Source organism: Rhinoraja longicauda, chromosome 29 (genome assembly GCF_053455715.1).
Source record: "Rhinoraja longicauda isolate Sanriku21f chromosome 29, sRhiLon1.1, whole genome shotgun sequence".
NCBI classification, from domain to species: domain Eukaryota; kingdom Metazoa; phylum Chordata; class Chondrichthyes; order Rajiformes; family Arhynchobatidae; genus Rhinoraja; species Rhinoraja longicauda.
In genome coordinates, this window is record NC_135981.1 from 23,682,749 (window position 1) to 23,810,813 (window position 128,065).

The 128,065-nt window shown below is 44.9% G+C and overlaps 2 protein-coding genes across 12 annotated transcripts; both read right to left on the reverse strand.

Moving 5' to 3' along the window:
* Positions 1-225: 225 nt before the first annotated feature.
* atxn7l3a (ataxin 7 like 3a) lies at positions 226-40,859 on the reverse strand. Of its 5 annotated transcripts, XM_078424896.1 has the most exons (15): positions 40,536-40,859; positions 34,383-34,494; positions 32,365-32,563; positions 30,335-30,467; positions 25,516-25,687; positions 14,817-14,914; positions 14,548-14,570; positions 14,387-14,432; positions 13,037-13,063; positions 11,569-11,600; positions 10,171-10,239; positions 9,899-9,942; positions 6,651-6,722; positions 3,214-3,347; positions 226-2,613 (listed from the first exon to the last, which is right to left on the reverse strand). In XM_078424896.1, the coding sequence occupies exons 3-15, from the start codon at positions 32,536-32,538 to the stop codon at positions 2,468-2,470; spliced, it is 1,170 nt and encodes a 389-aa protein (XP_078281022.1). In that variant the 5' UTR covers positions 32,539-32,563; positions 34,383-34,494; positions 40,536-40,859; the 3' UTR covers positions 226-2,467. The 5 variants fall into 5 exon arrangements, with proteins under 5 accessions (XP_078281022.1, XP_078281026.1, XP_078281024.1 ...); XM_078424900.1 differs by lacking the exon at positions 32,365-32,563; XM_078424898.1 differs by lacking the exon at positions 13,037-13,063.
* Positions 40,860-54,235: 13,376 nt separating this feature from the next.
* Positions 54,236-112,125, reverse strand: ubtf (upstream binding transcription factor). Of its 7 annotated transcripts, none has more exons than XM_078424891.1 (21): positions 111,675-112,125; positions 108,454-108,552; positions 99,765-99,937; positions 97,789-97,872; positions 91,206-91,361; positions 90,751-90,815; positions 87,191-87,311; positions 86,251-86,361; positions 84,836-84,969; positions 82,368-82,509; positions 80,800-80,841; positions 80,481-80,612; positions 75,345-75,500; positions 72,615-72,785; positions 68,969-69,079; positions 65,495-65,577; positions 63,702-63,891; positions 62,319-62,366; positions 61,373-61,447; positions 58,695-58,832; positions 54,236-56,566 (listed from the first exon to the last, which is right to left on the reverse strand). In XM_078424891.1, the coding sequence occupies exons 2-21, from the start codon at positions 108,506-108,508 to the stop codon at positions 56,471-56,473; spliced, it is 2,283 nt and encodes a 760-aa protein (XP_078281017.1). In that variant the 5' UTR covers positions 108,509-108,552; positions 111,675-112,125; the 3' UTR covers positions 54,236-56,470. The 7 variants fall into 7 exon arrangements, with proteins under 7 accessions (XP_078281017.1, XP_078281016.1, XP_078281015.1 ...); XM_078424890.1 differs by lacking the exon at positions 111,675-112,125 and adding an exon at positions 110,668-110,899; XM_078424889.1 differs by lacking the exon at positions 111,675-112,125 and adding an exon at positions 110,594-110,899.
* Positions 112,126-128,065: the final 15,940 nt, after the last annotated feature.

A 128,065-nucleotide genomic window follows, 5' to 3' on the forward strand; every position in this document is an offset into this window, starting at 1 on the left:
TACAGAACACTTGCAAAGACAGAAGGGAAATCACCACTTCCTTGACTTTAAAAGGGATCCCAAATCCCACGCATACATTTGTTTAGACAAATGAACAACCCTTGCAACTCAAGAACACCCATCTGACTATTTTAGTCTGCTCCAATTTTCTAGCCCAAGATACAGGGAAGCTACAAATTACAACCTGAATCACAAGGTAAAATATAAAAAATCCAGAAATAAATGTGTCAAACATTATCCGTTTAATTGAAAGTCATCTAAAATCTCTTTAAATAAAATTGTTAATATGAAAAGCAAAGACTACAGCTCCAGTACTTACCTGCTGTAATCTTATTCACATAACCTTAACCAGGCAAAAATATTATAACCACTGATAGTGGCTATTAATGACCAATTATAAGCCATCTCCCATGCTCTGCAAGGATCCAAAACAGAATATATTTGTCCATCAAAAATAGACTAGCCTGTTTGCATAGCAAGGATTCATTCTGTTGCATTCACTCCTTGATTTATATTTAGTTTTTATAGTCAAGATGCAATGAAACTGGAAGCACAAGTTTTAGTCATTGTTACATAATGATTCAAATGAACACGCTCAATGTGCTACACAGGTCAGCTGGCTACAACATAAAATACAAATGCAAGGCATTCGCCAAATTCATTCATGATTTTCTGTTCATTTTCCTTTCTTTGAAATCTACGACATATAATTCAGTTTAATCTGCAAAGCATTTCACAACGGTTGTGTTGGTTCTTTTTTCAGGGCCCCGAGAAAGGGCCATATCAAGTCCAGAAGAACCCTTCAAATCCAGCATACACACACAATCAGACGTAAAGTGCAATGTTTTTTTTAGTGTTGGGCAACATCATGCTGCCCGGAAGGAAGCAGCACGCAGATAATTTCTCCCAACCATTTTAATGTCAAATGGCGATTGAGACCCACCCATGTTAAGTTTGTTAATATATACTTTTGGAGGGGGGGAAAAAAGACTTCCAGCTTCTCAGATGTAAACAAAATGAAACGTCCAATTTGGTCCCACTGGCAAAACAAAAAATGACATGCTGTTTTGAAAAGTGATGACAATTACTCCTTCTGCAACTACCCCTCAATCCAACTTGGATATCAATTTCTGTCAACCAATGTCGCATTAATAAGACTGGAAACAAGGGCAGTCTCACAAACAATCGACGGATGTTTTCCAACATGAGACGCAACCATTTGCATGGATCCTATTTGATCCACTAGTTCAAAAGAAAAGGACCAAGGCATCCATGTCATGATGGCAAACAGGCTATCATGAGTTGCCGACTTACCAACTCGGTGTTGACCAAAAGGGACTTGATGGTTTGCTGCTGTCCATCCATCTGCTGTGCTGCTTTGACTGTCTAATCATGGCAGCCTTGTGCCTCAATTCCAACTGACAAGTGCCAAAAGAAAACGGCACTTGTGCCCGGATTGCATTTCAAATTCATGAGGCTCTTAAGTCCTTCAAGATCTTTTAAGTTTCATTAAGAAATCAATCATTGTCCATATCATATGATCCATATTATAGCATTTGCTCAGCCATCATTATTCAAATAATGAAAGGCTAGGCCATATCTGAGAATAGTCAATCCCTTACAAACCATAGACAATCAACACTTTGGAAATTGTTACAAGATTAGACATAAATACCAAGCAGTATTTAAACTAATTTCAATTGACTGGGAAGTGTGGAGCTTTAAAAAGGTGTAATGGACAAATTGAAATATGTTTGAATTACAGTTTGGATAAACTAGCAAAGATGTCCGGCTTGTGATGCTGACATCATTCGTCAGGATCAGATTAAATCCAGCCATGAGAAGCATTTTCACAACCTACTCGTTCGTCGTAGTCCATTTGTTGCACTTACCATGGTGGCTGTCCTGCTCTCCACAGCCTTTATGAAGAACACTGCAATCAGAAAGGCTAACCTTTGATAAATACACAGTAACACTATAAAGTTACACAGTGACTAACCCTTGCCCTTGCACAATTGGCACCACAAATGCTATGAGCAGCACTCTGACATCACAAAATGTTGCAGTATAAAGGGGAATAGTTGTAAACTCATAGCCTGATCTAATCTGGCATAATGAGGGATTATAGCGGTTTATCTAGAGAAGTCAGAAATGAGTGGCAGCTTCAGGCATGAGTTTTCGTCATTGAGACCAGGACACAATTAATGCAATCAAACAGCAATATTTCATCAGCTTTGTACACCAGAAAAATCCCTCATTCTTTGTATAATAAATAAAAGACAATGTCAACCATCATGGAATGAAGCCTTCAGTTTACAGGACCACGATCTTCCAAGGCTCAAGTACGATCTTGAAGCCAATCCACTCTTCTCAGGAACTGGGTGGTTCAATGGTCATCTCATCAAAGTAACCGCAGATGTGAAACTTGTTGAGATATTGCAGGAGAAGAAAAGTAGCTCAATTTTTTTCAATTGATGTCATCATATATACTAGATGAGGGTGGAGCAGGTGTTTTCAGTTTCTTCTTCTTACTGATGCTCATGCCAGGAGCACTAGGAAGTCCTAGGTGAGGCTTCTTTTTTTTGCTCTTCTTGGAATCAGAATTGTTGGTACCTTCACAGGCAGCAAGAAAAAAACTTGTTAGCAATGTGTTTGTTTCACCAGACACATGGTAATTTTTTACATTTTCACACTCAAAACTAACAAACCATCTATTATGCAAAACGCAGAGTGCTGGAGGAAAGCGGGTCGGGCAGCATCTGTGGAGGGAATGGACAGCCGATGTTTCAGGTCAGGACCCTTCGTCATACCAATGTAATGGGTCTGTCACAGCAGTCCTGCTTGTAGATTTTGGGAAGGAGATTGAAATGGGTATTGGAGAAACTATAAGGTTGGAGGTTGTGACATTAATGACACGTCTACAGTGAAAAGTTTTGTTTTGCATGCTATCCAAACAGATCAGATATACAATAAGTAACCACAATCAGGTCAAACTCAAGTACAATGGATCACATCCCTCAGCATGTCAAAATCCTACTAGCACAAGAGGAGAAAACAGAAAAGAAATGTAGTAATGCCAGCCTTACTAATGGGAAAACTAACATCTTAAATAATGCTCCAAAGTGAGCACCTCTAAAGGATGCTTATCTAGTTTGTTGGTGTTAGTTTAACCAGTCCATACCACCAACCTTTAGTACGAAAAAGAGCACTCACTTGCTTTGGAAGATGCTGAGTCAGAAGGTGAGATATCTGAAGTGCCATCCCATTGTAGTCGACTCATAAAGCTCTGACTCTCTAAGGCATCGTAACTCTCATTCTCTACAGTTACTTCAGATTCCGGAAGGGATCTGAAATGAAGCATAAGACACTCTGAACACACAGCCCTGTTGTAAATGTCATTTAGGCCAAGCCATCCACAATAATGGAGCATCTGGAGAGATTTATCCGCTGATTGATTAATGCAGGAACACAAGCTTTGCTTCCTTCTTTGGAACAGCCTGTGCTGCTGCATTGAGAATGCAGAACCAGCAGGGCTTGGAGCTACTTCACTTAAACAAATCAGCTTCTGAATAAGAGAAAAGGCCATCGGAATCAATGAATCATGGAGTCATAAAACATGGAAACAGGACCTTCAGCCCACATTGCCTGCTCTGACCATTAACCATTTACACTAATCCCCATATTACTATCAACTCCCCCTAGTGTTTACCGTTCACCTATATACAAGAGGAAATTTAAAGTGGACAATAATTTACCAATCAGGTCTTTGGTATGTGGGAGGAAACTAGAGCACCAGCTGCACATGTGCTACCCAACAAACCTGCCCTTGTAATATTTCCAGTGTCATTTTTAAATGCCCTTCTTCCATTAATCCAGAATATTCTCTCTGAACAAACATCTCATTAATCCACTTTTGCTGTAATGGCTTTTCCATCAGAGCAATAGCTTATTTCACAACCCCATTATCCTTATTTAATCACACTATAGCATTAGGACATTCTCTTCATCAGAGGAACTTGATCCAGAATAAGAACTGCAAGAAGAAACTGCATAATGCAAGCGATTTTCACAAAGTATCAGTGCTCATGTATACAAGCACTTCAGAAAGCCTTCGACAAGGTCCCACATAGGAGATTAGTGGGCAAAATTAGGGCACATGGTATTGGGGGTAGGGTACTGACATGGATAGAAAATTGGTTGACAGACAGAAAGCAAAGAGTGGGGATAAATGGGGCCCTTTCGGAATGGCAGGCAGTGACCAGTGGGGTACCGCAAGGTTCGGTGCTGGGACCCCAGCTATTTACAATATACATTAATGACTTAGACGAAGGGATTAAAAGTACCATTAGCAAATTTGCAGATGATACTAAGCTGGGGGGTAGTGTGAATTGTGAGGAAGATGCAATAAGGCTGCAGGGTGACTTGGACAGGTTGTGTGAGTGGGCGGATACATGGCAGATGCAGTTTAATGTAGATAAGTGTGAGGTTATTCACTTTGGAAGTAAGAATAGAAAGGCAGATTATTATCTGAATGGTGTCAAGTTAGGAGGAGGGGGAGTTCAACGAGATCTGGGTGTCCTAGTGCATCAGTCAATGAAAGGAAGCATGCAGGTACAGCAAGCAGTGAAGAAAGCCAATGGAATGTTGGCCTTCGTAACAAGAGGAGTTGAGTATAGGAGCAAAGAGGTCCTTCTACAGTTGTACCGGGCCCTGGTGAGACCGCACCTGGAGTACTGTGTGCAGTTTTGGTCTCCAAATTTGAGGAAGGATATTCTTGCTATGGAGGGCGTGCAGCGTAGGTTCACTAGGTTAATTCCCGGAATGGCGGGACTGTCGTATGTTGAAAGGCTGGAGCGATTGGGCTTGTATACACTGGAATTTAGAAGGATGAGGGGGGATCTTATTGAAACATATAAGATAATTAGGGGATTGGACACATTAGAGGCAGGAAACATGTTCCCAATGTTGGGGGAGTCCAGAACAAGGGGCCACAGTTTAAGAATAAGGGGTAGGCCATTTAGAACGGAGATGAGGAAGAACTTTTTCAGTCAGAGAGTGGTGAAGGTGTGGAATTCTCTGCCTCAGAAGGCAGTGGAGGCCAGTTCGTTGGATGCTTTCAAGAGAGAGCTGGATAGAGCTCTTAAGGATAGCGGAGTGAGGGGGTATGGGGAGAAGGCAGGAACGGGGTACTGATTGAGAGTGATCAGCCATGATCGCATTGAATGGCAGTGCTGGCTCGAAGGGCTGAATGGCCTACTCCTGCACCTATTGTCTATTGTCTATTGATATGCTGCCCAATGTATATAATATGGTGTAGGAAAGAACTGCAGATCAAAGATAGACACAAAATGCTGGAGCAACTCGGTGGCACAGGCAACATGGAGCATTTTGTGTCTATAATACAGTGCCCTTGTATATAATATATAATATGCCCGTCTCAATGCACAAGTATCTCAAATTATTCTCTTTTAACAGTTAAAAATTCTGGTGAGCCAATCAACATTTGTTCACTGTTTGCTGGTGGGCAGAAAGGAGATTATTATTTAGAGTACTGCAACGTTAAAGCTGCAGAAAGTGTGGTGTCACATATACAAATAAATTAGTTTATACAGTAAACCCTAGTTATAATGGACCATGGAGGGGGCAGGGGACAGGAATGGTGTCCGTTATTGTTGTTTGCCCATTATAACTGAGAAAGGTACTATCATTGTATGTAATATAATCAAATGGCTGCAGTTGCTGGCTAACACAAAAAAGTGCTGAACTAACTCAACAGGTCAGACAGCATCTCAGAACATGGGTAGGTGATGTTCCGTGTTGGGACCCTTCTTCAGTTTCTCAGTCTGGGACTGGGCGAGTTGACATCCACAGCCAGTTGGTGGCCGGGGAGAGGTGAGGATAGGCTGGAGTGCAGGGAGGGGTTGGCGGTGGCGGTAGGCATGGCGGGGGGCACCGGCGGTTGGTGTGGCGGTGGCAGGCACGATATGGGAACGGTCGGGACATGGAGCAGGCAGACCTGGGAGCAGCCATGACAGTGGCAGCCAGCACTGCGAACGTTGTGCAGGCAGCCACGGGATAGGTCCGTCCGCTATAACCAAAACCAGCTATGAAGAGGTCCGTTAAAACAAGCGATATTATATTATGGTGCCACGTCTGAGCAACTCTCTTTAATTGAGAATTAAGACATCGGAGGGGCGGATTTACAGTGTATGAAATCATGAGGGGGACTAGATAAGGTGAATACAAAGAATCTTTTACCCAGGGTAGGAGACAAAAAAAAAGAGAACATCTGTTTAAGGTGAGAGGGGAAAGATTGAAAAGGAACCAGAGGGGCAACGTTTTCACTCAGAGGGTGGTGAATGAGCTGCCAGAGGACTTAGTTGAGGCAGGTATTATAACAACATTTAAAAGACACTTGGCCAGGTACATGAATAGGTAAGGTTTTGAGGGATATGAACCGAACATTGACAAATGGAGGAGCTTGGATGGGCCATCTCAGTCGGTATGCACGCATTGGGCCAAAGGGCCTGCTTCCATGACATCCCTGAAAGAAGCCGCTCAAGAAGTATTCATAGGAACGGCATTATCAAATTCCATTGTGGTTTCACTGTTACCATATCAATTCCACCACCTCACACAATTGGACTTACACTGAAGATCCCAGGAGGTAGACGCGTACAGATCGCCGCTGCTCATCTGTGTGCTGAGGACACCGCAATGACCTAAAACAACCAATAATCAAGTTGTAGTTAAATAGGAACAGAACAAGTACTGCACACATACATCCAAGATAGACACAAGAGTATTACTCCCATGGAGCAACTTTGCGGCTCAGGCAGCATCTCTGGAGAAAAGGAGTAGGTGACACATGCATCTTTCTACCAGTTCACTTCTGACTGTCCACAGGAGCTGCTCCATCAGATAAGCTCAACACATGCATCGTCACACTCACAGCACAGTTAGAGGCAAAAGGACACAGAGTGCTGGAGTAACTCAGCAGGTCAGGCAGCATCTCTGGAGAACATAGGTAGGTGATGTTTCAGAGTGCTGGAGTAACTCAACGGGTCAGGCAGCATCTCTGGAGAACATGGATAGGTGATGTTTCACAGAGTGCTGGAGTAATTCAGCGGGTCAGGCAGCATCGCCGAAGAACATGGATAGGTGATGTTTCTCTTCTTTGGACTCAAACAGAGGCATTTCAATCCAACATGTCCATGTTGTTGTTTACATTCTGTTTTTTCTGCGTGCATAATAATCAATATTGCGCTTTGATAATTTTTCATCTAATTTAATAATGATTTAATCAATTGACCTATTACAAAAGTGCTGTTTGCTCCTCAAAATATGCATTAAGACTTCTGAGACTCCAACATATAAAAAAGTGACCGAGTATTTATTACATAAATTACTATTCTACAAAGAAACGCATGTTAATAGCTTCACCCATGAATGATACATTACAGAGGTCTTTCCAACCTGTAGTTTGGTTTCTAAGTTTTACTTTCCTGCTCTTTTCCACACAACATCATGACTCTCTCTCTTCAAGCATTTTCTATTTGATGATTATAGCCTCAGCTTCTTCTATCCTTTGAGCCAATACACTCACAATAATAGCCCACTGCTATTTTATTCCATGTCACATAGAGACATGGAATCATACAACGTAGAAACAGGCCCTTCGGCTTAACTTGCCCACAATGGCCAACACGCCCAACCTTAAACATTGCAATAGGACCTGCCTCAACCATCTCCTCCGCCACTTCAATTTTTCTGCTGAAAGCATTTCCACAACATCAACCAGCAAGTTTCAGGATTCAGACTCAGCAAAAATAAAACTATTATACATTTCTGAGCAAGGATGGTATGTGATTAGGAAGCAAACCACAGGTATTGGAATTCCGATGCATCATCAGCCCTTATTCTTCCTGCTGTGGAATTGTTAAGGGGAAGAACAATGGGCCATTTTGTAGATGGGACACACTCAGGTAGTGGATGGGCTGTCAATCAAGCCAGGTAATTTCTCTTGAATAGTGTTGAGTTTCTGCAGTTGGAACTGCACTCACTAAGATATTGTTCGCTGTGCCGTCACCCTCCTGACCTTGCCTTCCATGTGGTGGAAGACATTGTGGTGCCTGGAGGTGTGTTACTCCTTGCAGGATACTCATTCTTGAGCCACAGTATTTATGTGGCTTGTCCACTTGAATTTCTGGTCAATAGCGACCCCCAGGATATTGACAGTGGGTGGTGGACTCACTGATAACAATGCTCCTCAATATCAAGAATTGGTGCTTAGATTCCCTTTTATCTCCTTCCTAGTACTTTTCTGGCATTAATGTTACCTTTACTTGCATGGCATTGTTAAACCAGAAAAAGACACAAAGTGCTGAAGTAACTCAACAGATTAGGCAACACCACTGGAGAAGATGGATAGGTGACATTTTGGGTCAAAATCCTTCTTCAGTCACCTATCCATGTTCTTCAGAGAAGCTATCTGACCCACTATGTTACTCCAGCACTTTGTGACTTTTTTTGTAAACCAGCATCTGCAGTTCCTTGTATCCACACTGTTAAGCCAGAGTGTGGGTTCCTTGTTCTCCAGAGATGCTGCCTGTCCTGCTGAGTTACTCCAGTACTTTGTGTCCATCTTCATTGTATCTACATTGTTAAGCCAGAGTGTGGCAGATTCTTGGTAAGCAAGAGAGTGAATAATTACTGTGGACAAATGATAATATGGAATCAAGTTTACAATCGGGCCGGTCATTATCTTATTAGATAGCCACACAAGCCAACTTTTGCTACAAAGTCGTATGTATGTCTGTTTGCCATTGATTACCCAATGCTTGCATGTTGTATATGTTTCTTGCTGCATGGAGACAAGTGCTCCTTCATTTGCTGCAATGCTGCAGATGGAATTGAACACTAGCAACCATCCATATCTTTAACCTTATGATGGAAATTCATAGATGAAGCAAATGAAGATGACTGGACCTAGTACACTCTCCTGGTATAATTGCAACAACAATTTATTTTTGCAAAATATAACCAAGTCACTGGAATTTATCGCCTTGATTTCTATTGACCAAGATTGTGATGAGGTTTGTAACCATATTGCCTTGCAAAACACAGATAGGTTATGATTATTTGGGAGTACTTGCCATTTAACTGAACTATTGATGACGCATTCCATCAGTTTCTTTATAACTGAGAGAAATGCCTGATTAGATGTGTCCCGATTTTGGTGAACATGACAAACTTGAGCAATTTTCTACATTGTGAGGTAAATCCCAATGCTAGAACTCTACCATCAGTCGGAAGAAAGGTTCTGACCCAAAACATTGTCTGTTCATTCGCTCCACAGATGCTGTCTGACCCACTGAATTCTTTCAGAACCGTATTTTGTTCAGGCTGCTTTGATTGTGAACTCAAGCCAACCTAAGCAAGTATTTCTAGCTCTGCTGGGGTGCTGTCAATCATGATCCAGCATAGGTTCCCAAGTCCCAAAGTGTCCCACACACTAAGTACAATACCATCTATTGGCTATTATCGCACCTGCAAAGTCAGGACCCCATATTCTTTCAAGTTCAGAGTCTGACATTTATCAAGATTTCACATATTTCAGGTATTCCTCCCTTTCTGTGACTTTTAACACTTATTAATCGGCACTGCAATAAAGAACGTTCCCACCATCACTTCTAAAGGTTCTTGCGTTTTTTTCCAACGTGCCTGCAGATTTACTCCTCAGCTCCACCTTGTTTCTGCACTTATCCAGGGTTCATGCCTTAATCTTTGACGGGGGGGGGGGGGGGGGGGATTTTCAAGTCACAGTTAAAAGTGGTTACTTAAGTGCTATAAGGTATCCATGACTGGTGCAGGACAAGTTATTTTGCAGGATTCTTACCTTGTACACATTTTCTTGGTGTGCTCCGAGATGACACCACATTGCTGAAAAAGAGGAGGCGGATTTACTGAGAAACACCCATGGAATCTGACCAAAAGCAGACATAAAACTGGACAATGGGCAAATCAACAGCATAAGGAAAAGCCACTCACTGAACATTGTTACAAGCAAATAAATAAAACAGGAGCAGGAGTGAAATTTATCTTCACTGAAATTTAAGAGTACTTCAGTTCTCCAAGATCTTTCACACCTCACAATTGGTTAACACTAACCGTTGTCAGCAAAGAGCGCAATTCTTCAGGACCCAGGTTTTCATAGTTGATGCCAGAATTATTGTTGTACTGTGCCACAGAGAGCAGAAACGTATTATTACACACTGGGAGACTTAATTCGGGTTTTAACATGACATTTACGTCACAAGACCCACACCATCAGCTGCCCAAGTTCACTTCCATCTCTGCTAAAAGATTACTTAGATTCATCTCATTTCCCAGCCTGTAGGTTACAGCCCACAAAGTGCTCAAAATGTTAGGATAATCAAAAGATCATGCTTACATGATCAAATGTTAACATGTGTTAATCATTAAGAGAAAATGTTTATACATTTTGGTTTCACCATATTTAAATTACAGCTGTGTTTATACATAGTCCCCCCATTTCAGGACACCATAATGTTTGGGACACATGGCCTCACGGGTTTTTCTAATTGCTCAAGTGTGTTTAAATGCCGCTTAATGCAGGTGTAAGAGAGCTCTCAGCACCTAGTCTTTCCATCACCTTTGGAAACGTTTATTGCTGTTTCTCAACATGAGGACCAAAGTTGTGCCAATGAAAGTCAAAGAAGCCATTATGAGACTGAGAAACAAGAATAAAACTGTTAAGAGACATCAGCCAAACCTTAGGCGTATCAAAATCAACTGTTTGGAACATCATTAAGAAGAGAGCACTGGTGAGTTTACTAATCGCAAAGGGACTGGCAGGCCAAGGAAGACCTCCACAGCTGATGACAGAAGAATCACCAAAGTGATAAAGTGCAGGACCCCAGGACCAGCTCACCCATGTGGTGAATTAAGTATTTGTATGAACTGTTATGAGCAGTCAACTCATTCAATACAAAAAAGGGCCAATACGTGTCAGACTTGGAGTGCATTGATGAGATGAAGCAGTCCCATCGGAGGAGAATGGAAAGAAATGAAAAAAAAGATCCTGGAATCAGGATTTAATTCCTCATTAAATTCTGGAACAGTGAAAATCTAGGAACAATACCAAGAAAGGAGGCATATTGAATTTGGGATTCAGACGACGTGGGGCATCTCAGTTCAGTGTCTGCAATTATACAGCAATAATTTTGTGCTCCTGTTGTTGAATTTTTAAAAAACCTCCCAATCCCACATGGTAATATCATTGGTCATTGGCAAGCAGAATCTCCTGAAATACAACTACCAATAACATCAGAAAGTGCAGCCTTGTCAAATGTCGACATTGGAACTTCTACCCAAGTGTCCACCGAGCTGTTTTTGCTTAATTAGAGCTAAAATGGAGCATTAATAAAATTTAGCAGCTGTTTATATTGATAAGCCAATCAGCTCATAGAACATTTCTGCTCTTGCACATATTTAGATCAAGCTACTCACATTATATATAAACAATACTAAAGTGTGCTTTATTACCTTATATGGATCAGAATTTCCACTGAGCTCCCCTGCAAAAAGACACCAAAGGTAATTTGATCAAATTAGTTTCATGCACATCAAGATTCTATCATGATAAAGAAGGGATGCTTCATTCAGATTAGAAAATATTTTTTGATTTCACAAAATATTTAATAACAAAATGGTCTCTCATCTTTTGCCATTTCCTCTCAATTTTCACAAGAGTCAGCAGTTGTTCAGTGCATTTTCCATGTGGCTGGGTATTTATTATGTATGAACCTATGGAGTGAGTGTTAGAAGCTTATACAACACTGACAGAGCTGGATCTTGCTATCATTCACATCCATACACAGGCACATCCACAAAACTCAATCAAAAACCAGCAATCAAGAAAAGGAAACAAGGCCAAATTTTTACATCAAGCCGGCAATTCAACATTCCTGCCACCCTACTGAGATCAAACTAATGAGCATTTGCCACACTGAAACTAATATAATGAATTTTAAAAACACTTTTAGGGAAGTGATTTGTCATGAGTATAACTTGATAATTCATTAGGTAAATTTATTGGAATACGGTACCTAGGAACATGCTGCCTTCCAGCAATGGTACAATTGTGTCATAAAGCCAAAACTGATTGTTTGTTGTATAGTCTGCATTCTACTCCTTAAATACTGACATTTATCCTCCTCTGCTGAATACTTTCTAAAATTTCTATGTGAATTTTGTGCTTTTCAAATTGGACTCACTGTGCATAGAACAGTTTTTTTTGTACCAGTGACAAAGAATTAGAACACCGTCACCTTACATTCTTTAAAATTGAAGTGACAAGTCAGCCAAATTTTTCAAATATTTAACATTTAGTTCAAACAAAAGAAATGTATACATTAATTAAACAATCTTAGCAACTGCAGTACTAGAAATTTAATGGGATGCATGGTTTCCTCCTCCACTCTCATAATTCTATGATTTTGTTAGCATTTTACAGGTTGTCCTCCCGATCTGAATACATTACCGCCAACCAACCCTGTCCCCCAAAACAGTCTCCCTTTCGGATGGAGCTTCACTGGCTTGATACATTAACTCTGTTTCTTTCACCACAGGTGACGCCTGACCTGCTGAGTTTTTCCAGAGCGTTCTATTTCACCACCTACCACAAGTTGCTTTGAAACTCAAGATATTAGTTGGCTCCAGTGTGGCTGGGATTCTAGCATGGCACTGGTAATATCTGCTTTGACAAGTTAATCAAAGAATTTGTTGATAAGAGCTTTGTCTGCTGGCTGATTTGTACAGTATTAAATTGGTATCAATGGAGAAAAAAAATCTTACCTCAAGTCTATAATCAAGAATTGATAAAATTAAGTTATTTGGATGTACTTGAAGCAAGGTTTTCTCTAATCAACAAACTTCATTGCTATTGCATGTGTCATCTGTTAATCTGATGGCTTTATGGTTTATTTACTTGGAGTTTCAGCCAAGAGCTCACCTGCAAATGGGTATTCATCAACTAAATCTGAAGAAAGGACAGAATATCTTGGTGAACGGTTTGCATATTGTTGTTACTGATACCTAGATTTCTGTTTAATTTCTACGTTTCTGAAACATTGTTGGAAACAATTAAGTTTCTAATGCATTTTGTTGTATGTGGATATTGCCTTAATGGCCCTAATTCACGGGATTCATTATTTCAATGATAAACAAAACTAAACCATAACCTATGTACGGGTTGATTTGTGCCTAATTCATTACTGTCACTATGCCTCAATGCATATCATAGATCAGGGTGCACACCAGGGCCGTTCTAAACCTGTCCATTCCAGGTATTATTTAGGAATTCATGCATTATTTAGGTGCACGAGAGTAAATTTTAATGGTATATTGAGCCATAATCATTTATCAGCAATCTTGATTATTCTAAACAAAAATTAAGTCTGTGTATGTGAATTTCCCTCTTGACTATTTCAAAATATATTTCTACAATTATTATTTGTAGATGATAATATTTTAGTTTCTACCGTAAGCACAAATTACAAGCGAGAATTTCAATGTTCCGTTTCGGTACATAGGACCATAAAACACTTTTGAAAGTTGGACACAAAATGCTGGAGTAACTCAGCGGGACAAGCAGCATCCCTGGAGAGAAGGAATTGGTGACGATTCGAGACTCTTCTTCAAACTGAGTGCCTGGGGAGAGGGAGTTATAAAGATAAGGAAGTAAGTGTAAGAAATCAAAAGAGATGAAGGGCAAGGAAAATGTATAGACCATGGAAAATGTATAGACCATTGAAAATGCCCATTTGCAAATTGGAGGAACAACACTTCCTATTTCGCTTGGGCAGCTTACACCCCAGTGGTATGAATATTAATTTCTCTAACTTCAAGTTATCCTTGCTTTCCCTCTCTCTCTATCCTTCCCCCTTCCCAGTTCTCTGATCAGCCTGACTGTCCCTCTGATTACATTGTATCTCTGTTGCTTTGTTGTCACATTCTCCCAGCTAACAATGGTCTATTCTACATTTCCCTTGACCCTCATCTCTTTTGATCTCTTACACTTCCTTATCTCTGTAGCTCCCTCTCCCTTTGTACTCAGTCTGAAGAAGGGTCTCAACCCAAAACGTCACCCATTCCTTCTATCCAGAAATGCTGTCTGTCCTGCTGAGTTACTCCAGCATTTTGAGTCTATCTCGGTGTAAACCAGCATCTGAGGTTCCTTCCTACACACTCTTGAAAGTTGCTCTGCTGAAGATGTGAAGGAACCCCAAGAAAGAGGTGGAAAATAATAGAACCATATGTTCAATCTTAAACATTACAAACGTTAATCAAAAAACAAGCTCACCATTTTTATGTTTTAGAGATTTGGATCTCCGTGGCGAATTAGGATTCTGAAAGACAGAAGCAGCTCTTTAAACAGCTGCAGCAGTAGTAGTTCATGCCATCAGGGGAACAAACAGGAGAATGCTCTCACTTGAAATACATTAACTCTAGGCAAGCACATACCTTATCAGACTTTCTCTTCTTTGCTGGATGAAATAGAATTAAAAAAAACAGTTAATTCTCACAGAAAAAAATTCTCCAAATGCAGAGTGTTTTTAAAGGAACTGAATTATATTTTGTCAATTAAAAATTCACATTAGCTACATGCATGTACAACTATAGTGTGAACAGGGCATAAAATGAAACACGCTGATCAGAACAATTGCACAAATAAACTGCATGTGTTACCAGGTGTGTTTTAACCTCCACTCAAGGATAGTGATGAGGATCACCTTTTTTCTCAGATCCATATGACCAGTCATTATCATTGATGTCATCGTTGTCCTCTTGGTCACTCTCAGATTTGCTGAGGTTGTTGCTACTGGCTATTCTATAATACAAAACAAAGCACACATCAACATGGCCACTATTATATCAAGTTCCTTGGCATGGTACATGTATTTGGGCGGTAAGATAGCGCAGCAGTAGAGTTGCTGCCTTACAGCGCCAAAGACCCAGGTTCGATCCTAACTATGGGCGCTTGTCTGTACGTTCTCCCCGTGACCTGTATGGGTTTTTTTGGGAGCTCCGATTTCCTCACACACTCCAAAGACATACAGGTTTATAGATTCTTTGGCTTGGTACAATTGTAAATTGTCCCTAGTGTGTGTGGTGTTAATGTGCGGGGATCGCTGGTCAGCGCAGACTTGATAGGCCGAAGTACCTGTTTCTTTGCTGTATCTCTAAACTAAAAAAAATATTGCAAGTAGATTTCCAAATGTGACGACAGGGAAACCATCAGCCATCACCACAATGTGAAACTGACAACCACTTTGGGATTTCCGTAGATAGGTAATTTAACCTAAAACAACGAGTTTATCATCAGTACTTTTTTAAAAACTTTCCACAACCAGCTACTTCAGAATTGCTTCCATCACGGTCTGGGGAAGTCAATAAATGTCAAAATATGATTGTAAAATATAATCGATTGCATTATTTAGGTGCATGAGGATAAATGAGATTTTATTATTATACTGAGCCATAATCATTTATCAGCAATTTTGATTGTTCTAAACCAAAATTAATTTGTGTATATGAATTTCCCACTTGACTATTTCAAAATATATTTCTAAAATTATTATTTGGAGATAATATTTTAGTTTCTGCCTTAATCTAATGTGCAGGACGGATTTATGTTTGCATTTTGTTAAAATATTAGCTAAAACTTATGTCTTTTCCTCTCCATTAGCTGATAAATCTTTGATATTGATGCTTATCTAGTTGCATGACAGTTGCTGATTGCTAGACATTTTTTAACCCTGGCAAATGATAGCAATTGATATGGAGATCTGTTTCCAGAGATAAAAATTCCTTCATCTTCATGGATCATTTTCATTTCCATTCTCGATTACAAAATCCAGGCCAATATTGTCGGCTGTTATTGTTCTATCATCATTGGTAAGATTTCATTACAAGCAACGGCGTGTTAAATTTGCAAAAGAACAATTCAAAGTATTTCCTGCAGTACCGAAACATGGCAATCATTGCTGAACAACAAACAACAATGACTAAGCAAATGTGGAGTGTGGGAGGAAACCGAAGATCTCGGGGAAAACCCACACAAGTCTCGGGGAAAACGTACAAACTCCGTACAGACCCATAGTCAGGGTCAAACCCAGGTCTCTGGCGCTGTGAGGCAGTAGTTCTACTGCCATGCCACCGTGCTACCCTTCTCTCTGCTCTATATCTCTCCCCTCTATTTCTCTCTGAAAACAACTTGGTCTTGTGGCCTTCAATGATAAATAATTCCACATGTTTACTACCCTCTGAGTGAATAAACTTCTCCTTAACTCAGTCCCAAAAGTCTAACCCTGTATCCTGAGATTATGACCCTTCTGACTCAGCACACAGCCAAGGGAAGCATTCTCCCTGTTGGAATTTTTCATTCAATGAATTTCTCTCTCATACATGCTCGATATTCCATAGAATATGGAAGGGGTTCGGCACTGATGCTGTGGGTATTGACCCGAGGGAGGATCTATCTACTGTTTCGATGGCCATTCTTTTAGTACTATGATGCAGAATACTGTATTAGGCAAAAGGGATTTATTGGTTTTCAATGCCATTAATTTCTCCAACCCATTTTATCTTACATATTCATCTACATCAATTAATAATTTTCATTAAAATCTTAGTTCTCCAACAGTTCAGGGAAGATATTTTGTGTCATCTTCTGTGAAGATAGAGATAAGTATTTGTTCAACTGCTCAAATATTTCTTTGCTCCCTTGATAAATTCACCTGCTTCTAATTGTAAAGGACTTACACTTGACTTCACTAACTTCCCCAGCTTTTTCTTTCTACTTACAAAAGCTTCCACGGACCACTTTTATGCTCCTTGCTCTCTTTCCCATTCTGTAATTTTGTACTCTAACTCTTGGTCCTTGTTTGCTGAATTCTAAACTGCTTCCAATTCTCAGGATTGCCACTGTAGGTGGTAACTTTATACATCTCATCATCTGATACCATTCTTAACTTCTTTTGTTAGCAGGGTTGTGTCTTTTTTCTTTTGTTTTCTGTTCCCCAATGCACTTGACTTGAAAAAACACCTTGAATAAACTACAGGAATTCATCCTCCACAGAATTATTATTGATCTGTTTTGACCAGTCATCCTTAGTACTGTGGTATCCCTTTTATCTGCATCTGTAAGGAAGTCTTGATGCAGCACAATAAGACTGGTTAGGCTGCGTTTGGAGTATTGTGTGCAGTTCTGGTCGCCCCATTACAGGAAGGATGTGGAGGCATTGGAGAGGGTGCAGAGGTGGTTTACCCGATTGCTCTATTGGTTAGGGGGTTTAAGCTTGGAGAGGTCGGATAAACTTGATCGTCTTCTCTGGAACGTCAGAGGTTGAGGGGAGACTTGATACGAGTATACAACACTGAGGAGGAAGATTTTCTGGAGTGCATACAGGATGGTTTTCTAAGCCAATATGTACAGGAACCAACCAGAGTGCAGGCCATCCTAGACTGGGTATTGTGTAATGAGGAAGGATTAATTAGCAACCTTGTTGTGCAAAGCCCCTTGGGCAACAATGACCATAATATGGTAGAATTCTGCATTAAGATGGAGAGTGACACAGTTAATTCGGAGACAAGGGTTCTGAACTTCAAGAAAGGTAACTTTGATGATATGACACGAGAATTGGCGAGGCTAGACTGGCAAATGATACTTAAAGGGGTTGACAGTGGATAAGCAATCGCAAAGGTTTCAAGATCGCATGGATGAACTACAACAATTGTACATTTGTCTGGCGTAAAAATAAAACAGGTAAGGCGGTTCAACCGTGGCTAACGAGAGAAATTAGGGATAGTGTTAAACCTAATGAAGAGGCATACAAATTGTCCAGAGGAAGCAGCAAACCGGAGGACTGGGAGAAATTTAGAATTCAACAGAGGAGGACAAAGGGGTTAATTAAGAGCATGAAAGAAAGTTTGCAGAGAATATAAAAGCTGACTGTAAATCTTCTTTAGATATGTGCAGAGGAAAAGATTAGTGAAGACAAATGTAGGTCCCTTACAGTCAGAAACAGATGAATTTATAAGGGGAAACAAGTAAATGGCAGACCAATTAAACAAGTACTTTGGGTCTGTCTTCACCAAGGAAGACACAAACAATCTCCCAGAAATACTAGGGGACCGAGAATCTGGTGGAAGGGAGGAACTGAAGGGAATCCACATTAGTCAGAAAATGGTGTTAGGTAAACTGTTGGGACTGAAGGCAGATAAATCCCCAGGGCCTGATGGTCTAAATCCCTGAGTACTCAAGGAGGTGGCCCTAGAAATTGTGGATGCATTGGTGATCATTTTCCAATGTTCGATAGACTCTGGATCAGTTCCTGTGGACTAGAGGGTAGCTAATGTAACCCCACTTTTTAAGAAAGGAGGGAGACAGAAAATGGGGAATTATAGAACAGTTGGCCTGACATCGGTAGAAAGGAAGATGCTTGAGTCGATTATTAAAGATGTAATAGTAGCACATTTGGACAGCAGTGGCAGAATCGGTCAAAGTCAGCATGGATTTATGAAGGGGAAATCAGGCTTGACTAATCTTCTGGAATTTTTTGAGGATGTAACAAGTAGAATGGATAAGGGAGAGCCAGTAGATGTGATGTATCTGGACTATTTTTGACAAGGTCCCACACAAGAGATTAGTGTGCAAAATTAGAGCACATGGTATTGGAGGTAGGGTATTGACATGGATAGAGAACTGGTTGGCAGACAGGAAGCAAAGAGTAGGAATTAACAGGTCCTTTTCAGAATGGCAGGCAGTGACTAGTGGGGTGCCGCAAGGCTCAGTGCTGGGCCCCAGTTATTTACAATATATATTGACGATTTAGATGAAGGAATTAAATGTAACATCTCCAAGTTTGCAGAAGACACGAAACTGGGTGGCAGGGAGCTGCGAGGAGGATGCTATGAGGTTGCGGGGTGACTTGGATAGGATGGGTGAGTGGGCAGATGCAGTATAATGTGGATAAATGTGAGGTTATCCACTTTGGTGGCAGGAACAAGGCGGCAAATTATTATCTGAATGGTGTCAGATTAGGAAACGGGGAGGTGCAAAGAGACCTAGGTGTCCTTGTACATCAGTCACTGAAAGTAAGCATGCAGGTACAGTTGGCAATGAAGAAAGCTAATGGCATGTTGGCCTTCATAGCGAGAGGATTAAAGTATTGGAGCAAGGTCCTACCGCAGTTGTACAGGGCCCAGGTGAGACTGCACCTGGAGTATTGTGCGCAGTTTTGGTCTCCTAATTTGGGGAAGGACATTCTTGCTATTGAGCGAGTGCAGCATAGGTTCACCGGGTTAATTCCCGGGATGGCAGGACTGACATATGATGAAAGAATGGATCGACTGGGTTTATATTCACTGGAATTTAGGACGAGAGGTGATCTTATAGAAACAGATAAAATTCTTAAAGGATTGGACAGGCTAGATGCAGGAAAATGTTCCCCATGTTGGGGGAGTCCAGAACCAGGGGTCACAGTTTAAGAATAAGGGGTAGGCCATTTAGGACTGAGATGAGGAAAAACTTTTTTAGCCAGAGAGTTGTGAATCTGAGCAATTCTCTGCCACAGAAGGCAGTGGAGACCAATTCACTGGATGTATTCAAGAGAGTTAGATATAGTTCTTGGGGCTAACATAATCAAGGGATATGGGGAAAAACAGAATCCAGAGTACTGATTCTGGATGATCAGCCATGATCATATTGAACGGCTGAACGGCCTACTCCTGCACCAATTTTCTATGTTTCTCTTAAAATTATGAGAGGCATAGATATGGTAGTCAGAACCTTTTACCCAGGATGGTAATGTCCAACACTAGAAGGTATAGCTATATAGTGAGAGGGGGAAGTTTAATGGAGATGTCGAGAGCAAGGTTTATTTTTACACAGGGAGTGATGGGCCTGGAACACATTGCGAGGGATAGTGGTGGAGGCAGATACAATGGTAGTGTTTAAGAGACTTTTAGATCGGCACATTGAAGTGCAAGAAATACAGGGATATAGGTTATGAAATCAGTTTAACTTGACATCAAGTTCGGTGCACTGTTCCTGTGCTATAGGCTCTCTGTTATTTCATATTTGATGTCATCCCTACATTACCGCTACCACTTGGAAGCATACAGACAACTCCCACCAATGTCTTCTGCCACTTTCTGTTCCTTCACTCCACCTTGACTGATTCTACATTTTATGTTCTGAGCCAACATCCTTGCTTGGTTCCCATTCTTTACTAACAATACCTCACTACCTTCTTTTCCTTTTTGTGCGCCTTCACTGAACATTAAATAACCTTGGATATTCAGTGCCCAGCCTTGGTTAACCAGCAATGGCATACATCATCCTAGTCCATTGTTAATTAATCGATCTTATTATGAATGCTGCATGCACCAACATACAATAACACTAGATTTGTCTTTGAAACATTTTTGGACAGTTGTTCATGTGCCCTACACCAAACTCCCGAGAAAGACTCTACTTTGAGCCCCGTCACTGTAAGAGATTACTCGTAAATAGAGGAGATAATTCAACAATGTCTTACACCCTCCTAGAAAAAGTGTGGAACAGCCACACCAGCTGGTAGGAATCCCATGTCTCTATGACTGTTCAAAGTGGAGAAGGAACAATTGGAACAGCTTCAAGAACCTTTTGTTGGGAACGCGCAGAAAAAAGTGAAAGGAACATTCCACTTACACATCCAGTCACACATCTCCAGCCCCACTAGTGGCAGAGTCAGTGCATCCCACACTAGTCTCATTTTTTGTGTTTTCTAGCATCTGCAGGTCCTTGTATCTACGGCCTAATCGTCGACCTCAGGACGATGTCAGGCAAAGCTGTGGTAGTAGGAGACTCCATTGTGAGAGGTACGGAGAGGGAATTCTGCGGCAACAGGCGGGATTGGAGGATGGTGTGCTGCCTCCCTGGTGCCAGCATCCAGGATGTCACGGACAGAGTGCAGAAAATCCTCAAGGGCGAAGGTGAACAGCCGGAGGTGGTAGAGCATGTCGGCACAAACGATGTCGGAAAGAAGAGGATGGATATTCTGCAGCGTGATTTTAGAGAGCTCGGAAAAATGCTGAAAAGCAGGACCTCCAGGGTGGTTATCTCTGGTTTGCTTCCAGTTCCTCATGCTGGTGAGAGCAGGAACAGGGAGATACAGGACCTGAATGTGTGGCTGAGGAGCTGGTGCAGGGGGCAGGGATTTAGATTCTTAGACCACTGGGATCTGTTTTGGGGTAAGGGGGAATTGTACAAAAGGGACAGATTGCACCTTAACAGGTGGGGGACCAGCATTCTGGCAGGCAGGTTTGCCACTGCTACACGGGTGGTTTTAAACTAAATGGGGGGGCGGGGGGGGGGGGGGGTCAAATGGGATAGTCAAGGATGGAGTTAAAGGGAAAGGGAGTAAAGGGATAGTTAATGACCCCAGAATTAACGGGAAAGAAAGCTCACAAAGGGATAGGAGAGTATGGCCAAGTGTAATAGGAATCAATGTGAAGGGTGAGATGAGTAAGGAATTAAAAGTATTGTATATGAATGCGCGAATTATAAGAAGTAAAGTAGATGAGCTTGAGGCTCAGTTAGAGATTGGTAGATATGATATTGTGGGGATTACAGAGACGTGGCTGCAGGAGGATCGGGCCTGGGAACTTAATATTCAGGGTTATACATCCTACAGAAAGGACAGGCAGGTGGGCAGAGGCGGTGGGGTAGCTCTGCTGGTGAGGGATGAAATTCAGTCCCTTGCGAGGGAAGACATAGGGACTGACGAGGTAGAGTCACTGTGGATTGAGTTGAGGAATTCTAAAGGTAAGAAGACACTAATTGTAGGGTGTAGGTTGCAGCAGGAGTTAAAACTGGCATGTAACAAAGGTAATGCCACTGTGGTGATGGGGGATTTCAATATGCAGCTAGACTGGGAAAATCAGGTTGGTTCTGGACCTCAAGAAAGAGTTTGTAGAGTGCCTCCAAGATGGATTCTTAGGGCAGCTTGTAATGGAGCCTACCAGAGAAAAGGCAATTCTGGATTAGTGTTGTCCAATGAATCAGATTTGATAAGAGAACTCGAGGTAAAGGAACCGCTTGGAGGTAGTGATCACAATATGATTAGTTTTAATCTAGAATTTGAGAAGGAGAAGGTTAAATCGGAAGTGTCAGTGTTGCAGTTGAACAAAGGGAACTATGAAGGCATGAGGAGCTGGCCAACGTCGACTGGAAAGGAATCCTAGCAGGAATGACAGTGGAACAGCAATGGCAGGAATTTCTGGGCATTATCCGGAAGAAGCAGGATCATTTCATTCCAAAGAGGAAGAAAGATTCTAAGGGGAGTAGGAGGCAACCATGGCTGACAAGGGAAGTTAGGGATGGAATAAAACTAAAAGAAAAGATGTATAACACAGCAAAGAGTAGCCGGAAGCCAGAGGATTGGGAAACTTTCATAGGACAACAGAAGGTAACAAAACGGGCAATACGGGCTGAAAAGATGAAGTACAAGGGAAAGCTGGCCAAGAATATAAAGGACAGTAAAAGCTTCTTTAAATATGTTAAGAGAAAAAGAGTAGCAAAGTCAAATGTGGGTCCTTTGAAGGCAGACACGGGTGAAATTATTATGGGTAACAAGGAAATGGCAGAAGACTTAACAGGTACTTCGGATCTGTCTCCACTAAGGAAGACACAAACAATCTCCCAGATGTACTGGAGGACAGAGGATCTAGGGGGGTAGAGGAACTGAAAGAAATTTTCATTAGGCGAGAAATAGTATTGGGTAGACTGATGGGACTGAGGGTTGATAAATCCCCTGGGCCTGATGGTCTGCATCCCAGGGTAGTCAGGGAGGTGGCTCTAGAAATAGTGGACGCATTGGTGACCATTTTCCAATCTTCAATAGATTCAGGATCAGTTCCTGTGGATTGGAGGAGTTAATGTTATCCCACATTTCAAGGAGCGAGAGAGAAAACAGGGAATTACAGACCAGTTAGCCTGACATCGATGGTGGGGAAGATGCTGGAGTCAATTATTAAAGAGGTAATAATGGTGCTTTTGGATAGCATTAAAAGGATAAGTCCAAGTCAGCATTGATTTATGAAAGGGAAATCATGCTTGACTAATCTTCTGGAATTTTCTGAGGACGTGGCAAGTAAAATGGATGAAGGGAAGCCAGTGGATGTAGTGTATCTAGACTTTCAGAAAGCCTTTGATAAGGTCCCACACGAGAGATTGGTGAGCAAAATTAGAGCACATGGTATTAGGGGTAGGGTTTTGACATGGATAGAAAATTGGTTGGCAGACAGGAAGCAAAGAGTAGGAGTAAACGGGTCCTTTTCAGAATGGCAGGCAGTGGCGAGTGGAGTGCCGCAAGGCTCGGTGTTGGGGCCGCAACTGCTAACCATATATATTAATGATTTGGATGAGGGAATTAGAACCAACACTAGCAAGTTTGCAGATGACACAAAGCTAGGTGGCAGTGTGAACTGTGAAGAGGATGTTAGGAGGTTGCAGGGTGACCTGGACAGGTTGAGTGAGTGGGCAGATGCGTGGCAGATGCAGTATAATATAGATAAATATGAGGTTATCCACCTTGGCGGCAAAAACAAGGAGGCAGATTATTATCTCAATGGTGTCAGGTTAGGTAAGGGGGAACTGCAGCGAACCCTGGGTGTCCTTGTACACCAGTCACTGAAAGTTGGTGTGCAGGTACAGCAGGCAGTGAAGAAAGCTAATGGCATGTTGGCCTTCATAACGAGAGGATTTCAGTATAGGAGTAAAGAGGTTCTTCTGCAGTTGTATAGGGCCCTGGTAAGACCACATCTAGAGTATTGTGTACAGTTTTGGTCTCCAAATTTGAGGAAGGACATCCTTGTAATTGAGGCAGTACAGCGTAGGTTCACGAGATTGATCCCTGGGATGGCTGGACTGTCATATGAGGAAAGATTGAAAAGACTAGGCTTGTATTCACTGGAGTTTAGAAGGATGAGAGGGGATCTTATAGAGACATATAAAATTATAAAAGGACTGGACAAGCTAGATGCAGGAAAAATGTTCCCAATGTTGGGCGAGTCCAGAACCAGGGGCTTAGAATAAAGGGGAGGCCATTTAAAACTGAGGCGAGAAGGAACTTCTTCATCCAGAGAGTTGTGAATTTGTGGGATTCTCTGCCACAGAGGGCAGTGGAGGCCAAATCACTGGATGGACTTGAGAGAGTTAGATAGAGCTCTATGGGCTAGTGGAATCATGGGATATGGGGAGAAGGCAGGCACGGGTTATTGATTGTGGATGATCAGCCATGACCACAATGAATGGCGGTGCTGGCTCGAAGGGGCGAATGGCCTCCTTCTGCACCTATATTCTATGACCCACATAACTGAAATGAAAGCATATCATCCTCTTCCCTGAGGGACTATTTAAGTGGAGAAAAGCAGAGTCCTTAGTTTTTTGATTAGTTTATTTTGGAGATGGGAACAGGTCCTTCGGCCCATCGACCACCCAGTCACACTCATTCTGTGTGTAGGAAAGAACTGCAGATGCTATTTTAAATCGAAGGTAAACACAAAGTGCTGGAGTAACTCAGCAGGACAGGCAGCATCTCTGGAGCGAAGGAATGGGTGACGTTTCAGGTCGAGACCCTTCTTCAGTCTGAAGAAGGGTCTCAACCCAAAACATCACCTATGCCTTCTCTCCATAGATGCTGCCTGTCCTGCGGAGTTACTCCACAGCATTTTGTGTCCACTTATTCTATATTATGCCACATCCTCATTCACTCACTACACTCGAGGTCTATATTCCTGAAATTCACAGGTCAGCAATTACACATGCAACTACCTAAATATAGTAAGGGGAACTTCCTCAGAGGAAATCAGAGGGGGAGCAGTGAGATAGGGTCTCTCTAGCACTTTGTTTTCACTCCTGCTGAATTCACCCAGCACTTGGGTTTTTGCAGAAAGTCGTTGGGGATTTTTTCTTTAATCTCTATCACTCTTTCAGCAATGATGTCCACACTTGATGCCCTCTGGATCAAATATTTTGTCCAGATCCCCCTTAATCCAAAGATTGTAATTCTATTTTCCCGCTTCGCCCCAATTTTTTTAAACCCTTTTGCTGTGGACAATATTACTCATTCTGTCTAGCCCCACATTGATTAAATCTTCACTCTGCCTTATCTCTTGCAAAGAAAACAACTTTAGCCTATCCTATTTGCCCACAAAGCTATAATTTATCAATGCTTGCAAAATCCTCATAAATCTCTGCTCTATTGCAATGATTGCATATTGTCGTGACCACAACAGTATGCATTAAGCATTAAGCATGCTGTTTTAATTTTGCATGCAGGTCAAGCATAATCTTGCTGCTTTTACATTCTATGTCAAGCAATCCTCTGCAATTTAATTAGTTCACCCATGCTGAGGAGAAATTGGTTGATGGAGTTTGCTGACCTTCTGTTTGCAATCCGACTGCTGTTGCGACCCATTCCCAAACACTTTTCCAGATGAGGAGCAAAACGGGATGCGGCGATACTGCGACTGCAGTTTGGACATTCACACTCCTTGTTCTTCCATTGGTTGTAGACTTGACCAAAAATGTCCACACCTGGCTGGTCCACAATTTCTGAAACACATGAGCAAAATGTATTGATGAGTTTACCATGAAATATTGCACTTCATCTTTTAAATAGGCATTACATCACATGATGAGCGTTTGACAGCACTGGGCCAGTACTCTCTGGAGTTTAGAAGGATGAGGGGGAACCTCATTGAAACTTACCGAATAGTGAAAGGCTTGGATAGAGTGGATGTGGAGAGAATGTTTCCACTAGTGGGAGTCTAAGACTAGAGGTCATAGCGTCAGAATTAAAGGGCGTTCCTTTAGCAAGGTGATGAGGAGGAATTTCTTTTGTCAGAGGGTGGTGAATCTGTAGACTTCTTTGCCACAGAAGGCTGTGGAGGCCAGGTCAATGGATATTTTTAAGGCAGAGATAGATAGATTCTTGATTAGTACAGGTGTCAGGGGTTATGGGGAGAAGGCAGAATGGGGTTAGGAGGGAGATATAGATCAGCCAAGATTGAATGGCAGAGTAGACGATAGGCCAAATGGCCTAATTCTGCTCCTATCACATGACCTTATGATGCTCTATTCTAAAGCAAAGAATATTTACACAATAAAATCTGCTTTCAATCTCAATGAGACTGTAAGAGGACAATATGGTGCCTTTGTGTGAATATAAATAAATATTGGAATTGGTCCAAGTATATGGACAAGCTTCCTCATTTTATGCAAAGTTATTTCTGGCTTTAAGGAAATAGACTTAAAATCTTTTGAGCTGATACTGGTGCATATATATATATATTATGCTTAAAATTTGCCAGTTTATACTGCAATGATGAAATGTTCTTGGCTCCATGAAGAAACCTGAAAAATTCCACCCACCAATTTTCTCCCTTCTTATCTGCAAACACCAGATTGCTTTCATGGTCACATAGATGCAATTCTGTGTTTCCAACTGAGATAGCACCCATGGCAATTCAGAAATTAAAATGTCATCTGTCAGCACCCTATAGGAATCTCAACATTTTCATTATAAATTAGTTTTAAGTTTTCCAATTCGAATTGTTTTGTGTTGATCATCTGTTCCCCTGACAATGTGAAAATGCTACTTAAAGTAAATAGCACATGGGCAATATATTGTCTGGACAGTCCACAGCATGTGTTGCACACTCATGGATTAAATGGAATATTGATCAAGGTCATGATATATGTGTAGGAAAATAACTGCAGATGCTGGTACAAATCGAAGGTATCACAAAATGCTGGAGTAACTCAGCGCGTCGGGCAGCATCTCTGGAGAGAAGGAATGGGTGACGTTTCGGGTCAAGACCCTCCTTCAGACTCAAAAAACAGATTGCTTTCATGGTTCCATAGGTGCAATTCTGTGTTTACTTCTTCAGTCGGAAGTCAATACCATAAACTATACACCTAGCTATTGGAAATCAGAGAAAAGCGAGATTGCAAATGCTGGAATCTGGTGGAAAATAAAAAATGGCTGGAAGTTGTCAGTGGGACAAGTAGCATTTGGGAAAAACGGGATGTGTCGATATTCTGGTGGGGATTATGCATCAGAACTTGAGGGCCAGATGGGAAGGAGAAAGATGACCCCATATAAAAGTGCATGGGTGGGGTGGGGCGGGACAAGAGCTGGTAGGTGAAAGCTGGAACCGGGCGAGGGGTTGGAATGATGTGCAGATGGAACCAGGTGGCTGAGGGATGGAAGCAGTGAACAAAGGGGAAAACCTGGGAGGACTATTGGGAGTAGGTAATGAACAAAGGCCAGGTGGGTTTTCTGAAATTGGAAAATTCATGTTCACAGCATTGGGCTGCAAACTACGATGTAGAGGAGGTAACATTGTAAACAGCAAATGCTGTTGGAGGAATGCACACAAATCTCCCTCACCTGGAAAGACTGTTTAGGTCCTTGGATGATGGTGAGGGAGGAGTGAAGTAGCAAGTGTTGCACCTCCTATGAAGGGGGAAGTGTCAAGGGATTGGAGGGATTAGGGGAAACATCAACACTCCTTTTGGCTTCACATGTGCCACCTGACATAGAAACATAGAAAAATAGGTGCAGGAGTAGGCCATTCGGCCCTTCGAGCCAGCACAGCCATTCAATATAATCATGGCTGATCATCCAAAATCAGTACCCCGTTCCTGCTTTCTCCCCATATCCCTTGACTCCATTGGCCCTAAGAGCTAAATCTAACTCAATGACCTGCTGAATTCCTACAGGTTTTTTTTGCATTGGTAATGAGATTTGAGTTTACTAAAAACAGAAGCTTAATCATTTAACTACCTCAGTTTAATTCAACCGACCATTATCTCAGTCAATGGTCTGATTGGAACACTTATGCAAATCTAAAGATAATCTTTACTCTTTTAGTTCCCTAATTGTTGTTTTTTTAGGATTTCTAGTCCATTTTGATTAACGTTAATTTTTCAGACTAGGACTTCTTAACAAACCTCAATAATCTTTAGCAAATGGAGAGGCTTCGGTAGCACATGAAATCAGAGGTTGAATCTTAGATTATGATTTGGCTGGATACAGGGGCAGACAATTCATCTGGTCTGGCCAAAGCTATCACAATAATCTTTCTCCAAATTTAAGACCGAAATTAGCCACAGGAGGTGAAGTGAAACCAAAGGATGCTGAAATTTTCTATATGAGGAAGGAGGAATCACATTTGTAATTAATCTCTTAATTAATCGCTTTCCACAAAATGTTTCTTACTGATAATTTGAGGCTGGTATTCTTTACTTGGATAGCAAAATGAAGAATGTGTTGACTTAAGAGAACAAAATCACGTCAAAAAATAATTCTTCGGGCCTGTACTGTATGCCAGATTTATCATCCGAAACCTAAGTCAGCATTGATTGCTCAATTAATACGTCACAAGATTGTCTTCCAAGCAGAATGCGCAAGAACCTCGCACAGGATTGGCACTTCGGTCCACGCCACACCAAACATGACACCGGGCTAAACTAATCTCCTGTGCCTGTGCGTGATACATATCCCTCCATTTGCTGCATATCAATGTGCCTCTCTGATAGCCTCTTAAATGTCACTATTGTATCTGCTGACAACAGTGCGTTCCAGACACCCAACACTTTCCGTGTAAAAAACCTGCCCCGCATATCTACTTTACACTTTGCATACTCGCCTTAAACCTATGCCTTCTAGTTTTTGACATTCCCATCCTGAGAAAAGAGTCCTGACTGTCCATCCTATCTAGGACTTTCATAATTTTATATACTTCTATCTTTCCTCAACTAAGACATTACAAAGTAAAACAATCTAAGTTTACCCAATCCAGGTAGCATTGAGGTAAACCTCTTCTGACCCTCGCCAAAGCCTCCACATCTTTCTTGTAATAAGATGGCCAGAACTGCACATAACATTATAACCAAAGTCATATAAATCTGCAATATGACACCTGACTCTTGTACTCAATGCCCTGACTGATGAAGACAAGCAAACCATACTCCTCCTTTGCCACTCTAAGCAATCATAGCCAAATAAATGGGGACAAAAGAGCTGCAATCTTGAGCAAAAAATAAAGAACTGAAGGAGCTCTGAAAATGGCAGACAACATTTCAGGTCAGGGCTACTTTAGACTGAGAAGGTACAGACCTGAAATGTCATTGTCCTTTTCCCTCTACATTGATCAGTCTGAAGAAGGGTCTCGACCCAAAACCTCACCCATTCCTTCTCTCCTGAGATGCTGCCTTACCCGCTGAGTTACTCCAGCATTTTGTGTCTACCTTCAATTTTCCCCTCTACAGATGCGGTCCGAGTTTCTCCAGCACTTTTTGTTTTTCTCTTAGCTCAATAAATCCCTGAAACAGTCCAAATGATTGTACCCAACTATTTTTTCCTCCCTCTCCTGAAACATGAAGTCATAATAACTCTTATTTCCATGGCCTGTTATCATGTGTTCAGACTCTCTTCGTGTGTTAGTTTCACTAATGTCAAACTCCATTAAGGTTTTGGGAGCCATTTCTGCTTAATCCAATGCCTGAATTCCAACAGAGTCATCATTTAATTATTCTGGTTTAGGTTTATTATTGTCACATTTACTGAGGCTAAGTGAAAATCTCTGTTTTGCATGCCATCAAACAAATCAGATAGACCATACGTAGATACAATCAGTTCAAACTCAAGTACATTAGACAGAGCAAAAGGAAAGATACAGTGTGCAGAATATAGTTCTCAGCATTGTACCACATCAGTTTCACAGACAAAGTCCAATGTCCTCAATGAGGTGGAGGTGAATGGCACGGTACCCTAGCTCGTGGAAGGACCGTTCAGAAGCCTGATAATCAAGGGGAAGAAATTATCCCCGAGTCTGGTAGTGCACGCTTTGAAGCTTCTGTACCTTCTTCCGGACACGATTAGGGAGAAGGACGAACAACCAGGGGTAGGGCACGACTTTGATTCTGTTGGCTGCTCTTTGCTTGGGCGGGAGCAACTGTGGATAATCACAAGCCCTTCCTGCCACAATAACTGAGATCAACAAACTCAGCACTGATAAAATCTGACCCTGGGACTTTCCTGGACTGCAAGACTCAATTCCTCATTTACAAGAGTTTTATTCCATTAACCAACCGATGCTCCTAGCTATTGCCAACGGAACATATTGATAAAATGCACATCATTGATACACCCATAAAGGTAAGCATCCACGCAGTCACATTACATACACCTACCAAAATCCTTCATGCTGTCAGGGTCCGTCTCGTCCAAAAAGAAATAACCACACTTCACAGCTCGGTGCACTTCAAAACAGAGTCCCAGACACGCATCGTCTACCAGATCAGAATAGATCTCATGAGCTAAGGCCTGAAACACAAAGCTCACTGGTAAACAGGGATATTCACAATAAAATCCATTGATAAAGGAGGTCAACTGACTCTTCAGGCAAGCCAATGGAAACCTATCAGTCATACTTCATAAATGCTTTCTTACTAAGGAATGGAGTTTAGAATGTTATTATTAGGGATTGCAAAACGATTTGCAAATTTAACTAAAATATTTAAATCAGGAAATTCCTGGGAATCATTTTTAACTCTCTCCCATGGAAAGTAGCCTCAACGTGAAGCAGTGGAATGCTGGTTTTCTGTTGTTGGAGTACACCACACCAGAATCCTCTTTTGGAACTCCTGGACATATTTGAATGCTTTGAGCCAAACCTCTAATCCCACACTAAATGGGTTTGTGCGTCACGCTATCTGCTATTAATGGACCCTGAAACCATGTTGCATTGTTTTCCAATGGCTTTTCTGCAGGAAAGAGCAGCAAACCACAAGTTGGATGTACACATAAATCAAGAAAACATTATGAACATGCAGTGAACTGAAAGGAGATGGCATGCGGGTGATACAGATTTACAATATTTCTGCTGAAATCAAAAAAATATCAGGGTGACTAAGGATGACATTCCAGGCACTTGCAAAACTAAAAGGCTGAGAACATGCTGCAACAAAATTAGCCTTCTATTTAAATAATTCCGATAGACCACGATCATTCTGTCCATGCCCATTCAAAGCCATGCACAATGGCATCACGATGATTCACTCATGCTTTTAAACCCCTGTCTGACGTCTGACATTCCTTGCCCAGCTTGTCACCCATTCTGACAAGAAACTGCGTGGGAAACAAACAGCAGAGCAACTTTTGATGGATTTAGCTGTGGTTTCCTTCTCAATACCCAGCACCACAACTTAAGAGACCCCACCAGAGCACAACACACAGGAACAGTGCACGATGACAATAGGTAATGCCTGTACAGGTGCGTAAAGCTTCAAGCTCACAGGGGTGTTTGTCCCCATGCTACCTGCAAGTTGGGAGCCATGTGAAACAGGATTAGGTGGACAACATGTGGCCCCTTAATACTGCTCCATCATTTAATAAGGCCATGAATTAACTTTTACATCAACAACACTCTCCTTTAACAACTTTATAATCACTTAATTCCCCAAGTGCTCAAGGGTCCATTAGCCTTGATTTAAAGACACAGCATGCTACAGGCCCTTCGGCCCACACCCATTCACCCTAATTCTATGTCACCCCACTTTCGCCTCCACTCCCTACTCTTAGGGGCAATATACAGAGGATAAATTAACCGACAAACCCACACATCTTTGGGGTGTGGGAAGAAACCCGAGCACCTGGAGGAAACCCACGCGGTCACAGGGAGAACATGCAAACTCCACACGGGCACCCAAAGTCGGAACGGAACCTGGATCTCTGGGGCTGAGATCAGCCGTGCCATTGTGCTTCCCCTAAATATTCTGAATACATTCAATGACTGATCATCCAGAGGCATCTGGATAAAGAAATCCAAAGGTTCATAACCCCCCCGGATAAAGACATACTACTTATCTCATATTAAACATTCACCCCGCCCACCCTGAAGACTGTGTGTGAGCTTCAGTCACGATGGACACAATGCCTTGTTAAGAAGCCCAGCCTTCAGGCAGTCGCTCAGTGAAAAGCCATGGATAGTTTTGCATGAATTACCACTTCAAAAATAAAATTGCAAAAATTGGATCAAAGAAATACACGGAAATCCAGCGTTGAAGACAGAACCTTTATTCATTTAGTGAACCATAAGTGCAGTCTCAACATAAAGAAACGTGTGATAAACATCAAAAGCATTCAACGCTGGGACACGCAAGCATGGTAGAGCAATGAAAGGCAATGATAGAGAACAGAAGAGGGTTTGGGGGGTACTGGCCTGCTCTGCGGAACTTTCAGGGGTAGCATCAAACTCCATGGCCTGGTCACTGTGCTCTCTGTTCAGCTGCCTCTGGTCCCGTTTCAGCTGCCGCCAGTATTTCTGTTTCTTCTCCGAAGAAACTCGCTTCAGCTTGGGCATGGCTGCAGAGTTCGTACTAAACGATTTTCTCATGAAACGACTTTGCTCATCATCTGTTCTATCAGGTTAAGAGAACAGAAATTTAGGCCAAGCTAGATCATGCCGAGAAGCTGAGCAAAATTATTCTAAGTTTAGTCAGTGCGAGTGGTCCACCTAGGCAGATTCAGTTCCCAGAGAGTGCCATACACCCAGTGTTTAGCACACACTATGGAAACACTGACTAAAGATAAAAGATGGAATCAGTCAGTGTACTCACCAGTCAATCCAGAGCCACTTCATTTTCCATTTTTGAGGAAAAGCTGGTATTCTGGACGAACATCTTCGCTTGTGGCCAAAAAGAAATCTTGAAGATTTGCTCAAAAGTTTTCTTTCCTCTGACCCCAGCTCTAAAATGTAGAAAAATAAGGCACCGTCCCATTGTTGCCCCGCCAGGGGATCAGCACAGTGGCAAGCTCGTTGTGAAATTTTCCGTCATCATTGAAGAGTATATTCGTCCGTGGAGATCAAGAGTCTGTACACTCGGTTACAGAGAACAGCAGATATCTGCAGCAAGATCTTCACAGCAGGACATTCAATAAAGATGGTTGACCAGCTGAGAGTTGAGGGTAACCCTCAATTAATTAATTAATTGCAGAAAGTAAATCAACGCACTGCAAATGTTTTGGCCTAATCTGAAGCTCCATTTTATTTTGAGTTTTCAAATACAGAATACAGATTTCAAATACAGAATCTTCCTGATAAAAAGTCACTCTGCATATTTTGATGTCGTTGACCATACCCAAACAGATATCTCAGAACATCAAAGCTGCAGGTCAGGCAAATCTGCCCCTTAAACGAGGCAAGTAGACTTTGTGGTTAATGATCTTTCCAAGCCTTTTTCGTTGATAACAAGGGTCAGAGGTGAAATGCAACAGGGAAAATTGCACCGTCAAAGGCCTCCCATGTTAAGAAACGAGGTCAACAGTTAGGATTAAGAAACACAGTAGAATGTCCAAGAGCAGGATTATAGGGATGATTGGGAACAAAAATGTCCAATGTCAGTCATCAGAACATAATGATATCCTAACATTAAAATTAATCCTGTATATGGAGCAAATGGTTATTTCAGTGTTGTGAATTAACATCACCATTAACACCATATTTATAGGTGCCTGTGGAACCTGTAAAGATGGTGCCCTGGTGAGCTCAGCTTCCCAGTAGGTTCAGCCATATCTGCCTGTCCATGCCTCCTCAGGCATGAAATCAGTCTTATATAATTCCTTTGGAAAGACCAGGTGAAGGAAATTAATTCATGAGTGCACGCCAAGCACAGAGAACCGTGGTCATATGTAAACATTAAGAGTGACAGATAGACTCACGCTGAGAAAAGATAGACACAAGGGGAAGAGGAGAGATGGTTGGAAGTGCGTTCAAAAAGCTGCAATAAAATAAAGGGATATCAAAGAGGTCGTTAACAACACAAAGAAACTGGGAGCAGTTTACAATTGAAGGAGGCTGAAACTCATTCAAATCCCACAACATATATAAAACACAGGTGGCAACAAAGAAAACGGCAGATTAATTTCTACTGCAGCTGATGGAAACCCATGGTTATGACTTAAAGGAGCGCGAAGCGAAGTAAGTCGCCAGTGTTAATTTATTTTCAAATATTTTTTCAACATATAATATGCACACAGATTGTACATACTCTCTCACTGACCACTCATGCATATCTTCTAAACAAACGCACATGGGACAAATACACACACCAAATGTTTTCCTCACATTGCACACAGACATCATAATTGATTAGATATGTACATCCATGCACCACTGAAACCAGGCAAGCATACAATCCGCACCAAACCAGACAACCTGCCAGGTCTCCTGCACCTTACCTCGGATTTGCTGTTCTCCGGGCCAGATAACGGCATTTCTTCCATTCTCATTGGCAAACAATACTGTGTGCTATTTTCTTTCTACATAGTAACGAGGTGGTCACTGAGAATCCTGAGAGAAAACAATCCGTTAGTTTACAAAACATACTGAAAATTAAAACCTATCCTTAACCTTGGGTACCCTGAGAAACTAATTCAGGATCGAAGGTGGGGACTGATAGGAAAAATGTTGAACTCAGCAGGGTTCACAATGGATAAGTAGCAAAGATAATAAGCTCATAGTCTTAATAACTATTGTTAATTCTACCAACTGACTTTAAACTCTTACTTTACTATTTACAATTACATATTGAATTACAGCTGTATATAAAATGTATCTGCGCTGAAATAGAAAAAAAAATCATAATTGGACCAATTTGGAGTGTCTAGAAACTTGATTTTGGTAGACTTCCTGTAAAAATCATGTGTAATGATGTACAGGAATGTTCTCCATTATCCATACATTACCATATATTTGACTCACATAGTCCAATACAAGTAATCTTTATTTTGTAAAAGAATCTTGTCAACGCTCTGTTATGAACTTTTACTAATGGGAACTGCAGGATTAGACCCAGAGATTCTAAGATTCTCCGTTTTAATTAATTTTCAACCCTATGAATCTGGACAGAAGAAAACATTGAAAACCATTTCTAATGTTTGCTGACCCGAAAAGCCTGGTTTCTTTTTCCACAGATGCTGCTTGACTGCCTGAGTTCTTCCAGCAAATCTGCATTTGTTTCTGGATATGGAAGATATGGAAGTGTGATATCTGTGTGATTTTAGACGATCCAGCTCTCCTAAGCCATGGCCTTTTCCAACTTGCACTAAAGCACCCTGGACTCCGAAAAACATATGTGAACGGGAACATCGAGGTTGGTCTGGAGACACCCAAAAATGGGAACAACTTAGAATACTACAATCATCAGGACAGAATTCTGTGGAACACAATCAGACCATTTCATTCAAAAGGTGTAGTTTTTTTCCTCTCTTCCTTGTATCATCCCTGTTGAAAAGATCCAGTATGAGAGGGTTGTGTTCAGAGCCAGGAATGTTATTTCAGTGAATAGATGTTTTCAACCACCCTGAACGGATGTTCCCTCTCACAGACTGCATCTGCAGATTCCTATCTCAGGCTGTCTCCCCTGATCTCTTCAAAATTATATCTGCAGGATCAACTCCAACCCTCTTTTCACACATCACTTCCCCCTCAAGCTAGATTTGAGAAATCCTACCTTCTTTCATTTTGTAGTTGCAAATGCAGACCCACCCTCTATATCCTTCATCTTCTTTCTCAGACTCCCTTCTTAGGCTATCCTGAACATCTACCCCCATGGTAAACCGTCCCTGGGTGCTCATTGCAGATGGCAACCCCTCTCCAATATTTCATCCCTCTCTCAGATTGCATCCCTTATCAGATTGGATCCTTCATTCTCAGATTGCATCCCTCTCTCCCCGATTACATCCCTCACTCTCAGATTCCATCCCTCACTCTCGGACGGCATTCCTCTCTCACGGATTGCATTCCTCTCCCAGATTGCATCCCTCACTCTCAGATTCCATCCCTCTCCCAGAGTGGTTCCTTATATCAGACTACATCCCTTTCTCAGATTCCATCCCACTCTCAGATTATATCCTTCACTCTCAGATTGCATCCCTCTCTCCCCGATTACATCTCTCTCTCTCTCTCTCTCTCTCTCTCAGATTCCATCCCCCTCACTCAGATGGCATTCCTCTCACGGATGGCATTCCGCTCTCTCAAATTACATCCCTCTCTCTCAAATTACATCCTTCACTCTCAGATTCCATCCCTCTCTCTCAGATTGCATCCCTCTCCCAGAGTGGATCCCTCTATCAGACCGCATACCTCATTCTCAGATTACACTCCACACTTTCAGATTGCATCCCTCTCACTCAGATTACACCCCACACTCCCAGAGTGGATCTCTCAGACCTCCCCTCTCCCCATGTACAGGTGAGCTGCCAGGGTTGCAGCCTCCCCTCCCCGCCCACCCACCCCCAGCACTGTCCCTTGCCAACCCCCAGCGCTGTCCCTTGCCCACCCGCAGCGCTGTCCCTTGCCCACCCCCAGCGCTGTCCCTTGCCCATCCCCAGCGCTGTCCCTTGCCCACCCCCAGCACTGTCCCATGCCCACCCACCCACCCCCGCGCTATCCCTTGCCCACCCCCAGCGCTGTCCCTTGCCCACCCCCAGCACTGTCCCCACCCACCCCCAGCGCTGTCCCTTGCCCACCCCCAGCGCTGTCCCCACCCACCCCAAGGGCTGTCCCCACCCACCCCAAGGGCTGTCCCCACCCACTCCCAGCACTGTCCCCACCCACCCCCAGCACTGTGCCTTGTCCACCCCCAGCGCTGTCCCTTGCCCACCCCCAGCGCTATCCCCACCCACTCCCAGCGCTGTCCCCACCCATCCCCAGCACTGTCCCCACCCACCCCCAGCACTGTCCCCACCCACCCACAGCACTGTGCCTTGTCCACCCCCAGCGCTGTCCCTTGCCCACCCCCAGCGCTGTCCCCTGCCCACCCCCAGCGCTATCCCCACCCACTCCCAGCGCTGTCCCCACCCATCCCTGTCCCCACCCACCCCCAGCACTGTCCCTTGCCCACCCCTGTCCCTTGCCCACCCACCCCCAGCGCTGTCCCTTGCCCACCCACCCCCAGCGCTGTCCCTTGCCCACCCACCCCCAGCGCTGTCCCTTGCCCACCCCCAGCGTTGTCCCTTGCCCACCCCCAGCACTGTCCCCACCCACCCCCAGCGCTGTCCCTTGCCCACCCACCCCCAGCGCTGTCCCTTGCCCACCCCAGCATTGTCCCTTACCCACCCACCCCCAGCGCTGTCCCTTGCCCACCCCAGCATTGTCCCTTGCCCACCCACCCCCAGCGCTGTCCCTTGCCCACCCCAGCGCTGTCCCTTGCCCACCCACCCCCAGTGCTGTCCCTTGCCCACCCCCAGCGCTGTCCCTTGCCCACCCCCAGCGCTGTCCCTTGCCCACCCACCACCACCCGTCCCTTGCCCACCCCCAGCGCTGTCCCTTGCCCACCCCCAGCGCTGTCCCTTGCCCACCCCCACCCATGTCCCTTGCCCACCCCCACCCCTGTCCCTTGCCCACCCCCAGCACTGTCCCTTGCCCACCCCCACCCATGTCCCTTGCCCACCCCCACCCCTGTCCCTTGCCCACCCCCAGCGCTGTCCCCACCCACCCCCACCCATGTCCCTTGCCCACCCCCACCCATGTCCCTTGCCCACCCCCACCCATGTCCCTTGCCCACCCTCACCCATGTCCCTTGCCCACACTCACCCATGTCCCTTGCCCACCCCCACCCATGTCCCTTGCCCACCCCCACCCCTGTCCTTTGCCCACCCCCAGCGCTGTCCCCACCCACCCCCACCCATGTCCCTTGCCCACCCCCAGCGCTGTCCCTTGCCCACCCCCAGCGCTGTCCCTTGCCCACCCCCACCCATGTCCCTTGCCCACCCCCGTCCCACCCCCACCCATGTCCCTTGTCCACCCCCACCCCTGTCCCACCCCCACCCATGTCCCTTGCCCACCCCCACCCATGTCCCTTGTCCACCCCCACCCCTGTCCCTTGCCCACCCCCACCCATGTCCCTTGCCCACCCCCAGCGCTGTCCCTTGCCCACCCACCCACCCCCAGCGCTGTCCCTTGCCCACCCCCACCCCTGTCCCTTGCCCACCCCTGTCCCTTGCCCACCCCCACCCCTGTCCCTTGCCCACCCCCACCCGTCCCTTGCCCACCCCACCCCTGTCCCTTGCCCACCCCACCCCTGTCCCTTGCCCACCCACCCACCACCCCTGTCCCTTGCCCACCCCCAGCGCTGTCCCTTGCCCACCCACCCACCCCTGTCCCTTGCCCACCCCCACCCCTGTCCCTTGCCCACCCCCACCCCTGTCCCTTGCCCACCCCCACCCCTGTCCCTTGCCCACCCCCACCCACCCCCACCCCTGTCCCATGCCCACCCCCACCCATGTCCCTTGCCCACCCACCCCCACCCATGTCCCTTGCCCACCCCCACCCATGTCCCTTGCCCACCCCCACCCATGTCCCTTGCCCACCCCCACCCATGTCCCTTGCCCACCCCCAGCGCTGTCCCTTGCCCACCCCCAGCGCTGTCCCTTGCCCACCCCCACCCATGTCCCTTGCCCACCCCCACCCATGTCCCTTGCCCACCCCCACCCCTGTCCCTTGCCCAGCCCCACCCCTGTCCCTTGCCCACCCCCACCCATGTCCCTTGCCCACCCCCACCCCTGTCCCTTGCCCACCCCCAGCGCTGTCCCTTGCCCACCCCCACACCTGTCCCTTGCCCACCCCCACCCACCCCCAGCGCTGTCCCTTGCCCACCCCCACCCACCCCCAGCGCTGTCCCTTGCCCACCCCCACCCCTGTCCCTTGCCCACCCCCACCCACCCCCAGCGCTGTCCCTTGCCCACCCCCAGCGCTGTCCCTTGCCCACCCCCAGCGCTGTCCCTTGCCCACCCCCAGCGCTGTCCCTTGCCCACCCCCACCCCTGTCCCCACCCACCCCCAGCGCTGTCCCTTGCCCACCCCCACCCACCCCCAGCGCTGTCCCTTGCCCACCCCCAGCGCTGCCCCTTGCCCACCCCCACCCACCCCCAGCGCTGTCCCTTGCCCACCCCCACCCCTGTCCCTTGCCCACCCCCACCCACCCCCACCACTGTCCCTTGCCCACCCCCACCACTGTCCCTTGCCCACCCCCAGCGCTGTCCCTTGCCCACCCCCACCCCCACCCCTTGCCCACCCCCACCCCCACCCATGTCCCTTGCCCACCCCACCCCTTGCCCACCCCCAGCGCTGTCCCTTGCCCACCCCCAGCGCTGTCCCTTGCCCACCCCCAGCGCTGTCCCTTGCCCACCCCCAGCGCTGTCCCTTGCCCACCCCCAGCGCTGTCCCTTGCCCACCCCCAGCGCTGTCCCTTGCCCACCCCCACCCATGTCCCTTGCCCACCCCCAGCGCTGTCCCTTGCCCACCCCCAGCGCTGCCCCTTGCCCACCCCCACCCATGTCCATTGCCCACCCCCACCCATGTCCCTTGCCCACCCCCACCCCTGTCCCTTGCCCACCCCCAGCGCTGTCCCTTGCCCACCCCCAGCGCTGGTGGTGGGCAAGGGACAGCGCTGGGGGTGGGCAAGGGACAGCGCTGGGGGTGGGCAAGGGACAGCGCTGGGGGTGGGCAAGGGGTGGGGTGGGCAAGGGACATGGGTGGGGGTGGGGGTGGGGGTGGGCAAGGGGTGGGGGTGGGGGTGGGCACCTTGCCCACCCCCAGCGCTGTCCCTTGCCCACCCCCACCCCTGTCCCTTGCCCACCCCCACCCACCCCCAGCGCTGTCCCTTGCCCACCCCCAGCGCTGTCCCTTGCCCACCCCCACCCATGTCCCTTGCCCACCCCCACCCATGTCCCTTGCCCACCCCCAGCGCTGTCCCTTGCCCACCCCCACCCCTGTCCCTTGCCCACCCCCACCCCTGTCCCTTGCCCACCCCCAGCGCTGTCCCTTGCCCACCCCCACCCCTGTCCCTTGCCCACCCCCACCCCTGTCCCTTGCCCACCCCCACCCCTGTCCCTTGCCCACCCCCACCCCTGTCCCTTGCCCACCCCCAGCGCTGTCCCTTGCCCACCCCCAGCGCTGTCCCTTGCCCACCCCCATCCATGTCCCTTGCCCACCCCCAGCGCTGTCCCTTGCCCACCCCCACCCATGTCCCTTGCCCACCCCCAGCGCTGTCCCTTGCCCACCCCCAGCGCTGTCCCTTGCCCACCCCCACCCATGTCCCTTGCCCACCCCCACCCATGTCCCTTGCCCACCCCCAGCGCTGTCCCTTGCCCACCCCCAGCGCTGTCCCTTGCCCACCCCCACCCATGTCCCTTGCCCACCCCCAGCGCTGTCCCTTGCCCACCCCCAGCGCTGTCCCTTGCCCACCCCCACCCACCCCTGTCCCTTGCCCACCCCCACCCACCCCACCCCTGTCCCTTGCCCACCCCCACCCCTGTCCCTTGCCCACCCCCACCCACCCCACCCCTGTCCCTTGCCCACCCCTGTCCCTTGCCCACCCCCAGGCTGTACCTGCAGATGCCTCTCTAGCGCCACTGCTTCCGCACCGATCAATCGTAAACGGTGCAACTCTGCAGCCAGGGGTCCATGGCGTCTACAGCCCGGCAGCGCCCCCGACCCCACGGCCCTCCTGCATCTCGCTCCTTCCTCCCCAAACACACACACGCACACAGTCGCTCCCGATCCGACCCGCTCCGTCTCTGTCTGGGCGCAATCGCACTTTAAACCCGGGCTGCCATTTTGCAGACAGCCGGGCGGCGATGGTGGTGGTGGTGGCGGGGCCGTGACAGGGCTGGAGGCGCTGTGGCGATGGCGAGCTGCCCGCCTGCCCCCCCCCCCCCCCCCGCCCGCTGCCCGCCCTCCCTCCTCCTCCTCCTCCTCCTCCTCCCTCCCTCCCTCCCGCCGGGCGGCCGCTCGCGCTCGCTCTGCCCAGGCCGCGTGCCACAGGCGGCCTCACCCGCCAGCGGAAGCCGCGTCACCCGCCGTCCGCCCGCCCACCAGCCCGAGCGGCAGCTCACGCGGCCAATGGGAGGGGGGGGGGGGGCGGTGCCTCCGTCTGCAGCTTGTGTGCGCGAGGCTGCAGATGTGCGGCTCTGGAGACGTGGGACGTGGGGCCCTGGAGAGCTGGGGCCCTGGAGAGCTGGGGCCCTGGAGAGCTGGGGCCCTGGAGAGCTGGGGCCCTGGAGAGCTGGGGCCCTGGAGACGTGGGGCCCTGGAGACGTGGGGCCCTGGAGACGTGGGGCCCTGGAGAGCTGGGGCCCTGGAGAGCTGGGGCCCTGGAGAGCTGGGGCCCTGGAGAGCTGGGGCCCTGGAGAGCTGGGGCCCTGGAGAGCTGGGGCCCTGGAGACGTGGGGCCCTGGAGACGTGGGGCCCTGGAGACGTGGGGCCCTGGAGAGCTGGGGCCCTGGAGAGCTGGGGCCCTGGAGAGCTGGGGCCCTGGAGACGTGGGGCCCTGGAGACGTGGGGCCCTGGAGACGTGGGGCCCTGGAGACGTGGGGCCCTGGAGAGCTGGGGCCCTGGAGATCTGGGGCCCTGGAGATCTGGGGCCCTGGAGACGTGGGGCCCTGGAGACGTGGGGCCCTGGAGACGTGGGGCCCTGGAGACGTGGGGCACTGGAGACGTGGGGCCCTGGAGACGTGGGGCCCTGGAGACGTGGGGCCCTGGAGACGTGGGGCCCTGGAGACGTGGGGCCCTGGAGACGTGGGGCCCTGGAGACGTGGGGCCCTGGAGACGTGGGGCCCTGGAGACGTGGGGCCCTGGAGACGTGGGGCCCTGGAGACGTGGGGCACTGGAGACGTGGGGCCCTGGAGACGTGGGGCCCTGGAGACGTGGGGCCCTGGAGACGTGGGGCCCTGGAGACGTGGGGCTCTGGAGACGTGGGGCTCTGGAGACGTGGGGCTCTGGAGACGTGGGGCTCTGGAGATGAGGGGCTCTGGAGATGTGGAGCTGGGGCTCTGGAGATGTGGAGCTGGGGCTCTGGAGATGTGGGGCTCTGGAGATGTGGGGCTCTGGAGATGTGGGGCTCTGGAGATGTGGGGCTCTGGAGATGTGGAGCTCTGGAGATGAGGGGCTCTGGAGATGTGGAGCTCTGGAGATGAGGGGCTCTGGAGATGAGGGGCTCTGGAGATGTGGGGCTCTGGAGATGTGGAGCTGGGGCTCTGGAGATGTGGGGCTCTGGAGATGTGGAGCCCTGGAGATGTGGGGCTCTGGAGATGTGGGGCTCTGGAGATGTGGAGCTGGGGCTCTGGAGATGTGGGGCTCTGGAGATGTGGGGCTCTGGAGATGTGGGGCTCTGGAGATGTGGGGCTCTGGAGATGTGGAGCTGGGGCTCTGGAGATGTGGGGCTCTGGAGATGTGGGGCCCTGGAGATGCGGGGCCCTGGAGATGTGGGACTCTGGAGATGTGGGGCCCTGGAGATGTGGGACTCTGGAGATGTGGGGCCCTGGAGATGTGGGACTCTGGAGATGTGGGGCCCTGGAGATGTGGGGCCCTGGAGATGTAGGGCTCTGGAGATGTAGGGCTCTGGAGATGTGGGGCCCTGGAGACGTGGGGCTCTGGAGACGTGGAGCTCTGGAGATGTGGAGCTCTGGAGATGTGGAGCTGCGGGGCTCTGGAGATGTGGGGCTCTGGAGATGTGGGGCTCTGGAGATGTGGGGCTCTGGAGATGTGGGGCTCTGGAGATGTGGGGCTCTGGAGATGTGGAGCTCTGGAGATGTGGAGCTCTGGAGATGAGGGGCTCTGGAGATGAGGGGCTCTGGAGATGTGGGGCTCTGGAGATGTGGGGCTCTGGAGATGTGGAGCTGCGGCTCTGGAGATGTGGGGCTCTGGAGATGTGGAGCCCTGGAGATGTGGGGCTCTGGAGATGTGGAGCCCTGGAGATGTGGGGCTCTGGAGATGTGGGGCTCTGAAGATGTGGAGCTGGGGCTCTGGAGACGTGGAGCTCTGGAGATGTGGAGCCCTGGAGATGTGGGGCTCTGGAGATGTGGAGCCCTGGAGATGTGGGGCTCTGGAGATGTGGGGCTCTGGAGATGTGGAGCCCTGGAGATGTGGGGCTCTGGAGATGTGGGGCTCTGGAGATGTTGGGCTCTGGAGATGTGGGGCTCTGGAGATGTGGAGACGTGGAGCTCTGGAGACGTGGAGCTCTGGAGACGTGGAGCTCTGGAGATGTGGGACTCTGGAGATGTGGAGCTCTGGAGATGTGGAGAGCTGGGGCTCTGGAGATGTGGAGCTCTGGAGATGTGGGACTCTGGAGATGTGGGGCTCTGGAGATGTGGGGCTCTGGAGATGTGGGGCTCTGGAGATGTGGAGAGCTGGGGCTCTGGAGATGTGGAGAGCTGGGGCTCTGGAGATGTGGGGCTCCGGAGATGTGGGACTCTGGAGATGTGGAGCTCTGGAGATTATGGAGAGCTGGGGCTCTGGAGATGTGGAGCTCTGGAGATGTGGAGCTCTGGAGACGTGGAGCTCTGGAGACGTGGGGCCCTGGAGATGTGGAGCTCTGGAGATGTGGAGAGCTGGGGCTCTGGAGATGTGGAGCTCTGGAGATGTGGGACTCTGGAGATGTGGGGCTCTGGAGATGTGGGGCTCTGGAGATGTGGGGCTCTGGAGATGTGGGGCTCTGGAGATGTGGAGAGCTGGGGCTCTGGAGATGTGGAGCTCTGGAGATGTGGGACTCGAGATGTGGCGAGCTGGGGCTCTGGAGATGTGGAGCTCTGGAGATGTGGGACTCTGGAGATGTGGGGCTCTGGAGATGTGGGGCTCTGGAGATGTGGGGCTCTTGAGATGTGGGGCTCTGGAGATGTGGGGCTCTGGAGATGTGGGGCTCTGGAGATGTGGGGCTCTGGAGATGTGGAGCTCTGGAGATGTGGAGCTCTGGAGATGTGGAGAGCTGGGGCTCTGGAGATGTGGGGCTCTGGAGATGTGGAGCTCTGGAGACGTGGAGAGCTGGGGCTCTGGAGATGTGGAGCTCTGGAGATGTGGAGCTCTGGAGACGTGGAGCTCTGGAGATGTGGAGAGCTGGGGCTCTGGAGATGTGGGACTCTGGAGATGTGGGGCTCTGGGGATGTGGGGCTCTGGAGATGTGGGGCTCTGGAGATGTGGAGAGCTGGGGCTCTGGAGATGTGGGGCTCTGGAGATGTGGGACTGGAGATGTGGAGAGCTGGGGCTCTGGAAATGAGCCCTGGAGATGTGGGGCTCTGGAGATGTGGGGCTCTGGAGATGTGGGGCTCTGGAGATGTGGAGCCCTGGAGATGTGGGGCTCTGGAGATGTGGAGCCCTGGAGATGTGGGGCTCTGGAGATGTGGGGCTCTGGAGATGTGGGGCTCTGGAGATGTGGGGCTCTGGAGATGTGGAGACGTGGAGCTCTGGAGATGTGGGGCTCTGGAGATGTGGAGCCCTGGAGATGTGGGGCTCTGGAGATGTGGAGCTCTGGAGATGTGGAGAGCTGGGGCTCTGGAGATGTGGAGCTCTGGAGATGTGGGACTCTGGAGATGTGGGGCTCTGGAGATGTGGGGCTCTGGAGATGTGGAGAGCTGGGGCTCGAGATGTGGAGCTCTGGAGATGAGGGGCTCTGGAGATGAGGGGCTCTGGAGATGTGGAGCTGCGGTTCTGGAGACGTGGAGCTCTGGAGATGTGGGGCTCTGGAGATGTGGAGCCCTGGAGATGTGGAGCCCTGGAGATGTGGAGCTCTGGAGATGTGGAGCTGGGCCTCTGTTGCAGGAGCTTGGAGATCTGGAGCTGGGGCTCTGGAGATGTGGAGCTGCAGAGCTGTGAAGCCTTGGAGATGTAGAACTGAAGCTCTGGACATGTGGAGGCCTGGAGAAGTAGAGCTGGGGCTCTGGCGCAGGAGCTGTGAAACTCTGGATATGTAGAGCTGTAGAGCTGTTACACTCTGCAGTTGTGGAGCCCTGGAGCTGTGAATCTCTGGAACTGGGGTCTGGCGCAGATGTGGAGCTCTGGGGAGCTGGGGCTGGTCCTGACCATCAAGCTGCACACCCGTGCTCCTTCACCCTGCATCTCCATCCTTGCCATTACCCCCCACATCAGTCATTCAGTTCATGTGATAAGAGCAGAATTAGGCCATTCGCCTCATTTAGTCTCTTCATCCATTCAATCATGGCTGATCTATTTTTCCCTCTTAACCCCATTCTCCTGCCTTTTCTCTCATAACCCCGACACCCTCAGTCCTCAATCCGTTGGCAAGCGGTTTGCAATGCAAGATTCCTGGGCTGGATTCTGCATCCAGAACGAAGCGCCATTCCAGCTCACTTGAGTAGGAAGGAACTGCAGATGCTGGTTTACACCGAAGATTGACACAAAATGCTGAAATAACTCAGCGGGTCAGGCAACATCTCTTGAGAGAAGGAATGGGTGACATTTTGGGTCAAGACCTGTCTTCTGATTCAACTCGAAATATCGCCCATTCCTTCTCTCAAGAGATACGGCCTGTCCCGCTGAGTTACTCCAATTATTTTGTGTCTATCTACAGCTCATTTGGGAATTGACATTTCAAGCAAATGTGAATATCTTTGCTGGTTTTCCAAAACTGGGGCAGAAGATGAATTCTGGAATTCATCTTATCCAAGTTAGTCTGATATTAGCATTTTGCAACAGGGAAGAATTCACTTTGAGCTGGCATTTTGAGCTCATACGAGTGGAACCTTGGTTTATAAATGTAATAAAGTAAGATTACACGAGGAATACAAAAGTGCTGGGGTAACTCAGTGGGTCAGGCAGCATCTTCAAAGAACATGAATAGGCTAACGCTGTTGGTAAGTGCTGTCCCCTTAACTAAAAAAGACGAGAAGAAACTGCTTCGAGCTTATGACATCTTTCAGGACATAACATGGACAAAGGAAGAAAGATTACGGTCAGTGTGGATGAAGTGGGTTAAGACCTCGCTGCCTTTATCGATTGTAAAGTGTCAATTCGCGTTTTTTTTCCTCTTCTGTCCCGAGGAGTTTGTAGAGTAAAATATTGCAGCTGCCTCATAATAAAATCCAAGGCTTGTGTTAATGGCAACCATAATGTAAAAGGTAGCTAAGTGTATAGACAAGGAACTGCAAGTGGTGGTTTACAAAAAAAGGCAAAGTTCTGGAGTAACTCAGCAGTCAGGCAGCATCTCTTTGAACACGTGAGTTTCGGGTCGGGACCCTTCTTCAGACAGATTGTGGGGGGGGGGGGGGGGGGGGGGTGGAGTATGTTGGATTGATGTTTAATCGGCTGATATAAATAAAATTTGTGAAAAAATTCCTTCAAATGCAAGAGCCGAGTTTGCAAAGCACAGTCATGAGATATGTTGCTAATGTCCAGTCATATAAACCTTTATCTTAAGTTTAAGTAAAAACACGGTCAAAAAAGGGTACTTGGTGCTGAACTGTATACAAACATGAATTTCACTGCACCTCAGTACAAACTCAGGATATAGTGCCTGATATCAAACTCGTTCTATAAGATCTCACCATGTTTGTGATGGGAGACACAAGGAGCTGCAGATGCTAGTTTATAAAAAAGGCACAAAGTGCTGGAGTAACTCAGCAGGTCAGGTAACATCTGTGGAGAACATGGATAGGGGAGGTTTCGGATTGGGATGCTTCTGACTGTTCTTGCTGCCCCAACTGCATAGAAGTCGAGTCTGGCCAAGTTCTAATCTATAGCTTGAATCAGATGCAAATTAGGCAATTAAATTGAATTACACTGCATAAATCACAAAGCCTACTTGTCAGACTGAGACTTTGTTTCACTCTCTAGAAATGTCTTTCTAAACAATCACACATGCCATCACGCTTGAACTTAATGTAGCACAGGCATATGTGAACGATACCATCTGCACCTGGGTCCAAATAGTGTGTGTTGGAAGGAACTGCAGATGCTGGCTTAAAGCAAAGACAAACAGCTGGAGTAACTCAGCGGAACCAGCAGCATCTCTGGAGAAGAGGAATAGGTGACGTTTATCCATTCCTATTCACCTATTCCCTTTCTCCACAGATGCTGCCGGTCCCGCTGAGTTACTCCAGCTTTTTGTGAAGATGAGACTGGTCTAAATGACAAATCTTTTGCTTGGAGTCACTTGTTCTTAAAAAGTAAGTCAAAATGAACACCGCTGAAATCCAGAGTCTTTAGGAACGGTACTACTGATTATTTGATCTAAGAACAATGTGTGAAATATAAATTTACAAGCAGAATCGCAGACAAGAAAAGTTAGCCTGAGAAAAATTGGTATCTATTGTTAGAAAAACCAGTTAGAGATAATGGAGAGGATTTGCAAATCAGCCGCAGTTCTTCCAATTTTGAAAATTACAAATGTCTGGAGCAAACAGATTGATCAAAGAGAAGACACCAAAAGCTGGAGTAACCCAGTTGGTCAGGCAGCATCTCTGGATAAAGGAATATGGGTCGAGACCCTTCTACCAGAGTACCTGGAGAAAACCACGTGGTCACAGAGAGACCATGCAAACTCCATGCAGACAGCACCCTTAGTCAGGATCGAACCCGGGTCTCTGCCGCTGTAGGGCAGCAAATCTATCACTGCCCCACTGTGCCGCCCCAACCACCCTTGGGACAAGACCAGTGAAATTTATGGCAATGCTCACTTTATTTTTCTAAAACGTTAAAGGATCAAAACATTGCAGGAGGGCTGATGTACGTGTACACTCTTAACTTTGTAGTATGTGTTGCTGCTTATGGGGAGAAAGCAGGCACAGGATACTGATTCTGGATGATCAGGCATGATCATATTCAGCTCGAAGGGCCGAATGGCCTACTCCTGCATCTATTTTCTATATTTCTATTGATTAAAGAGAAATTTGGAGTTTGAGCGAAAGCCGAAGATTGTATTTGGATTTTCAAAATAAATTTGCTTCAACGTTTATGTAAAATAATCACCTGTGCTTGGAGTTAATATAAACAACAAAAATTGAGAACAACATAATTGACAAGGACATTATTTTTCATGTCATCTGAGGTTAGGACCAGTGTGAGGACTACACCGGATAGTATTTCAGTTCATATTAATTATTTACAGTAGATGAAGTAACTGTAATGCATCCACATTTATTGACAGTGCAAACCAAGGTGTGAAATTGAGAAATTAAACTGAAAGGAATGCTAATTGTTGCAGACGGATGTGGGCAGATTAAATGGACAAGAACACAAGAACGTAGGTGGTATTATAAAATGGTTAAATTGAAATTGCTTTAATTTTCTACCAAAAACCAATTCCAAGATTCATCAAGTTAAAGAGCACAGATAGGCAGAACTCATCTATGTGGTCTATCTACACTAAACCCCATTTGCCTAATGCTGTTCCAAATCCCTCTAAACATTTCCCATGTAAAATAAATGAGAAAACAAGTAAAATTGATATTCAGAAGGATAGTTCATGGCCATGAATCACAATATGAATGCATCAGCACATGCCATTAAGCAGTATTTTGACTAGAATTTATGCCTCCTCATCCAAGACTCCTGCATTAGAGAATATCCAGGTAGATATGGTGGTGAGGGCAGCTTTTGGTACATTGGCCTTCATCATTCAAAGTATAGAAGTTGGGACAGATGATAGACACAAAATGTTGGAATAACTCAGCAGGACAGGCAACATCTCTGGGTAGAAGGAATGGGGGATCTTTCAGGTCGAGACCCTTCTTCAGGAGTTGGGATGTTATTTTACAGCTGTACAAGACTTAAGAGACTGAATTTGGAGTTCAGTTTTGGTTACACTGCTATATAAAGGATCTTGTTAAGCTGGACATAGTGCAGAGAAGAATTTGAACATTTCAGGAGTGTTTTATTGGCATGTGGCCCAAAATGGAACAATGAAAATCTTAATTGTAGCAGTACTGACTGTAAAACCCACAATAACTAACAAAAAAAGTTCTATATATATATATATATATATATATATATATCTATATCTATATAAACAGACAAATAAATAGTAATAGTAGTGTAAAGGCAAAAATAATACCCTCAAGTCTATATAGTTGAGTATATTTGAAATTTGTAATGTTTAATAGCCTTATGGTTGGAAGGAGGCTGCTGTTCTTAAATCGAGATGTTAACGGTTTCAGGCTCCTACACCTTCTTCCATTGGCTCGAGTGAAATGTGAGCGTGGCCAGGGTGGTGTAGGTCTCTGATCATAGTGGCTGCCTTTTTGAGGCAGTGACTGTTGTATAGAAATATAGAAAATAGGTGGAGTAAGCCATTCGGCCCTTCGAGCCAGCACCGCCATTCAATATGATCATGGCTGATCATCCAGAATCAGTAACCTGTTCCTGCTTTCGTCCCATAAGCACCAACACATACTACAAAGTTCAGTGTACACGTACATCAGCCCTCCTGCAATGTTTTGATCCTTTAACGCTTTAGAAAAATAAAGTGGGCTTTGCCAGAAGTTTCACTGGTCTTGCCCCAATGGCAGTTGGGGCGGCACAGTGGGGCAGTGGTAGATTTGCTGCCTTCCAGCGGCAGAGACCCAGATTCGATCCTGACTAAGGGTGCTGTCTGTATAGAGTTTGCATGTTCTCCCTGTGACTACGTGGTTTTCTCCAGGTACTCTGGATTCCTCTAAAGAAGTGCGGGTTTGTTGGGGTTAATTGGCTTTGGTAAAAAAAATGTAAATTGTCCCCTATGTGTAGGATAGTTCTAGTGATTGTTGGTTGGCATGGACTTGGTGATCCAAAGGGTCTATGTTTAAAGACTAAAAGATGCACACAACAAATGGTCAAGTTGCATGAAAACTAATCCCTCATATTAAATGGCAGTTTCCGTGCTGAATGACCCTGTGTACTGAACTGATCCCCGCCATGGCTGGATAGTTCTTTGAGAAGTGATCGAGTGCACAGCAGGCATAGTCCGTGTGGTTTAGAATAGAAGGAAACTCATTGAAGCAAAATTATTGGGCAGCTTTATAAGATTAGGATGTTAGCGCTGGGTATAGGATTTCACACCAGAAAAGTTAATCAAAATAAAGTGTATGGTCCAAGTCAGAAATGGAGAATGTTTTAAGACTTTGAATCTTTTGGAGTTTGCTACACCAGGTTGCAGTGGATGTTTGGTAATTGAATACACTCAAAACATCAATACATTTTTTAGTGAGAAAATCATAGGATGTTGGTAACTTATGGGAATGATCTTATTCAATGGCAAAGCACACGCATGGCTATCTTCTGCTCAGGCTAATAAGGACAATCCAATTATGGAAAGACCAATCCATTTCACCAATTAGATGGTGATCACTCTTGCAATTCCATAAAACCTGAATATTCCCCAATAACCATCAAAAAAGCATTTAATCCCAATACCTTACTGCCCAAGCAACCAGTGTACATGAGAAAATAATCTAGATTTCTACTACCCTTGGTTCCCAATTTGCCTTGCATTAAAATGTGAGATTTTGTCTTCTGTTCTTGCCTTTCCCATTCAAGGAAACTATTTTAGTGTTTTTAAACAGGTTTCGCAGTTTACGCACTTCTCTACTCAAGAATGCAAGCTACAGCAATGCTATCATTTGTATAACTTTAACTCTTCATGGTTGAGTGTTACCTCATCTAGATCTTCTAAAATATCACAGGATCGCGTGTCAAAGGTTTCGCTTTCTGCTGATTCCACCATCATAATGAGTGGCTGATCTCATATTAGGTTAGTACATGACTAAAGTCCATTTCCCATAGACCCCATAAACACCAGTTCCAGTGAAATGCAGAGGCTGTTGCCCCTGATGTTAGGGATGTCACATTGACCAACATTACTCTATCAAACAGTGCCCTCCATAATGTTTGGGACAAAGACCCATCATTTATTTATTTGCCTCTGTACTCCACAATTTGAGATTTGCAATAGGAAAAAAATCACATGCAGTTAATGTGCATATTGTCAGATTTTATTAAAGGGTATTTTTATACATTTTGGTTTCACCATGTAGTAATTACAGCTGTGTTTATATATAGTCCCCCATTTCAGGGCATCATGTTTGGGACACATGGCTTCACAGGTGTTTGTATTTGCTCGGGTGTGTTTAATTGCCTCCCATACCTACAGGTATAAGAGAGCTCTCAGGACCTAGTCTTTCCTCCAGTCTTTGGAAACTTTTATTGCTGTTTATCAACATGAGGACCAAAGTTGTGCCAATGAAAGTTAAAGAAACCATTATGAGACTGAGAAAAGACTAGGTCCTGGTGAGCTTACTAATCGCAGAGGGACTGGCAGGCCAAGGAAGACCTCCACAGCTGATGACAGAAGTATTCTCTCTATAATAAAGAAAAATCCCCAAACACCTGTCCGGCAGATCACAAACACTCTTCAGGAGTCAGGTGTGGAATTGCAATGACCACTGTCCGCAGAAGACTTCATGAACAGAAATACAGAGGCTACACTGCAAGATGCAAACCACTGGTTAGCCACAAAAATAGGATGGCCAGGTTACAGTTTGCCAAGAAGTGCTTAAAAGAGCAACCACAGTTCTGGAAAAAAGGTCTTGGATAGATGAGACAAAGATGAACATATATCGGAGTATTGGCAAGAACAAAGTATGGAGGAGAGGAGGAACTGCCCAACTTCCAAAGCATACCACTTCATCTGTGAAACACGGTGGTGGAGGTGTTATGGCCTGGGCATGTATGGCTGCTGAAGATACTGGCTCAAATATCTTCATTGATCATTGATGATACAACTGTTGATGGTAGTAGCATAATGAATTCTGAAGTGTATAGACACATCCTATCTGCTCAAGTTCAAACAAATGCCTCAAAACACATTGGCCGGCGGTTCATTCTACAGCAAGACAATGATCCCAGACTGCTAAAGCAACAAAGGAGTTTTTCAAAGCTACAAAATGGTCAATTCTTGAGTGGCCAAGTCAATCAACCGATCTGAACCCAATTGAACATGCCTTTTATATGCTGAAGAGAAAACTGAAGGGGACTATCCCCTAAAACAGGCCTGGCAGAGCATCACCAGAGAAGACACCTAGCAGCTCGTGATGTCCACGAATCGCAGACTTCTAGCAGTCATTGCTTGCAAAGGATATGCAACAAACATGACATTGCTGGGTCCCAAACATTGTGGTGCCCTGAAATGGGGGGGACCATATATAAACACTGCTGTAACTTCTACATGGTGAAACCAAAATGTATAAAAATGGCCTCTATTAAAATCTGACATTGTGCACATTAACCACGTGTGAATATTTCTATTACAAATGTAAAATTGTGGAGTACAGAGGCATATAAATAAATGATGGGTCTTTATCCCAAACATTATGGAGGGCACTGTATTAACTCTAGTCAAGAAAGCCAGGTTGTCCCCATGTCAGGAATCGCTTCCATCCTCCCCCTGTCCTCTGCTCCACTTACCCAAGATTAACCAAGAGTGTGATTACCTTTCATGACAGAAAAGCCTGATCCTTAGATGTCCACAAACTGCATGGTAAATTGACGGAAACCTTCAAACTGCAAATGCTCTAGTATTCATGGCCTTTAGTCCATACTCCACGTCCAGAGGCAAAAAACATTTTTATTGACAACATGCTGTGGTATTAGGATTGCTTGTTTGATCAACTTGTCCACTCTGCTTCAGAGTGTCAATGCCATTGCTGGAGATTGGACAGTCCTAAGATGTCAATGTTCTGAGCATTTTTTAAATCTCCAACATTCTCTCGATTCCTTCCGTAAATATAAATGCATCACATTTTTGAAAAGTAACTAACTCATCTTCTCCACAATGCAAGGCTGTACAACCATTGACGTAGGTTTCAATGCAGACAAATAACAAGGATGAATTTTCTTCCTCACAACACGTTCTAAAATGGATACTCTTGCTGTAATTCCAGCAGCCAATACTTCATGGATGGCAAATTATTATTATTATGCCAGCAGATTCGAGCCACCCCATTTGTGTCAGGTTTGAAATTAAGACTCACACAATTGGAGAGTCTCACAGGTGAAAAATTAAAACAAGAAACTGGCCCGACATCTCTGGCAAAGATGAGCGTACACAAAAAAAGCAGACAACACTGGTGTTTTGCTCATTTACCACACTGAGTAATCTACCAAATTAAAGCACTTTAGATTTCTCTGCACAACTGTGAATTCAGTTAAAACATGGCATTAAATTCCATGTTTAATTTAGAGATACAGCGCGGAAACTTGACTTTCGGCCCGGGTCCGTGCGACTAGCGATCCCTGCGCATTTACACTAACCTACACACACTAGGGACAATTTAATTTATACCAAGCTAATTAACCTACAAATCTGCACGGCTTTGGAGTGTGGGAGGAAATTGAAGATCTTGGAGAAAACCCACACGGTCACGGGGAGAACGTAAAACTCCGTACAGACAGAATTCGAGTCTCTGGCGCTGTAAGATGTCAACTCTACCGCTGCACCACCGTGGCAAAATGTCAGGAAAGTTCTCATGATAACTTTAGCATCTCAACCATAAAGCGCAATTGTTGTCTTTATTTAAAAATCATCCGCAAGGTATGGATATCACGAGCGCTGCTAGGATTTATCATCCACATTTACTCCAAAGTGAAACCAGCGATTCAAAATGTATTTTCTCTAAAAGGTTATTAAATATAAATGTGGAATTAAAAAAACCCTATTTATTTAAATTAAATTGAGTATCATTCAAACTCATGCCTATGTATCAATGGTCCAGAATTGTGACTACAGTTGTAATGACTTAACCCACTGTACTCACTATGCTGAATATGGCAGAAGGAACTGCAGATGCTGGTTTTCACCGAAGATAGACACAAAATGCTGGAGTAACTCAGCGGGACAGGCAGCTTCTCTGAATAGGATGAATGGGTGACGTTTCGGTTTGAGACCCTTCTTCAGACAAGCTGAATGCTTGGGAAATAAAAACTGCAGATGCTGGTTTAAATCGAGGGTAGACACAAAATGGTGGAGTAACTCAGTGGGCCAGGCAGCATCTCGGGACAGAAGGAATGGGTGACGTTTCGTGTCGAGACCCTTCTTCAGACAAGCTGAATGCCTTGCCGCGCTGCAACAAGAAAACATTTTCTCAGAGCCAGAGCAGACAATGCAGCGAAAGTGTACAGAATTTACCATGTCCCTGATAATGCTTTTTCAACACTTGCCACCACAAATGTACAATCCATGGAGAATCAAAAAAACGTGTTACATAGTGTTCTTTCTCCTCCCGAGCAAAGTGTGTGCACATATTTCCAGGGCAAGATCAAATAATTGTATTCACCCAGCCAACAAGTTCTTATTTTTTTAATGGTTGCCGATAACCATTTAAACAAAAGGAACGCTTTCCCTATAAAATGTTTCAGAAGTTCCAACATCAAATTACAAGAATCTGCAAATACAAATCAGTGAGGCATTCTCTCTACAAAACAATCTTTTAAATATTAGAAAATTTCCAGGTCACAGAAGCTAAAAGTAACATGGTATGTATGGGTTACTAGCACAGCTTCACGGGAGTGCAAAAATGCACTCATTTCACCTCTTACAGTGCACATGCCCAGTGCTCCCGGCCTTACTGTAAGAACCAGAAAATAAAATGGAAAGTAAAGCTGCAAAATACAAACAACATTATAAACAGATACCATACATCCTCATTCAAACCCAATACATGTACGACAAAGTGCCTCTTTTAGTACCCTTTAAAAAGACATCCACCCGGCTCTGAAGCTGGGCACAAGCTGAAAGGTATTCAATCATGATCTGGACTTTAAGCAAAGCTGCAGTTGGAAGGTTCAGTCGCATGGTGTTCACCCATCCACCCCCCCACCTCCTCACCCACCCTATTACACGGAACTATCATGGGCTTACAATGGGAACACACGGGGCAGGAGGATGGGATTGGGTTGCAGAGACCACAAACTCTCTCCCTGCTCCTCCTTTTCCAAGCTGGGACTCGAAAACCCATTCACACTTCCTCTAGCATGAAGCAACATGTTTCTTTCCAATCCCCCAATTTGTAATTATTCCTTAATTCTGGTGTGCAAAGAAATTACAAACAAAAACAGTCTCACCATGTGCGTGATGCAAAGAAAAGTGCTAAGCTTGTATTTGTTAGAGATATTGCAGTACTGTGTGTTCCAAACCCAAGTCGGCTATGCATGTGACCTGACTTCAGCAGCTCTGTGCTGTCTCTCTTGAAGGACTCCGGTACTAAAACCTTTCAACTCTACAATTCAAAAGGAGGATGAAACAGTCTATTAAAACCTCACAATATGCTTTGCATTTGGTTTCGTGACCAGAGTTAAATGTACATTGCATTCAGAAGTGACAAAACAGAATGTGAAATTACAAAGCTATTTGCAGTCTTCTGCTGCAAGGATCTAGAACATCAAGGTTAATTTCCACCAATATAGTGACACTCCAATCAAATCAGATTGACGGCCTAAAATGGTACAAAATACTTAGCCTCTGCAGTTACATCCTCCATAAGTTAAACACTATGAGGAAAGGACTACACATGCAGAAAGAGTCATCAGAAAGTGTGTTGGGAAAAATCAGATTCCTTTGCAATATTGAAGGGCACTGGGCAATGGGAGCACATGTCATCCCTCTGTCCAGAAATGAATGAGCAATTGCTTTGGTGCAGACTTCTCAATAATTCTGTTCACATTACTAAGAAGATTTAACTCACAAATACCAAAACCGAAGCCTCCCTTAAAAACATTCCTTTGTATTTACAAGCTGCAACATCCCAAAATACTCTTCACTAAGTTGAAGACAAGCTCGGGCCTGCCCCACTGTCAGACTCATCTCTTGCCCAACTATAGTGCCTGGGAACTAGACCTGGGGGAAATTTCGAAGAATAGATGGCTTCACTGCGTGCCACGCGACCACTCTGACTTTTCTGTTTTCCTTGAGCCGTGAAACAAAACAAAATTGTACAAGGGACCAGGTAAATGAGGGAGAAACCCAAGTTCACTATAATGATATTTTTAAAAAATCAAAGCTTTTGTGTCTGGCAATGCAAGTATGAATGACCTGATAAACCAAACACAGTTTTAAATACCGAGTGACTTCACTCTTAATGCACTACTTTGATCTTGTGTGCCTAAACTTCTGATCACAAAATTTATTCCACGCCAGACTAGAGAATTTGCATGTCAGTTTTTGTTTTAAAATGGTCCTGAACGTCACTCATTAGCACAAAGATGGAGGGTAATTTCTGAATAATTTGTAACTGGGATTGTTCCAGTGAAAAACCACCACAAAATCTTTATTTGGTCCATTCTTACTTGCATCACTAGTGGTTTTCAAGGAGCTGAAAGCAACTCGGGAAAGCCCAGAAAATTCGTTCCACGAAACTGACTGGACAATGATGGCTGGATCACATCAGATTTTAGCATGTCTGCTTCTGCCATTACGTCTCTCAAACAGTGCTGGTAGTGGGCATGAGGGCTCATCTTTAGGCCCCTGATAGTTTCCAGTACTGCCTGGAAGATCAAAGCAGAACACTTCAGTCAGAGTCTGAGTCAGAGGACTCTTCAGATGAAGAACTACTGCTGCTGTCGGACTGGTTTTCATCCCCCTCTTCATCATCTTCTTCTGCATTCTAGGAAATAAGCAGGGAAACGTTCAGTATGCAATGGTTTACGAGTGGACTTCCTACTGTTAAAGCTAAACAGTGGGGACGAGGAAGGGTGGAGAAAGGGGCAAATATCAAATAATTTTTTGCGATTTCAAAGTTAAATACAAGTTCATTTATGTGAAGAATTGATGACAAGTCCTTTGTTATCCATTGAAAAATGATAAAAAGCAGAGTTTGTAAAACAGGTGGAGGAAAATGAGAAATTAAGTTAATAACCATCCAAACCACCACAATGGGTTTTCCAACAAAACACATACTTGCACCATAATCAAAGACAGCAGTCTATAAATCAAGTTGTACAGGTTTCTCTAATTCATGCACTGCAGTCTCAAGTCAACGTTGACATTGTGGGACATGTACTGCATGACCCTATGATTGCAAGTTTGGCAGTTCAATTCTATGAATGGATATTTATTGGCAATGGTGCAATATGTCACATTATGTGGCACGAGCCAACAAAGTACAAATAACTAAAAGTTGGTACTGAGGACTGAAAATAGACTAGGTTGATAAAAAGTATGATTTCCATCATCAGCAGCCACAACTTTCTGGTCATTAACAAAAATTAGATAAATGGAATGAATTTGGAGCATGGAGCACCATGTTTACATATCTGTTGTGCTGATTGTTCCATTTCGGGACATATGACAATAAAACACGACGACTTTGGGAGATGGATTTTGCATTCTATTTGCCATGTTGTGAGATTTTAAATCTTCATCCACATGTTCACGTTCCTGTGAGAATGTGTCCTGCATTCGTGTAACTCTCTCTAGTACTCAGGATTCCTCTGACTGAGGTGTCGGCTTCATAGAAACATAGAAAATAGGTGCAGGAATAGGCCATTCGGCCCTTCGAGCCTGCATCGCCATTCAATATGATCATGGCTGATCATCCAGCTCAGTAACTTGTACCTGCCTTCTCTCCATACCCCCTGATCCCTTTAGCCACAAGGGCCACATCTAACTCCCTCATAAATATAGCCAATGAACTGGCCTCAACTACCTTCTGTGGCAGAGAATTCCACAGACTCACCACTCTCTGTGTGAAGAAATGTTTTCTCATCTCGGTCCTAAAAGACTTCTCCCTTATCCTTAAGCTGTGACCCCTGGTTCTGGACTTCCCCAACATCGGGAACAATCTTCCCGCATCTAGCCTCTCCAACCCCTTAAGAATTTTATATGTTTCAATAAGATCCCCCCTCAGTCTTCTAAATTCCAGCGAGTACAAGCCTAGTCTATCCAGTCTTTCTTCATATGAAAGTCCTGCCATCCCAGGGATCAATCTGGTGAACCTTCTCTGCAGTGTAGGTTCACGAGGTTAATGCCCGGGATGGCGAGACTGAGGAAACATAGAAACATAGAAAATAGGTGCAGGAGTAGGCCATTCGGCCCTTCGAGCCTGCACTGCCATTCAATATGATCATGGCTGATCATCCAGCTCAGTAACCTGTACCTGCCTTCTCTCCATACCCCCTGATCCCTTTAGCAAAAAGGGCCACATCTAACTCCCTCTTAAATATAGCCAATGAACTGGCCTCAACTACCTTCTGTGGCAGAGAATTCCACAGACTCACCACTCTCTGTGTGAAGAAATGTTTTCTCATCTCGGTCCTAAAAGACTTCCCCCTTATCCTTAAGCTGTGACCCCTGCACATCTGCTGTAACAACAGTGATTAGGGCGGCACAGTGGCACAGCTGTAGAGCTGCTGCCTTAAAGCGCTGGACTCAAGTTCAATCCCGACTACAGGTGCTGTATGGATTTTGTACATTCTCCCTACGATCACATGGGTTTTCTCCGTGTGCTCCGGTTTCCTCACACACTCCAAACAGGTGCAGATTTGTAGGTTAATTTGCTTCGGTAAAACTTATAAATTGTCCTGAGTGTGTAAGATAGTGCTGGTGTACGGGGTGATCGCTGGACGGCGTGGACTCGGTGGGTGGAAGGGCCTGTTTCCATGTTGTGGCACTATCTCTTTAGTGTCTTTAAGCTGCTCAATGTCATATTCTGGTGATATCCACTTCTCAAGTTTAATCAATTTGAGGCGAATCCCAACAATCTACCCGCTCGATTCAAAAGGAGAGCAATTTACCTCTCGCGCATCATCCTCTTCACTCTCCTCATCACTGTCAGAGCCTGAGGAATCGTCAGAATCTGAAGAATTGGCTTTCTCCTCGTCATCATCCTCGTCGTCATCATCGTCGTCATCATCATCAGAATCATCCGTTTCCTGCAACAACCAATAACAACTTAGAATATGCACACATCAAGTCAATCCTTTAAATCTCGCACTCCACATTATCACACTTTAAAGACCAGTTTGAAAGTCCAGCGTGATTTTCGGTGAGCGGGAAAAAAAAATCCATGCTCCGATGAAGAGACCTTTCCAAGTAAATAAGCTGAAAAATAATTGCTGAACTGTGTTTCATTAACTAAACACAAGATGAATTGCCACCTGTCCACATGTTATGAAGTCAGGCAAATGTAACTGTCAACGTTACTTCATTAGATAGCCTCGCAAAATGAGAATGCTAGTTCGCTCTGGCCGTCTATAACCGAGCCCAGCGTGGCACAGTGGCGCAGCAGTAAAGTTGCTGCCTTACAGCGCCAGAGACCCCAGTTAGATCCTGACTACGGGTGCTGCCTGTATAGAATTTGTACGTTTTCCCTGTGATCGCGTGGGTTCTCTCAGAGTGCTCCGGTTTCCTCCAACATCCCAAAGATGTACAGGTTTGTAGGTTAATTGGCTTCGGTAAAGATTGTAAACTGTCCCTAATGTGTAGGATAGTACTATTGTGTGGGGTGATCATGGACTCAGTGGGCCGAAGGGCCCGACTCTGCGCTGTATCTCTAAAGTCTAAGATATGAAGAGGCAAATGAAAGACCCTTCTGCTATTTCAGCTGGTTCACAGCAACTTAATTTGACATTTTCCTGTCCAATGCAGAGTGCCACACATAGCATTTAACAATCAAGGCAGGGAAGTACACCTCGGGAACAGAATCTTGAGGAAGTTTAAGCAAATGATTGGGGAGTGTGATCGTCACAATCCTACTGGGTCGGTGAGTGATATTTCCTGGGAATTTGTGACAGATTCCAGCTTTTCATCACAAAGTTTTGGAAGGTTGGTGCAACATATACATACTAATTGAATAAATATACAAAGGGACCAATTTATTTTCAGGACATCAGGGTAAAAATTTATATAGAGTTGAAATAACCGACTCAATATAACCGAGTGGCCTGACAGGTTTATGAGACGGGGTTTAAATCAATTTGAAGAGTGGGTTCAGTAGTGGCAGAAAACAAGTGGACAATATTGTTGAAAAATTTCTAATAGCACACTTGGCAACTCTTTTAGGTAGAGACCAAGTTTTTGCAATTCCAAAAGCAATGCAATTATAAACACTTTGTTAATAGAAAAACAACGTTCTATTCTGGAGTGCTGGAGCATCAAGTATTTTGCTGTTTTTGCGGCAAACACTGAGGCACCTCCCAGAAGCTACAGCTATCAGAACAGCTGGAAACGTTCTGACTTTAGATGTAAACCCATACAACCCGACACCAATGATCTTACACATTATCTATCAAGATGAAGCTTGCAATTAATCAGGGACATTAAATTTGCTGCTAATATGGGAGCGCACACCAATACAATGCAAGACGTTGCTTTAGTTACCTCTCCATGCAATAACCCCCGTATCAAGTCTCCATCAACGATAAATTCAGTTCATTTGATACCGAAGAAAAGGAATATTAATGCCGCAAAAACAGCAAAATACTTGATGCTCCAGCACTTTGCTTTTTTTTGGTAAACCAGCATCTACGGATCCTTGCATCTCCAAGTATTTTGCAGTTTTTCTGGCATTAAAATTCCTATTCCTCAGTGATAAACTAACTGAATTTATAGTTGATGTAGACTTGATGGGGGTCATTGATGGAGAGGCCACTAAATCAGCATCTTACCTTGTATTGGTGTGCGTTCCCAAGTTAGCACCAAATATTATATTTTTGATTTTGAATAAAGGGTCCTGACCCAAAATGTCACCCATCCATGTTCTCCAGAGTTGCCCGACCTGCTGAGTTACTCCATTACTTTTGTGTTCCTCATGAAATTTTACTTCATTATTTTGCATTTATAAACCAAGATTGCACTCTGCATAGGTTTTGTTTCGGGTCAGGACCCCTTTTCAGACAAAATTCATGCATAATAAGTGCAAAATACTTGATATATTTTGCTTATGATAACACCAAATTTCATGATCATAGTTTTAAGGCAGTGGAGCAAACAAACTGTTGGAGGAACTCAGCGGATCAGGCAGTAGCTGAGTGGGGAAATGGACAGATGAAGTTTTGGGTCAGGACTCTTTCACAGACAGAATGTTCATTCCCTCCACAGATGCTGAGTCCCTCCAGGAGTTGTTTCTTTAAAATTCAAGAATCCTGAATCTGCTTTCCTGCATCTCCATACAAAGTTACAGTTGCTTTTGCACCCAACAAATAACACACTTCAAAGTTTGCACTTCCCATCAGCACGTTTAGGCACCAGGATATCATCGAAACAAGGAACTGCAGATGCTGATTTCCATATAAAGACACAATGTGATGGAGAGGCTCAGCGGATCAGGCAGCGTCTCTGGAGAACATGGATGGGTGACATCAGGTTAGGACCCTTCTTCAGACCGATTATAGACATGGGTCCTGGTGTATTATCAAATCCCGAACATTGTAATAAGCCTACTATGTAAAGTTGAAACTTTATACACACTTACACTTGCATTCTGCACTTGTATTGCAATTTTCATTTTGGGATTTGGAGTGGATACTTTTGCAGTACCTCTGCGTTTCTGTCAATGACACAAGTTCAAACATAGTTAAAAGAATCAACAATCAGTATTAATACATATTTTCCTACTACCCGCCTCTCATTCAGACCTAACAATCATTAGTATCAACGGAAGCAACACAAACACTACACTCCACCCTTGTATAGTTCAGACTTCAATACAAGGTACCTCAACAATTTCCTTGTAATTAGGACATGTTAGTTCACAGGCTACAAAATGCAGCACTCATAGTTTATTACAAAAAACAAGCCAGCAGAAAATTCTTGGGACATTCTAGGAGCAGGATATCCTTGCTATTGAGGGAGTGGAGCGTAGGTTCACAAGGTTAATTCCCGGGATGGCGGGACTGACATATGATGAAAAAATGAAGCGACTGGGCTTGTATACACTGGAATTTAGAAAGATGAGAGGGGATCTTATTGAAACATAAAATTATTAAGGGATTGGACACGCTAGAGGCAGGAAACATGTTCCCGATGTTGGGGGAGTCCAGAACCAGGGGCCACAGTTTAAGAATAAGGGATAGGCCATTTAGAACGGAGAAGAGGAAAAACATTTGCACTCAGAGTTGTGAATCTGTGGAATTCTCTGCCTCAGAAGGCAGTGTAGGCCAATTCTCTGGAAGCTTTCAAGAGAGAGTTAGATAAAGCTCTTAAAGATAGCAAATTCAAGGGATATGGGGAGAAGGCAGGAACAGGGTACTGATTGTGGATGATCAGCCGTGATCACAGTGAATGGTGGTGCTGGCTCGAAGGGCCGAATGGCCTACTCCTGCACCTATTGTCTAAAAACAGAAATAAATACAAATTTCCCCCGACATACATTTTTAAAGAAAATAAGAGCATTAAGTTTGTGAAATGGGATTGCTTACATTTGAAGTGTACTCCTTGTATGCAGCTCTCTGTTGGGGCGATATGCTCTAAGAAAATAAAGCAATATCCAGGATAAAATATTATACTATCCAGTTCAAAACATAAAAAGCCTTCTCGAAGTGGCTTCAAAGCCCACAATGCCAGACTCTGCTTTCTTACGATGCATTTGCATTCCATTAAACATCGGATAATGAGCATCAGCAAGTCCATTTAGAAGCCACTTGATTGCTAATTAAATTTTAAAAGGCAGAGTAGGAGAGGAGGCACCAACAAAACATTACTGAGTTATCAGCATCGTCAAATGGCAGAGATTGGGCGAAAGAATATTGCTGGGCTGAAGGCATATGTACACTCACCATGCTGAGAAAGCGAGAACCAAATGCACAATTGATACTTTTCCAATCTGGTAACCTAGGACAGATCACTATTCAATGCGAATTCTGGAAAAATGTCATTCCCCTTCATTCAAGGAAGCACCTCCTTCACTTTATTTCACCTTATTCCTGCCGTTTGATGGTGTCGATACCAGGGTGATGTTGGTCCTCAATCATTTCATCACTCGGTTATTCACTAGGTGACCATTTTCACTGTTTTCCGCGTCCTTTCCAAATTATTCAAAGAGAGCAGCACAGTGGCGCAGCTGTTAGAGCGACTGCCTTGCAGCACCACAGACCCAGGTTCGATCCTGACCTCGGGTGCTGTCTGTGTGGAGTTTGCGCATCTCCCCCCCCCCCCCCCCCCCGTCTGTGTGGATGTCCTCCAGATGCTCCGGCTTCCTCCTACAACCCAAAGACGTATCTCTACAAATTGCCCCTAGTATGATAGAAGTGAATGAGAATGTGGGATAAAACTAGTGTGAACTGGTTGGTGTGGACTTGATGGGATGAAGGGCCTATTTACATGTGGCATCTCTAACCTAAACCATACATTAACATTCTGATGAGTAACTCAGTGGGTCAGGCAGCATCTCAGGAGAGAAGGAATGGGTGACGTTTCGGGTCAAGACCCTTCTTCAGACTGATGTCAGGGGAGGGGGCAGGACAAAGATAGGATGTAGTAGGAGACAGGAAGATAGTGGGAGAACTGGGAAGGGGGAGGGGAAAGAGAGGGACAGAGGAACTATCTGAAGTTGGAGAGGTCAATGTTCATACCGCTGGGGTGTAAACTGCCCAAGCGAAATATGAGATGCTGTTCCTCCAATTTGCGCTGGGCCTCACTCTGACAATGGAGGAGGCCCATGACAGATAGGTCAGACTGGGAGTGGAAGTTGAAACTCAGATCTGTTCACTACCTGATCTTTTGGTGGGTGGAAAATACATCAGCAACTGAAAGGGCAACAACAACTCTCCACATTTGAGCTGCAGTCTGGGAAGTCTTGCTACCTTAATCCAGGCCTCGAGAATGATTTTGTATTGACATTGTTGTTCTTCCGACATCTTCTTGTAACGATCCTTTTGAGCCTGAGAAACCTTCCGCCATCTTTTCCCAATTTCCACCATCCGGTCTTTGAGATTCAAGTGGTTCAGTTCACCGCCTGTCAGTAATTCCTGGGAAAATTTCTGGTAGCCATTCCTGAAACACAGAAATAACTCAATATATTAAATTTCCTCGGCCTCCAAGTGCTAAAATAGACTCTTCAAAATGAATATTTAGGATAAAATTTAAGTTTGAAAATGTATTACAATCCACTTCTTTACAGGTACTCACTCAAACACTAGAAATATAGAAAATAGGCGCAGGAGGCCATTCCGCCCCTTCGAGCCAGCACCGCCATTCAATATGATCATGGCAGATCATCCAGAATCAGTACCCTGTTCCTGCTTTCTCCCCATAAGCAGCAACACATACTACAAAGTTCACAGTGTACATGTGCATCAGTCCTCCTGCAATGTTTTGATCCTTTAATGCTTTAGCAAAATAAAGTGGGCATTGCCAGAAATTTCACTGGTCTTGCCCCAAGGGCGGTTGGGGCGGCACAGTGGGGCAGTGGTAGATTTGCTGCCTTACAGCGGCAGAGACCTAGGTTCAATCCTGACTAAAGGTGCTGTCTGTATGGAGTTTGCATGTTCTCCCTGTGACCACATGGTTTCCTCTAAAGTGTGGGTTTGTAGATTAATTGGCTTTAGTAAAAAAAAATTGTAAATTGTCCCCAATGTGTAAGATAGTGTATGTATATGGGGTGATTGGGTCTATGTTTAAAGACTAAAAGATGCACACAACAAACAATCAAGTTGCATCAAAACTACAATCCCTCATATTAAATCACAGCTCATTCCCTTTAGTTTTAAGCCTCACTGTCAACTACAGCCCTTGGTCTTTGCAATTCCATTCTCCATCTACTGCTCCCAATTCACCAGAATGAAAACACATTGTTCATTTAGACTGTAGATGAGCTAAAGAACATGAACATTTAAATGCTAAACAAATACTAGAGGATTAAAGTTGCTTCTGTGTGACGATGACAATGAACGGGGTGGTGCCACCAGCAGTGGCTGCCTCGCTAACAGTTTGTCCTTTCTTCTGTTTTTGTTATTTTTAATATGTGTTAAAAAGTACGTTTTAGTGTTCCTTGGTTTGTTTTATGTTTTGGGGGGGGGGGGGGGGTTGGGGGAAATTTTACCTCGACGGAGATGCGATTTTTTTCCGTCCGCACTGCGGCCTAACATCGTGGAGTTGGCGGCCTTTCCTGGAGACCGACGGGCACTCCAAGCCATAGGAGTCTGCCGAACTTTAACATCGTGGAGCTTGCGATCCCTTTGCCAGGGGATCGAAGCTCCAACCGCGGGGCCTGTGGACTTTAACATCGTGAAGCCCGCGGTCTCTGGTAAGAAGAGGCCGATTCGGGAGCTCCATGCCGCGGAGAGTTTCAACCGCCCCGACGCGGGAGTTTCGATCACTCTGAGGGGGGCTTCGATCGTCGGCTGCAGGAGCTTTGTTCGCCCCGACCACGGGAGAACAAGAGGAAGAAGATTGAACTTTATTGCCTTCCGTCACAGTGAGGAATGTGGAATCCACTGTGGTGGATGTTTATGTTAACTTTTGTTTCATGTGGTTGTGTGTCTTGTTGCTTTTCACTTGGTATGGCTGTGTGGCAACTCAAATTTTACTGTACCTTAATTGGTACACGTGACAACAAACTGATCTTGAAACCTTGACCTTGAAAGGCAGTACTTACATTGGCGGTTTTTTTGGTTCTCCCTCAAATTTGATTTTCCTGTTCACATTTGCTGCTGGTGCTCGTATTTCACTTAGTTCTTTCTGAAAGAGAATGTTCACAAAACAGAACTCAACAACAGAACAAATAGGCATTTTTGAAGTGAAAAGCAGAATACACTGACCTTTTTCCTATCTAGGCCACTGTTCAAAATTTTTTCCACTTTCTTTAGCACAACATCTGGGCAATGAAAATGATAACGGTAGACTATATTGTCCTTAACATCAGCTGCCTTAGGTAGGACGAGGGGGGGGGGGGGGGGAGAAAATAGATCCCAGGGTGTCTGATCTTGGTAATGATCCATCAATTAGGGAGTGTGTGTGTGTGTCTGAATAATACGGAGCAAGAACAGCAATTGAGGCAATTCTTCTTGCAGCTAAGAATCTGCTCCAATTGCTTTTCAAACCAAGCATTCTATCTGTGTGGATGTCGGGAAAGTGGGTCAATGGTCTTTTATTTTGGTGGAGACAAGGCCTATTGTCAGCCAACACCAGACAACTAACAGATTTTATATTCACTGAAGTGTTAGGAGGTTGGAGAGGTTTCATGTTGCTCATTTTGGCCCACAATAAAAGCTCGATTCTCTGTGAAAGGACAATCATAATCCCAACTGTAGTGGCACTTGTGTAATACTGACTGTCATATCAATGGCATTCCCTACTGAAAAATTCTGCATTCCTTTCATGCAATTTCTTTTTCATTGAAAATATGGCGTGCAGAATAAAGATAAAACACAATGTACAGTGCCCTCCATAATGTTTGAGAGAAAGACCCATCATTTATTTATTTGCTTCTGTACTCCACAATTTGAGATTTGTAATAGAAAAAAAAATCATGTGGTTAAAGTGCACATTGTCAGATTTTATTAACGGCCATTTTTATACATTTTGGTTTCACCATGTAGAAATTACAGCTATGTTTATACATAGTCCCCCCATTTCAGGGCACCATAATGTTTGGGACACATGGCTTCACAGGTGTTTGTAATTGCTTAGGTGTGTTTAATTGCCTCCTTAATACAGGTTTAAGAGAGCTCTCAGCACCTCGTCTTTCCTCCAGTCTTTCCATCACCGTTGGAAACTTTTATGGCTGTTTATCAACATGAGGACCAAAGTTGTGCCAATGAAAATCAAAGAAGCCATTATGAGACCGAGAAACACAAATAAAACTATTAGAGACATCAGCCAAACCTTAGGCTTACCATAATCAACTGTTTGGAACATTATTAAGAAGAAAGAGAGCTTACAAATCACAAAGGGACTGGCAGGCCAATGAAGACCTCCACAGCTGATCCCAGAAGAATTGTCTCTATATAATTTAAAAAATCCTCAAACATCTGTCCGACAGATCAGAAACACTCTTCAGGAGTGGCTTTGTCAATTACCGCTGTCCGCAGAAGGCTTCATTATCAGAAATACAGAGGCTACACTGCAAGATGCAAACCACTGGTTTGTCACAAAAATAGGATGGCCGGGTTACAGTTTGCCAAGAAGTACTTAAAAGAGCAACCACAGTTCTGGAAAAGGGTCTTGTGGACAGATGAGACGAAGATTAACTTATACCAGAATGATGGCAAGAACAAAGTATGGAGGAGAGCAGTCATTGCATGCAAAGGATATGCAACAAAATACTAAACATGACCACTTTCACTCACATGGCATTGCTGTGTCCCAAACATTATGGTGCCCTGAAATGGGGGGACTATGTGTAAACACTGCTGTAATTTCTACATGGTGAAACCAAAATGTATGAAAATGGCCTTTATTAAAATCTGACAATGTGCACTTTAACCACACTTTTTTCTATTACAAGTCTCAAATTGTGGGGTACAGAGGCAAATAAACAAATGATGGGTCTTTGTCACAAACATTATGGAGGGTACTGTATATAAAATTCACTTGAATTAAAAATGCATTGCTTACTTATGTGTTAACCAATTGGGTGTAAATGATGGCCATTTCCTATACAATTGGCTTTGCCATGGCTGATCTCACGCATTTGGCTACATACTTCCAGGTCACAAATAATGAACCAAGTGCATGGTAATCACACTTACACTTCATTTGGTTTGCATCCTTGCAATCCTAGTTTTATACCACATTATTATAAAACTCCCTGAAACACCAAGGGATTGTCATTTCTGGTGGCCAGTTAAATTCACAAGTGAGCAGTTTCCCATTTTTCCTGAGATCACTGAGTCAAGCATTTGAGTTTCATTGGCATTGATTTTGATGGGCAGCAAGAGTAAAACTAAAGATTATCAGTAATTCATTAAATAAAGTTCAGTTGAAGCGTCGCTTCTACACATCTGGCCAACAAATGGGTTCTCCAACGAACAAAATCACCACACAATAAGTTCCTGTGATCGTGGTCAAGTGACCATTCGTTCATTGGCTGCTCCATAAAGTACAGCCGTTTGCAATCAACCCAATGATGACAGGATTAGATAGGGGAGGAAAGCACAATGATAATCTATGAATCTAAATTGTGAAGTTTTTAAACTATACTTTGCCAAAGGTTTACAAAATGTATCAACAAGTGTTAAATCAATGATGTTCAAAGAGAAACAACGATCAACATGAAACAAAGCATGAAATTAGGTCAGATTGGTCCAAAAATAGAAATGGTATAATGGTCAGTGTTATATGGCCTTTGACACCAATGACAATACTTCTCATTGATTGTTATTGTTGTTATACCCCTCAGTCCTTTAAGTGTTTGATGAGACATATTCTTCAATACATCCCATTAGAAGAATGTTTGTTCTGGTACCCTTCAACTTTCAGTGGTGTCAAGTACTTACTTACTGAATCAAGAACCACTGCAAATCACAACAAATGTAGATAGGTAATGTTGATGACACAACTGAAGTGCTTTCCAATCTCTCAAATAGAGAGTCTAACCATTTTTTCTTAATTCTGTGTTCACGATATATTTAAAAAGCATCATGAACATTTCCTCAAAATTAACAAAAGCATTCAAGGGCAGCAGTTGCTGCTTTGCAAAACTACATCCAAACGATCCAAGTCCCAGATGCACCACCATGTAGGCACATTGCCGCCCATGCGGCCGAGAGCTGGGCAGAGGCAACATGGAGTTGAGAGTCAATGCCCATGTGGAACTGGATTGAGAATGGTCAGAAGGATTGCTGCTGAAGGCCTTTGGAGCACATGGCAAGTGCCACATTTTTCACCCTGCAATTAAAATGGCTGCCAAGAGACAAATACTGCCAGACTACTCTAATGCAGCAAAGAAGGGTTACTACCAATTAGGGCAGCGTTGCAATAAACCCGAGCAGAAACACAGGTTTGGCAGGTTGTTTCTTGCTGTGAACCAGCTGTTCAATGAGCAGCAGGTTATTAATTCCCTAAATTAGCCAGGAGCCAGTTGCTTTTGCATCGAACTTGCTTTAAGGAGGAACAGAGAGGAGTGTACCTCATATCGCTTTTGATCCTCAGCCGCCTTTTTAATCCACATTAATTTCTCCTTTTTCTCCATCGCACTCCAAGTTGCCTCCATCGCTTTTATAGCCTTAGTGCGATCATTCTAAAAAAAAAAAAAAAAGACACACCATGAAGCCCAGCATTTTTGCAAAGTCAAGACATGGCCCAGATCACAATCAATCTGACAGCATGCGCTTTTAAATGCACGTGCATTGCTTCAAAAACCTCCATTCTCTGGGGGTACGGGTTAAATAAGTTCCAAAGGAACTTTGGGCATAACTGGTGTGTCTATTAAGAAATGAGGGCAAAACAGTGGCCCTCAAGAACAGTGCTGAAGTTGAAGAGTTACATGCACTGTGCAAAGTGCATATCAACAGCACTATAAACTGCACAAACAGTAAACAGATCGTACGAATCACCAAGATGTCAAGGTCAACCACGTCACTGATATCCCAATTTCCTTGTACGCGGAAAGAGGCGACTTAAATGATAGTCCATAGTCTTCAAGGCCACTGATTCAACCTGCAACTGTTTTGAAGAAAGAAAATGCTCAAGAAACAAGCAGTCACGTTTTAAAGTGGTCACAAATGTGAAGCGCTTTTGATAGATTTAGGGGATTATCCACCCTGAACATTTTGTCAAAACTTGGTAGCCTTTAATGCAGCAGCCGATTCGAAGTTGAATTCTCCACGAGGCGTTTTGTACCCAGAATTGAACTCGAGGAACAGAAAATATGGATGCCAGGAAGCACGAGTCGGCCAACATATCCATCAAGGTGGTGAGAGTGTTTCAAGGTCAGGCTCATCAAAACAGCAATAACATTTTTAATAATGCAAAACATTATTGATAGATAAATCTGGCTGGAGGGAAAATACTTGGTGTGGTCAGTAATCCAACCCAGAAACCTCACGGGCCCCCAGCTATGCGCCAAATTAACCTGGCACATGCAAATTGTCTTTGCCAGTGCCATTCAAAGCTGAGAGCTCTGGTTAGATGCTGATTTGTTTTAGGACCAATTTTGCTCTTCAGAAAATGAATATTTTACTAATCAGTGCAAAATAGTTCATGCTGAAGTCTACAAAGTACTGCTAATTTAGCATACATCTGCATAAACATAGAAGCAACTCTGAGAAAATCTCATTCGGCGTTCATTTTAGAATAAGATTTACACAACTGAGTTAACATTTGTCTAAAGAGGCAACACAGTGGTTTAGTGGTAGAGTCACTGCCTTACAGTGCCAGAGACCTGGGTTCGATCCGTACTACGGGCGCTGTCTGTACAGTTTGTATGGTCTCCCCGTGACAGCGTGGGGTTTCTCCAACTGCTCCGGTTTCCTCCCGCGTTCCAAAAATGTGCAGGTTCGTAGGTTAATTGGCTACTGTAAATTGCCCCTCGAGTGTAGGATAGAATTAGTGATCACTGGTCGATGGGCCAAAGGCCCGTTTCCACGCTGTATCTCTAAAACAGTGAAGAAAAAAAATCTGAAAAGAACTGTGGCACAGTGCACAGCGGTAGAGTCGCTGCCTTGCAGCGCTTGCAGCACCGGACATCCGGGTTCGATCTCGACTATGGGTGTTGTCTGTACGGAGTTTGTATGTTCTCCCCGTGGGTTTTCTCCGAGATCTTCGGTTTCTTCCCACACTCCAAAGACATACAGGTTTGTAGGTTAATTGGCTTGGTGTACAGATGCTCCTCTACTTACGATGCTTCGACTTATGATATTTCGACTTTCAGATACTTCGCCGCAGCTCGCTTCCGGTCACGTGATCAGGCGTATTAAATGCTTTTTCGACTAACGATATTTTCGTTTTACGATGGGTTTATCGGAACGTGACCCCATCGTAAGTCGAGGAGCATCTGTATGTGTAAATTGTCCCTAGTGTGTGTAAGATGGTGTTAATGTGCGGGGATCACTGGTCGACATGGACCCGGTCGGCCGAAAGGCCTTTTTCCGAGCTGTATCTCTAAACGAAGCTAAACTTTACAGACAGTAACTGAATGAACAAGCCACAGCTGAAACTAAAGGCTCCCATGAAATTTTGGCAGTCAGGTAATATACCAATTCTCTAGGAGAATTCTCAGGAATGTCACAAGTTTTGAGCCTTTGACTGCACAGCATACACAACAGCATGGCTCAAATCAACGTATCCAGGCTGGAAACAATTTAATTCTTCAAATGCAAAAGCCAAAAGGCGAATATTCACAAGGATGCGACGTGGGTGGAAGATACGCCAAAAGGATAGACGAACTACGCTCCAGCATTGTCAAATTCAGGATTTAGATGGTGAAAATCACTCCATCAGCAATTCAGACAGAGAATCTAGCAATGGAAGCTCAAACTGAACTTTCATTTTCAAAATATTAAATATTTGAGCAAAGGTATCAGCCATTCATCGTCAATCCTGGATCAGTCCATAAAGGATGCTTTTATACAAAATAAACAATTCCAAGGCGGATAGGGCTGTACTGAAATTATATATGGCATCCCATTAATGCATTGACATGATTTCAACTCTTTTTACAATGGCAACCTCAAATTAACATAAGAGGAGACCAAATGTGGCTTACGTTTTAAAAGGTCAAGGAAATCAGCTCAATTGGTCCAAGGTCTAAGTCATTCCCAAATTGTTGTTGGCACTCCAAGAAACAGAACTCACTCACTTTTTATTAACCATACAAGGGAGTGCACAGTAGAATCGAAAATGTCCTTCTGTTAAATTAATTACTACAATGGACCTTGCTACCACTGGAGCAAGTTTCTTCATAATAGCTTTATCCAAAAAAAAATCCACCGTACTGAAAACATTTTGGGGGTGGGAGGCAATTGAGGTCCTTTGGGTGAAAGTGTGAATTGCGTTCCTGCTGTCCCAGTGTGCACTGCACACCAGACTGAACAGGAGAATCCAGGAGAAAGCGCGCTACCAATGTCGCTACATTGCCACCATTTAGCTAGATTACTCGGGCAGAGCTGAAATGTGGACAAGGGCAAAGGCAGCTCTGATATGGTAAAAACTGTAAAATGTGCCAAATGAATTGCGATATTTATTGCTAATGCATGTACTAAGAACAAGTGTGAACAAGGAAGAATCAAGCACTAAGGTTTGTCAAAATAAGGACAAAAGCTTTCTGCCAAGGAAAAAGTACAGCCCAACAAGACATAATCCAAGCGTCACTCTCGATGGCTATGTTTCATTCATCATTTGCATGATGCAGATGTAAAGTTAATCAAAGAAAATCAAATTCAACAAAGAGGTAAATTGTGTTAAAGCACCAGAACAATTGGCCACCAGTAACTTTGGATGAAATATGGTCTGATCTGGGGTTTGGGATGAGATTGAGGGGTGGGGAGGATTAGTCGGATGTTGATACGATTAGGGAAGCAGAAAGAGCAGCCACATTTGAGGATTCAGAGTTGTGGATGGAGCTGCTCTGATTATTATACCCAATAAAGCTAGCAGAGCCACTTTGAAATAGCCTATTCACACCAGCCAGCAAGAGACTCCTTGCATGTTAGAACACAAACATGCTGAAGGGTCCCACCAGGATCTATAATTCTGCCAGGTTTGGCAAGTGGTCTCGTTCCCCATCCATTTACAAAGTGGTCTCCTCCTCTCTTTCAACTACCCCGGGTGCATACCCTGTACTTGGCCAAGTAATCGCCAATGACATTCTGCTGCCAGATCTCTTCTGCAGTCTTGGGCGGCTCTGGCAGTTTCCCACGGATAGCTGTGCCTTTTCCTTTGCCAAAACCCTGCCTTTTCTGCTCCGATTCGGCTTTTGCCGCTGCCTCCAGGCGACGATACTTTTCCTGTTGCAGCAAAAACATCATTAGGTCCTTTAAAAATGTTGACCCTTCCATTTAACACACAATATAACCAAAACGTATTGCAATCAATTCACAGTTCAGAGAGCTACGTGCCACTGTGGTACCATTTCATCAAATTCCACTTTAACATAAAACATTGCAGTGTCCTTCAGAGGTATTACTAAAAGATATTCACACTCAACCACCTTGGGTTGACTCCTCTATGTGGACAACCATGTAGCATTCTCCTTTTATGGGTGGGCATTTCTGTAACAGCCAGAGGAATATTACTATTCCAAATGCGCAAGACATACAAAGCTTAGTTCTTACATTGCATCTCTTTCAATTGAGTGCACAAGCTCAAGAGATAATAGCAAAAAAGGGAATCTTGAATATCTTCAAGGGAGTATAGGCGTTGATAAGATTTAATATTCGTTACTCAAACACTATAAAAATCCTGGAAATATCTTTGTAACGAGGCCAATTGGAATCGTACATTAGTAGAGTCGTGTCAAGATTGAACTACCAATTGCAAATACCCATACATAGTCGAAATACCGACTCTCCGTTGAAGATGTCAAGAATTCCTATGTCTAAAATACAAGGTCATCTTCCCCAATCTCAGGATGAAATAAAGGAATAGCTTGGACTTAATACCATCTTACGAACGATTAGTTCAAGAAGCTTTCAAGACACTGACAAGCTGATCAAGTTAAGAAAAATAGTGCACATTACCTTCTATTTAATCATGTTACAAATACAAAAGCAAGTTCTGATGGAATACAACTTGCTAAAAATAGATTCTATACCCCACAACCCAAATGCTTGTTTTTCACTGCCATAAGCCGTTCAATTACAAATTCATACAAACATCTGAAGTAGCAGCACGATCATTAAATTGACGTTACCAGGAAGGAAAGCGATACAGGCTGGCAGTGTTCGAGCAAAGGACTGGTGGGGGGGTGAAAGAAAAAAATAAATCATACCACGAGGAAAGAAGAAGAATCAATATAATTTTGCCTTAAATTACGGAAGTGATCTTCGGATGTTTTGTCAGTCAGAAAACATCTCTGGAATCAGGTATCCCCTCTGACTGTAAGTCATAGGAACAGAATGAGGCCATTCAGCCCATTGAGTCTGATCCACCATTCGATCATGGCCAATCTATTTTTCCCTCCCAACCCTATTCTCCTGTCTTCTCCCCCTAACCTTTGATGTCCTCTGTGTGGAAAATGAAAGCCGAGAGCACTTTGGGTGTGAGGAAACATTAGTTGGCAAAATCAAATGCTGAGAGTGAGAAAAACAGGATTACAAATTTCCAAGTGAGATAGATAGAAGAGGCTTACATCCGTGGCGTTGGTTGTCTATTTGTCCAATGCACTCTTGCTACTGGGTTCTAGTGACAATTGGCCTTAATGACTGGTCACGTGTGTGTAGCAGAATGAGCTAAACTTAGCTCATACAGGTGGCTACTGTACCAGGTCGTGAGGCTCAGGGAAACTCAGCAATAATAAAAATTAAAATAAATAAAACCATGTACAGAAACCTCAATCCAAGACCACACCTGCTATGAAAGACACAAAATACTGGAGTAACTCAACAGCGGATAAGGCAGCATCCCTGGAGACCATGGATAGGTGATGGTTCTCAGACTGAAGAAAGGTCCCAACCCAAAACGTCACCCATCCATGTTCTCCAGGGATGCTGCCTGACCCACTGAGTTACTCCAGCACTTTGTCTTTTTTTTTTTTTTGTAAACCAGCATCTGCAGTTCTTTGCTTCCACATTCATGATAATTCCAGGTGTGTAGGAAATCTGAAATTTGCTTGAAAATAACAAGGAACCAGTTCAGGAGTTCCTTTAAATATCCTTCAACTCATACACAGGCAGCAAAAATGAACTGACAGCAGTTCTAATCAATACAAGTGACAAATACCGTTCTAATCAATTTGATGCCCTTATGGATTGAAATTGCAAGATGGGTTTATTTCACTCCATGGCTAAAGACTATTTAAAGCTGTGGGGGAAAGTTCACTGATCCGCTGCTTGCGTCTAACCACGTCTGTGACCTTTAGATTCAGGTATTTGACTACCACCATCTGTTCGTGCTGTAAATTCACAGCCAGGCTGTGGATCATGGAATATCGGACCTCTTACTTTGAAGGGGATGGAAAGATTGAATCAGCTAATCAAGAGTACTGTCAGCCTTATGTACTCCAATTACAACTCTGCGGCTCTCATCCATTTAACAAAAAGGCCCAAAACACCGGCAGATTTTGCCGTCCGCAAAGCTAACCTGCACCCATTGCTGTTTAAAAATTTGAGATCAAAATCAAAATTTGGCAGATCGCAAATGCTCAACGCGTTATCTCCCTTCATCCATGACCGTCCTCAATTAACGTTTCATCACTTGAGGTCTTAGCGAGCTGCTCAACTTCCCCGTTGTTCAACAATGCACCACAAAATACAAGGAGAGAATTGCTCTCTGAAATATTCAGCCTCCAGCCACCCTCGGCCCAGCCCACTCTGTGGTATGTCTTTAGGCACTCAAAGGATTGTTACCTTTTTCTTCTCAGACAGCTCAGTCCACATCCTGGCCAGCTTTCTTGTCAGTTCACTCTCCGACAGCTCTGGCTCGTCCTCCTGCAACTTCCTGCGCTTCTCTTCCGAGAAAATGAACATGGCAGAGATCGGACGCTTTGGTTTGTCAGGAGTAGTCTGATAACAAATGTGAGAAGAGACCCTTTAACCATTTGCTTATGCTGGCAGCTGGTCTTCCACTCTCCCTTCAAGCTGCCAGGTCTAAGTCCTACTTCATTTCTCATAACCACTCTCCCTGCAGAAGCTCATGATGCAAATCAGGAATGGCGACGTGCTCTAATGAATCACCAGAGGCATTCCAGGTGTGCATGAGTTAGCATGGATGCAGTGGAATGACTGCTCTTTGGCCAGCCTCCTCTAATCAGTGCCTACTGTTCCAGTAAACGTAGGGGAGAATGTATGGTAAAAAGTCATTTTTCTCTCCCTACCTGCGCACTTGGCTCTTCAAAACGATCGCAACTGTCAACACACACAATTAATCGACTACGCTAAGACAAACCAGCTCAGAGACAGAGCGTTTACAATTTAGATCAATGGACTATCACCACCTGTTAAAATGTCACAATGTCACAGCTCTACAAGTAACCAACTAGTTGGAGATAACTGGGCACACTGACCTTTCGTTGTGGCACACAAACAGCCAAGAATGCAATAGGTTTGTGGGCAGAACTATATTAACACTAAAGATGGACACAAATTGCTGGAATAACTCAGCGATGTTTCAGGTTGAGAGCCTCCTTATGAAGTCTGAAGAAGGGTCTCGAACTGAAACGTCACCTATTCATTTTCTCCAGAGATGCTGCCTGACCCGTTGAGTTACTCCAGCATTGTGTCTACCTTCAGCATAAACCAGCATTCTCAGTTCCTTCCCACACATATATTAACATTTTATCTATCTCCTCTCTATCAAGAGTTGCCAGGCTTTTGACACCTAGAATAAAAAAACATTAGGGGAAAAAAAAAAAAATCACAGTTCTGAGCAGAAAAGTCTTTGTCGAATTCTGCATGGCTGTACTAAGCTGGAGGACCAGGTCACCATTACATTCAATTGCTGTGCTGGTACACATTAACCACTGAACCTTTAGCTCTGGAGTGCCTTTGATGCATAGTTTCCCCCACAAGAGAACCAGTAATATCCAGTTAACAGTCCAGCAGCTAACGAGGTCGCACAAATTGTGCGAGGAAGAAAAGTAGTAAGAGAACACAGAAATAATCACACATCTGCCACATGGATTGGGTATTTGTTTATTAAAAGATTTCAGCTGCTGATCGAACCACGAAGTGCCAGTGACCAGAGAAAGGACGAGTCGTTCCAAACACATACATCCTCTTACCCGTTGCAGATTGACATTGTCGTAAACATTTGGAGACCACAGGTGGGCTGGACAATGGCAGTGAAGGTTTCTTTTTGGATGTGGTGATTAGCCAATGAAGAAAAAAGTGTAGCACTGCAGGTGGTACCACTGCATGAAATGGAGATAATGGCAATGGCAGGAGCAAGGAGAAAGGAAACCTACTGAACAGCGAAACGGCAGAAAGATGAAGGTTAGCAACGTCCAGCGGGACATCAATACCCACCAAATGGTTTGGCCATTGTCCCACCCACCGGCCTTTTAACTGGAACAGCAATGGGTGCAAGCTTGTACCGACCACTCTGTTAATGTGTGCTCCGCCCGAGCCAACCAACTCAATTGCCACAAGTGCACAAACGATACTTGCGTACCGTTTCTCCTCATTCCTCCCATAAACCATCAAATGCAAGTAACTAGAAAAAGTAAAAATAGTCAAGAACCAACATGCACATTGCTGGATAACCGAAGAGCAAAAAGAAACACAATTGGAAGAGTTTGAACAGACTAAATACTGGTTGACTCCACCATTTTCCTTTACATATCCAATAACTTTGTGCATCTGGAATCAGCTGTACTAGTTGAGGTAATATGCTTGAAATAACTGAGTGTTTAGAGAACCACATGACTTAAAATCACCATGGTGTCAGCCCACCAGCAGCGACCCCTAAGCTTGAATACAATTTATAGGCAGGCCAGTCTTTTCAAAGAACATTGAATAGATTGTAAAATTTATACAAGCCTGTAAACAGCCATTATAAAGACTCTCTTCAATGCCCCCTGATCACATTTAGGCTGCTGACATAAAAATACTTCAGGGAGAGAAAACACAATGTCAAAAGATCCTGGAGATCCTTGGAGAGATTTGCTGCGGACTTGAATGCATTCTCTCAACAGCTCAATGTCTACGCTCAGTCCGTCTGGACCCACCTGATCTCCCGGTTGCTAAACACTTTAATTCCCGTCCCATTCCCACACCTTTCTGTCCTTGGCCTCCTCCACTGTCAGAGTGAGGCTAAACACAAATTGGAGGAACAGCATCTCATATTTCACTTGGGCATCTTACAACCCAGGGGTATGAATATTGATTTCTCTAACTTCAAATAACCCCAGCATTCCCTCTCTCTCCAATCCTCCCCCACCCAACTTTCGTTCTCGCCTTGCTACAGGTAACAATGGCCTGTTTCCTTTATCAGTTACTTTTCTGCATATCGTTCATTCATTGTTCTATATCTCCCAACGCCATCGTCTATATCTCTCGTTTCCCTTTCCCCTGACATCAGTCTGAAGAAGGGCTTCGACCCGAAACATCACCCATTCATACTCTCCAGAGGTGCTGCCTGTCCTGCTGAGTTACTCCAGCATTTTCTGTCTATCTTCGGTTTAACCACCTTCTGCAGTTCCTTCCAACAAAATCTCCACTGTTATTGTAGAGCAGTGAATTAATTTTGAGCCAGGAAATGCATCAAGTCACTACAGTCACTTATTGCAGTACAAGGGATAGGCCTCCAATGACTAAGACCAAAAAGAACTTCCTTTGCCAATACCAAAATGGCCTCTAATGAAAATGCCCCAAAATGCTAATGCTAATTTACACACATGGGCACCATTGTTTACAATTCTACATATCTAATACTGCATAAAAAAACACTCTCCTCTGTCTACACATTAGACCAGTGATATTAATATAGTTTATTCTGAAGTTGATGTTAAAGCTTGCAGCTTGCTCTGCTAAACAAATCTGGAAAATAACAAGAGCCAAGTGGTGATGGCTAGAATGGTGAAAAGCTGTTTTGTAAAATGGAAAGGGAGCTAATGACCATGAGCAGCACTAGAATCACAGAGGTAATGAGTGGGGGGGGGGTTGGGGGTGGGGAGAAACCAGCTGCAACAAACATGCAGCCAGGTTGCACATAGACACAAGGCAAGTACGTCTTTAGAAAAATAGCCCGGATGGGAAAAATAATACAAAATTTGACAGGAGTGAACAGATTGTTCATGAAACTCAGATTTGAGAGGGGCTATCAAATTAAAAATCAGATAGAAATGTAATTCGAATGTCAAAGCCACTCAAGTACTACAAGGAGACTTTAAAAATTGGTAAATTATGGGAAGTCAATGCCAAGTATTGATCAAACATTTGGAACAGCAACATAGGTTTGATAAATGAGGAACATTTTGCAGAGGCTTCAATGCTTGCACAAGTACAACAGCCTTTATATCATGACAAATTCGGTCCTTATTCAACTATCTAAACGCAAACTTAACCTTGACAAAAACAAAATGTAGCTCCTTGCCATAAAATATTTTTGGCCTGTGCCATATAATGGGCAGGACCTAAAGTGCCTCATCACATGATGCAAAGCCATACCAGAACAGGGTCTTAGCATTGTCACAAGGCAGCATCATTAAAAACCCTTCCGAGCTCCATTGCCACCAAATTCCTAAGTAATGGATATTTACAACACTCAAGGCAGGCTAGGTCAAAATTCAAAGAAACCATACCCACATGGCACCAGTTCAAACAATTCCTCTGACAATCTCAACTCATCTCCAACAGGGGAAAACAAAAGCATCACAAGACAGTGACGTTCAGAGGCCCAGATACAATAATAGAGGAAACCATCTGGTGCAGGTTTGCACAGAGGGAAAAATCCTGGACAGAAGTCTTAAAGAATTAAAACCCAGAACAAAGGATTTCCTCTTAAAACCAGTGGATCAAATATGAAAAAGAGGTTTATAGAAACAGCTACTGACCCTAGCCACCCAACTCCTGATCACTTGGCAGTAATAGTAAAATCTGATGAAAATTCAACAGCGTATACACGCACACACACCCACAATGCCTAATAGACTGAAATGTTAAGTTTCACAAGCAATGCTGATTGTTCATAGCGTTTTCTGTTTTTTTCTCAACCCAATTACAAAAACTGGTTTACAAAGCTTCATCCTCAGTTTGTTAATATAAAACAGCTCAGCAGAAGCCACCAGAGACAACGAACTAGCAACCATGACAACGGAAATGGGATCAGACGACGAAATTAAGAATACCGAATTTAAATATAGATAATCATACAAAAATACAAGGTCCAGATCCAGATTATTGTCCTAACTTGCCATTTAATGCAATTCCAGTCCCCATTACATTTTATAACCAGAGTATACACCACCAACATCTGCACAATATGACACAACAACCCAGTGAGGGTTTGCATCATGTGAACCTTGCGTATGGTGTTACGTTACTGGGTTCATCCCAGGTTTAATCCCGCTGTAAATAAGGCAAGAATCAACAATGAATGTGGTAGAACTGAATTGAATGCTCCTGGATGTTGAATGCTTCATGGAACATGTCTCAATGATGTGATGCAAATGCATAGGTTTGGAGGTCATGACTTCCACCATAACAGGAGCTTACTAACACTTTATTCAGTAGTCAGAGGATCATCAAAATACGTCGGCATCAGCAGTGAGGGGAAACAGTAATGCTTGACTCAGTGTTCTCAGGGTGGGCACAATGTCACTTGAGATGACCATTGCAATTTTCTTACCTCAGCATCAATACAAAATAGGCACGTCAACACTTAACACTTTGTCATAAACAACTTTCCAACACTAATACTGGACAGTTGTGCGCACGGAGACTGTATGGACACGTATTGATCCATTTTCTCTATAATTTCACTGGAAGAATTCCACGTCACCACAGATGAAAATGAAACTGCCGGGCCAATAATATGTTACGCACCTTGTTGGCATCTAAAGGAGATGTGGTGATGCCTTTAACTCCACCCTGCTTCAGGTTGCTTGCTGCTTTTTTGTGTATTCCAATCATCTTTTCCTCAGACAGGACCCTTTGCTGCTCATGTTCCGGGAGGCTCTGCCGTAGGACAATAAATGCTTAACTTTGTAAAACGAAAGTCCTGGTGCATAGTACAGAATCGTTGCAATCCCAAGATCAAAAACATCTTTGCAGCTTCAAAGAGAAAGGGCTTGATTTCTTGTATTAATTACTGGTACTTTCAAACTACAACAACCCAATAATGTAAACATATAATAATACCTACCAGCAAAAACCGATGAAGATTAATTTCGTATTCCTTCTTTTTCTGTGAGAAGTAAACAAATGAACCATCAAATTGTTAGAATCTTGATGCCTGCAGTTGGTAACAAAGCTCTTTATAAGGTTATAAGCGATAAGAGTAGAATTAGGCCATTCGGCCCATCAAGTCTACTCTGCCATTCAATCATGCCTGATGTATATTTCTCCCTCCAAACCCCATTCTCCTGGCTTCTCCCCACAACCCCTGACACCCGTACTAGATTTAGATTTAGATATACAGCGCAGAAACAGGCCCTTCGGCCCACCGGGTCCGCGCCGCCCAGCGATCCCCGCACATTAACACTATCCTACACCCACTAGGGACAATTCTTTACATTTGCCCAGCCAATTAACCTACATACCTGTACGTCTTTGGAGTGTCGGAGAAAACCCACGCAGGTCACGGGGAGAACATACAAACTCCGTACAGACGGCGCCCGTAGTCAGGATCGAACCAGAGTCTCCGGCGCTGCATTCGCTGTAAGGCAGCAACTCTACCGTTGCGCCACCGTGCCGCACGGTCTAATCAAGAATCTATCTCTGCCTTAAATATATCTACAGACTTTGCCTCCACAGCCTTCTGTTGCAACGAATTCCACAGATTCACTACCCTCTGACTGAAGAAAGTCCTCCTCATCTCCTTCCTAAATGAACGTTATTTAATTCTGAGGCTGTGACCTCCAGACCTTGCCACATCCACTCTATCCAAGCCTTTCACTATTCTGTACATTTCAATCAGGTCCTCCTCATTCTTCTAAACTCCAGCGAATATAGGCCCAGCGACTTCAAACGCTCTTCTCTTCCAAATCCATTGCAAGTCTAAATTATATAAGTTAAAACATTTGGAATCATGTCCTAACTTCATCACCCCCACAAGTGCAATATCTATCCAACTATCGGCTTGTACTCGCTGGAATTTAGAAGATTGAGGGGGGATCTTATAGAAACTTACACAATTCTTAAGGGGTTGGACAGGCTAGATGCAGGAAGATTGTTCCCGATGTTGGGGAAGTCCAGAACAAGGGGTCACAGTTTAAGGATAAGGGGGAAGTCTTTTAGGACCGAGATGAGAACTTTTTTTTTCACACAGAGAGTGGTGAATCTGTGGAATTCTCTGCCACAGAAGGTAGTTGAGGCCAGTTCATTGGCTATATTTAAGAGGGAGTTGGATGTGGCCCTTGTGGCTAAAGGGATCATGGGGTATGGAAAGAAGGCAGGTACGGGATACTGAGTTGGATGATCAGCCATGATCATATTGAATGGCGGTGCAGGCTCAAAGGGCCGAATGGCCTACTCCTGCACCTATTTTCTATGTTTCTATCATGAACGTAGTCCTATCACCCGTGACCAGTGCATTATTTCCCTCTCTGTTGACATCAACCATACCAAAATCATCAAGGACAAATGAGGATTAAAGTCCGCCTTTACATTTACTGATTACTGTGGAGTCCACAGATTAACATTTTCGAATGCTTATGTTATGTGTTCCCACATTAGATTATAGAATGTGCGCTGAGCTGTGCCCACACTTACTTGCTCACATCGTTTCTGATACGCATCCTTCTCTTTTTGGGACAACATCTTCCACTGCTTGCTACACAGAACCATGCGTTCTGTGCTAGGAATATCTTTCATGTTGGACATCAGTTCAGCGCAATAAAGAGAATAGCCATTTCTATAAAAAACAAGAGAAAATGGTGAGGTACAGTGTTGTACAACCATTAGGAACATTATATCTCAATGTTGGAGACGTATAATCCCCGTGGGATCATGACAACTCCATGTTGGGGTAATGCAGGTCACGGTGAGAAGGGCAGAGGCAACTCAAGGAAACTGATCGGTAAAGAGGGTACACGGAAATGTTAACAGATGGATTACTAAGCAGGTGGTGAAAATGTAAGATTACTGGATATCCAAGTATGCAACCAAAATGTAGTAAATATTTTGCTCAACAAGTTAGCTGCTGATACAAAAGTGGGTGGTTTGCAGATAGCGAAGATGGTTGTCCGAGTCGCGGGGCTTGGGTCGGCCTGCTACGGACCTTTCACCGTCCGGCGCGGCCTGGAACGTGGCAACTACAACAGAAGACGGCAGGGGGAGAAAAAAGACATTCTGGCCTTCCATCACAGTGAGGAAGTGACAGGAGGAGACTCACTGTGATGGATGTTTCTTTTTGTTTGATTGTGTGTGTTATTGCTTATTTTTATTGCTCTTATTGTGGGTAATCTTTCATTTCACTGCACATTTGTGTATGTGACAAATATACTTGACTTGACTTGTGAAAAATTGCAGCAGGATCTTGATCGATTGCCCAGGTGGGCTGAGGAATGGTTGATGGAATTTAATACAGAGAAATGAGAGGTGTTGCATTTTGGCAAGTCTAACATGGGCAGGGCCTACACAGTGAATGGGGAGTGTTGTAGAGCAGAGGGATCTAGGAGTGCAGTTGCATGGTTCCTTGAAGGTCAAGTCACAGGTAGATAAGAGTCAAAAAGGCCTTTGGTACATTGGCCTCCGTCAGTCAGAGTAGAGTACAGAAGATAGGAAGGAGGTCATGTTGCAGTTGTATAAGACGTTGGTGAGACTGCATTTAGAGTATTGTGTTCAGTTCTGGGCACCACGTTATAGGAAAGATGTTGACAAGCTGGAAAGGGTTCAGAGAAGCTTTATGAGGATGTTGAAAGGACGAGAGGGTGTGAGCTATAGGGAGAGGTTGAGGACGAGAGGGTGTGAGCTATAGGGAGAGGTTGAGTCGGCTGGGTCTCTATTCCTTGGAGCACAAGATGAGGGGCGATCTTATAGAAGTGTATAAAATCAAGAGGAATAGATCGGGTAGATACACAGTCTTTTGCCCAGAGTAGGTGAATCGAGAACCAGAGGACATAGGTTTAGGGTGAAGGGGAAAAGAGTTAATAGGAATCTGAGGGTAACTTTTTTTATACAAAAGGTGGTGGGTGTATGGAACAAGCTGCCAGCGGCGGTAGTTGAGGTTGGGACGATCCCAACATTTAAGAAGCAGTTAAACAGGTACATGGATAGGACAGGCTTGGAGGGATATGGACCAAACACAGGCAGGTGGGACTAGTGTAGCTGGGGCATGTTGGCTGGTGTGGGCAAATTGGGCCGAAGGGCCTGCTTCCACACTGTATCACTCTATGACTCTAACCAGATACAAGAAAAAAGGTAATTTACGATATGGTAGTCACCATAACCACAAGTTTACAAAATAAAAGGAGATGATTATATTGGCATCAGAAATCATTCATTCAGACTCAAGGATTTTGCCAAGTCTTCAATATTGAGAGATGTCAAACCAGGATTGAACTCTCTGAAATGCATCTTGAGGGATTGGATAGAAAGTAGACATCAAAAAGAGGTCCTGAGGAAATGAAGTGACCTAGTAGATAAAGTATTGATCCCCAGGTGTTGAGCTTGGGAGAGGGAGCAGGTCGTACAGGAGATAATTTAGGAAACATTGCTTAATGTGAGAAAAGATAGCTTAAAATTCTCCTACAAGCAAATGGCAGATGAAATAATTTTACATCTGAAGTTCTGTTATGTTTATCCATATTTGTGTAATAAGGGGTCAAGGTCAGAGCTAAGGCACATCAGCCACAATCTCAATACATAGCAGAGCACCAAAGGACTGAGTAGCCCTTGGTAATGTTGGTCTAATGCAAAGCAGTGTGCAGCGCTGGAATGTTCCAAGTTATAGGGTGGCCATTAAAGCAGAATCAATTCTACAGGGGGAAAACATCTTCCAGCCACAGATGAGATGACAACATATCATATCATCATATCATATATCTACAGCCGGAAACAGGCCTTTTCGGCCCTCCAAGTCCGTGCCGCCCATCATGATAAGTTTGCCAGAGTGTTAAAACAGTGGACGAGCCAAAATGTACAACATTGCACGCTTTTCCCTCTTGCAAATAAGAGCGGCTTATGTGGTTGTTTTGTCCAACTTACTTCCCAGAGACACATTTAGGAGAGATACGTACGGTGGTGGTTTTGTGGGTCGGCCATCAAACTTGTCCTTGAGCTGTCGTTCAGCTTTGGTCAGAGTATTCTTGGTCAAATCGTCCAGACTGATGCTTTGTTCAGGGTGGCGCAGGACATAATCTCGCATGGCTTCCTGCAAGCAGAAGACCCTCAATCAAACTCATTAAGTGGGCGAAAAAAAATCTCTTCCCATGGTCACTGCTAACAATTTCTCCTTCATCTGTTCCATCAAACGTTTGAGATCTGCAGAACCTCCCCTTAAACTTCTCTCACCCGAAAAATGACCCTGACTCCAGCTTTTTGTGTCTATCTCCAGTTTTTCCAGTGTTTCCTTCCCCATGCTCTTTTCTCCCCAAATGACCTTTCTAAGTGTAGGGCTCAGATTACAGGCTTACTTACTTTTAACCACTCATTTACTCACTTAATGTAAGCAAACAAGGAAGTCATGCTCAAGGCACAACTTCAAACTGTCCTGCAAACAACAAAAGAGATTAAGCTGTCACCCTCACTTTAGTCCTGGCCCAATTTACCAATCATGTCTTCCTCCCCAAACACCAGTGATGTTTCCCTGATCTGAAATTATTTTTCAAATCCATCTCAGCTACAAACCTTGAAGTGACACTCAATGTTTTTCTTCCCCATGGAAATGTCCTGACTAATTTTGCATTTCCAAACAGTTTCTGTTCTTGGGCCACCCTACTTCCCAACAACCATCAAGCTACTGAACACGACGACTCCAACTAAACTCCAAACTGCCTCGGTTGCACTCGGGATTTTGGCCTTTGTTGTGTTTTTGCACGATATAGGCCGTTTTTTTAATTCATTAATTTTCTTGGTTTATCGTTATATTATCTATTGGGTACTGTGTTTGCAAAGCTGCCGCGCTGCTCTTGCAACAAAGAATTTCATTGTTCTGTTTCGGGACATGGCAATAAAACACCCTCGACTCCCACGACCCATGACTTGGTTTTGTCTCACTGGAACATTACCAGTGAAGCTCCACAGGCTACAAACTTTAATCAGAGTCCATGCAGACTGTGCACATCAATAACTTGCAAGTGTTTGCCACTTTCCCCAAAGTACAAGCCTAAAGGCATTTCATCGATAACAAAAGTGTGTCGGTAACGAAACAACCTTCGGTAAAGGTTATAAATTGTCCCTGGCGTATAGGATAGTGTTGGTGTATGGGGATTACTAGTTGGTGCTGAAGGGCCTGTTTCCGCACTGTATCTCTAAACTAATCAAAGGTATCACCAGCTTGCATCTCAGTGAGATAGCCCTTGGTCACTGAACAGCGAAGTCTTACTCATGCCCACTCCTCACCAGAGGAGAGTCGAGTTTCTGGTGAAAAGCATAACCAGAATGTTGTTGTAGTCAGGTCTGGTGTAGCCAGTTCATTTTAGTCAGTACATACCTCGTACAGTTCTCGCTGCTCTAAGCTTTTGCCAATCCACTTGAGTCTTTTCTTGTCAGACAGCTGGGACCACTGCTTGCCCAGCGCATCTTTAACATCCTTCATTGTTGCCTGGGAAAATAAAGAGGTTTAATGATGCATGGTGTCCATCATCTGTTGTTTGCATCATTTGATTGTCACGTAGCCCACTCCTCTAGTTTCCAGGGGATGACAACAGAAACTGGGAAAAAGACAAAAAATGCCAGACTAACTCAGCAGGTCAGGCAGCATCGAACGGAGATCAATGACATTTCAGGTCAGGGCTCTTCTTCAGGATCTAGCTTTCGACACCCAAGGGACCCAACCCATAACGTCACATCTCCCAAAATACTCCAGCCAATCTTGGTGCACGAGCACAGGGCACTCCTCTAAATGGAGATTCCCAACACTTCAATTATTTATCTCTCTAAAAAGATTAAAAGACAAATTTAAAATATACGGGTGCGCATTTTCAATTAAACCGTTTTTATTTGAAGAGACAAATAATTGCCATCGAGACCTCATTAGATGTCTTTCATGGGCAGCAGTTACCTCGTCTAGCCCCCAACAGAGCCAGCTAAAGTGTTGGAGCAGCAAACCAAACCATCTTATGGCTGGACCATCAAGACAGATGGAATCCATGCAGAGAATGGGGAATATTGCACCTTGCAGGTGAAACAAAGAACACAGTCTCAGATGTTCTTGGCGATCTCCACGTGACCTCACTCTGGCAATGGAAGAGGCACAGGACTAAAGGTCAGTATGGGAATGGGAATCAAAATGGTTAACAACCAGGAGATCTGGCTGCCTTTGGTGGACAGAGCGTGAGGGGAAGTTTGTGGATAAGAAACAGCCCCTCAGGAGGTAATGTTATTTATAAAATTTGTCCCAATGGTTCAATTTCATGAAGGAGTATAAAAACCTTTGGATGCAACTTCATGAAGGCCTTCTTTTCGTGAAGATACCACAGCTGCTGAGGAGTTTTGGGTTTTTCTGGGGCATCTGACCTCTTTACATTCTCCAGCAGATCCGGATGTTCCTCTCTATTTGGAAGAAATAGGAAATGCAATCAAATATTGTTAGTATTATTTCTTACCTGTTTTTTTATTTAATTAGGTGACGTATATAGACCTGATGTGTAGGAAGGAACTGCAGATGCTGGTTTCAATCGAAGATAGACACAAAATGCTGGAGTAACTCAGCGGGACAGGCAGCACCTCTGAAGAGAAGGAATGGGTGACGTTTCTGGTCGAGGCTCTTCGTCAGACTCCTCCTCTCCAGAGATGCTGCCTGTCCCGCTGAGTTAAGTAATATTAATATTAATCGGCACTGTGAGGAAGCAACTACCGCCTGCAGGTCCTTATTGGTCTATATACATACACACAAAATGCTGGAGTAAATGTCCCACTGATTTACGCCAGCATTTTGTGTGTATGTATATAGACCTATATGGACCTGCAAGCAGTAGAGTTGGTTCCTCACAGCGCCAATTAATATTAATATTACTTAAACAGCCGGAGATGATGGCAATGAATGGGTGGAAGCGATATCAATATCAGAAGGAATGTTAGTCTCACCACCACCAAACCCAATGTAATTGCTATCCATCTTCCTTCCATATATTTGCTGTGTTTGTGGCCAAGCAGAATGAGCTGGGAAACAGGAGAGACAGCCAATCTGACCGTAGAGTGCAATAACCTAAACCACAAAACTAGTTGGGCCACACAATCAGTCTGAGCACACAAGTGCCAATACCATGGCAAGAATAGATGCCAATGGCCACAAGGCACTTTCATACTTTGAAATGGAAGAGTCTGAAGAAGGGTCTCGACCCGAAATGTCACCCATTCCTTCTATTCAGAGATGCTGCCTGTCCCGCTGAGTAACTCCAGCATTTTGTGTCTAACTTCCATACTTTGATAGTTGAATACTTAATAGCATCAGTCTGAAGAAGAGTTCCAACCCAAAACAGGACCTATCCATGTTCTCCAGGGATGCTGACTGACATACTGCACCACTCCAACATTTTGTGTCTTTCCTTGGTAGACCAGCATCTGAAGATCCTTGTTTCTACTTAACAACAGTGAGGAATGTAGAGGAGTCACCGTGGTGGATGTTTATGTTAAAATGTATTGTGGGTGTTCTGTTGCTTTTTATTGATATGACTGTATGGCAAAACAAATTCCTCGTATGTTGCAAAACATACTTGGCTAATAAAGTATGATTATGATTGTGACAGGCTATTGTGACACCCCACCTTCTGTCTCCTTTCTTTTTTCGTTTACTTATTTATCTATTTATTCACTTCCCTATGTTCTCTAAATCCCTGTAAAGCGTCTTTGAGTATATGAAAAGCGCTATATAAATGTAATGTATTATTATTATTATTATTATAAGGAACCACAAGAGACAGATTAAATGGAGGCTACTTTCCCACCCCTACTTCATTTGCATAGCTGCATTCAAAGCGAAGCTCTGTCCAAATCTGACTATTGGCCTTGCTTCTTGCCATCCAATCGGCAAAGCAGAGAGAAGTTTCTGGAACGTCACAACAGGAGTACATTTACCCACCCAGCCCCATCAGCAAGCCAGGAGTGAACAGTGAAGTGCATCGGCAGTAGGCAGTAAAGGTCTACTTTAGGGTTTACAACAAGGGAGATAAGATGGCACCAGCACCATACCAAAGTAGGAGCTGACCTTCAGGAACTCTGGGCGCCGGGAGTCCAGTGAAGATGCCAGTGACCAGCCCCAAGCGGGATAGGGATGGGAGGAGGTGTGGGGACAGGGACAGCTCCAAATACAACTCTTTGCACCAGGAAACTACCCGTGTCTTTTTCTTTGCATCAAATGCAGGGAGTTCCTGGGACATCTACCGTAGGAGAGAATTCTGTGTTTATCGAGGCGCTGCGGTCTCGCCGCGTGCAAGCCAGGGTCAGGGCCAGGACGGAGGAGCCAGGGCCTCGTGGGTCAGACTACAGGTCGGCAGGGCGGCCGGCGGAGTCTGCGGCCGGGGCCAGGGTTGGCACCATGGAGGCGTGGAGTTGACAGCGTTGAGGCCTCGGCGGCGGTGGCAGTGAAGCCCCTCGACGATGTGGCCTCGGTGGTGGTGAAGCTTCGTGGGTTGACCCGTGGTCGATGAGAGCGTGGAAGACCAACCGTGAGGGGGGTGGGGGGGGGGGGACGAACAGTGGAGGACCTAGTGTGAGGGAAGTGGGGGGGGAGAACAATGGGCAATGGGGACCCGGAGTGGGAGAAACGCGGGGGGGGGGGGGGAGGGGAAACCAAAAGGAGGAGCCGGCGTGCTTTGTAACTTTGTCAGCGCCGTAGGTGGCTACAATTTGTTTACATTGGGAATGCAAGCAAAGAATTTCACAGTGCCTAGTTACATGTGACAAAAAAGTATTCCTACCAATATCTATTTATGGCCTCCCCAACATCCTTAGGTTCCCAGTGTTGGCCATTTTCCCATCGCGTTTCCCCAGTATGTAAGCTCTCGGGTTAAACGCATCGAAGGCTACTCATCTTCCTAATAATTTTGAAAATTTCTGACATCATATACCCTTGCAAGGAAATTGATTGAGATGCTCAGATTTTAAAAAGAGCACTTTCTCTCCTTTCATCCATTCTAACTACTTTGGCAAACAAGTTTAATCATCACACAGAAGCCTTCTGGCGTACAAAGGATAAACGCCAACATGAGGTTGCCGAATTGCATGCAGAACAAGTAGAAAAACACCAGATCAAAAGGCAGGATGGGTGGAGTGCAACGAGTGGCATGAAGTCAAAGTGTAAAAGTCCTCTGGGTGGCGCCGTCAGCGATGGCAGCCTCACAAACAGCCCGTCTGTCTTTTCGTCTTTTTTGTTATTTTTTGTGTGTTTGTTAATGCTCCCTGGTTTTATGGTGGGGGTCGAGGGAAACTTTTTTCAATCTCTTACCTTGCCGGAGATGCGACTGTTTTCCGGATCGTATCTCAGGTCACTCTGCGGCCTAACATCATGGAGCAGGCGACCTTGCTCAAGACTGACTTTGAGCCCCATCGTGGGCCCATGGACTACACATCGGAGCCTGCAATCCCTTGCCTGGGATCGACGCTCCAACCGGGGCCTAGGGATTTCAACATCGAGGAGCTTGCAGTCTCAGGTAGAGACTGATGTCGGGAAGCTCCAAAGCCGCAGGGGGTTCAGGGGGGAGCTGGGGTCCCCCCTAGGCGGGAGCTTAATCGCCCCGACGCGGAGGGCTTGACCGCCGGCTACGGGAGCCAAGATCGCCCTGACAACGGAAGGCTCGAGGCCCCTGACCGCGGGAGAACAAAGAAGGGATGAGATTGAACTTTTTTTCACCTGCCATCACAGTGAGGAATGTGGGGGAGTCGCTGTGGTGGATGTTTATGTTAAAATGTATTTCGGCAAATCAAATTCCTCGTATGTTGCAAAACATACTTGGCTAATAAAGTATGATTATGATTATTACTTCAGCATTACCTGAAACGGTTCATGCCATGCTCAAAGTCTTCTCTCTCCTTCTGAAACTCCTGAATATATTTCAGCTGCAGGAGCAAAATAAATCTCAGCTTTCCAACTGTACTGCAAGTTTATTTTGTCACTCTCCACCCCCCCCCCTCCCTCACACCTTCCTCCCTCTCCCACACCTTCCTCCTCTCCCACACCCCCTCCTCTCCCACCCCCCCTCCTCTCCCACCCCCCCTCCTCTCCCATCCCCTCTCCACTCCCACCCCCCCTCTCCCACCACACAACCCTCCTCTCCTCTTCCCTTCCTCATCCCCCCCCTCCTTGCCCACCCCTCCCCTCCCCTCCCATCCCCCTCCTCCTTTTCTCCTCCGCTTCCCTTCCTCCCCCCCCCCCCCCACCCCACCCCTTGTATAGTTTACATCTCCTCTGCAGTCCAAGCGCCCGTGCTGATGAGGACATCCACTGACCTTTTTCTTTTCCGGCAACTCCTTGTATTTCTTGGACAGGATTTTAGTCAGATCCAAGTTGCTCATTTCAGGATGAAGCTTTGCATATTTTGCTCTTTTCTCCATAAAGAATCGAAAGTAAGGCGTGAGAGGCTTCTTGGGAAAATCGGGATGATTCTACAGTAGGAAATAAAAAGAACACACTCTTCAGATGCCCACCTCTCCATAGATTCAGTGCCCACTGCAGCATCAACTACAAGAATGATACTACAATGCAGCAGGGCAAATGTTTTTACCAAGCCATGCAAATTTTAAATGTCATAAGAACTGGCATGGCAACAAACATCTTTGATTCTCATCTTATCAAGGTCTTTTGACCAGAACCAGTGTTTTCAAAGCTGCCAGATACCTTTTCAGTCAAGGTGCTTTCTATGTGATGAATGGAATTATGTGCATGTATTTGCTGAAACATATCGATTAACTAAAACCCATTGCCTGGGCAGTCTCCATAGTCCTACGTTTAGATATTTGAGATGGAATGAAATACCTCAGTCATACCTGTGCAAATTATTTTGGCTGAAAATTCAAACACATTTTCCCCATTAACAGCACCAGTCAATTGAGAAAAATAAACTTTGAATTACTTCAAAACACCCCCTTTTGCCATTTACTTTTAGGGCCGAATGGCCTATTCCTGTACCTATTGTCCATTGTCTATTGAATCCAACATGGATTTTCTTATCAGTGCTCCATCCAATTCGTCTTCTGGAGCTTTGTATGTGAACCATGTGTGCAGGCCAACAAGGCCCGATCACTGGACTACCGATCTAGAAGATCTGCAAGTTCATTAACTTGCCTACATCCCTCAACTCCCCTGCTGATCCCCCTCCCCACTAGGCATTAAAACAATCCTCACAAACAGTGGGATGCAGTGGGAGGAGAATGAGACAATTCATGGTGTTTTGCGGGGGAATTTGGTAGGACAACCACCAAGATAGCCAACGTCACACCCTATTTCTGTGTGTGGAAACAAGGAATTGCAGATGCTGGTTTGTAACAAAAAAAGACAGAAAGTGCTGGACTAATCAATCTCCCAGGCAGCATCTCTGGCGAACATGGATAGGTGACATTTCACAGTGTGGTAGAGTAACTCAGTGGGCCAGGCAGCATCTCTGGAAAACATGGAAAGGCGACATTTCCGGTCGGGAACCTTCTTCAGAGTGACATCTCAATTTGATCACGTTCACTTCAACGTCATTTAAGTGAGCGCTAGAGCTGGTGAAGGTGTGGGTAAGTGCTTTACTCGCACTAGGGGTGCCCAGCCTGTGTTCCAATTTCCACTACAATGAAGTAGCATCGCATGGGGAAACATCATGAACCAGAGGCTCTGATGCAAAACTCACTTTCTAAAGTGAAACAACTGGGAGTGCCCATCTGAATTTCCCGACTTGCATGATCGAAGTGACTTTCAGATCGGCACACGGGAGTAGCGGGATACGCAGTGTGCAGACAGATAAGGGACTTGACAGTGTTTGGCCCAAATCCCTCTAATCTTTTCCTATCCATGTACCTGTCCAAATGTGTTTTCAGTGTTGTCATGGTACCACATTCTGTTTCAGCAATTTCAACGGTGAAGGTTTCCAGAATATTAGCAGACATTATGGCTTTGCAAAGTGACTCAGCGAAAGAGTAACCCCAAAAGAATCAGCTTAAGCTGTAGATTCCATCAGTAATCGGGGAAAATGTCAGCAATCAAGAGGAGCTAAAAAGGGAAAAGTACAAGACATACTGCGCCACCACTACCCAGACACATTTTATTTTTAAATACTCACCCTGTTAGTAGACTACGTTCAGATAATTGTTCATTCAGGTCTGCTTGATTTCACTTCTAAATGTTCACTAACTCACTCATTAATCTTTCTCCGACCTCCCTTTCACATGAGCACAGCAAAGGATGCCAAGTGATCTGTTTATAAAGCCAGGTGGCCATCTCCCACAGGATGCAGTCCCAGTACCAGCCCAAGAACCTTCCGTGGTATCCCCCATTGCCAACATCTTGATCTGTAAAGATTAAAGTGGGTGGGCAGATGGGAAGGAGGTCTCTCTGAAGAAGGCTCCCGACCCGAAACATCACCCATCCATGTTCTCCTGGGATGCTGCCTGACCTGCTGAGGTACTCCAACACTTTGTGACCTTCTGTGTATTGACCAGCATCTGCAGTTCTGTGTTTCGACAATTCCTTGGTCAATCTAGCCTCGTGATGATATGCGATTCAAATATTAAAAATCACCATTAGTGTAACCATCTCTGCATTTCTTCACCGTAGCTTGTCAATAAGAAACAAATAATCTGAATTCCTGTGCTGTTTAAAAACCACTTGGCCTGTTGTGCAGTGTGTCATTTACCCAATCACGTGCCCTGCTTCTAACTCACTGGCTGAGAATGCCAACAAACACAATCTTTCAAATCTGTTTATGCAGAGAACATTCCTACACCCCAAATCTAGATTTTGTCTTGCTATGCATCCACATTCCTTAAATGAAATTATCTGTCTTTCCTAAACACCCACGCCACAGGCTTGCTTAGGCAGAGTGATTGAATCTGCTTTTAAAGAGAACATGATCACATGACAGCATAAGAATATTCCAGAAGGCAGCGTACAGAATTAGTATCCTACTATTCCACATTCAGTCAACTGAGGAAGATTTCCACAATATATCCAAAAGTGAATATACTGGAGGGATGAAGAAATACAATATGCAGGCAGAAGACAATTCACATAATATTTTGCATAAGTTAGAAACTGTTGGATAGGTTGTAAATGGGTGCCAAGAGAAATTATGAATACAAAATAATGGACAGGGGAGATCTAATCACAATACAATACAATACAATACAATACAATACAATACAATATATCTTTATTGTCATTGTACCCAGGGGTACAACGAGATTGGGAATGCGCCTCCCATACGATGCACTAATTTAGGTAATTTAGACAGCAGCAACCCAACGAAACGAACAGTTGTAACAGTTTTGGACAGGGTAAAGTGCAAGTTGATCTATGCGTTGTGGCCATCCGGCTCAGCAGGACCGGTTCATAGCAGCTATGGCCCTGGGGATGAAGCTGTTCCTGAGTCTGGAGGTGCGGGCATAGAAGGCCTTGTATCGTCTGCCCGATGGAAGGAGTTCGAACAGACTGTTGCAGGGGTGTGAAGAGTCTTTGTGGATGCTGGTGGCTTTTCTGAGGCATCGTGTGTTGTAGATGCCCTCCAAGTCTGGTAGCTGTGTTCCGATGGCCCTCTGAGCTCTATGGACTACCCGCTGTAGAGCTTTCCTTTCTGCCTCCGTGCAGCTGAGGTACCACACAGGGATTCCATGCGTTAGGATGCTCTCTATGGTGCAGCGGTAGAAGGTCTTCAGCAGCTGTTGGGGTAGACCAGACTTTTTCAGTGTTCTTAAGTAGAACAGTCTTTGTTGTGCCTTCTTGACCAGCGCAGCAGTGTTATTGGACCATGTTAGGTCCTCCGAAATGTGAGTGCCCAGAAACTTGAAGCTGGACACTCTCTCCACACTGACCCCATTGATAGAGATCGGGGCATATTCCCCGTTATGTGACCTACGGAAGTTGATGATCAGCTCCTTGGTCTTGGTGGTATTTAGGGACAGGTTGTTATCCGAGCACCAGTCCGCCAGGTTCTGCACCTCCGCTCTATAGTTTGTTTCATCCCCGTTGGTGATCAGCCCGATCACCGTTGTGTCATCTGCAAACTTGACAATGGTGTTGGTGTCGAATGCAGGAACACAGTCGTGTGTGAAGAGGGAGTAGAGCATGGGGCTCAGAACACAGCCCTGTGGTGTGCCGGTACTCAGGGTGATAGTGGAGGACAGGTGCGGGCCCATTCTCACTGCCTGCGGTCGTTCCAGCAGGAAGTCCAGGATCCAGTCACATAATGACGAGCTAAGGCCTAGCTGGTGGAGTTTGGTGATGAGCTTGGTGGGGATGACCGTGTTGAAGGCGGAGCTATAGTCTATGAATAGCATCCTCACGTACGTGCCCTGTCTCTCTAGGTGAGTCAGGACAGTGTGAAGAGCCAGAGAGATGGCGTCCTCTGTAGATCTATTTGCCCTGTATGCAAATTGATGTGGGTCCAGTGAGTCAGGGATGCTGGATTTGATGTGTGAGAGGACTAGCCTCTCAAAGCACTTCATGACAATCGGCGTTAGGGCAACCGGGCGGTAGTCGTTCAGGTTGGAGATCTTTGCTTTTTTCGGCACCGGAACTATGATAGCCGACTTCAGGCACTTGGGGACCGTAGCCAGAGATAATGACAGGTTAAAGATCTTGGTGAATACCTCAGCCAGCTGTTCAGCACAGTCCTTCAGTACCCTTCCTTGAACACCATCCGGTCCTGCAGCCTTGCGTGGGTTGACCCTTTGCAGAGCGCGTTGTACCTCCTGTGTGCTCAGTTGCAAGACCTGTCCCACCGCCTCGGGCAGTTGGGCAGTTAAATTTACCAAACTCAAATGTTATAACCTGCACCATTTCAGGTGATATTCAATATATCACATCAATATTAAAAGGAATGTAGATGTTTTCGGATTTCTCTTTTCATCCAGATATTTTTTTGTGATGCATGTTTTATTATTGTTACCAATTGATCCATGCTCCAAGATTTCAGAAGCCCAGATAACAAATAGTTAACATATTTCTGATCATTTTGCTCCAAATCAAAAACGGATTTTAAAAGAATGGCTGATCATTTCATCAACATTTCTGAAGGCATTAAAAACAGTATCTGCTTTATTAGTATATTTTACAGTATATTACAATAAAGCAACGTTTTACAGCAGTTTATCTCTGCTGGCTTAAATAACGCAAGGTACATAATTACAGGCATTACTGCACTGAGCTAACTCCTGGCGAACAGGCTAGGACAATCCGCAATAATCAAGTCCACTGTGGCATTATCTTCAGCTGCATAAAATAGGACAGTAGCCTCGTGAACGTAGGACTATGTGCTATTTAGTTTAGAGATACAGCATGGAAACCGTACCGACCGTTGATCACCTGCTCACTCTAGTGCAATGTTGTCCAATTTTCCCCTAATCCCCACACACAAAGAGCAATTTACAAATTTACAGAGGCCAATTAACTTACAATTGTGCACGTCTTTAGGATGTGTGGGGAAACTAGGGCACCCGGAGGAAACCCACACTGTCACAAACGTGCAAACTCTGCACAGTCAGCACCCGAGGTCAGGATTGAACCTGGATCTCTGGCAGTGAGGCAGCAACTCAACCAGCCGTGGCAACATGCCATCAACAATAACATTTTTAAAGCTTCAGGCAGCCTTGTTAGTACCCAAACTGGGTGGCCCGTTTGAACCTCGAAAAATGAACAATCTTAAAAACATTCATCTGGCACATATTGCTGCACGTCCGGCACGCGGTGCTGTCTCGAAGGGCCAAATGGCCTCCTCCTGCACCTATTTTCTATGTATTGCAAATGGATGAAGTTAACTCAAATTAATCAAATCGTATGAAGAGAGTAAAGATATCACATCATGGAAAATAATTGGAACCTTTGCAAAGCTTACCACATTGATGAGATATGCAAACGTTGCAAATGCTTTCGATTTAAAAGCTTCTCCTATGTGGCAATAAAGATTAAAATAAATTGCAAAATTGTGAAGACTTACCTTGAGACAAAATCAATACATTTTAAATTGGATTAGTCAAGGTTGCTGAAAAATGCCCTTCTCCATTGATCATACATTACCAGGCTTGTGTAATGGTGCAGAAACTAGCAAAGAACTGACTGGCAAAGCAAATACTAGACTAAAGGTGAGAGAGACTACTTCCACAGCACAAGAGGTCAAGCCAGAATGAAAGTTAATGAACAATTGTTAGCCGAAATGTATTAATTTTTAAGAATCCAAAAGATATTATTACAGTTTCAGCTTTATTCAAGTGAATACTCAATGTGCAAGTGTCAATAAACAGCTTCAACATTATAATTGAGCTACCAGAGACATTACAATAATGATTTGATTAGTACAGGGAGAAGGCAGGAGAATGGGGTTGAGAGGGAAAGATAGATCAGCCATGATTGAATGGTGTATATTCAATGGGCTGAATGGCCTAATTCTACACCTATGTCTTCATATCATATCATATCATATATATACAGCCGGAAACAGGCCTTTTCGGCCCTCCAAGTCCGTGCCGCCCTGTGATCCCCGTACATTAACATTATCCTACACCCACTAGGGACATTTTTTTTTTTTTTTTTTTAACATTTACCCAGCCAATTAACCTACATACCTGTACGTCTTTGGAGTGTGGGAGGAAACCGAAGATCTCGGAGAAAACCCACGCAGGTCACGGGGAGAACGTACAAACTCCTTACAGTGCAGCACCCGTAGTCAGGATCGAACCTGAGTCTCCGGCGCTGCATTCGCTGTAAAGCTTATGAATAAATATTTCACACACCTCACCCAAAGATATGAATACACTCAAAATTAAATATCCCAAGATTGTATAATGGCCCGCATAATTTTCCGCTATAAACTTCGATTTATTTTTCAAATTTCAGGCTCACCTTGAGTTTCTTCCCTTTGTAAGGATTCTTCACGTTCTCTTGGACATCCAGTATCAGTTCCGATAAAGTGCGGAACTTTCTCACCTAAACACAAAATTTGACATTTAAAACTGTAAAACAAAAACAAAATACCCAATAGTGGTTCTTCAGGGTGGTACAAGTTCCAATCTCAAATGGAAAAAAAAAATTAGGGAAAATTAGCAAAGAGTTTATAATCCGATGATCCATAGCCCAAATCATACGGTTATGACATTTACCTGCTGATATCTTGTTAAACCGAGATGGAACCAAACAGTATGGCATTCACTGCACGTAAACAATCCTATTTCACAAGTTATAGGAGTAGAATGAGGGCATTCGGCCCATCGAGTCTACTCCACCATTCAATCACGGCTGATCTCTGCCTCCTAATCCCATTTTCCTGCCTTCTCCCCATAACCCTTGAAACCCATTCTATTTATTTCAGGGAGCTGTCTACCCAATAATTCAAAAAAATCTGATTGTTCCCACAACTGCCCATGGGGAAACTATACACCATTTAAAAATTAAGGCAAACAGATCATACCAAACTATCAGCATTATTATATCAGTTAATAATATAGTTATTGCCCAGTAGCAATTTGCAGATGATACTAAGCTGGGGGGTAGTGTGAATTGTGAGGAAGATGCAATAAGGCTGCAGGGTGACTTGGACAGGTTGTGTGAGTGGGCGGATACATGGCAGATGCAGTTTAATGTAGATAAGTGTGAGGTTATTCACTTTGGAAGTAAGAATAGAAAGGCAGATTATTATCTGAATGGTGTCAAGTTAGGAGGAGGGGGAGTTCAACGAGATCTGGGTGTCCTAGTGCATCAGTCAATGAAAGGAAGCATGCAGGTACAGCAGGCAGTGAAGAAAGCCAATGGAATGTTGGCCTTCGTAACAAGAGGAGTTGAGTATAGGAGCAAAGAGGTCCTTCTACAGTTGTACCGGGCCCTGGTGAGACCGCACCTGGAGTACTGTGTGCAGTTTTGGTCTCCAAATTTGAGGAAGGATATTCTTGCTATGGAGGGCGTGCAGCGTAGGTTCACTAGGTTAATTCCCGGAATGGCGGGACTGTCGTATGTTGAAAGGCTGGAGCGATTGGGCTTGTATACACTGGAATTTAGAAGGATGAGGGGGGATCTTATTGAAACATATAAGATAATTAGGGGATTGGACACATTAGAGGCAGGAAACATGTTCCCAATGTTGGGGGAGTCCAGAACAAGGGGCCACAGTTTAAGAATAAGGGGTAGGCCATTTAGAACGGAGATGAGGAAGAACTTTTTCAGTCAGAGAGTGGTGAAGGTGTGGAATTCTCTGCCTCAGAAGGCAGTGGAGGCCAGTTCGTTGGATGCTTTCAAGAGAGAGCTGGATAGAGCTCTTAAGGATAGCAGAATGAGGGGGTATGGGGAGAAGGCAGGAACGGGGTACTGATTGAGAGTGATCAGCCATGATCGCATTGAATGGCGTTGCTGGCTCGAAGGGCTGAATGGCCTACTCCTGCACCTATTGTCTATTGTCTATAAAGCAGTACATTTCCTGCTTCTACTCAAGTGCAGGTTGGGATGAAAGATTTAGCTGAATTGCAAACGTTCACAGAAATACAATTTGGCATTACGTGGAACCAACATTAAGTTCTGCGACACACTTGGATAAAAGCTCCAAATTGTTACGCAATAAAATAAAACAATAGATCCCTCCAATCTGCACTGATTTTAAGGGTGTACTATCCTGAAGAACCTCCAAGAGTTTTTTTTGCCTTATTAAGACTGCTGCCAACTTGTAAAGAGAGGTTAATAAATGAGTCCGATGAAATTTGACAAATAATCTGGCCCAGAAATGAAGCAGTTTGTTGGAACAACCACCTATGCTTCAAAAATAATGGTGTGCAATAGTTTTGCTGCTTTAAGCCAAACCCCTTTAAGTGCAATAGATAAATGTTGACTCTTACCTCATGCGAAACCTCTGACCACTTCCGTTTGCACATTTCCCCTGTATAATGGGCGAAGGTCACCTTATTCCAGTCCATGTGCGACTCTGTTGTTTTGAACTTCAGCATGTCATTAGAAGGGACAATGCTTCTCATGCTATCCAGAAGGCCCAAGACGTCCTCTTTTGGCCAATCTGTGGAGAAAGAAAAAAAATCATCCTTTACACCTTAAATCCAGCTTCATAAATAATACTTGCATTTCTCCCCCCTCCTTTTCGAAGCAGCACATATCAAGGATCAGACCGAAGAGCTTTAACATAAACCTTTTGTTGGACTGTGCATCCTACAAAAGACAAAACAGAAACCCGACAACTCACCTGCATCAGAACAAAGGGTAGTCAAGCTTGCATTTCACTGGACTACCATAGAGAGGATGTTTCTGTACAGGATACCACAGGGGTAGAACAAGTGGTTGCACCAAGTAAATTGAGTATAGTGGGGCCACCATAGTGGACTGGTTAACCACCAAAGGCCAAGGGTAAGCAGGGAAAGACTTTGATTTACCCCAAGATACACATATGGAAACTTAACATCAGGACTGCTTCCATTTTACAAGCTTGCATGAATATTTGTGCATATTTCATATACTGACAAAGTTTTCCCACAATGACCTCAAGGGAATTACTATTCTTCACGTCGGCCCAATGGAACAAATGGATTAATCTCCAAGCTAAACTGGCCTTTGATTAGAAAAACAAAAAATGGGCCAGCAACATAAATAGCACAGCCACAAAAACAACTCTGAGGCATGAAGTTTTTGCAATGAGTGACTATCTCATGACGGCAATGCATCTCCATTTAGCAGTCTGAGGGAGGAATGCAAAGAAACATTCATCGTCTCTGGATGAGTGCAACTCCAGAGACCTGGGTGCTTAATGTTATCCAGAGCAAAGCACCTTTCTCGATTAGCACCGCAGGCATTAGCCCTTCCATAACCAACACATTACAACTACACCATGCATCTTCTCCTAAATGCATTGCTTACGAAGGTTACACCAATTGTACCTCCCAAACCTGTGACCTCTCTTACCCAGGAAAAGGGCACCAGAAGCCACAGCATAGGCACTGCAGGCAAGTTGCACCCTATCGCAAATTAGAAATATTGGTAGAAACGAGGAACTGCAGATGCTGGTTAATACATAAAAGGACACAAAGTGCTGGAGTAACTCAGAGGGCACCATCAATGTGGAGAAGGGCATTGAACAAAAACTTGTCCGTGTTCTCCACAGATGCTGCCTGACCTGCTGAGTTACTCCAGCACTTCGTCTCCCTTTAGAAATATTGGTATGTTACGTGTCACAGGTACCATAATACAGTGAATGATTTTGTTTTGTGTGCTATCCAGTTGAAACATATCATCAGTACAAGAGGCACGCAAAGAGAAAATACCCAGAATGCAGAATTACAGCTAGAGATAGTGCAGATTAAAAATGTGCAGGAGCTGCAAGGAGGTAGGCTGGGAGATCAAGATTACACCCTTGATATGTGAAGTCTGTTCAGTGGTCTGATAAACAGCAGGGAGAGTCATTTCTGAATCCAGTGGTAGCACTTTTAAGCTTTTATATTCTCTGCCCAACAACGAGAGGAGGGGGGGGGGTGGAGAGAGGAAATGGCTGGGGGTACAAGTGATCATTGATTATATTGGCTGATTTACTGTGTAGAATGGGGGAGCAGGGAAGGGAGGAAGGTAGAAGGCTAGTTTATGTGATGGATTGGGCTGCACCCACAAAACTCTGCCATTTCATATGGCCCTGGTTAGAACAGTTACATAGCCATGTACACCAAAGTAAATATAGTTTACCTCCAGACCCCCTCAGTACTGTGTAGTGCCTCGAGCTCAAATCTCTGCATGGCATTGCCAAGAACAATTAGGTACACACTATAAGGCATTGACAGCAACAGCTCTACCTTCTAAAAGCAATGAAAAAGCTCCCTTTGTGTGATGAGTTGGCTGAACTAAGCCAGACTGATGCAAAAGATTTCTTGGATATGTGGACAAATGAATTGTGCATTGTGTCTACCTTCATACATTGTTAGTGTTGACCGACACTGGTTGTGCTCTCTGACACACTTACACCCCCCCCCCCCCATCGAAAAAACCCCCAGCACAAACGGCCATTCGCATTTAATAATGGGAAACGTTGCCAGGTAAATCTCCAGGGAGACAATTTCCATTGAGTTCGTCCACAAAGAAAAAAAACCCGACACACCAAAAAACCTACACCCCAAATATTGGAGGATCAATTAACATAGAAAATAGGTGTAGGAGGCCATTTGGCCCTTCGAGCCAGCACCGCCATTCATTGGGATCATGGCTGATCATCCACAATCAGTAACCCGTGCCTGCCTTCTCTCCATATCCCTCGATTCCACTAGCCCCTAGAGCTCCATCTACCTCTCTTTTAAATTCATCCAGTGAATTGGCCTCCACTGCCTTCTGTGGCAGAGAATTGCACAAATTCACAACTCTCTGGGTGAAACAGTTTCTTCTCATCTCAGTTTTAAATGGTCTCCCCTTTATTCTTAGACTGTGGCCCCTGGTTCTGGACACCAGGTGACTTGTATTTTACCATGCCATCAGCATCCAGAGCCCACCTTACAATGATAAAGTTGGTTAATGGCAAGCGAATAATTTCCACCTCTCCATCAAACTTGGCCTTAGACCAAAGAACATGGACCACTCCTTTGAAATCGCCTATACTGAAGTGTAGTACGCAAAGGAGCCATTTTAGTAGACAAAACCCACCATTCACTATGCCTCTCGCAGTTTAATCAGTGTTTTGGGGGAACAGTATGTGTGATGAAACCATTAAAATACAGAATATATCTCATCTATCAATTCACAGATTTTTGTTATTTTTCTTTTAAAATGTTTCCGGCTACTAAAATGGCGTCATGACGTACTACGGTTTTTAGGGTCGAGTGGTCTATCTTGTTCCTCTAGTATCTTTGCCTTAGACCAAGCACAAGCAATTTTGCGACCAGAAATCCAAACACAGTGCCCTCTGCAGGAGATCTTGGACCTGCAGCCATCTTGCTTTAACTCGTATGAAGAACACTTACCCAGTGCCAGAAAATGGCATGTTACGACATTTAACCTAGTCAAGTCAATTTTATTTGTATAGCACATTTAAAAACAACCCACGTTGATCAAAGTGCTGTACATCAGTTCAGGTACTAAGAAACGAACATACAATGGCACACAAACATAACAGCACACACATAAACAGTTCACAGCGCCCCCTCAGAGGGCCTCAAACGCTAGGGAGTAGAAATAGGTTTTGAGCCTGGACTTAAAGGAGTCGATGGAGGGGGCAGTTCTGATGGGGAGAGGGATGGATGGGCAGAGAGTAAATGCAATACATGAAAAGTCCCGCCAGTGCTCAAAATCTTGAAAGATTTTTTTTTTCCCCCAACTCACTGGCTGACACTTATCAAGGCATTAAAAATCTACAAAATGAACAAACTTGGACATTTTCTTGTAGAGTTCCACGTGTACGATGCTGCCCTGGCAAAGCTTCTGAAGCAGGGAAATATGGAACAACTCCCTGCTCTTCATGTTTAACATGCACACTAAGCAGAAATTAGAATTTACTTCCATTACACATTGCTTTCATAAATTACAAATTATTGTGAACTTCTGCCAACCGGGCAGCACAGTGGTACAGTTGTTGCCACCACAATGCGAGACTCGTGTTCGATCCAGACCTCAGGGGCTATCTATGTGGAGTTTGCACACTCTCCAGGAGGGCTTGTTGATTTCCACTCACATCCCAGACGTTGGTGGAGGGGTTATAGGTTAATTGGCCCCTGTAAATTACCCCTAGTGTGTATGGAGGTAGATGAGAAAGTGGAATAACATTGAACTTGTATGAACAGTGTACGATGCTGAAGGGAAAATCGGAAGTGTCAGTATTACAGTATAGCAAAGGGGATTACAGAGGCATGAGGCAGGAGCTGGCCAAAATTGACTGGAAGGAGGCCCTAGCAGGGAAGACGGTGGAACAGCAATGGCAGGTATTCCTGGGAATAATGCAGAGGTTGCAGGATCAATTTATCCCAAAGAGGCGGAAAAACTCTAAGGGGAGTAAGAGACACCTGTGGCTGACAAGGGAAGTCAAGGACAGCATAAAAATTAAGGAGAGGAAGTATAACATAGCAAAGAAGAGTGGGAAGACAGAGGATTGGGACTCTTTTAAAGAGCAACAAAAGTCAACTAAAAAGGCAATACAGGGAGAAAAGATGAGGTACGAGGGTAAACTAGCCAATAATATAAAGGATAGCAAAAGTTTTTTTAGGTACGTGAAGAGGAAAAAAGTAGTCAAGGCAAATGTGGGTCCCCTGAAGACAGAAGCAGGGGAATTTATTATGGGGAACAAAGAAATGGCAGACGAGTTAAACCGTTACTTTGGATCTGTCTTCACTGAGGAAGATACACACAATCTCCCAAATGCTCTAGGGGCCGGAGAACCTAGGGTGATGGAGGAACTGAAGGAAATCCACATTAGGCAGGAAATGGTTTTGGTAGACTGATGGGACTGAAGGCTGATAAATCCCCAGGGCCTGATGGTCTGCATCCCAGGGTACTTAAGGAGGTGACTCTAGAAATAGTGGAAGCATTGGAGATCATTTTTCAATGTTCTATAGATTCAGGATCAGTTCCTGTGGATTGGAGGATAGCAAATGTTATCCCACTTTTTAAGAAAGGAGGGAGAGAGAAAACGGGTAATTATAGACCAGTTAGTCTGACATCAGTGGTGGGGAAGATGCTGGAGTCAATTATAAAAGACGAAATTGCTGAGCATTTGGATAGCAGTAACGGGATCATTCCGAGTCAGCATGGATTTACGAAGGGGAAATCATGCTTGACAAATCTACTGGAATTTTTTGAGGATGTAACTAGGAAAATTGACTGGGGAGAGTCAGTGGATGTGGTGTACCTCGACTTTCAGAAAGCCTTCGACAAGGTCCCACATAGGAGATTAGTGGGCAAAATTAGAGCCCATGGTATTGGGGGTAGGGTACTGACATGGATAGAAAATTGGTTGACAGACAGAAAGCAAAGAGTGGGGATAAATGGGTCCCTTTCGGAATGGCAGGCAGTGACCAGTGGGGTACCGCAAGGTTCGGTGCTGGGACCCCAGCTATTTACGATATACATTAATGACTTAGATGAAGGGATTAAAAGTACCATTAGCAAATTTGCAGATGATACTAAGCTGGGGGGTAGTGTGAATTGTGAGGAAGATGCAATAAGGCTGCAGGGTGATTTGGACAGGTTGTGTGAATGGGCGGATACATGGCAGATGCAGTTTAATGTAGATAAGTGTGAGGTTATTCACTTTGGAAGTAAGAATAGAAAGGCAGATTATTATCTGAATGGTGTCAAGTTAGGAAGAGGGGATGTTCAATGAGATCTGGGTGTCCTAGTGCATCAGTCACTGAAAGGAAGCATGCAGGTACAGCAGGCAGTGAAGAAAGCCAATGGAATGTTGGCCTTCATAACAAGAGGAGTTGAGTATAGGAGCAAAGAGGTCCTTCTACAGTTGTACCGGGCCCTGGTGAGACCGCACCTGGAGTACTGTGTGCAGTTTTGTTCTCCAAATTTGAGGAAGGATATTCTTGCTATTGAGTGCGTGCAGCGTAGGTTCACTAGGTTAATTCCCGGAACGGCGGGACTGTCGCATGTTGAAAGGCTGGAGCAATTAGGCTTGTATATACTGGAATTTAGACGGATGAGGGGGGATCTTATTGAAACATATAAGATAATTAGGGGATTGGACACATTAGAGGCAGGAAACATGTTCCCAATGTTGGGGGAGTCCAGAACAAGGGGCCACAGTTTAAGAATAAGGGGTAGGCCATTTAGAACGGAGATGAGGAAGAACTTTTTCAGTCAGAGAGTGGTGAAGGTGTGGAATTCTCTGCCTCAGAAGGCAGTGGAGGCCAGTTCGTTGGATGCTTTCAAGAGAGAGCTGGATAGAGCTCTTAAGGATAGCGGAGTGAGGGGGTATGGGGAGAAGGCAGGAACGGGGTACTGATTGAGAGTGATCAGCCATGATCGCATTGAATGGCGGTGCTGGCTTGAAGGGCTGGATGGCCTACTCCTGCACCTATTGTCTATTGTCTAACAGGCGATCAATGGTTATTGTGGACTCAAATGTGCGAAGGGCCTGTTTCCATGCCATATTCTTTAATCAATTCAACGACATGCCTTTGTAAAAAGTACTTGCAGCTGTTGAATCCTGGATTGAAATTCCCTATTCATCAGCCATACATCAATAAAAATGACCAATTCTGTTACAGATTCAGCTGAAAAGGAAAACAATGTGGCCAAAGGAACATTGAAAAAAAAAATTTAAATCAAGAAATCATCGCCTGATTTTTGTAAGACCAACAGCAGAACTCAAGTGTGGGTATAAATGAAACATAGACACAAAAAGCTGGAGTACCTCAGTGGGTTAGGCAACATCTCTAAAGAAAAGGAATAACTGACGTTTTGGGTCGAGGCCCCTCTTCAGACTGGAGAAATCTGAAGGAGGGTCAAATTACCAACCAGTGACACCACTCCTGGACTGTGGGATGAAAGGCAGAAGGAACGACTGAATTTTCTCTGATTGAACACAACTCCAAATTGACAACCTCAATCAGTGTCCTGCCCTGCATGCTGAGGATTAGAAACCTAGAAGACGGGTGCAGGAGTAGGCCATTTGGCCCTTCGAGCCAGCACTGCCATTCAATATGACCATGGCTGATCATCCAAAATCGGTACCCCGTTCCTTCTTTCTCCCCATATCCCTTGATTCTGTCAGCCCTAAGAGCCATATCTAACTCTCTCTTGAAAACATCCAGTGAATTGGCCTCCATTGTCTTCTGTGGCAGAGAATTCCACAGATTCACAACTCTCGGGGTGAAAAAGTTTTCCCTCATCCCAGTCCTAAATGGCCTACCCCTTATTCTTAAACTGCGACCCCTGGTTCTGGACTCCCCCAACATCAGGATTGCCAACGATTCTGGCAATCGGGAACATTTTTCCTGCACTAATGGTACGGTAAATTATTAATGGTAAATTATTAACTAGGCTAATAGCAAACTGATTACCTGCAATCAGGAATACTGCAAGATTTCAGCTAGATGATAACCCTGTTGAATATTTGCGTCTCGACTCTTAATTTGCTTGATTTGATATGAATAGCACGATCTCCATTTCACACAGAGGGGTTTGCCTATGTGATTTCTTTCCGATGCTGTTGTATTGTGATGGCATTTCTGCTCGTAGCGGTGTCAAAAGTCACTCAACTAAAAGGAAGTGCTTGGCATTGAAAGATGAAGCTAGTGAGATGATTTTAAATGGCCTTTGCAGTCGTTTCATTCAAGGAATAAATATGGCATGTACTTTATTCCCAATTTAACTTGGCCCCAATATGCGAGTATTTGTTTGGAAATGCAATGCATCAAATGACATCACACTTTCTTCAAATGTTATTTTCCCGTACTTTATTGCAGCACAGAGGGAAGACTGGGAGATGTTGCAAGGTATGGTGCAGCCACAGATATCCTCCAATAGAAGAAACCAACTCAGACCAACATTCAGAGACAAGTGTGTCTGATGAAGAGTGATCAAACATAGCATGGCTTGAGCAACAAAAATTATTGACACAATGTGCTGGAGAAACTCAGCGGACTTGGCAGCATCTCTGGAGAACATGGATAGGCAACATTTTGGGTCAGGTCCCTTCTTCAGTTTGACGAAGTGTCCCAGCCTGAAACGTCACCAATCTATGTACTCCAAAGATGCTGCCTGGCCTGACGAGTTACTCCAGCACTTTTTTCTTTGCAAACCCCCATCTGCAGTTCCTTGTTTCAACAAATATTATATTTTGGCTGAACCAAACGTTGATACCTAAAGACAAAAGGATGATTAAAATAAAACAAACAGATTAGATTGCATAGTATCAATTGCTAGCTGCAAATAAAATACTAAAACTTGTGCCACTCAACAATAAATCTCATTATAGGAGAATATGATAAACGATTATCATATCACTGGAAAAAAAATGTCCATCTTCTACTCTTTCAATCATTTTTTATTTAATGGCTCATAAATCAACACCTGAATTTAATGTAGGCAACCAGCAAGGGGCTATTATTTCCAAACTATATCATTCATTTTAAAATCATTGTTTTTGTAGATATTCTAATGCTTAATTAATAATTGTTTTAAGACACTATTGCATATTTTATTATTCCCTTCCATACCAAATTTATCTTGACAAGTGGTCAAAATCATAATTCGATATGAAAGGGAAATAAAAAAATATGCAATCGTGTCTTAAAACAATTATTGCTTAAACATTGTAATTTCACATTATACGAAAAGTCTTGAGCAAATGTCAGTTTAACTGATTCAATTGGGTCTGAAGAAGTGTCTCGACCCGAAACGTCGCCCATTCCTTCTCTCCCGAGATGCTGCCTGACCTGCTGAGTTACTCCAGCATTTTGTGAATAAATACATTCGATTTGTACCAGCATCTGCAGTTATTTTCTTATACTGATTCAATTGGGAAGTATTGATGCTAGATTTTTTTTTTTCTGGGGATAATATGAACACAATTCCTGGGGTCTGCTCCTAACTTTTCCAATAACTCACCTTCTTTTGCAGTGCTCAGTTCAGTAGCTTCAGCCATGGTTGTCTCACCGTTCATGCTGCTCGACTGAAACACTCGATCCTTTTAAGTCCTCCAACCACCTGAATGGAAACAAACGAGACAAGATCAGGCTGTACCACTGGAGCCAAACTGCAACAGCCATCTCCCCCCTCTGTGTGTCTCTACCTCATGCCTATCTGGTCAAACCCCCAGTGCTTACGTCTCCCCTCTCTCTCCCTCCTCTTCCTTTTCCTCCTCTTTTCTCTCTCTCTCTCTCCCTCCAGTGCCAGCGAGTGCATCGGTTTGGAGCAGCTGCCGTGTGTTACAAACCCGTCCCCTTCCCTCCCACAGTGGCAGCTTGAATCCGGACGGGAAGCGGCGCTGCGAGGAGAGGACAACAGCAACAGCAGCAGAGGAGGGTTGGCAATGTTGCAACTCTGGCCGGGACAGGACAACAGCAGCCCCTCGGTGGGGGAGTGGAGGGAGGGAGGGAGGGGTGGGGACGGTGATCAAAGGCAAGGAGGGCGAGAAGCGTCTATCTATCCACGTCTACAGCCCAGCTCTCACCCCTCCCTGTTGCACAGCTCCCCGCTCCCTCTGCGACCCCCGCCCGCCCCAATGCACCAACACCAGGCGGGGACTGCAAGCTCTTTGTCCCTCTCCCTCTTGCATCGCCACAGGCAGCGCTCTCGGCTCCTCTCTGCAACACTCCGCCAGTCCCAATGCACCAGCAACGCCAGGCTCCTGCCTCCCTCCCTGCCTCCCGGCCGCCAGTCCCAATGCACCAGCAACGCCAGGCGGGGACCCCAACCTTCTCCCCCCTTCCCTCCCTCCCTCTTGCATCTCGGCTTCCCCTGCAACCCCCACTCGTCTCAATGCACCAACGCCAGGCGGGGGCCCCAACCTTCTCCCTCCCTGTTGCATCGCGCTTCCTCTGCAACCCCCGCCAGCTCCCAATGCACCAACAACACCCTGCACCGCTCCCTCCCCTGATGCCGATGCACGGCTCCTCTCTGCAACCCCCCCCACTTGCACCAGCGCCAGCTCCAACCTTCCCCCTCCCTCTTGCATCTCGGCTTCCTCTGCCATCCCCGCCAGTCCCAGTGCACCAACAACAGGCGGGGGCTCCAACCTTCTCCCTCCCTGTTGCACAGCTCTCGGCTCCTCTCTGCAACCCCCCCCACTCGTCTCAATGCACCGACCCCAACCTTCTCCTTCCCTCCCCGCTCCCTCTGCAACCCCCCAACCTTCTCCCTCCCTCTTGCATCTCGGCTTCCTTTGCAACCCCCGCCCGCCCCAATGCACCAACAACACCCTGATGCACGGCTCCTCTCTGCAATCCCCGCCCGCTTTGCAGCAGCAACACCCGGCTGTATCTGCAGGTTCCCTCGCTGTGTGCAGCCCCCGCCCGCCTTGTCTCACTGCACCACCACCACCACCAGGCAGGGCTGGAGCTGCGATCCCCGCCCTCTCTGTGTGTGTCTCTCTCTGCCCTGCCCAGCCCTGTCCGGCTCTCTCCCAGCCCCAGTCATGGCGTCTCTGTTCCGGCTGCATTCCCCTCCCACCCACGGCCATGTTAGACCGAGCAAGGCTAGACTCGACCAACAAGGGACGCAGTGCCCTTCCCTTCCCAAACCCTTGCGGACCCAAAAACAAAAACCCCACCGTGCACTAAATTACCCTCCTCGCTATAAAATAAAAAAAATTTAAAAAAATCAATGCACTAAAGTAAAAAATATAGATTTAACTTTAGAGAAAAACTATGGAAAATCTCATTTTTTTAAAATGGAGCTTTAAAAAAAAAATCCACCGTCTGGAATTTCGTTGTTATATAAAATCTACGCGGAATTTTATGTGCAATGTCCCCCCTCCCTCCCCATGGCTGATAGTTTCCCAGCCAAGACTTGCAACAACGCCGGGGATGGGCGATACATTCAGTCCGCCATGTGAACGTCGCAGCCCGGGCTACAACGCGGCACCGACCCCTACACTCAAACAAGGCTGGACAACCGACTAGAAAAGATTAGAAAATTTCGACGAGAGAAGATTAAACTAGAGCCAGGAGATAATCGAGCTAACAAAAAAAAAACCCCCCTTTTTGCATTTATATGTTAAAAAAAATTAAAAAGTAAAAAAATTTACCCGAGCAATTTTTTTTGGAGTAGGACAAGATTCCAGCAGAAAGACGGCGGGGGAGAGCGGCTACAGTCACTCACCCAACCCTGCGTGCACACACACACACACGCACAGAGAGAGACGTGGTAAAAATGGGAGCCGAGCACAACCAGCGAGAGAGGCACAGGCAGAGAGAGGCAGAGGAGCGAGAGAGAGAGAGAGAGCGCAGCCCCAACAGCAGCAGCGAAAGACAAAAGGGGCCGGAACCCAGGGAATGAACCCGACACAACGAGCCCCTGCACTGGCGCGGCTACTCGAGCCAACCAGCTTCGTGCTGCTGGCGACAAGAGGCGGCTCCACGGCGCCACCGTCTCGGCACAGCCCATGCCGAACCCTCGCTCACTCGCTAGCTCACACTCTCTCCCAGCCCAGCCCAGCCCAGCCCGCTCGGCAACGCAGCACAGCACAGCACGCCTCTTGCTCTCCTCTCCCTTCTCCTCTCTCCTCTCCCTTCTCCTCTCTCCCCTTTCTCCTCTCCTTTCTCCTTTCTCCCCCCTCCTCTCCCTTCTCCTTTCTCCCCTTCCCCCTCTCCCTTCTCATTTCCCCCTCTCCTTTCCTCCTCTCCTTTCTCCCCTTCTCTCCTTTCCACCCTCTCCTTTCCCCCTCTCCTTTCCCCCTCTCCTCTCCTTTCTCCCCTTCTCTCCTTTCCACCCTCTCCTTTCCCCCTCTCCTCTCCTTTCTCCCCTTCTCTCCTTTCCCCCCTCTCCCCTCTCCTTTCCCCCTCTCCTCTCCTTTCTCCCCTTCTCTCCTTTCCCCCTCTCCTCTCCCCCTCTCCTTTCCCCCTCTCCTCTCCCCCTCTCCTTTCCTCCTCTTCTTTCTCCCCTTCTCTCATTTCTCCCCTCTCCTTTCCCCCCTCCCCCTCTCCTTTCTCTTTTCCCTTCTCCTCCCTCTCCTTCCCCCCCCCCTCTTCCTTCTCCCCTCTCCATTGTTTCCAACAACACCTTATATATATATTTTCTAAATGCTTAATTTTTTTTTAAAAATTGCCATGATTTTGTTTTCCGCGTGGTGTTTTTCAGCGCGGGTAGACATTGTTAACCCGCCTTACCTTTCCCTTCCCGTTGTGGCCGCCTTGTAGCACAAGGCAGGGAGTGTATCTCGCAGTCCCAGCCCTTTGCTGGTCTGACCGTCCGCCAACACCGCGGCGCCGCTGGCCTCGGGCGCGGACGTTGTCTGGTCCCCGTTGAGTGCCGGCATGCTTCGCGATAGATACTTCCCACCTCTCCAATGAATCCCCCTTTTTCCGGACCAGCTCCATCCCCCTTTGCTGGCTTCTCCGGCTGGTGTTGTCGCAGCCAAAGCAATCTTAAAACAGCCAAGACCCAACAAAAAGCTGAATTGAGGAAAGGTGGAACTCTTCTCTTTTTTGTTGCTGCTGTTTCAACCAACAAAATATCTTCTGTAATAAGTTTTGGAGAGGGAAGTTTTGTTGTTAAAAAATAAAAGCAAGTCCTTCCCCCTCGGCTGCGGGCGGAGTGCTGTTAGTCGCCGGACTAATTGCCAGTGTGTTGAAGAGTGAGTTAGTTAGTTGCAGGGGAGTGCAGCCAATATAACGCTGCTTTCTTCTTTGCTACATTTTTATTTAATTTCCAACCCCACCTTTGTTGTGTTGCACGTCATTCCCTGTCGAGCCAATCCAGATTGAAAATTGCTTGAAATAAATTAGTGCATTTACACAGAATCCCGAGAGGCAATTGTTTTTAAAAGGAAGCAATCAGGAGAGTGGTTCCCGGGTGGGGAAATGGGAACTCTTAAATCGAGAGTACCCCTCTTCGTTGATAGCCCAGCTAAATGAATTTCCCCAAAGCACTGGGGGTTGGTTAGCAAAAGCAGAGCCCGGAAAGAGAAATCTCCCTTGGCCAAGAAACTATTGTGATAAAGTCTCACGACTTGGGCTCCACGTTGGAGTTGGTTGAAAGAGACCAGTGATGCCTTGGAGAGAGGGGCCAGGCGTTTGGTCGTCTTCAGGTTGAATCAGGCACACACTGACGGTCGTGTCACATTGTAACTCGTACCCTCACCCCAGTAAATATAGGATGTGTTGCAAAAGTGGAGAGCGAGGGAGGGAGGGCAACATGAAACAGACTTTGGTTGGGTTTCTTTTTTGTGAAGGGGAGGGAGTTTCCAGTCACCTGTCTATCACGGGCTTGGTGCCTCCTGTCGCCGTGATGTTTGGTTGGTGGTGGTGGGGAGGATGCTTCTGGCAGCCTACCCCTACCCCCCCTCTCTCCCCCCTCCCTCTCTCCTCCCCCCTTGTAACATCGGCTACAGTGCGCTTCACCCACGGAACCCCAGCCAAGGTTATTACATGGGCCTGGTAAACACACACTGTCAAAGGCGGAGCAACATTTTACTGCGTTTAAGAGAGTTTATCACAATAGTTCTTGGCCGAGGGAGATTTCTCTTTCCGGGCTCTGCTTTTGCTAACCAACCCCCCAGTGTTTTGGGGAAATTCATTTAGCTGGACTATCAATGAAGCGGGGGTACTCTCGATTTAAGAGTTCGGGAGCCAATCTCCTGATTGCTTCTTTTAAAACAAGTTCGCGTTTAAGCGAAAGGGAGATTCAATTATTTATTGGTAATTGCGCACTCTCGCGTCAGCAATATCCTCCTCCCTGCGGATTTCTTGCGGACGTTGTAAATTTGGAGATAATGAGAGAATTGTCGGAATAAGTGCAGGGTGAAAAATGACCGTGAACGTCGTCAACAAGTTTGTTGCGAGATATATATATATAGATTTAAAGGCTTGGTTGGTAAACAGCGTTGATGGATTGTTTTAAAAAAAAAATCTCTCTCCCCGTTCTACCTACAGCAGTCAGTCTCTCTCGGCTTTGGGCGATTGCTGTACGAGGTGAGAGGTAACATCGCACTGAATGAATCTTCTCTCCCAGTGCAATTCCACCTCTGCTGCCCGTGGCCAAATTGCAACTCCTTCCAGACACCAAGTTCTATCTAATATCCCAGATAATGCTGAGTCCCCTCCAGCACTTTTTGTGTCTTGCTCAAGATTCCAGTTTCCTCAGTTCCCTGTGTCCCAGGTCTGATTTATCCAGGGCCTCCCCCCCCCCCCCCCCATTGAGGCGTTTACTCAGGCGAAAGCAAATTAAATCCGGAGTTTACCAAGTGTTCTCAGACTCCTCCAATTGCATTTTGACCGTGACAGGAAGCTGCAAATGGGTGGAGCTCCACAACGCAAAGAACAAGCAGTTACTGAACAAAACAAGCTCAATGAAACTTCCTCGGTCGGCACCTTCCTCTGCATCTCCGAGCACAGCTCATTTTGCTCCTATTTCGTCACTTTTCCTCGCCCATTATGTTTTCTGCTCCAATTCCTACTGGAATCTGTGGAATTCTTTGCCACACAGAAGGCGGTGGAGGCCAAGCCAGTGGATATTTTTTAAGGCAGAGATAGGTAGATTCTTCACTAGTATGGATCTCACGGGTAATGGGGAGAAGACAGGAGAATGGGGTTAGGAGGGAGGGGTATAGATCAGTCATGATTGAATGGCATAGACCTGATGGGTCAAATGGCCTAATTCTGCTCCTGTGTGCTCACCCCAGTCGCTATGACTTCGTTTCATCAGGCCTTGACATAATTTGGGAAATTGAGTCACTTGGTCCCACCACAATCTTCTGACACTGCTACTCCGAGCCACAACATGGGCTTTAAGTGTTGAAATGTACTGTAGTTCTGAAGTGTAGCACGTTTCTTTTTTTTAAAAAATGATTCCGGTATATATGCAGCACATATGAACCTGGACTCAAAATGCTGGAGTAAATCAGTGGGTCAGGCAGCATCTCTAGAGTAAAGGAGAGTTGCTGCCTGAGTTACTCCAGCGTGTTGTGTCTATCTTCGGTGTAAACCAGCACCTGCAGTTCCTTCCTGCACATACGAACCTATAATTGTCAGACTACAGAGGTCACATTTCAAATGCCACACGTTGTTTTGCATTTTGTGTACGTGTAAAAGGAACTTACAAACTAGTCCCTCTGGCATAGCCCAAACAGTTCCTATCCTTTTATTTTCATTTACCGATGACAGATTTACTATGATTAGATCTTACAAGTGTATTCGCAATTATTTATTGCAGTCAGCCTGTAAACAGGGATAACAGAACAAGGATCCTGCAAGACGGACTAAGACAACAGCTAATAGTTCCAAACAATTTGAAAGGTCTGCATCTGAACCGATTCTTGTCCACTTCCCTCCACAGATGCTGCCTGACATGGGTCCCGCTAGCAGTTTTTCAAAATGCTAATGCATGAACTCAGAAAAGTAGACCACAGCAACAGCCCCTCTGGCCCACAACGTCTGTGTAAAACATAATGCGAAGATAAACTAACCTCGTCTAACTTCATTCCCAGACCCCTCCATTTCCTGCATATCCATGTTTCTAGCTAAAAGCCTCTCAAACACCACTTTTACATCTGCCTCCACCGCCACCCCTGGCAGCACGTTCCAAAAAAACCCTGCACATCTCCTTTGATCTTTGTCCTTCTCACCTTAAAGCCATCTATACACTAAAACTCTCGTTTGTTTGTTTGTTTGTCCCTGAACTACAGCCAAAACGGTACACGATAGCGCGACAATTTTAGGCCCACCTTACTCACCGTCATCCCTTTGGTGCTAATGGACGAAGTTTCATTGAAATCGGTGTTATATTTTTAAAGTTATTCACATTTTAAAGATTTAAATCTATCTCCTGGGGGAGGGAGAGGGGATAAGGGGGTTGAGGGGGATGGAGTGGGGGAGGGGAGGGGGTGAGGGGGAAGGGGGTGCTACACCAATGCAGGACAGGTTTGGGCCCAAAAGGTCCACTTGGTCTAGTACCCTCTAATTTTTAACATTTCCACACTGGCAAAAAGGTTCTGACTGTCTACCCTTTCAATGCCTCTCATGATTTTATATCCAAACTAGACCAAGTGGACCTGTTCGGCTCAAACCGCTCCTGCATTGGTGCAGCACTCTCTCCTCCCCTACTTCCCCCTCCCTCCCTTCCCCTCCCCCTTCCCCCCTTCCTCCTCTCTCCCTCCTCTCTCCCTCCTCCCTCCCTTCCCCCCTTCCTCCTCCCCCTCCCTCCACACCCCTCCCTTCCTCTCTCCACCCCCTCCCTCCCTCCCTAGCAGATAGATTTAAACTTAAAAATGTGAATAACTTAAAAAATATAATACCGATTTCAATGAAACATTTCCCATTAGCACCAAAGGGACGACGGTGAGTAAGGTGGGCCTAAAATTGTTGCGCTATCGTGTACCGTTTTGTCTGTAGTTCAGGAACAAACAAACAAACAAACAAACAAACCAGAGTTTTAGTATATAGATATCACGTCTCCCCTCAATCTCCAGTGTTCCAACAAAAATGATCTATTTTTCTGACCTCCCCTTATAACTATTTAGCTCTGAGTCTATATTTGTATTACTCCTTTCCTGTTAATCAGAATCATTTAATAAATACAGGCAGCTCCCTAGATTTTGAATCAGGTCATTGATTCAAGATCAACACAAGAGACTTAAGTATCCTTATGGACTGCATCTTGAAGTAGGGTGAAGGCTTTTAAAAGCTCTGAATTCATTTCAGTTGGATTATATGGTTACGAAATGCATGTGTAAACACTAGTTATTTCTTGATATATTTTATTGCTTCATATTTTATTTTCAAATTGGAAGTAGATTATAACTAAATAACGATACTTCAAAGAGAAATTTTACTCCATCATTCTTTATCTTTACATACTGCTATATTATGAGTAATAAATGCTTATTTTCAATCAACTGCAATTGCTTCTTTCTGAAAGGTTCCCGGTTCCCTTTGCAGTTTATATGTCCCCTCTCTGCTCATTTATTTTATGATAAGCCAGTGAGCAAAATGGGTCAGCAAAATAAAGTAGAAAGCAAATCTAGCATTTACGAACAATACTTATCTCAGGAAAGCTTTTAATCCATTATAGAGAGACTAACAGTCTCGGGCATAACACGGGAAATGTGTCTATAGTACAAGGAAAAAAACCATGCATTTTTAATTGATACTTGAACAATTAAAACTAATTAACAACACTGCGACATGTTCTTCAGTGGCTCTGATCACATGTGCCACAAACAGACTTCACAATCTCAAGGCCGAGTATCATCTCTGATCTCTTTTTATTCCTGTGCTCAATATTTTCTGAAGTGCTGCTCTGTGGTGCTCCCTGCAATAAATAATGGCAAAGATCAACATTGTTAATTGTCAATAGGCACAAAGCGCTGGAGTAACTCAGCGGGACAGGCAGCATCTCTGGAGGGAAGGAATGGGTGACTTTTCGGGTTGAGACCCTTCTTCAGACTGATGTTTTGGGTCGAGACCCTTCTCCAGACCGGTTATATCAAGGAAAACAATAATAACTGGTTCCATTTCTTGCAAGACACATGCATCAGTCACTGCGATGGTATTGATTGTCCGCCCTTACTTGCTCTGAGAAGTGATTCATCCCTTGAACCATTGTTTCCGCTGGATGAGTGTTGTTTGAACTGCTGTAGTGAACACAGCAAGTACAGGACTGAACACTGGTTGGAAAGATCTGTAAAGACATCAGGATTCCTTCCCCAAGGATATGATTGAACGAGGTAGTCATGTAAAGGGTTCAGTTAGAACATAGAAGTGTACTGCACAAAAACAGGCCCTTCAGCCCACAATGTCTGTGCTGAACATGATACAAAAACCAACCCTTATCTACCTGCAATTAATCCATATCTCTCCATCCCTGAATATCCAAATGCCTATCCGAAAATCCCAAACAAAATTAATTTATTTCTACTTTTGTTTTTTTTTGTTCTTGAAGTCAAATTGCCATTATGGGATTAATAGTTGTTTAGATAAGTGGACATGCTGTGCAACTCGTGCGATACAAGATATTATTCAGTGAGACTTGGTCAAACTCCGTACAGTACAGCACCCGTAGTCAGGATCGAACCTGTCGACGGCGCTGCATTCGCTGTAAGGCACCAACTCTACCGCCGCGCCACCGTGCCGCCCTATAGACGACGATATAGAGAGATATAGAACAAATAAATGAAAGATATGCAAAAAAAGTAACAATGATAAAGGAAACGGACCATTCTTAGCAGTTTGGTGAGAAAGAGAAGCTGGGTGGGGGAGGGATGGAGAGAGAGAGGGAATGCTGGGGTTACTTGAAGTTAGAAAAATCAATATTCATACACTGCCCCAAACTAAACATTTTTCACTCTGTTTAGCTTTGTATCTTCCACGTCATTATTCATCTCAGCCCAGACCAGATTAGATTAGTCTCCTTTATTGTTATATTCACCTGGATGTAATTAAATGTCTTCATAGAACGCAAAGTGCTGGAGTGGCTCAGCAGGTCGGGGAGCATCCCTGGAGAAAATGGATAGGTGAGGTTTCGGGTTGAGACCCCTTCTTCAGACTGTTTTTAGGGGAGTGGGGAGAAAGCTTGAGAAGGAGGGGGTCGTGTTTGCCTGAAGCGCATGGAGCAAACATGGAAATGACGAATACGACAACGAAGATGACAATGAATACTAAACGGCAGAAAGGTGCAAAGAACATTGGGCAATCTGAAGTGGTGCAATGTAAGGATGGATGAACTAATTGACGAGGAGCCTCCACCTTACATGCATCCCATTCAGCTTAATGTGCCTGTGCCGTTTGAAAAAGGCCTGCCAGCTTAATGCCACTTCCAGCATTAACTCTGCAACCCTCCTTAAATCTCCATCCAAGCTCAGTGCACCTGCCACTTACCTGGCTTTGTCCCAGCCCCTCTAAATGTGAGGAGGATTTTGCTTGTATATCTTTCAAGCATTGAGTTCCATGGCCTTACAATGCTACAAGGTTAAAAAAAAATCTTTAAAACCCTTACAATCCTCTTAAAAACTACTTTAAATGTATGTTCTGTGTATTTTGCCACTCATGCAAGAGAAAAAGTTCACCAAAGTTAGTCTTTGTAGGCCCTTGTAATTTTATACCTCTTTACTAATGTGCATCTCAGCCTCCTCTCTTCCAAAGAAAACAGCTGTAGCCATTGATAGAACAGTACAGCAGTAGAACACGTCCTTCGGCCCACAATGTGTTGAACATGATGCCATGACGCATTCAAGAGAGAGCTAGATAGAGCTCTTAAGGATAGTGGAGTCAGGGGGTATGGGGAGAAGGCAGGAACGGGGTACTGATTGAGAATGATCAGCCATGATCACATTGAATGGCGGTGCTGCCTCGAAGGGCCGAATGGCCTCCTCCTGCACCTATTGTCTATTAGGTCTATTGTCCTGCACCTATTGTCTATGACCAATTCTCATCTGCCTGTGCACAATCCATATCCCTCCATCACTCCAAAGACGTACAGGTATGTAGGTTAATTGGTTGGGTAAATGTAAAAAATTGTCCTTAGTGGGTGTAGGATAGTGTTAATGTACGGGGATCACTGGGCGGCACGGACTTGGAGGGCCGAAAAGGCCTGTTTCCGGCTGTATATATATGATGATATGATGATATTCCCTGCATATCCCTAAGTCTGTCCAAAACGACCTCAATGCCACTATCATCGCTGCCTCAACTAACCTCCCTGGCAGCACATTGCAGGCACGTGCCACCCTCTGTGTGATAAAACTTGCCCTGCACATCTCCTTTAAACTTGCCCTGCACATCCCCTTTAAACATCATCTTCAAGCTATGCCCTTTGTTATTTGATTTTTTTCATTCTGGGGGGAAAGTTCTTACCCTATCTATGTTTCTCATAATTTCATATGCTTCTATCGAGTCTCCCCAGAGCCTCTGGCATTCCAGAGAAAACAATTCAAGTCTATCCAACCTCCCCCTGTAACTAATACCCCTAATCCAGGCATCGTTCTGGTAAAACTCTGCATCCCTTCCAAAGCCTCCAGATCCTCCCTTTAATGGGGTGATCAGAACTGCATACAACACTACAAATGTTGCCTAGCCAAAGTCTTATAAAGCTACATTATGACTTCCTGACTCTTGTACTCAATGCCCTGGCCACGAAGGAAAGCAGACCATACGCCTTCTTTACCACGCTATCTACTTATGTTGCCACTTTCACAAAGTTTTGAACTTGGACCCCAATGCTGTTGAGGGTCAAGTCATTAATTGTATATTTTCACCTTACATTTGTCCTCACATAGTGCAACACCTCACACTTGCTCAGATTAAACGCAATCTGCCATTTCTCCACCCATTTCTGCAGCTGCTCTATATCCCACAATGTACTTTGACAGCCTTCCTCACAGTCTGCAACCCCAGCAATCTTGGTTTCACGTGCAAATTTACTATCAAACCAGTCTAAGGTAGACACAAAATGCTGGAGTAACTCAGCGGGTCAGGCAGCATCTCTGGAGAGAAGGAATGGGGGATGTTTCGGGTCGAGACCCTTCTTCAGACTGATGTCAGGGGAGGGGGCGGGACAAAGATAGGATGTAGTAGGAGACAGGAAGACTAGTGGGAGAACTGGGAAGGGGGAGGGGAAAGAGAGGGACAGAGGAACTATCTGAAGTTAGAGAAGTCAATGTTCATACCGCTGGGGTGTAAACTTCCCAAGCGAAATATACGATGCTGTTCCTCCAATTTGCACTAGGCCTCACTATGACAATGGAGGAGGCCCAGGGCAGAAAGGTCAGACTGGGAGTGGGAGGGGGAGTTGAGGTGCTGAGCCACCGGGAGATCAGGTAGGTTAAGGTGGACTGAGCGGAGGTGTTGCGTGAAACCATCGCCGAGCCTGCGCTTGGTCTCGACGATGTAGAGAAGTTGACATCTGGAAGAGCAGATACAATAGATGAGGTTGGAGGAGGTGCAGGTGAACTAATGCCTCACCTGGAAAGACTGTTTGGGTCCTTGGATGGAGTCGAGGGGGGAGGTAAAGGGACAGGTGTTGCATCTCCTGCGGTTGCAGGGGAAAGTACCTGGGAGGGGGTGGTTTGGGTGGGAAGGGACGAGTGGACCAGGGAGTTATGGAGGGAACGGTCTCTGGAACGTAGAAAGCGGTGGAGATGGGAAGATGTGGCCAGTAGTGGGATCCCGTTGGAGGTGGCGGAAATGTTAGAGGATAATTTGTTGTATAAGACGGCTAATGGGGTGGAAGGTGAGGACAAGGGGGACTCTGTCCTTGTTACGAATGGGGGAGGGGGAGCAAGAGCGGAGCTGCGGGATATAGAGGAGACCCTAGTGAGAGCCTCATCTACAATGGAAGAGGGGAACCCCGTTTCCTAAAGAATGAGGACATCTCCAATGCCCTAGTGTGAAACACCTCATCCTGGGTGCAGATGCGGCGTAGACAGAGGAATTGGGAGTAGGGGATAGAGTTTTTACAGGAAACAGGGTGGGAAGAAGTGTAGTCAAGTTAGCATGGGAGTCAGTAGGTTTGTAGTAGACGTCGGTCACTAGTCTGACTCCTGTGATGGAGATGGTGACATCCAGAAACGGGAGGGAGATGTCGGAGATGGTCCAAGTATATTTAAGAGCAGGATGGAAATTAGTGGTAAAATTTATGAAGTCAGTGAGTTCTGCATGGGTACAAGAGGTAGCACCAATGCAGTCGTCAATGTAGCGGAGGTAGAGTTTGGGGATGGGGCCAGTGTACACCTGGAACAGGGATTGTTCAACGTACCCGACAAAGAGGCAGGCGTAGCTAGGGCCCATGCGAGTGCCCATAGCTACGCCTCTGGTTTGGAGGAAGTGGGAGGAGTCAAAGGAGAAGTTGTTGAGGTTAAGAACCAGCTCTGCTAGGCGGAGGAGAGTGTTAGTAGATGGAGATTGGCCGGTTCTACGGTCAAGGAAGAAACGGAGGGCTTCAAGATCCTCTGGGTGGGGGATGGAGGTGTAGAGTGACTGGACATCCATGGTAAAGATGAGGGAGTGGGGCCTGGAAAACATAAGTTGTTGAGGAGACGGAGAGCATGAGGTGTCTTGGACGTAGGTGGGGAGGGATTGGACCGGGTGGATAGGATGGAGTCGAGGTAGGTTGAAATTAATTCGGTGGGACATGAACAGGCAGAAACAATGGGTCTGCCAGGATAGTTCTGTTTGTGGATTTTAGGGAGAAGATAAAATCGGGCCGTGCGGGGCTGGGGAAAGATAAGGTTGGAGGCTTTGGAGGGCAGAGAGCCGGGTGAGATCAGTGATAGTGTTGGTGATTAAGGTCTGGTGCTCGTCGGTGGGGCCATGGTCCACGGATAAGTAGGAGGAGGTGTCTGAGAGTTGTCGTCTGGCCTCGGTCCGGTAGAGGTCAGTGCGCCAGACTACCATGGCACCTCCATTGTAAGTGGGTTTGATGACTAAGTCAGGTTTGTTGCAGAGTGAGTGGAGGGCTGTACTTTCAGGAGGGGAGAGGTTACAATAACTAACCCATTCTCTTCCAAATGGGAGTAAGTCCTATCATGAAGAATCCTCTCCAATAGTTTACCTACCACTGACGTGAGGGTCACTGGCCTATAATTCCCTGGATTCTCTCCACTTCCCTTCTTCATTAAAGGAACATCATTAGCTTCTCTCTAATCCCCCACAGGTTGGTGGCTAAAGCAGATGCAAAGATCTTTATCAATGCTTCCGCCATCTCCTCTCTTGCCTTTCTCAATAACCTGGGATAGATCCATCAGGTCGTGAGGGTTTATCCACTTTAATACTCTTCAAGAGCCCCAATACCTCCTCCTTAATCTCAAACTGCCCTTGCTCTCCACATTGATCTCACAGTCCTCCATGTCCTCCTCCTTGGTGATAACAGATGCTAAATACTCATTTAATATTAAATACTCGCCTACATTCCCAGGCTCCAACCACAAATTCCCTTCTTTATCCTTGACTGGTGTTACTTTCTCCCTGGTTACCCCCTTGTTTTTAATGTAGGTATAAAAATCTTTGGGAGTTTCTTTAATCCTACTCAACAAAGCCATTTCATGACCCCTTTTGACCCTTCTAATTGCCTATTTGAATAATTTCCTCTTTTCTTTACATTTCCCAAAGGCCCTGCCTGATTCCATCCTCTTAAACCTCAAAGCACGTGCTTCCTTTTTCATTTTGACCGTCCAATTAATCCACTTAGGTAAATCTCTTCTGTTCTGGCAACATCTTTGCTGAGCTCCCATACTCTGCAGACTAACCACGTCTCCTCTGTAGTGCAATCCAAAATGTTCTCAGTGTTGAACTTGTCACCTGGTGATGTGACCGCATATATTCTATGGTTTGACTGTTAGAGAAAAGCATACTAAATGGTTTTCTAATCACCTTAATGGCCTTGATTTAGTTTAGTTTAGTTTAGTTTAGTTTAGCGATACAGCGTGGAAACAGGCCCTTTGTCCCACCGAGTCCGTGCCGAGTCAGGATCGAGCCCGGTCTCTGACGCTGTAAGGCAGCAACTCTACCTCTGTGCTATCATGCTGCCCTGTTCCACCTATTCTTTTAAAGAGCTGTGCACAGGTACCCCTAACACAGCACCTCAGACGTCTCTGGACTGAATTGGGGTGGCATGGTGGCGCAGCGGTAGAGTTGCTGCCTTACAGCGAATGCAGCGCCGGACACTCAGGTTCGATCCTGACTACGGGCGCCGTCTGTACAGAGTTTGTACGTTCTCCCCCGTGACCTGCGTGGGTTTTCTCCGAGATCTTCGGTTTCCTCCCACACTCCAAAGATGTACAGGTAATTAGGTTAATTGACTGGGTAAATGTAAAAAAAAAATTGTCCCTAGTGTGTGTAGGATAATGTTAATGTGCGGGGGTCGCTGGGCGGCGCGGACTCGGTGGGCCGAAGGGCCTGTTTCCACGCTGTATCTCTAAATCTAAATCTAAAATACTATCTGGCAATTTTCTGATTAAATTGCAGAGTGAAGCTTTATCATATCATATCATATATCATATATATACAGCCGGAAACAGGCCTTTCTCATTTACTGACTGCCTCACGGCCATTTTGAATCATTTACAATCTTTTTTATCAGGACTCTGACATTTAAACATGAATCATTAATGCACACATTTAAAAGATAAATAAAGACTAAGTATTGAATCCTGTGGAACTCTAGCTGATAACTGTTTTCCTGTTGGAACCATTAACTGTGGCATCCTGCCATAGAATCAGTTTTGGTTTTAATTTGCCGTTCTCCTCTGGGTCTCATGGGCTTTTACTTTCCCAGTAAGTCTGTCATTTCATCTTCATTCATCTATCCATCACTGCCTTTCTCTGCGGTCCTTCTGTAATGGGATGCATTGGATTCATAGTTATACTCACTAACTGCTTGCCAGCAGTCGTGCAGCTGGTAGTGCTGCCGCCTCGCAACGCCAGAGACCTGGGTTCGATCCTGACCTCGGGTACTGTCTGTGCGGAGTTTGCCCTGTGACCGCGTGGGTTTCCTCCGGATGCTCCGGTTCCCTCTCACCTACCAAAGACGTGCGGGTTGGTAGGTTTGTAAAATTGTCCCTAGTGTGTAGGAATTGATGAGCAAGTGGGATAACATGGAACAAGTGTGTCGGAAAGAACTGCAGATGCCGGTTTAAATCAAAGGTCGACACAAAGTGCTGGAGTAACTCAGCGGGACAGGCAGCATCTCCATGGAACTAGTGTGAATGGGTGATCGATGGACAGCATGGACTCGATGGCAGAAGGGCCTCTTTCCATGCTGTATCTTTCAATGAATCAATAGACAATAGGTGCAGGAGGAGGCCATTCGGCCCTTTGAGCCAGCACCGCCATTCAATGTGATCATGGCTGATCATCCTCAATCAGTACCCCGTTCCTGCCTTCTCCCCATACCCCCTGACTCCGCTATCCTTAAGAGCTCTATCTAGCTCTCTCTTGAATGCATTCAGAGAATTGGCCTCCACTGCCCTCTGAGGCAGAGAATTCCACAGATTCACAACTCTCTGACTGAAAAAGTTTTTCCTCATCTCAGTTCTAAATGGCCTACCCCTTATTCTTAAACTGTGGCCCCTTGTTCTGGACTCCCCCAACATTGGGAACATGTTTCCTGCTTCTAACGTGTCCAACCCCTTAATAATCTTATACGTTTCGATAAGATCTCCTCTCATCCTTCTAAATTCCAGCGTATACATGTTGAATAGGTGACTTGCAATTACTCACAAGCCTGCTTCCTCGGTCATTGAATGCCAAGTCCAAGGGAATGGAGAAGGACCGGTGGTGGCCGGTTGTTTTAGTCCCACAGTAATACAGGAGTAATACAGAGGAGGATGCCCTGGAGATGGTGGACCACCGCTTCCCTTCTCAGTTAAGAGGCTGGGAGATGGGTAACAACAATTGTAATTATCTCTGATACAAATCCAATTATCTTTTTTTTAAATCCTTGTTTGAGATATGATTAAACAAGGATTTAAAAAATGACTGTTAAGGTACGTCATTACAACGAATAAATGATCCAGTTCTCCTTTGTGTTCCACGTTCTTCACACACGTGGGAATATTCATGACGACAATACTATTGTGGAATTCTTATGTCATAAGACTTATGAGTAGAAAGGAACTGCAGATGCTAGTTTATACCGAAGATAGACACAAAGTGCTGGAGTAACAGCGGTCAGGCAGCATCTCTGGAGAAAATGGATGGGTGACATTTCGGGTCGGGACCCTTCTTCATATCTTCCTTATGAGGTTGTATAATTAGTGCGTAATAGGCCGCACATCAAGCCAAACACATGCATTTTATTGGATTCAATTCGCTCTTTGGATCATTACTTGAATGAGTGAGCAGAACTTTTGGCTTTGACATTTGTAAATAATCTCCATCAGGTACAATCCCCTCTCAATTATGTTCTCTCGGACACATGCTGAATTTGGAATGTTAGAGGTGCTAATTTATCCAGTGGCAGCATTTGCGTGAGTATTCCACCATTGTTCACTGCCTTCCACTCGTCTCCTTGTAATTGTCAGTGCACGGTGGCGACCTTCCGCATCAGAAGGTGGGTGCAAGGGGTGGGTGAGTGGCCAAGGCTCTGCTCCATGCAAAGGGTGCTTTTGGACCTGGTGTTGGGAATAGAGACCAACATGTCATATGGGCCTCTTCCAGTGCCATAGTGAGGCCCACCGGAAATTGGAGGAACAGCACCTCATATTTCGCCTGGGCAGTTTGCAGACCAGTGGTATGAACATCGACTTCTCCAACTTTAGATAGTTCCTCTGTCCCTCCCTTCCCCTCCTCCTTCCCAGATCTCCCTCTATCTTCCTGTCTCCACCTATATCCTTCCTTTGTCCCGCCCCCTTGACATCAGTCTGAAGAAGGGTCTCGATCCGAAACATCACCCATTCCTTCTCTCCCGAGATGCTGCCTGATCTGCTGAGTTACTCCAGCATTTTGTGAATAAATACCAACATGTCATTTGATATGTCTCACACAGGATGGCCCCAAATGATGTCAGGAGTCTGAAGCAGGGTCCCGACCCAAATTGTCAACAATCTTTTTTCTTCAGAGATGCTGCCTGACCCCGTTGAGCACTTTGTGTATATCTTTGGTATAAACCAGCATCTGCAGTTCTTTGTTGGTCTGATGATGGGTGAATCTGTTGCTTTATACTTACGGTGGCTGAGTTCTGGCTGGTTCTCAGGAAATCAATTCCATTAGCCCCATTCTTGGTCCCGTCATGTGCAAGCTTCTATCAGCAAAATGGATGACAATGCCAATCCTACATGGTTGAGACTTATCATTGGCCAGGAGTTACTATGATGATGAAAGTAAGCAAAAAATCTTCCCAGTGAGAGTGTTTTATTTCAATTTTTATCAGGTAGAACCAAAAAAATTAACCCCTACATTTAGATATCTTGTGTAGCACCAGCAATCTACTGGCAAAGATGGCAATTAATTGTCTTGAATTGGGTATTTAGAATCATACTAAACGGTGGCACGGTGGCGCAGCTGGTAGAGCTGCTGCCCCACAGTTCGACACCCAGATTCCATCTCGACCTCGGGTGCTGTGTGCGTGGAGCTTACACGTTCTTCCTGCGACTGTGTGGATTTCCTCTCGGTGTTCCGGTTTCCTCCCACATCCCAAAGACGTGCGGGTTGGTAAGTTAATTAGCCTCTGTAAATTGCCCTGAATGGACGAGACAGTGGGATAACATAGAACTAATGTGAATGGGTGATTAATGGTCAGCGTGGATGCAGTGAGCCGAATGGCCCGTTTCCAGGCTGTATCCCTAAACCAAACTAAATTAAAAGCCTGTTTGATCCAGGACTTCACTAACCAGCACACTTCAGTAACTAGCACTGGAGAACCTGCATTAGCACAGTACTGAGGGAGCTCCTGGGCCAATGTCTGATTAACCAGCACCTGCCATTGTCTATCTTGTGCCTGATGATGTGCTACAACGCTGAGAACTATATTCTGCACGTCGTATCACTCTATCCATTGTACTTGAGTTAGACTTGATTGTATCTATGTAAGGTATATCTGATCTGTTTGGATAGCATGCAAAACATAGCTTTACACTGTATGTCGGTAGATGTGTGTGTGTAGTTTTAGGTATTGATTTACAACCTCATCCTATCACTGCAATTTTTGGGCTACCAATGATAGATTCTATTCATCTGTCCCTTTCAGCCCGTCGGTTGATTGCTTTTACTACATTAATTGTCAGAAGATCTATTTTATTTAAATGGAAAGACTCTAATCCTCCCACCACACTCCATTGGTATTCTGAAACGATATCATGTTTAAATTTAGAAAAAATTAGGAGTGATATTGTTGAACCCTCGATTAAATTTGATAGGACTTGGGGAAGCTTTATTCAATATTTTCACACAATATAAGTTGTTCCCTCTCCAGCTGTTATAATAATTTTTTACCTTTATTTGGTGGAACAGATTTAACAACAAACAGGGGTCTAAACTGTTGACATTTTTTTTTTTGCAGCCCAGATTCTGGGTTTTTTCTTTATTTTTTATTTTTTTAATCTTTTTTTTACAATATATATATATAAGTTCCCTTTTAACCTTTTATCTATAATTACATAGAGACTGGGAGGTCTATACCCTATATGTATTTTGAAACTGGATTTATATTAAGGCTACATTTGTTGTTAATGTAATCCTGATCCCTATGTATCAATATTACTGTTATGCTTATTTTTTTGGAAATTTAATAAAAAGATTTGAAAAGGTAGATGTGACAACAATAAACCTAAACCTAAGCAAACTCTGTAACTGAAGCAAAAACTCAACGTTTATATTGATGCTTGTGGGACTCTGTGGCTTATTTTCTGATAAAGCATTGCTGCTGGGGTTCTGTGCTTTGTCTGTGACCTTTAGTCATAGAGTCATAGAGTGATACAGTGTGGAAACAAGCCCTTCGACCCAACTTGCCCACACCGGCCAACATGTCCCACCACCCTTTGTTATTATTGAGTTGACCTCTGATGTTGGAAAATAAATTGACAGTGATTTATTTGCATTAGCTGGTTTTTAATGATGAAGGGAAGTCTTGC

Excerpts from the sequence above, each read along its gene's own strand:
- atxn7l3a (XM_078424896.1), bottom strand. The coding sequence starts at position 32,538 with ATGAGAAAATCGTTTAGTACGAACTCTGCAGCCATGCCCAAGCTGAAG. Across the intron at positions 13,064-14,386 it reads ATCTCTAAAACATAAAAATG|ATTTAGTTGATGAATACCCA; the intron begins GTGAGCTTGTTT and ends TCCTTTCTTCAG. Across the intron at positions 10,240-11,568 it reads GAAATTCTGATCCATATAAG|TACAACAATAATTCTGGCAT; the intron begins GTAATAAAGCAC and ends TCTGTGGCACAG.
- ubtf (XM_078424891.1), bottom strand. The coding sequence starts at position 108,508 with ATGAACGGTGAGACAACCATGGCTGAAGCTACTGAACTGAGCACTGCA. Across the intron at positions 97,873-99,764 it reads GGTCAGAGGTTTCGCATGAG|GTGAGAAAGTTCCGCACTTT; the intron begins GTAAGAGTCAAC and ends TTTTGTGTTTAG. Across the intron at positions 63,892-65,494 it reads GAACCAAAAAAACCGCCAAT|GAATGGCTACCAGAAATTTT; the intron begins GTAAGTACTGCC and ends TCTGTGTTTCAG.